Here is a 138,546-nt window from a genome sequence, read left to right on the forward strand (position 1 = left end):
CTCTCCAACATGCGATTTTTATGGGTCTCCACCTTCTCCCACCTCCTTCGGCCCTGACATGCGGGTCCGGCGTGAAGGGTACGGCGGGTCCAATTTGGATGAGAAAGTTTTTCAATTATTTTCGATCTTTATAGTATCGAAGTATCGATGTATCAAGCACCGGATGCAAATTAATTAACGAAGCGGTGTAAGACAAGGAAAAAAAGGGGGTTGTTGTGTTCTTTAGCTAAACATCTCCTCTAACCATGCATCGATATCTCCCACTGTGCAGACGTGTCAATTATGCGGTTTTTAATCCCGGACCCTGTTTATCCATAGCTAGTTTAGCTAGCTATATACTAGGCATGCATGCTAGCTTTAATTTTGTGTAAAGGCCGTTGGCTTGTTGCACCTGCAGCTAGTAGGCTTGCTGCACATGCATGCATCATGCATCTCGGCTGCATGCGGTGATATCGATCACGCGCCCGTCCCGCCCGGTACCCAGCAGCGCCCGATTCGATCATCGAGCCTAATAATAAATCCTTGGATTCTTCTCCCGGCGCGCACAGTCAGCCACCGCCGGCACCGGCAGTAGCCCGGCCAGCAAACACGCGGCTCCGCGGCAGAAGATGTCTGCTCCCGTACACGATTGCATCCATCCATCCATCCATCGATTCCACCGCAACAACCAACAACGACGAGCCGGTGGCCGGCCGGAGTACTCGCCGCACACTCGAGACACGGCGGCCGGAGGCGACTGGGGGAGAGGAGATACTACTGTAGTACTCCCTCCGTGTCAAATTATAGGTCATTTGCTTTTTTTATCCTAAGCTTTATCACTCCTCTTATTCAAAAATTATACAAAATATCGTTTTTTTGTCATGGATTGTTTTATCAATACAAGATAAAGAATGATTTAAATTTGATAATATTTGTACAATTTTTTAAATAAAATGAGTAGTCAAATTTATGGTAAAAAATACAATCAAACGCACTACAATTTGGAATGGAGGGAACCTGCATCCATGCATGCTCGCTGCTCGATATATCACTTTGTACTATATGCTTTCCAATCGCATGCTGTGTCTGTGTGCAGATCGAGTGCATGTATATATGTCGAAATCCTTTTGAGATAAGTAGCTACTAGTAGATGTCTACTGTCTTGTGCTTGGGGATTAACGAATTTTGCAGCTCTAGATCCCTAGAAACGCGAGCTGCCGCTCCACGCCACGCGCGCATCTACGTGCGTGACGATGAACGACATATCTGGACACACTTCGAGGTGGTACGTCGTACGGATTCATTAGTCTATGCCCAGCCCCATATTATGGTTCCGTTTGGTAAAAAAAACTCCATCAGATTATGATTCTCTATGACAGCTGATTCTTTTGAAAGAAGTTATTCTACGGCTGAAAATGATTTTTTTAATTCTGTAGCATAAACTCTTAAAATCAGAATAGAATCACTTCAAAAAATCAGGAGAAGCTACTTTTTCGGAGCCTCATAATTAATTAGTTCATTTCACATAACCACTTTACAGAATCAACAGAGATCGAGTCACTTCTCTCTGAAAAAATATTTAGCAGAGCTCCTGCTGGACTCAAAAGAGAATCAGCTTAATATGGGAGCTCTGCAAACGCACCCTATATTAAATGACCTTCGGTACGAATGATGCCAAATCTATAGATGGCCATTCGGGCGGCCCGGCCCGGTCCTGGCACGGGCCCGCCCTGGCCCGCTCTTTACAGGGCCGTGCCTGGCCCGGCCCTATAACCTAATGGGCCGTGCCGTGCTAGCCCATGGGCTCCCCCTGACGGCCCAGGCATGAGCCCACGGGCCACTTTCGTGCCGGGCCAGCCCAAGACAGCCCGGCCCAACAGCAGATCTCGGGCCGCCCGAAGCCCATCGAGGAGCAGACAGCAGAGGCGGCGGCGGCCGGCGACGGCGGAGCTGAGGAAGCGGCAGCCGGCGCCGCGGATCCGAGGAGGCGGCGGCCAGCGAGGCTTCCGGCGGTTCGGAGATGAGGAGGAGGCGGCCAATGCCACGGATCTGAGGAGCGGCAGCCGGCGAGGCGTCCGGTGGTTCGGAGATGAGGAGGCGACGGCCGGTGCCGCGGATCCGAGGAGGCGGCGTTCGGCGGGGCGGAGAGGAGGAGGCGGCGGCCGACGCCGCGGATCCGAGGGGCGGCGACAGGCGAGGCAGAGTCGCAGAGACGAGGAGCGGCGGCGGGCCAGGCGGAGACGAGGAGGCGGCGCTGCGGCGGCCGGCGGGGCGGAGACGAGGCGGCGGCCGCCGCTGCCGGTGCTCGGGGCTCTGGGGAGGCGGGGGGCGCTGCGCTGGGGGAGGGGCGGAGGGTGCTCCGGGCTCGCTGGGCGGACGGGGTGACCAGGTAAGTGGGCCTTTAGGGTTTGCAGTCTGGGAGTGGGGGAGTTGTGTGGGCTGGCCGGCTGGGCTGGTTAGATTTTAGAGTTAGCGGGCCAACTACGGGCCGGCCTGCAATTTCCGTGCCAGGCCGGGCCAGCCCACGGGCGGGGGGTGCGGCCCAAGCCCGGGCACGGGTAGCGGGCCGGGCTAGCCCGGGCATGGTTTGGGCCGGGCCGTGCCGTGCTTGGGCAGGGCCAAAATTGCCGTGATTGGGCCGGGACTATGGGCTTCGGGCTGCATGGCCATCTATAGCCAATTCTATTTATGAATCGCGTAATCTAATCAAGTAGTATTCATATTCATTCCTTTTTTTGAAAAAAATAATAATTAAACACCACACACAGTGTCCATTCATTCAAATGTGCATTTTGGTCTCTAGAAGTAAATTCAACTAATTTGTCAAGTTTTAACCAAAACGTCTTACTTTATTAATGGACGGGGAAATCCAATATTTAATTAGGTGTGGCAGCAGCGAGAGGGTGAGATTCGGTTCTTAGTTATATATGCAAATTAAATGAAAAGGAATGCTGCATGTGCATGCGTGTATGAACTTTCCTGTGCAACAACAAGCATACTGCACAAGCATGTTTGAGACAAAGAAAAAAAAGTAGCAAATATAAGCTACTATGCCTGCTTTCTAGCTACTAGCTCCTCCATCCTCACATCAGAAAGCTGAATCGATGCTAAAATGCGGATCCAATATCATATTACGCCGCAGAAAGGTGAATCAATGCTACGCCCGTTAAATTATTACTCCATATATATATATATATATGTATATCCATCCTGTTGCAGAAAGTGCAGGAACTGATGCTCTCATCATCTGATACCATGTACAAGATCTCAGTGTAGTATACGCGAATCAACAATCTCTCTCTCATCAGCATCATCGTCCCTAGCTAGCTGCTAATGCAACACGTACGTAAGGATTAACTATAATCAGCTGCTGACACATCGATCTTTCTTTCTGCGCGTGGTACCACCGGTAGATGCAGGTGGGTAAGTGTTTTTTGGGTCAGCTAATTAATTACGATAGTATGCAATACTTCAGTTCATTTTTTTCTCCTAAATTATTTACGTGGAATGTCATTCTAATTCATTTTAATTATCAATTTTTTACATCCAAAATCTTACTATTACTAATTGGAGCCTCCTTTTGAAGCCTCCAGGCAAAGCCACCTAGGATCCTAGGTGGACAGTCTAAAAAATAGAGAAATTCTACAAAATCTCACAAAAATCACAAACATCCGGCCATCAATTCGGCAACTCTAATCATAATAGCCATTGGATTTGTTATCTTTTTTAATAAATTACCCACCTTTGCCATTATGAAAATAGACTAAAGTGCCCCCCTAAACATGTATCTAAATTACCCACCTCTGCCATTATAAAAAATAATCTAAAGTAACCCCCTAAACATGTATCTAAATTACCCACCTCTGCCATTATAAAAAATAATCTAAAGTAACCCCATAATTTTCATGTAAATTACCCACTTATGACATTATAAAATAATATCAAATGACCACCTAATTTTTTATATATATTATCCAATGATAACATAATAAAAAGTTAAAATGAACCCCAAATATTAATCAAAATTATATTAATATAATAAAATCTTAAAGCGCATCAATATAAAATTCTAAATTACTATTCCTATCATTAGTAATAGTAAGATTTATGTTATTATTTATATAAACATACTAACCATAATGTGTTTGTCACCATATATTCTTGGGTCAGTTGGATCCATGCCACTACAATTTCACGAAGTTGGATTTCATGTTGAAATCCATGCCATTGAGTGGCATGATTTTCAACGTGAAACCCAATTTCACGGAGTTGTGGTGGCATGAATCGAATTTTCCCTATATTCTTGTATGAAAGAAGAGATAAAAATACAATTTTCATGTTGTTCACATAGTTCAAACAAAGTGTTCAGTTAAACACATATCAAACATATATGGAGATGTGATGCAAAGTGAGAAAAAATTGTTAGTAACTAAACCTGTCACATTTATTACAATTACATAATGATAAATATGTATTTTTGCAATATTGAATTAGAATATTTAATTAATTAAAGAGAGTGTGAGATAGACAATTATTATATATCTCTAACTAGCCCGTGCGGGGAGCACGGGTTGAAAGACTAGTACATATATAACTTGCATCCCTAACCAGCAGGTTCAATTCATGTATAGTGGCTCGATCTCGCAATAAATAATGCCTGGCCCTGGCTGCAATGAAGCTCAATCAGAACAGATCAGAAGGCGCAAATGTCCACCATGAAGATTAATAAGAACAATTACTGAGCTCTGTGTGCACTGGGAGCAATGTAATGGTGATCCAGAGCAGTCCAGTCCTGGACCAGAAGGCCACAGAGGAAGGGATAGATCGTAGATGATGGTGACCATGCATGCAGGCAGGAGCAGGCGGCGATCTCGACGCTGATGAATAACTCGATGATCAGCTTGTTGCAGGTGGTGAAGGGAACACCGATCTGACCAGGAGCTCTGCCGATCTCTAGCTATCCGCCATCGGGATCAAGCAGCTGCTAGTAGGGGAAGAATAATACTACTCCAAGGGCCAAGGCTGGGTTGCCGGAGGAGAAAGCGAAAGCTCGCTCCCTGCAGCAACTGCAAGGATTGTGCAAGGATTGTGGCAGATGGCAAAGATTACAGGCAGGTCAGGGGTCCTGCTCCTGCAATGCCCTGTAAATCTTGGAGCGAGCGAGCTTTGCGGTGGTTGGTTTTGGTGCTTGATGAGGCACGTGACTAGCTCCCCGGTAGACGTCGTCCTTTCCGGGACCATGCATGCCATGCCGGGCGCGGCAACAACACCAAACGTAGAGCATGGCTACATGGATGGCCCTTCCTCCTTCTCCCCACCCTACTACCTTAGCTAAGGATTCCCTTCCCCATCATGAAGAACCCTACTACCTCCTCCTAGCTCTCTCGTATAGGACACTAGCAGCTAGTAGCCTCTCTCTCTCTCTCTCTCATGAGAGGAGAAGAGAGGCATGCAGCAGCCAGCAGGTAAAAAAGAGGATAGAGAAGATAAGGTAGCTAGGGAGCATGCGTTACTGTAGCGACGGCGATAAAGATGAGACGGTACACTGGATGCATGCATTTGCAGTTTCTGCGTCTGCCATCCCTCAATACGCCCGGCCGTCTACTGTTGGAACCATTTCCTCGTTCATTCTCTCCAGAAGAATGTGTGCGCGCGGCGATCGAAATACACACATGCAATGTGGGAGTACACACACACACTACCGGCACTGCTCTAGTGCGAGCTCTACACTACCGGCCGGGAAAGGATCGGCCGGAGCACACACACACACACTGCTCTGTGCTCTCTACTGGAAAAGGAGATGATGGTGAACAGTACTGCCGCCGCTCCGATCCTGCAGGCATCATCATCCGTCGCATCCTTGCCTCCTTATTTCCTCCTTTTAGAGGCGCAAAGGGGAACGGCGAAAAGGGAATGGCTGCCTAGTACTGTCACCCTCCCTCCCTCCAGTACATACATGCATGCTGCAACTGTTCTTGACAACACATAATATTTGCACAGCCATGCATGCTATTATTCCGTCGTCATCTCTGTCTGCTTGCACAAATAAAGCGGCCCTACAGAGTGACAGCATGTGGGACGGGGTCAATGCAAATCCCTAGCTCACATGTTTTAAATTTCACTCAAAAATACTTCTAATTTAAGGAGATATCTATACCTATTACTAAAGCGAGTAAAATTTTCATCTAATTTTTTGGTTTGGTACGTTGGTTTGGTCCGCCTATGTTATTGATAGATGGGCCTTAGTCCATCCCATCTGCGAGTCGTAACCCCCTCCGTCCACGACTCGATCACGTAGATCCCTACAAATTAACACAATGGACACCAATATGTATCCGATAATTATATCAACTTTGTCTGTAACAACGCACTGGCATAATTGCCTAGTGTATATATAGGCACAACTATTTAATTTAAAATAAGCACCGATATTTATACAATAATTTAACTCATTGGATCCATTTGATTTAACTAATTTCCTGGGTGTTAAATAATAGGTTGTACAGATGGGTCATACTCATACATGTAATCTTCGGGAAAGAAAAGAGAGAAACAAAATTTTCTATATGTCATTCGCGCACCGCTCCGCCACCATTCAAGAGAGAAACAAAAATTAATGTAAAAAGGATGGTGCGAATGGGATGCTAAGTAATAATACTTAAATGTCAAAGTAACAAATACGATACGCTATGAAAACAAGTCTTATTAAACAGTGCTTTTCTGCTTTCTAAGATATGTGTGACAGATTAGAACAAGATACGCGGTACTATAGATAAATAACCACAGCTAGCCTACAGCGTTGTGGCCTGGATAAGATATTATTTGGACAAGATACCCGGCACTTTTTAATATTATATGTTAGATTAGGACCCAAGTTCATTAGCAATTCTAAACTTATTAGATGTCCTTCGATTGCCTGGTGACAAGATTCAAATAGTAAATATTTAGTGACTTCCAACTGACGCATATGCATTCTTTCAAAAAATTACAAGTAGGAGAGGGGTGGGGACTGGTTGTAACTATAGTTACAAGCAGGAGAGGGGTGACAAGATATAGATATATAGCATACTTAACTGTTAATTATTGACTATATTTAATTGGAAATGCCAATAGAGTGGTAGGTCCAACCAGTCCCTATCAAAGTCTTTAAAAGATTCAAAAGATAATGCCAAAATACTACACATTGAACTTAAAAATTACAAACAGCTTTGACTTGAGGATATGCATGATCCAGAACCGGAAAGGTATACATGAAATTTCTCTAGCAAGAGGTTCCAAATTAAAGGGGTTACCGATTATTGTTCCAGCTAGCCTTTCCATTGAAAGGAACAGATCAGAGCCAAAGAGATGAGGCCAAATCATCGTGCATCTTTGGAGTTGCGTGACAAATACATTATTATATAATGACGGTGACTGCTATCTAGGTAAAGAATTGATGAACAAGTGCTTAGACTACCATTAATTCACCCATTTAATTCTTGCACATGTACGAGAGAGTTTGAAAATAATAATGTATAATTTGGTTCAAAACTTATAGTATTTACCGAACAAATTAGACTTGTGACTAGTACTACCTTCTCTTGTTTGAGAAAAATTCCATGTAGGCTGGTAGCTTATTAGATCCTCTTTCATATAGAGGCAATATACATGAATATATTATAATCAACATCCCTATAGGTAAACAGTAAAGCAATTATATACATAGATAGGATGATTATATCAGGTTTACTTCGATAACGTTCTCGATTTCAAATTTGAAAGCATTTTGAAATTAGTATTATTTTCAGTGAACCTGAGAAGAATGGGACAAAGCTAATTATGTACAATATAATTCAATCATATGTATCAAATCTGATTAGCACCTTCATAAATATGTTACCCCACAGCACCATGCATAACATCAACTAAAGGGAAATAAGGAGAACACAGAAAAAATTGAAGCATTCCAAAGTTCACTAGCATTAATCAAGACAACAAAAGTTCTATAGCAGATAACATTCACGCTAGTGAACATTTGAATTTGATACAAAACGCACAAGTCTATATATGGCACGGGTAGAAAAGAGCAGGTCCTAGATCAAGCATTCAAGCCAAGCATCACACAATTTATCCTCACTGAAGATTAAAATGGCAGCATCCATTAATATTATTGTACGTGCAAATAGATCAGACTAACCATAACTTAAACTATCTGAAACAAAATGCATGTAGTTTGAAGGTTAGTTGGTAGTAAACCGTCATTTGATTGAGTCTCCAGAGATGCCCGGGGCGTGTTTGCTACACAATAATAATTCATTTCCTAAGTTCATCATTGTTCATCACTCCATATATAGATAGACAATGAATGTGTTGCTCAAGAAATGTACACATTGATGGCAAAATGTTGGAAATGCCCTTCCTTGGATATCAATAACATTGACCTATGAAAGCAATACATATTCTTAACCTCGAGTGGTGTTATGTTAAAAGTGCTCTATTTTGATACACTTTTGTATATAATTAATGTGATACATATAATCCTCAAACCAGAAAAAAAACACAGGAATAAACTCTCCCATTATTTGGGAAGAAAATAGAAAGGGGTCTACAGACGCCCTTTAATTTGTTTTGCTAGGTCCAGATCAATTTTACTAATTACTCTATATGGTGACATTCACTCAATGCAACTGTTCTTGCTATTATGGTTGAAATGACAATTAAATTAGGATGCACTCAAAATAATTTGCTTGAGATGACAACACGGAATATGATGTGATGTGATGAGATATGATTGGAATTGGATGGGATCCGCCAGTGGTCAGGAACCCTGTTTGCGATTACCAAACTTGGAAACATTGGAAAGCACATTGTAACTAGCATTTCCTTCCAATTATCTCGTCATTTGATTCTTCCCAAGACATAGATATCTGACATTCTGACGCTGCCCGCAGCCTTCTTTCAGCATATGATGACTGGAAGAAATCTCTCTCTCTCTCTCTCTCTCTCTCTCTCTCTAACGAGCATAACAATCATTCACACCAAATTTCCAACTAAGAATCAGCAGTAGCTACTATCTAGGAAACCAGGGCTCAGCTTTTGAAGAGAAAAGCTAAAGCAAAGGTGTCACACCTTATGGAATAGACACATCCACACTGGAGTATAAATCAGAAGGTACTGTGTGTATTCTTCAGTTCAACAAAAATATATGCAGCATATGTGCACAGCAACCTTAATTTCCCGTACTCGATCTAATTATACAATCAAGACACCACCAGGGGACAGCATCATCACCACCATGGAACAATATGAAAGGAGGAGAGAATGGCAAGAGGAAAGAGTAGTGTCAATCACGGTAGCCATATTCTCCCAATGCAAGCAGGCACCATGTTACCTAACCGTCGATCATATCAGATTAAATCTTCAATCATGAACACTGCTCCCTAGCTAGTCCAAAGCTTTATATATACTTTTAGTAACCTGATGGCATAGCTACTACAGTAGTATGATCCTACTAGTAACGAAACAGTGAAGACCAGCTCATCAGTTTATGCATCATTAATTGAGAACGGGAAGAGATCGATCAAGAAGGTAAGGAAAATCTACTGACAATTTTAGAGGTGATGATGATGATGAGATAATACTTCTAGTAAATAAGCAAAATAATATCATCAAGACATGGATTGGAAGGCGATCGATCAACATGTGTCTAAAGGGAATAATGAAGAGCTAGCCGTCCATCGAGGTGTGGCCGTCTGATCACCTCGGATGGCCGTGGAAGAAGGGCGGGCCGCCGTAGGGGCCGGGCGTCGGGTACGGGTCCATGACCACAGCCGATGACGACACGGGCCCCGCGACGCTGCCTTCGCCCGCCGCGGCCGTGCTCGGGGAGGACCCCTCGGCGGCGTGGCGGAAGCCGCCGGCGGCCGCGGCGGACGGGTCCGGGCCGACGTCGTGCAGGATGCCCTTGAAGACGTGGCCGGCGATGCTGACGGTGGTCTGGTACGCGACCTCGGCGTAGGCCTCGTCGACGGGGCCCAGGCGCACGCAGCGGAACACCGCCTCCGAGCTCACCTCCCGTGGGTACCGCTCGCCCACCATGGCCATCTGCTGCTGCTGCTCTCCTGATGATCAATCATGCATCAAACACATGAACATGCTGCTTAATATATATCAGCGAGCTGATTGGTCGTAATTAAGCTAGCTGCAACTGCAAGTAGCTTATATTATCTGAGCTTGTGAATTGGTTGGCTGGTGGATGAGGACGGATCAGTGCATACCCGAGGAAGTGGTTGTGGCTGTGGTGGACGAAGGCTGGGCGCCGGCGTCGCGCGGTCGCTTGGATGGCTCGGCGGCGCCGGTGGCAAGCTGCTGCTGGCGCTCGCGGCGCTTGGCGGCGGGCACCCAGGTGGACTTGACGTGCGTTGGGCAGTCGAAGCCCCGGCTCTTGCAGCAGGTGCGGCAGCGCATGTGGGCGCAGTCCTTCTTGGCCTGGTTGCCGCAGTCCTGGCAGCTGATGGTGCCGGCGCCGGCGCCGGAGGCGGAGCCCCTCCCGCTGCGCGAGGATGAGGAGCCCGCGGCGGGGTCATCGGCGAAGCGGATGATGTTGGGCGCGTAGAAGTGGTGCTCCTGCACCGGGTGGTGCGGCCAGAGCTGGAACCCGCCGCCCCGGGGCGCGGCGGCGGCCGTCGTGTAGAGGTATGCCGCGGCGGCGGCGGCGGCGGAGTCGGAGCCGGAGGAAGGGCTGACGTGGGGGTAGTGGTGGTGGTGGTCGCCGCCGCCGCGGCCGTGGTGCCCTCCTCCTCCGCCGCCTCCTAGAGGGAAGCCCGCCATGCGGCCAGATCCATAGGCCCGCGCGGGCAGCGGCGGATCGCCCGTGTCCGGCAGGAGGCTACTGGTGGTGGCGCGGCGCTCCCGCTGTCCGCCGCCGAGCCGGCGTGGTCCGCCGCATGGGCACGAGACGCCGCGTGGCGGTGCGCGCGAATTTTGAGCGCGGCCCGGCTGCTGGGCCGGCCGGCACCCGCAGGAGCTAGCTGCCGCTGCCGCGAGCTAGCTGTATCGATCTAGCTAGGGCGAGAGCGGTAGCTAGGGTGCGGCGGTGCGCCTAGTGGGGGTTCCCTAGAATTTTGGCGTGTCTGCGCGTGAGGAGGCGAGGACGAGGAGGGTAGAGGAGAGGGAGGGGCTCCGACGGGCGGGGATCGAAGGGGAGGGGAGGCCGCGCGCGAGGAGAGCAGCAGCTGAGGTGAGCTTTAATTTTTGTGTGGTGAGGCGAGTGATGGAGGCGACAGGGGAGGGAGGGCCTGCCACGCCGCCAACGATCCTGCACTGCACGCTCCCAAAAACGCCCCATTTAATACTCCTCTCCCTCTCCCTCCCCCTCTCCCTCTCTCTACGACGTCGTACTCGTATTTCCTCACGAGTGTACGAAACGAACTACTCTCCTCACTCTCGTCGCCGTCTCGCTCCGTCGCTTTCTCTCTCTACACGCTAGAGAGAGAGAGAGAGTTGCACTCGCACTTGCACATGGACCGGAGAACCCAAGAGGGAGCTACAGTGACTGTAAAACGCGGCGCCCGGACGTCCGATGGCCGTTCGACCACGCGCGACCGTCGGATGAGTGGGGATGCGTCGTCCAAGGCAACCAATCATCACGCCCGCAGAGGCCGCGGCTCATTCCTGGAGGAGGCAACGCCGCGTGGTCTGCCGGCGGCGCCCGGAACTAACCTCGATCGATCACGGCCGGAAGCGTCGTCACCGGCGGCGAGATGCTCGTTATTCCTGTGTGCTATCACAAACCACTCATTCATCAAGATCATCTTTTTCTTTTCTTTTCTTTTTTTTTGAAGGATATGTCGAGATCCTCTTTGGAGATGGACGTGTGATAAGGAAATATATGCCTGCCGTGATGATTGGCCGCTCGCTGCTGCTCTTCTTTCCGGCCGGCCGGCGGGTCTTTTCAAAGCCTTTTCAGAAGGCGATCGAATTCCCCAACGGTCTGGCCATTATTATTTCCTAAACCTGCAGACGCCGCCTCGTCATGGGCGTGGTGCTCATCCTGACCTCTGAACGGACGCGCACCGCCGCCGCCGCCGCCGGCACTGTACGGCGGCTGTCTCCATCTCCTCGCGGTGCCCGGCCGGCCGGCCGATCTGCCCTCCTATCATCGCCGCCGATAGAAAAGAAAAGAAAACTAAAAAGAAATGCGCGCAGGCAGCCACTTTCCGGTGGCCATGCGCCCATGATCGAGGATCTCGGACGAGCAAGCTAGCAGCCAAGAAGGCAGCAGGGCAAGTTGTTGGATTAAAGAATGGGCGGCCGGGACAGGGCAGGCGATCTAGCGGAGATCTGCGTGACGTCGTACGTAACAGGGGGCCCTTGATTTCCGGAAGCAAATCCTCTGCGCCACCTGCGCCCGGAAGGAGGAAGTCGCCCGGCTCCGGTTCGTAGGGCGAGCGCCGGCCACTGTTGGACTCGCCGTTGACTTCAAACTCAAACTCAAATAAGTATACGTACAAGAAAACATTAATTAGGACGATGGAATATTATTCTATTCTATTTCTATTTAACTCCGTTTCTGACGAGGGAATAATGGAACTGATGATGATGATCCTCTAAAGAAGAGTTCTCGAGCCCCTGCAGGAGGCTGTAGTTAGTGGGACGACAATGGCTTAGAGAGACGAAAAATCATTTCTTCTTTTCGGTCATAGTATCCTTTTATCATGTTTAGTTCTTGTGAATTTTGGTGCTTTTATTGACTTTTGACAGAGGAGAGCATGCAGCGGTAAAAAATAATCACTGTGTTCGGCAGGCTGGAGCTGGAGTGGCATGAGAGAAAAATACTGTTGGGCTGGCCGGAGCTGGTGGCTGGAGTTGTGTGAGAGAAAAATACTGTTGGGCTGGAGCTGGCTGCCGAACGGAGTGAATAGCTGATCATCATGCCATGCATGGCAGAGTTTTTTTACTTCTGCCACAAGCTGACATGCTCCCCTGAGATCAAACAGAGATAGTATAGAGTAGTAACACCTCGGTTACTGATCGATTATTTCCTCTCTAATCTTTTTTTACATGCATGTGTACGCTACCTGCATTAGATTTGTTTAATCCATCGGCTCGCAGATCGCAATGGGCCCCCGGCCGGGGTGAATTCTGGGAGATCTGCATGATGCCGCTAGACGCTAGCCAACAACCGCGCACAGGGTAGATTCTTCTGCATGCCGCCGAACAAGACTGTTCCTTGCTTGCTTTTGGCTGCGAGTTTCACAAAACCACTTGGGTTTTTCTTCGCCAAACAGGACAACTCAACAGTGGCACAGGCAGCAATGTTTCCTACGGAACCGGACAAAAGTAGTTGCGAGGTAGATTATTCACAGGCCAAGAATTCCACTCGTTTCCTTTACAGCAGTGATACATCGTCCATATATCAATAATCCACCTATTAGAATTTTCTACATGCATGATTATATTTATTATTTTTCATTAAATAATATGCATGCCGCTAAGATATGCCGACTGGATCAAATAATATTGTGAGAGTGAGGGAGTAGTGCTTATTGGTGTCCGGGATAGGAGTTGCCTCTATAAGAAGTCAATATAATGATGCCCTATTTTTATGCCAATTACTAGCTTGGAGTTAGTATTAAGAATTAGTGAGCGTAAATCCCTTTTCAACGCGACCATATAACACACAGTTGAAAATGCAAGTTTTTTTAGTTTTAGAGATGAATTAATATTATTTCATGCTTCGAATTGAGGAGGACAAAAAAAATATCAGAAATTAGGAAGTTTTTTTAGATGATGGATGATATATATTTTCGCATTAGATCGACATCCTCTACCGCAGATGCATCATATGCCTCAATTACTACATAGTATAGCTACCGCTACAAGGTTAGGCAGATATGCCAATAAATATGTAGCCAATGTATGCATTAAAAGCTCTGATGTATGGTAGAAAACAAGTAAAAGAAAAGTAAGAATTCCCAATGTGCAGCTTGAGCAATCATCCTTTTATGGCTCATTTCGTCATATATAGACTACTCCAAATGAACCAACATCATAGGAGAAGAGAAAGGAACTCGATCCGCTTCATGAAGCCCGTGTACCACCAAATCAACACTAACAATGAGGATATATAATTAAGATACCAATAGCTGTTGAAGACTCTGAATTGGGCAGTATATATGTTTGCACCGGCTGCATGATATATAGTCCTCGAAACGACGTCTCCACCAAGGACATGACCGACGATATCGCTGCCGCCACTCAACATACATGAATGGCTATCCATATATAACAAAAAAAAAGACGAGTTGCGCCAACACTTTCATGTATACATGCATCATGGATGGACAATACGTAGTGTAGTAGTGACAAGTAAAAACATATATATGTGTACCCCACAGGCTCGACTTTATTTAACTCGTGAACATGGAGTTGCAGGTACTTACATATGCAGTGCAGGGAACTTTATTGGCTTGGGCCGTGTTTGGTTACAAAATTCAAAATTCCAAGAAAAATTTCCGGCACTTGCATGGAGACTTAAATCTAGACGAAATAAAAAACGCATTGCGACTGCTGTCTGTAAATGGCGAGACGAATCTAATGAACCTAATTAGGCTGTAATCAGACGCTATATGCTACAGTAATGCTACAGTAAACAACCTCTGCTGACGGATTAATTAGGCTCATTAGATTCGTCTCGCGATTTACAGACGAGTTCTGTAATTATTTTTGTGATTAATCTATGTTTAGTGCTTCAAATATAGTTGATGTCTTTTCAAAAATTTTACGGGAGGCAACTAAACGGGGCCTTGGTGGGAGCCATGTATGTCCTATAAACATTCATTCCACACGCCCGTACAACTCCAGCTGCGATCCCAGTTTATTATGGCCCCGGCCAGGCCAGCAGTACTAGGGCATGCCAGTCGTCCTTACACGCACGCATAAGACAATATAAACGTTGCCCACAGTGCAGAGTGCTTTACAGTGCATTACACAATTTCGGAGGGTAGAAATAGAAGAAGATAAAATTAAAGTGCAGGTAGAGGAGGTTATGAATTCATTCTTTTTTAAAAACGTTATCCATGAATTCATTCCAAACCACTAAACAAAGCCTTATTTTATAATATGTTGCCTTTCCTAGAAGCCAAGGAAAAAGGTCGCATTAGTTGACTAGTGCTTTAATTTTATCTCCTAGTATATATAAGTATGCGGATAATTTACAAGCTGATGTGTCATGTGTGTAGTATTAAGCAACAAATAAACTGACAGGGTCTGCAGGACGTGGGGTTGGCTTACGTCTGGTGCCGCGCGCAAGGTCGGAGTGCAGGGGCAGGAGGTAAGGCTGATCTGATTCAGATATATAGAAGCTAGCTAGCAAGATACTATTACTAGTCTGGTCTGATGCAGTGGTCTGATGAGAGAGAGAGAGAGAGAGATGCGTCATTGCGTGGTGGTGTACCTTAGCTTCCTTCTCTTTTGAAAGAAAGGTACCTTAGCCTTGGTGAATAATGCCAGCATAATATGTTTCAAGTACGGCAAAGGCCAGCATGCCCGGCCGCGCAAACATGCATGCATACTGCCAGTACTGCACCGGCTGGCTGTGGATGCTTGTTTGTTGTGTGGATCGAGTACGAGTACTAGCTCTAGGGTAATTTTGCTACTGGACATTCTACAATATTGATTTTTATCACAGGACATTACTCAATCTTCTATTTGTAGTTGGACACTATTTAAGTTTGCATATTTGCTCATGGACACTTTAGATAATATAATATTCATTTTTAGAAAAGAGGAGGGAGAAAAAATTCAAAATGCCTAAAACACCCCTTCCTCCTAACTGTATCTGTTCAACACAGTACCGATTCTTATGCCGATTCTTATGCCGTAAAAAAATTCCTCCCAGCTCCTCCCACCTGTCCGCCTCGCCAAACCCATCCCCATGCCGCCGCCGCCGGCCCTCCTGCCCGAACTCCCTCGCCGGCCGCGGCCCTCCTCCATGGCCATGGCCTTTCTCGCCGGCCGCAGCAGAGATGGCTCGCGCACGGCGGCTTCAGCAGATGGCGCCCCTCCTCCTCCCACGCGGCACGGCGGCCATGAGTTCTGGCCATGGAGGCGGCCTTGAGCTCCGGTGAAGGCCGCGCGGGGCCATTGTGGAACAGAGTCTGCGGCGCCCATCCTCTTCCCTTGTCGGCCTCAGCCTTGGTCGGCGCCCCCCTCCTGCGCCGGATTCGTGAGCGGCGGCGACCGGATTCCCCTCCATCGTCCCTGTTCCTTCCCTCGTTGGCCATGGCGGCCGCAGCGCGGGGTGGAGCCGCGGCCGTGGCACCGGATCCCCCTCCTCCTCCCTCGATTTGCGACGGCGGCGATCGGACCCCTCTCTCTTTCCCCGGCGGGCGGCCTCGGCGGACAAGACGGCCCCGGAGGGCAGCGAGTTCGGCTCGGCTTCGATGCGCCCCGCACCTCCATTGTCCCTCTTCCCTCCTCCTGCCGTGGCGGCGGAGACCGCGGCTCGCAAGCGCTGGGCGCAGTGGCACGCTCGAGCTCTCGCGCGCTGGCCGCAGCGGCGGGGCCCGAGCATACTCGCATGCATGGCGTGCGGGTGCTGGGCGAGCGCTGGCGTGCAGGGCGGAGGAGCGCGGTGCAGTTGGTCGGTGGCCGGTCGAGCGCCCTGACTAATCAGGCTCGCGGCGCGGTGCGATGCCTAGGTTGCCGGTGAGCTCTGCTCACGGGGAGAAAGAAACAGGGGAGAGACAAAGGAGAGAGAAAGAGAAAGGGAAGTCAAATAGCGTTTCGCTGTTGATTTTCTTGAGTTCTGTGAGCAACCTGGTATTGCAGGGGTATTTTGGTCATGTTATTTGTTCTCTCTATTCTCTAAATCAGAAAATTATTATTTTAATTACTATAATGTTTTGTAGCAAAGATACATATTTAAATTTAGGGTCAGTTGGATCCATGCCACTACAATTTCACGAAGTTGGATTTCATGTTGAAATCCATGCCATTGAGTGGCATGATTTTCAACGTGAAACCCAATTTCACGGAGTTGTGGTGGCATGAATCGAATTTTCCCTTAAATTTAAAGTGTCCAGTAGCAAAGATAAAATTGAGCAGTGTCCACTAGAAAAAAATCAACATTATAAAGTGTCCCAGAGCAAGATTACCCTAGCTAGTAGGACCTGCTGCCGATCGACGACCTGCGCATCATATCCCTGCTGCTGCACCGGCGGGTTAAACATGGAGTAGCTCTGATCTGCTGATCAGGCATGTGCCGGGGTTAATGCCCCTTCTTGTCTTGCTTTAGAGCGGCACCGAGCGAATAGTAGATCCATTATTGGGGGAGCTTTGTGGATGTGTGTGTGTGGTCTCCCCAGGCAGTCTCTTCATCAGCAGATGTGGTTTGCAACACGCGTACTACTACGTATTAATGTATAATTGGCGTCGACCTGTATGGTAGGCGATGGATGTACTCGTATACGTACGCCTACATACATGAGCACATGCATGGAGACGCAGCATTCGTACTAGTAGGTGGTGCGTGCACTAGTGTGGGCGGGGCGGGGCGGGGCAGCGCATATGGTATGGGAAGGCGCGCGTTAAAGGAAGGCGCAGAAAAGTCCGGGCCCCAATAATGGCGCGTCCCGCCTCGAGCCCTGCGCGCTGTACCACACCACGGTTGACCTGACCCTGACCTGACCAGACCGATCGATCCTCCTCCTCCTCTCCTCCAGCCCGAGCCTACCCGGCAATGGCTGTGCTGCCTCTGCCCTTGCATGCGCAGCAGGAGGAGGGAGGCAGCGCGCGCTTCTCCCAGCCGGGCACGAAAACCCCACCGGCGCCGGCCGCCCAATGGTACCGGCCGGGGCGAGGAATACGAGGCGGGGGATTGGATTGGATTGGATCGGCAGCGCAGCCGCAGGGGAACAGTCGCTGGCACTGGTGGAGAGTAGAGAGAGCCAGCAGAGAGAGCCAAATGCGGCGGGCGGCGCGCGCGGATCCCAACGCCTAACGAACCCGGCCGCCACCTCGGCCGAGGTCACGAGCAGCTCTCCGTCCCCGCCGCGAGCTTCCAGCTTCAGCTACCTGGCGGTGCCGCCTTGCCGATCGTGCCGTGGACGAACACACACCGCAGCAGGATTGGCGGCGTCATCACCGCAGCTCGACGGGGACACGGCCCAGTATTACAGCCGGCAGCCCAGACTTCTGGCCGGGCCTCGGTCTCCTCCGATCCTGACCTGACCTTCCTCCACGGCTCTATCTACATATGAAAAAGTCTTTTTTTTTTCCTCTCTGAACTTTGGGCCGAGTCCGCTTTTCCTTCCTAAACTTTGAAACCGGTCGACCAGCCTCCTCGGACTCCCGAAACCGGTCGCAGGACCTCCTTGAACGGGTTTGAGGTCGGTTTTACTATCTTTCTTATATGTTTATTTTAACTGAATCTTTAAAAAATCATAGTAAATCATAAAATGGAAAATCCAATTTTATTGGACTCCACATAAGTAGATATACACAGTGAACATATTATATTGTATACTTTAGTACAAACTTTTTGCTATATCTTTAGATATATACTTTTCTGTAATTAATTTATAGCTACACTTTTCGTCGTCCAATTATGATGAAATTTTTATGGCAGACTAACCATTATATAATTGAGCTGTAGTAAAAATTTTATAATTATTGGATAATGTTTGACTGATCTATAGATTTATCTATATAAAGTAGATAAATCTATATAAAAATCTAGACGAATCTATAGATAAACCTAAATAAATTTATAACTCAGTCATACATGATCCAATAATCAAAAAAAATTTACTGCAGCTTAATCATATAATGATTAGTCCACCATAAAAATTTCATCATAATTGGATGACGAAAACTGTAGCTATAAATTAATTACATAAAAGTATATATCTAAAGATATAGCAAAAAGTTTGTATTAAAGTATATTATATAATATATTCACTGCATATATCTACTCTCGTGGAGTCCAAAAAAAATAGATTTTCTATTTTATGATTTTGTGTGATTTACTATGATTTTTCAAGGATTCAGTTAAAATAAACATAAAAGAAAAATAGTAAAACCGCCCTCAAACCCGCTCAAGGAGGTTCTGGTTTTGGGAGTTCGAGGAGGCTGGTCAGCAGGTTTCAAAGTCCAGAGAGAAAAAGCAGACTCGGCTCAAAGTTCAGGGAGGTAAAAAAAGGGGACTTTTTCCATCTAGATATCGCCAACGGCCCGTTAACAACTGAATGGGCCGTTCGAAGGAGAGAGGCCTAATAGCCTATTTCTCGGCTTGGGCTTTGGTTGGTTGGACCATCCGCTGCGCCGCTCAGCGCTGTGCTGACCGACCCTGAACGAAATTCAGGAACTGGATGGAGATCGCTCGCGGGTGAGGCGTGGCCTGCTCCCGTTTTCTACTTCTTCCTTCATCCTGTGACTCGCTCTCCTTGTCTTGTCTGTACCCGCGTCGCCATGTGTTCTGTAGGTGCCCACTATCCGTGCTGCATCCACGAACGATAACATCAGGGATCCTGTCTCTGTCTCTGACTTGAGTGATGTCGATCGTTGGTGTATTTCTTTTATACGGGCGTGGATTCAACCATTTCTTATCAGTACAACTCCCAGTATAAACAATCATGAATGCAAACCTTCCAGTGCATTCATCTATGGAACTTAACTTCCATTCAACCAAGTGATCTTAGCCACTGCATCATGAATTGTACTATATTGCCGTCCGTCGCAAGTAAGTGTTGTGTTTCTTTTATGCATTGAGTTTGCGCACCTGAAAAACAGTAATACAATCACTCAACACTACCAGTTGAGATCTCTGTTTTTACAGGTAATGACATAACCACAAGTTGAGATCTCTGTTTTCACAGGTATAAAATGACAGAAATAATGACATGCCAGCACGACACGACCCGACCCATGGAACGCAAGGCAGCAATCAATTCGAGGACAACTCCACTGCAGCCCACTCGGATGAATCCAACACGACACGAGTAATCCAATCCAACGGAAACGGAGCCGCCAGGTCGGTCAACGCCGGCCGTCACGCGAACACGAACTCGCGCATGGCGGCGAAGAGCTCCTCGGCCCTCTCCGGCACGAAGAGCTCCGAGGCGTGGGACCCCGCGTGGTCCGTCTTGACGACGACCTCGACGCCGCCCTGGTCCCTCAGCCAGCGCGCGAACTCCCTCTGCCTGTCGATCAGCGGGTCGTCGCGGTTCCCGGTGACGAGGCACCGCGGCAGGCCGGCGAGGACCTCCGGCGGCATGGCTTTGACCGGGTTGCAGAACTCGTGGTCCCGGTCGGCGCCCTCCGGCAGCGCGAGGCTCCAGAGCTTGTCGTTGGCCTCCAGCGGCAGCATGGCGTCGTCCTCGGAGCGGGCCTCGGACGGCGTGCGGGCGACGCCGCCGAGGTAGGGCTGGTGGAGCAGGAGCCCGCGCACCCGCACGGGCACGGCGGCGGGGGAGAGGTCGAGGGCCCTACTGGCCCGGAGCCCCGCGAAGAAGGCCATGTTCCCGCCGGAGCTGCTGCCCATGAGGTAGCAGCGGGAGAGGTCCCCGTGCGCGGCGACCCAGGGGTCGTCCGCGGCGCGGAACCAGGCGAGGGCGGAGGCGGCGTCGTCGTAGGCGGCGGGGAGGCGGCGCTCGGGCGCGAGGCGGTAGTGGAGGGAGGCGACGAGGCCGGGCAGCGCGGCGGCCATGGCCTGGCAGTGGGCGTGGTAGAAGGCGGTGGCGGGGGAGAAGAGGACGAAGCCGCCGCCGTGGAAGTAGAGCACGACGGGGAGCCGGCGGGGCGGGGCCGGGTCCGGGAGGAAGAGGCGGAGGTACGTGCCGAGCGAGGCGTCGAGCGGCACGTCGCGGGAGAGGACGGCGCAGGCGGAGGAGGAGGAGGAGGAGGGCGGGAGGAGCAGGACCTCGGGGCGCGTGACGGTGCCGTCCGGGTGGACGGCGATCCGCATGAAGAGGTTGCTCTCCTTGGTCATCTGCGGGGCCGGTGGGGCGTCGCAGGCGGCGGCGATGTCGCCCATGCCTGGAGGCTCCTGCTCCGATCCCTCCCTCTTGTGCTGCCGTGGACTTGTGGGTGCGCTGGAGGTGGAGGTGCAGGGGCGGCCTGCGTTTATAAAGGCTTGTTGCGGATTCGGAGCCGCACGCTCGTACAGGTACAGTACAGGTACGGAGGCGGCTGAACTGAACCGATGGCGTGCACCTGCCGCTGCCGGCCTCCAGTCAGACTGACGCGCTCCCCTCGACTTTGGAGCTCGGACCGACCGACCGGTGGTGGCTTTCCTGCCGCCCGCTACGGTGAAAGTCGATCAGGTTCTCATGCCGTCATGCGTACTCCGTTGATCTTGATGGATCTCGTCTGATTTGTCAAGGTGCCGTGCCGTGTGCACGAGCTGGCCGCCGCACCAATCCGCTGCCGGCCGGGGCTGCTGTTTCCGATCAGGAGGAAAATGTGCTAGCAAGGCAGGAAGTGGCTGCTCCGTCCGCTCCCATCGACAACCAGCAGCCCTCCCTCTCCGCTTTCCACAAAGCAAAGAGCAGCAGGTTAGCGACACCAAAGCCAGCCAGCCTTTGCTTTTTTTCTTGACTTGACCCCCTCTAGGCTGCTCCGTCGGCCTTTGCTTAATCGCCCACGCGGATTAAAAAAACCTTTCGTTTTTTGCTTTCTTTAAAGCAGGAATAATTGTTCTGCAAAAGGATTAGAGGTGAACTGCGCTTAAAACATGCGCGAAACCGAGATGCAATTGGGTCAAACATTTGTTTCTGTTTTGAAACCAAGGCCACGTTTCTATAGGGGCCACCTGCCCCACCACCCTTGTGACTGTAATTTTGTTTATAGGCGGCCAATCGATATTTCCATTGCCCCCTCTTGTATCTGCCGATAGTGCGTTCGGCGTCACCGCCATCTTCTTCTTCTTCTCCTTCTGACAAGGAACCAGCTAACTGCTGATTGTTCATATATAATACCCACGAGCAGGAAAAATGAGAGGATGAAACCTTTGGATTTTGACACAGTAACACTTTTGTTGTTATTTAGCAATTAATATTCAATTATAGACTAATTAGACTTAAAAGATTCGTCTCGTGCTAATCAAGTAGACTGTGTAATTAGTTATTTTCTTCAACTACATTTAATGCTTCATGTATGTGTCTAAAAATTTAATGTGACGGATACCATAGAAATTTTTTTGAGAACTAAACAGGGTTTGAAAAGGACCTTATTGTTGTATATAGGGCATGTGGACTGAGAGGAGCCAACGCCAGACGGGACAAACAGCGGATTTCATTTTTTTCTGACAAGGAATGATCGAAAGGAACCTCAGGCAACAATGATGTGGTCACCTGACAACCTCAGGATTGCCTTGCTTCTGCCTACACTCAATGCAGTTGACATGATCGAGCTTCGTTCCTTGATTTGCTGCGCGGAGTTGACATGATTGATTCAGTTGATTGCTTAGACCAATCTCAGTAGGAGTGTCATAAGAGTGTCATAGACATTAAATTTATTAACATGTACCAATAGTATGAGGAGAGAGAAAAGAAGAGTGTCATGAAATATGAGAGGAGTGTCATCACCATGACACTCCACCGACACAGTTTTTAAGATTTCTGTTTAGGTAACTGTGTCGATGACACTTCTATTGAGACTGGCTTTAGCCTACAATCAACAACTTTTTCTTCTCTCTGTTTTTTTTTTCGTTCCACAATGCATTTTCAGTGTTATGTATTCGTGCCGATATGATGAGTGTTAATGTGATTTATGATACCTTTTCAATAAAAAAATGAAGTTACATTATGGTGGGAAGCTGCGAGGAAGCGCATTCAAAAGGACGAGCGACATGGTTTCGATTCCTTGGTGCTACTGTCCTGCTGGATGATTTGGAAGGAGAGAAACAATAGAACTTTTAATTGGCGTGTTCAAACAATAGATGAGGTCTTAGCCTTGGTTGTTGATGAGATCGTGTCTTGGTTCGCTGCGGGGTTTAAGTGCCTTGAGTGTGTAATTGCTACTTTAGGTAGGGTATCGGGTCGCACCATAGAACCAGTGTAGTGTTTTAGCTAACGGAGGGTTGGTTTCACGTCTCTCAAACCGCTTACGCTTGCTTGGATGTTTACCATCATTCAATGATGACTTGGTCTCCCCCTAAAACCATGATTTCCCCCTTTGTTCCTCCCCCTATCTTGCTACTTCTCCCTCATGACTTGATTCACTTAGGTATTTCTCCCCCTTTTGGGGATATACTTCTTCTTCTTGAGAAAATACCTTGCTTTGATCCACATTATTCTCCCCCTTTGTAATCAAATCACCTAAAAGGTCTTGCTCCTAAAAAAGTCTTGCAAAACAATATAGCTCAAAAAAAGATTAGTAGCCTAGGGAGTTAGTTCTATGACTCATGATCCAATTATATGATATCAATGAAGATACCAATTGAAAAATACAATGGTGGATCACAAAATCACGAAACTAGCATGACATGAGCTAAGCTTTCCATAAGTGTGTACACAACATGATAATGTGAAAATCAAGTGCATAACTAGATGTTATAACTAGAAAGCTTAGATCATATCATGCACGGAGGAAGCTCTAAAAATATAAAGATTTGACAATTTATATCAATTGAATGAGTTTAAAACCTTGCATATCTCCGGGGGTATTTGTTTACCTTCTATGTACTAATTTGAAAGTGACTTGCAACCAATTGAAAGTCTTTAAACAAAGAGCACTTGGTACACCAAGGTTAAGCAAATATATGAACACATAGTCTATGAACTTAGATATAAGCATTTAAGTTCAATAGAGCATGGCTCAATATGCATGAAAGCACAATTTATCTAATCACTCTTATAGAGTTGTTTGTTCACATTGATCGTGAGAAACATTCTCTTAGAGTGTTAACTCCACGTGAGACTACAAAAGGTAAACTTGTAAATAGGTTAGTCTCAAAATCACAAGCCATAGGATGATTTACTTCATCCCTGAGATCAAGAAACCTGAGAATGGTCATCTTAACAATCACATTAGTCCCATTGATTGCGTTGTCATTCGATCACCAAAATCACTCGAAATGACATAAATGATGCCATGTTCGTTTCACTTACCAAAGATTAAGGAGACGCTCGGCTTGTTTATTGCCGATTGAGATTCGCTGATTTGCTGCGCGAAGTTGACATGATCGATGGAGCTGATTGCTTAGCGTACACTCAACTTGTCTTCTCTCTCTGTTTTTTTTCCTTCAACATTTCATTTTCAGTGTTATATATTCGTGCCAATATGATGAGTCTTAATGTGATTTTCGATTACCTTTTCAAAAAAAAAAGTAAATTGAAGTTACATCATGGTAAGATGGTACTAGAGCCGAGCAGGGCTGGCTCTATAATTTTAAGGCCTCCTGGGCGACGAATAAGATAAGGGCCTGTTCAATAAATTTTTTGAGGAATATGGAGTACTCACTCCTGGTTGTGATGAGTGAATTGTCAACCGTGCGGTATGATCGTGTGCTTGGTCTTTGGTTGCAGGTACACGGGCGTCGAGTGTCGACGGAGAACTGCCGTGGAGGTGCTGTGGCCGATGGACCGTGTGGTGGACGGCGGTGAAGGGCAGCCGGGACCGGAGCTCGGGCCGGGCGGCAGCTGTGGTGTCCACTGCTGGATCGAGGGCGCAAGCGTCGACAGAAGGCGGGTTTCTTTGTTTGCGCCACAAAACCAAGCTGGCGGACGGCGGTTGAAGACGCCAAGTCGTGGAGGCACGGGCGTCGGTCTCGGGACTGGCGGAGGAATGGGCGTCGACGGCGTCTAGGGCCTCGCTGCGGGCGAGGAGGTGACGGGCGTCGGGCGGCGTCTAGGGCCGTCAGGAGGCCGAGGCGGGAACAATGTCCAGGGCCACGGCGTGGAGGCGGGAATCTTCCCGCGCGTGGAGTTTTGGCGATTTTCTCAAAACCGGCCACCTACCCGGGTTTCACGGACCCTCCAAAACCGCGGACTAGATCTTCATCCCCACGGCGGCATCGCGGAGAATACTTCGACTCGAAGAAAGAACCTTGGCCGTCGGATGAGTCCTTGTATCTCTTTTCGGTTTTGCCCCTACGGGCTTTCTAGTGTCTAGTTAAGTCTACGGGTAGTTTAGTCTTTTAGTACTAGAGTTAGTGGGCTTAAATATCTCTCACCCACTCTCTCCTCTCTCTCCTAGTCCAACCACCTGCCCCTTCCTCCCGTCGCTCTCTCTCCCTCTCTCTTTGTTCCCCCCTCTTTCTTTCTCACGGGTAGAATTTCATCCATGGATTCTTGAGACTTTGTACTAAGATTGATCGGGAAAGGAGGCCCTCTCCTCCTTGTGCCCTCGGGGCTTTTGAATTTGAATCAATATTGTACTTTGAATGTCTTTTGTGTGATGAGATTGAGGGCGGTTTCTATATGATTTTGTGACTCCTTGGGGTGCTTCTAATCCATCTGGCCCAGTGCTAAATTCCCCGGAATCACGAGTCTCCACGAATCGAAGTTTTTGCGTTCTAGAGAAAACCCCGCTCTTGCTCCGATTTCATCCGATTTCTCTTAATCCGTGAGGACTTTCGTTGAAATCTTTTGGGGATGTGTTCTTGAAGTCATCATATTCATCTCCCCAAAATTTGAGCACCTTTGGACTTGATTTGATCCCCCAATCATCATGATTTCCAAAGGTCGCGGGCTGGAAAAATCGTTTCTGGACACAGGCAAACTTTTTCCTATCACCGGTTAAACCGACACTTGTGATATGTTGAGTCGGTTCAACCGGTGAGTTGGTTTTTCGCACTTTAGGGTTTTTGGACTTTCTGCTTGGTTACACCGGTGCTTTAGTTCCACGAGCATCGGTTCAACCGGTGAAGCTTTACTAAGCTCTCTCTGCGTGCTGTTTTTGCTCGTTGCACCGGCGTATAGAAGTTCATCAACGTCGGTTGAACCGGTGCTCAGTACAGTTCATTTTGTTGCCTCTCTAGACAACTACACCGACGCTTGAGTTTGATTTTGTCGGATCATCCGGTGTACTATCGCCGGTTGAACCGACGTTGTTTAAACCGTAGCGTCGGTTTAACCGGTGAGTGATTCTTATCTGCTGCCGGCTCTGTGACGTCAGATGAACCGGTAAAGATTTTCTTCGCATGTTGGTTTAACCGGTGGTCATATACCGTGCTATCTTTGCTGCTTGCTCTCCGCTCTTGATCCGATCTCTTCGCGGCTTGCTTCTAGAGTTTTTGCTTGGTGTCTAGCTCAGCTATAGCTACACTTTGCACACTCTAGAAGAGAGGGTTTGGGTTTACACTTGGGACTTGACCAAATCGGTTTCGCTCATGAATTTTTTAATTGGCTCCCATTCACCCCCCTCTGGTCGCTTTTTCGGTCCCTCAGTTGGTTTCAGAGCTTGGTTAAGGTTTTCATTACCCTAACCGGTTCGAAAACCATTTGGCGACCATGGCAAGTCTTGGTAAGATCCCTGTCTTTACCGGCGAGGACTATGCTTACTGGAAGGTTCGCATGTGGGCCTTCTTGCAGAGCTTGGGAGCCGAGGTTTGGGATATAACCAAGAACCAGGCTTACGAGGTGCTTGCCGTTCGGGTCACTCCTCTTCAAGTGACTGAGCACAAGGCTAACGCCAAGGCTGTCAATGCCTTGTTCGCTGGCGTTTCTCGTGCGGAGTTCTCACGCGTCCAGGGTTTTCAGGAAGCCCACAAGATTTGGACGTGCCTTGAGAACTACCACGAGGGCACACCTCAGGTTAAGGCTAGACTTTTCGAGACTCACCGGCGTGAATATGAGAACATCACACAGGGGCCGGGTGAGAGCATTGGCGACATGTTCAGTCAGTTTCAATCGATTGTGAACAAAGTCAGTGCTAACAGATCTGCTGATGCCCTTGACTACACAAAGCATGAGAATGCTCTCAAGTTGCTCTACGCACTTGACCGCTCTGTGTGGGATCTCAAGGTGAACACGATCATCGAGTCTGCAGGCTATAAGACTCTGACCGTGAATGAGCTTTTCAACAAGCTCAAGGCCACTGAGGTGGATAACCAGACACGAGCCAAGCTCAATGGTGCCCCTCCTTCCAAGAGCATCGCTCTTGTGACTGGCCCAGGTGGATCGAGCTCTAATGCTAACTCTGCTCTTGGCTTTTCTCTTGCCTCTTTGGCTTCTGTTACAGATGAGCAGTTGGAGACGCTGGGCGACGACGACTCGTGCCTCCTCATCAGCAAGTTCCAGCGTGTCTACCACAACAGGCAGAGGCGAAAGAACCCTGGGTGCTACCACTGCAGCGATCCGAACCACTTCGTCGCCGACTGCCCCAAGAAGTATGGCGGTGGCCAGAACAACAACTTCGACTACTACCGCCACCACGACCGCGACGAGGGAGGCTCCAACAAGGAGCGTCGGCGCCACAAGCACCGCAGCCATGACAGGGACAAGGGAGGGCGCTTCGACCAGGAGTCAATCAAGAAGCGCTTCCAGTACAAGGCCAAGAAGCGGGAGAAGGCTTTCTTGGCGCAGCTCAGCGACCTTGAAAAGAGCTCTGACACCGACCACTCTTCTTCATCGACCTTCGACGACGACGACAAGAAGTAGAAGAAGCAGGACAAGGAAGCCACCGGCTTCATCGGCCTTTGCTTGGCGGCCGGTCGGCACAAGAGTTTCTGCACCATGGCGGGTGAGGCCAATGGTGCTCGTGCGTTTCCCGGTGGACATGCTACACCGATGCACGACGAATCTTCTCCTAGATCCGAGAGTGATTCAGAGGTAAACTCCACTATCGACCTGCTTGATACTGAGGTTAGGGAGTTGTACGCCGCTCTCGACAATCAGAAAAAGCTGCTTAAGGAAGCAGCTAGAGAGCGTAAGCGGCTTAGGACTGAGCTGTCTTGTGCGAGAGAGAAATCTGGTGAGGATGAGTGCGCTGGCTGCATATCTCACATGAACAATCTTGTTGCTCTCCGTGCCAAGCATGATGAGAATGTTGCGAATTTGGATGTTGCCAAGATCTCGCTGGCTGACGTGTCTCACGAGCTAGCCAGGGCCAAGCATGAGCTTGAATTGGCCAAGGACGCTCCTATCGTTAGTGATGTACTCGAATGTGATGAGTGCTCCATCTTTAAGTCTGATCTAACTTCTTTGCAGTCTAAGTTTGCTACTGTTGTGTGTGAGCTAGAGGAGTTTAGGTCTAGGCCTGTTCTGCTTGGTGCTTGTAAGCTTTGTCCCACGTTTAGGTCGGAGCTAGATGAGAAGAACGCCTTGATTAAGTCTTTGGGGAATACTAAGGTTGGGGAGTCTAGCCCACCTATTGATTGTCATGTTTGCCCTGGTCTGATTTCTGATTTGGATAATCTTGCGGTAGAGAAAGCTAATTTGGAGAATGAGAACACATATCTTAAGGCGATTCTTAGTTGGGTTTCTAATAGTGAGCCGCAGTTGGGCATGATGATCAAGCAGTTTAAGCGTGGTGATGGGTTTGGGGTCGGTTACACCTACACGAAGTCAGACTTTGACATGCTGTATGGTAAGATCGGCAAGGCTGCTGGAGTTCCAAGTGCTCTAAATACTGCTAGTACGAGCACGCAGCCTTCACTTGTTGACCCCGTGGATGGTGTGCTGAAAGAACCACAAAAAGCACCTCCACAGAAGCAGGTTTGTGTTCCAAAGCCCAATGAGCTGAGGAATCCCCTCGATACGCTCCCTGCTGCCACAGCCCAGGTTGCCCAAAAAAGGGGGCTGCTCCTTTCCGTCCTAAGGCGGGGCTTCCACCTCCCAAGAGAGAGGTGAGGTAGCACTGCGAGTACTATCACAGAGACGGTGACTTGGAGGAGTTTTGCTTCAGGAGAAAGCGGGCTGTGAGGCATGAGCAGGAGAGACGTAACTCGGACATGTACTCTGCTCGAGTACATGGTCCTCCTCGGCGTGGTGGTAGGCAAGATGCTAGGGCGCGCCGTGTAGGTGGAGGACAGGGAGACGATGGTGATTACCGTGCTCCAGCGGGTGGTCGCTTTGCCGGTCGTGCTCCTGGTCGTCCTCAGTACGGCTATGGACCACGGGACCGAGGCTTTGGAGGAGGTTACGAGACACCACGCTTTCCTCGTGGTGGTGGTCGTCAGCCTCGTGGTAGACGGGACGGGGGATACACTTTGCTTGATTTTGCTAACCCTTCTATAGAGCAAATGGCTCGACACTGGTTTGCTTCACACTTTGCTAACCCCAGTGTTGAGACATTTGCTCACGCTTTGTCTCACTACTGATATGCAGGCCGGAGGCTTGGAGAACAGGTGGATCATGGAATACGGTTGTTCGCGCCATATGACCGGGAATGACAAGTGGTTCTCCAGCCTCACCCCGATGTGCTCAAAGGAGTACATTGTGTTCGGGGACAATGGAAGAGGAATGGTACGCGGAATTGGCGCTGTTCGTGTTTTCGATCACTTTACCCTGAGAGAAGTTGCTTTGGTTTCGAACCTTGGGTTCAGTTTGCTTTCTGTTTCGCAACTTCATGATGAGGGGTTTGAAGTTCGCTTCAAGGAGGGTTGTTCTCGTGTTTAGATTCCAGAGGAGATTTGGTTTGCCGGATTTTACCTCGCGATCGGGTTTTCTTGGTTGATTTCTCTGGAACTTCTCTTGGTCCTCCTTGTTGCTTGTTGGCTGGTCCTTTTGATTTGTGGAAGTGGCATAGGAGACTTGGACATTTAAGCTTTGACTTGTTGTCGAGACTTAGCTAACTTGGCCTGATCCGAGGATTGCCCAAATTGAAGTTTGAGAAGGATCTTATTTGCCACCCGTGTCGCCACCAGAAGATGGTTGCCACCTCTCATCCGCCGATTAATCAAGTGATGACCACTCACCCTGGAGAGTTGCTACACATGGACACAGTTGGACATTCTCGGGTGATGTCGGTTGGTGGGAAGTGATACGTTCTCGTGATCACGGATGACTTTTCTCGCTATTCTTGGGTCTTTTTCATGAGAACTAAGGATGAGGCTTTCAATTTTGTTCGAGACTTGATCTTGAGGTTGAAAAACGAGCTACCCCATGCCATGAGAGCGATTCGCGGTGACAATGGCACAGAATTCAAAAATGCTCGTTTTGACACCTTTTGCAGTGATCAAGGTCTTGAACACCAGTATTCTTCCCCCTACACTCCACAGCAGAATGGGGTTGGAGAGCGGAAGAATCGAACGCTGGTTGAGATGAGCATAGGACTCCTAGAAAGTACTGGGCTGAGGCAGTTAACACCGCTTGTTATGTGTCCAATCATATTTTCTTGCGTGCTTTCATGCACAAGACTTCTTATGAGTTGTGATTTGGATGCCAACCCCGTGTTGACCATCTCAGAGTTTTCGGTTGCCGGTGTTTTGTGCTGAATGAAGGAAATCTTGATAAGTTTGAGTCTCGATCGTCTGACGGTATTTTTATCGGTTACGCTTCTCACTCTAGAGCTTACCGTGTGCTGATTATTGATACTAACATCGTCAGAGAGACTTGTGAAGTCACTTTCGACGAGACTGCACCGTGCAATTCTTATGTCTTTGAGGTTGCAGGAGATGATGAGCTCGGCACCCCCATCTTTGAAGATGAGGAGGAAGAAACTGAGGAGGGTGATGCTGCGGTTACCACGCGTGCTGTGGACCCAGCCGCCTCTGCCACGAGCTCGGACGATGATGACGGCCCAGACCCGACTACATCCACTTCCCGGGGGCCGATCGAGGAGGTGACTCAGCCTTCACCATCTGCACCTGAGGAGACACCAGTTTTGGTTGAGGAGGAGGCGACTTCGACAAGGGAAGCACCGCGACACATTCAGCGTCGTCATCCACATCAACAGATGCTAGGTGACCTCAACGAGCGAGTCACAAGGTCTAAGGTAACATGTATCGCTGGCTTTACTCATTCGGCGTTTGTTGCTTCTTTTGAGCCCAAAGATGTTGGACACGCATTTTCTGACTCCAATTGGGTCAATGCCATGCATGAGAAACTCGAAAATTTTGAAAGTAATCTGGTTTGGGTTTTGGTTGAGCCTCCGCCTGCTTGTAACCCCATTGGAACCAAGTGGGTTTTCAAGAACAAGCAAGATGAAGATGGGTTGGTAGTGCAGAACAAGGCTCGACTTGTAGCCCAGGGGTTTTGTCAAAAGGAAGGGATAGATTATGAGGAAACTTTTGCCCCGGTAGCATGCTTAGAAGCGATTCGAATTTTTCTTGCATTTGCTGCTTCCAAGGGTTTTAAAGTTTTCTAAATGGATGTGAAATCTGCCTTCTTAAATGGTTTTATTGAAGAAGAAGTTTATGTGAAACAACCCCCTGGTTTTGAAAATCCCAAGTTTCCAAACCGAGTTTACAAACTTCAGAAAGCTCTTTATGGTTTGAAACAGGCGCCTAGAGCTTGGTACGATAGGCTTAAAAATTTCTTGTTTGCTTAAGGTTTTAAAATGGGATGTGTTGATAAAACCTTGTTCCTCATGCACTCTGGCTCTGACTTTTTGTTGGTTCAGATTTACGTGGATGATATCATCTTTGGTGCTTCTCATGCTCTTGTTTCCAAGTTTTCCGAGCAGATGTTCAGGGAGTTCGAGATGAGCATGATGGGTGAGTTGCAGTTCTTCCTCGAGCTGCAGATCAAGCAAACTCCTCAGGGCACATTCGTCCATCAAGTCAAGTACACCAAGAACTTGCTGCGGAAGTTCGACATGAGTGACTTGTCTCCTCAGCCGACTCCGATCAGCACATCGATGGCGCTTGATGCGGACTTGGACGGCGAGGCGGTGGACCAGAAGGAGTACAGGAGCATGATCGGCTCCCTCCTGTATCTGACGGCGACGCGGCCAGACATTCAGTTCGGTGTCGGCATCTGTGCGCAGTATCAGGCTTCGCCGCGCACCTCCCACAAGCAAGTGGTGAAACGCATCTTCAGGTACCTCAAGTTCACTCCTGAGTTCGGTCTTTGGTATTCTGCGGATTCATCTCTTGTCTTGGTTGGCTTTTCGGATGCCGATTTTGGCGGGTGTCGGCTGGATCGCAAGTCGACTTCCGGCACTTGTCACTTTCTCGGTACATCGCTGGTTTCGTGGTCCTCTCGCAAGCAAGCTAGTGTAGCGCTCTCTTCCACAGAAGCCAAATACGTTGCCGCTGCTAGCTGCTGCTCTGAGATTCTTTGGATGAAACAAACCTTACAAGATTATGGGTTGAGTTTTGATAGGGTTCCCATCTTTGTAGACAACATGTCTTCCATTTGCATTGCAAAGAACCCAGTGCTCCACTCCAGAACCAAACACATAGACATCAGGTTCCACTTCCTGCGAGATAACCATGAGAGAGGCCTCATAGACATGATCCATGTACCATTCGAGAGGCAAACATCAGATATCTTTACCAAACCACTTGAGCATGAGACTTTTGCTCGCTTGCGAGGGGAGCTTGGGGTTTGTTACCCCTTTTAGTTGCTAGTTTTTCTTTGGTTAGCTTTGTAGGGCTTGGTTTTTTTTCTCTTCGTTGTAGGGCTTGGTTTTTCTTTGCTAGTTTTTTACTTGCATTGTACATTTCAGCATTTTTGCATTGCCTCACTTGCACTAGCATTCTTGTATACATTGTTATGACCTCCTAGTGCTTGCTAGTGTGAGTTTATAAACGTGATCATGAATAGCTTGCTCCACTTTGTATATGATATCCTCTGAGTTAAGCTATTTTGATTTGAAAATTTGAAAACATGGTCACCCTGTCTTGGCTACTAGCATGTTAGGGCGTGTTGATATGCTTTGCTATCTTATTCATGCTAGTGTAGCTTCTTGATACTTAACTTGTAAAATTGATAAAATTGCTTGAATTGTGCTTGAAATGGAATGGAAAGATCCAGGTGGGATTGCTTGTCGCACTGATCGAGCTTTCGGGACGGCTCACTTTGCACTTTTGAGAACCCGGGCAAGGCTATGTATGACTGAAACGAGTGTTTTAAGCTTCTGATTGCCTTTGGCATAGACTTGGCCTCGTTGCTAAGTAAAGCATGACAAACTTTCAACCCCTAACATTAATAATTGCTTGATATAATTTGATTGCAAAATGGGTGTTTGCAACATGTTTTGGCTGTTTTTGGCTCAACTGTATGAGTTTGAGTAGCCCTTATTTCCATCCCCTACTTGTTAGTGCTAGATCATGGGTGATGCTTTTATTTCTGCTAAACTGAACTTGCTAAGCTCTAGACATGATTTGATATACCCTGTTGAGCTAGATGCAGGTCTTGTTTATGGATGCACACGTGCTTGTGACTAGATGTTGCTCATATCCTTGTATCCCTGAATGCTTTCACTTACACCTCCTGCATTGCATTCATTGCATAGCATACCTTCAGGGGGAGTCTCAGTTTCAGGGGGAGTTTTAGGTCTGTTTAGCCTTGATGTGTGCACGTGCCAACAAGGGGGAGAAGTTTAGTGATCGAACAAGGGGGAGAATTGTTTGATTTTTGAGAGTTTCAAAAACTTATTGTGCACAGGGCTTTGAGAGTGCATATATGTGGTGAGAGTTGCTCTGATAAAGGGGAAATGCATTTCAGTGGGAGTTTATGCTTTGTTTAGCTCCTGGTTTTCTCTTTGCTTCTGGCATGACTGTGTCGAGCCCTGCCTCTGTCTTTGAGGAGTCATGTTTGTGTTTGATCGATTGCGTCGAGCCGTTGCCCTTGTATTAGGGAATCAATCTTTGCTTGGTCAAGTGACTTGTTCTCGATTCTTTCGAGCTTTTGTCACTTGTTCAAGTTCTTCATCTTCTTTGTTCTTCCCGGTTTTTGCTTCTCTCTTAGTTCGTTTTTGGTTCAATTGTGGTGTGTTGACAATGCACTCATCAAGGGGAGATTGAGGAATGTGGAGTACTCACTCCTGGTTGTGATGAGTGAATTGTCAACCGTGCGGTGTGATCGTGTGCTTGGTCTTTGGTTGCAGGTACACGGGTGTCGAGTGTCGACGGAGAGCTGCCGTGGAGGTGCTGTGACCGATGGACCGTGCGGTGGACGGCGGTGAAGGGCAGCCGGGACTGGAGCTCGGGCCGGGCGGCAGCTGTGGCGTCCACTCCTGGATCGAGGGCGCAAGCGCCGACGGAAGGCTGGTTTCTTTGTTTGCGCCACAAAACCAAGCTGGCGGACGACGGTTGAAGACGCCAAGTCGTGGAGGCACGGGCGTCAGTCTCGGGATTGGCGGAGGAACGGGCGTCGACGGCGTCTAGGGCCTCGTTGCAGGCGAGGAGGTGATGGGCGTCGGGCGGCGTCTAGGGCCGTCAGGAGGCCGAGGCGGGAACGGCGTCCAGGGCCACGGCGTGGAGGCGGGAGTCTTCCCGCGCGTGGAGTTTTGGCGGTTTTCTCAAAACCGGTCACCTACACGGGTTTCGCGAACCCTCCAAAACCGCGGACCGGATCTTCATCCCCAAGGCGGCATCGCGGAGAAGACTTCGACTCGAAGAAAGAACCTTGGCCGTCGGATGAGTCCTTGTATCTCTTTTCGGTTTTGCCCCTACGGGCTTTCTAGTGTCTAGTTAAGTCTATGGGTAGTTTAGTTTTTTAGTACTAGAGTTAGTGGGCTTAAATATCTCTCGCCCACTCTCTCCTCTCTCACCTAGTCCAACCGCCTGCCCCTTCCTCCCGTCGCTCTCTCTCCCTCTCTCTTTGTTCCTCCCTCTTTCTTTCTCTCGGGTAGAATTTCATCCATGGATTCTTGAGACTTTGTACTAAGATTGATCAGGAAAGGAGGCCCTCTCCTCCATGTGCCCTCGGGGCTTTTGAATTTGAATCAATCTTGTACTTTGAATGTCTTTTGTATGATGAATTTTAGTTCTCCCGTTTTGTTCTTTGTGCATGAGATTGAGGGCGGTTTCTAGATGATTTTGTGACTCCTTGGGGTGCTTCTAATCCATCTAGCCTAGTGCTAAATTCCCCGGAATCACGAGCCTCCACGAATCGAAGTTTTTGCGTTCTAGAGAAAACCCCGCTCTTGCTCCGATTTCTTCCGATTCCTCTTAATCCGTGAGGACTTTCGTTGAAATCATTTGGGGATGTGTTCTTGAAGTCATCATATTCATCTCCCCAAAATTTGAGCTCCTTTGGACTTGATTTGATCCCCCAATCATCAAGATTTCCAAAAGTCACAATCTGGAAAAATCGTTTCTGGACACAGGCAAACTTTTTCCTATCACCGGTTAAACCGACGCTTGTGATATGTTGAGTCGGTTCAACCGGTGAGTTGGTTTTTCGCACTTTAGGGTTTTTGGACTTTCTGCTTGGTTACACCGGTGCTTTAGTTCCACGAGCATCGGTTCAACCGGTGAAGCTTTACTAAGCTCTCTCTGTGTGCTGTTTTTGCTCGTTGCACCGGCTTATAGAAGTTCATCAACGTCGGTTCAACCAGTGCTCAGTACAGTTCGTTTTGTTGCCTCTCTGGACAACTACACCGACGCTTGAGTTTGATTTTGTCAGATCATCCGGTGTACTATCGCCGGTTGAACTGACACTGTTTAAACTGTAGCATCGGTTTAACCGGTGAGTGATTCTTATCTGCTGCCGGCTCTGTGACGTCGGTTGAACCGGTGAAGATTTTCTTCGCACATCGGTTTAACCGGTGTTCATATACCGTGCTATCTTTGCTGCTTGCTCTCCGCTCTTAATCCGATCTCTTCGCGGCTTGCTCCTAGAGTTTTTGCTTGGTGTCTAGCTCAGCTATAGCTACACTTTGCACATTCTAGAAGAGAGGGTTTGGGTGTACTCTTGGGACTTGACCAAATCGGTTTCGCTCGTGAATTTTTTAATTGGCTCCCATTCACCCCCCTCTGGTCGCCTTTCCGGTCCCTCATTTTAGTGTCAAAATTACATCATATAGTATGAACTAGGCGTATAGCCCGCGCATTTGCGCGGCTAGTATTGAAAATTCAAAAATTTGCATGTCGTTGTATCGTTACTTAAAAGTTATACTATTTTTTTACCATACATCATTCTGTTTATTATCGTAAATTATGTCTTATTGTTGATTAAAACAATTCAACTATGATCTACGTATAATAACAATTTGATTTGTTGAGCTTTAATAATATTATGCAGATAATTATTCTTATTTTTATTTTATTTTGATTGGTTGTTGTTAGCTTTAGTTTTTATTAATAGTATACATTTGTAACTGATTCATAACTAAATGATATTTTATATTTAATTTTTCATAATGGCATTGGTGAGTGATTTTTAATTAGGCATTGGGGTATTTTAGGCTAATTTTTATCGTAATGGCAGTGGTGGGTAATTTTTATTTTTCTATTTTTTTCCGATTAATGTGGGAATTTTTTGGCCTTCAGAGCGAACGTGGAGGCTCCGTTTGTTGGCCAAATATTAAAATAATAGATAATAAAATTACTTTGCAATTTATGTATAGTTCATAAAACATTATGAAAGTACTAATCGTCCACGACCACGAGCCCGATAGATTGGACCTCGTGTTAGGAGAAGGCCCATGAATCTATGCACACTGGGCCACTCGAGTCTGTTTGTTTACACTTCGGCCACGGCCCTCGTACTCATGCCAGGCTCATTTTGCTCAGCAATCCTATATATTTTTCGAAAGATTTTTTTCTTTCTCATCTTTCAGTGTTTAAGATTCATACAAACTATCTCATCCATTAAATCTTTTCAACCATAACCTTCTTCCTTCTTCCCTTACTCATCACGCGCCGCCGCCCCCGAGCTAGCATGCCCGCCTGCCCGCTGCGAGCTGCTGCTGCTCGCCATCGTGCGCCGCGCGCTGCTGCTCGCGGCCGCGCGCTGCGTGTTGTTGCTGCCCGCGCCCGCGCGTGCTGCTGCTTGCTGCTCCGTGGCCGCGGCTGCTGGCTGTGCGTGGCCACCGCTGCTTGCTGCTGCGGGCACGCGATGCGGCGCCGTCGGAGGAGAAACATCTCGCCGGAGAATTTTCAACATTTTTATTTAGTATTTTCAACATTTTATGTTTCCAATTTTAACATTTTATTTTTACAATTTCAATATTTTTATGTTTCCAATTTTAATATTTTATTTTTACAGTTTCAACATTTTGAAAACTAAATGTTGAACATATTTAATAAAATGTTAAGTTAATCTTATAAAAATGTTGAATATATTTGCATTAAATAATTGGGCCGAAATTGGCTTTAAAAATGGATGGCTTATCAATCTTCTAGAAAGAAGATAGGAGGCCCCCATTTTGTTGGCCATTCAAGTCCCTATCCGAATGCTAAACCTGTATGTGATACAGCTGGTTCGAGCTTTCAGGTCTGGCGAGCCTTTGAGCACACTGACAATCATGCAGACAGGTTATACTGTCTGGCTGGAAAATGGGCTCTCGGCCGTTTGCAAACAATCATCAGTACCATCGACAGTATGAGGGTTCTGCTTATTGTAAAGAAAGATACTTGTTCACATCATATACTGCAACAAGAGCTACATTGGTTTTATGTGACTTGTGAGTACTGGGCTCCAAGTTGGGGAACAAAACAAATTTGAACCAGACCTAGTCAGCAAACACCTGGAAACACAGAATCCAAGTGGTACCGGGCAGAGAAATTTTCCCATGAAATGGTGGCAAACATGCCTGGAGTACAATTGCCCTTAGGTAACCATGCTACATGAAAGAGATTCTCTGACTTGGCGACTACGCCTGGGGTTTATCCTCAGCTTTCCTTGGCTGTCAACAAAAAATAAAAAGTAAACAACTCAGACCTGAGAACATAAAGAAACATGTGCTCAAAATTCAGAACATAAAGCAAGCCATTTCCAGTAGGCACGTCATCCACAACACATAACAGACACTTCAACATAATAACAGAATTTTCATCGTAACGGGATGGAGTAGATTGGTTATAGGAGCAGCATGAATTGGATATATTGGGGTCAGATACAACATGATTGATCAGAACAGTACACATTCCCTTTTGTAGGAATAGGCCATAACAAGCTCAGTTAAAGAATAGACACAAATCTGATCAGATTTCAACTAATTGGCCACCAGCATTATAGCAGCATATATTATATCTCCTACAGCACTCATACAATTTCCTGGAAAATGATCACGCCGGGTCTATGATACATCATCCATTTTAGAAATCACATACATATGCCTATTCGTACGCGTTGCACTACTTGCCTTCAAATATGAAACAGAAAAAGAACGGTCAAGCAGCTGCCAAGGCCAGGGCCAGGGCCAGGACCAGGATATAATACTGAGGCATCTCCCATCAAAACAAATCATTCAAGAATTATGAATCGACAATATCCTGGATAAGTTACTCTGCAGGGAGAAACACATACAGGGGAAACCAAAAAGACACTGACAAACTGTTAACACAAAACAAGAAAAAGGTGGAAATGGTAAGTTCTCTTGATAATCGCATCATATGCCAGTGAGTGAATCGGGCACATATGGAAAGGTAAGGTGCTAAGGATGCTGCTACGCCTACGTAAGCTGATTAAACAAACAAAACTAGAAAGTTCTCTAAACTAAGAACAGATAACTAAACCCTTTCATGTAATCCTTTCACTCCAAACTTAACCTTAAACTTTCTACATAAAACATTCCAGTTCTATGGATGCCTAAGAGTGACTGAACTGAACAGGTAGCAGGGCGACACTGAATTTATATAGCGTTCAACGCAGAGGAGCAACAGACACCCACGCACGCAGGGCGTTCGACAAAATGGGAAATGAAAGGCGGCACCTTGATGCCAGGGAACGACATCCCGAGCTCCTCCTCGGGGATGACGACGGGCCACGTCTCCCCGCCGTCGCGGAACATCTGCTCGGTGTCGATGAGCCGGCCCCGGGCCAGGATCTGGTCCCGGATGCCCTGCGCGGTGGCGCCCTCCGCGGCGACGACGGCCTCCTCGGCGCCGTTGAGATAGGTTACGAGGACCCGCGGCGGCTGCGGCTTGGGGTCCGCCGACGCAGGCGGGGCCGGGAGGCGGCGGAGCTCGACGGAGCAGGCCGGGTTGGAGTCCTTGGCCTTGCGGCCGTTGCACTGCGCCAGGAGCTCCACCGCCGCGGCCTTCCGCGGGTCCAGCGGGCAGTATTCCACCACCACCTTGGAAAGGAACTTGAGCATCTTTCCTCTCGCCGCCGGCGCCGCCGCTTCGCTTCGCTTCGTCCCCGAATGTCTTTGGTGGCGGCGCGAGATTTTGGGCTTGGGTTGGATGCTTGGTTCTCCCAGGAGGCCCAGGGCATGTCGTGGGTATTGGGGCCGAAAGACCGAACGGAGGCCCTGTTTGCTGGGTTTTCTAAGAAAAAAAATGTAAAGGTCAATCCTTAGAGAAAGTCCTAAAAAACTCCACATTCAAAACGAAGTCCCGAAAAATCTGGTATCCGTGCCATATAATTGAACAGACGGAAAAGAAAAATCTCCTGCAAGTTTGCAACTTTGCCCATCACTTGCACTTGCACGTGATGTGTTGAGAGCTAGAGATGCACAAGAATAGGAAAATGGAGGTTTCAGTGAAGTGTATGATATCCATCTTTCTTAATTTATATATAGAAATAAAACATCAGATCCACTTGAAGCATTCGCGGAGTAGACGGACACATGGACACACAGACTGAGACTAGGCGGAGTAGAGCTCCGGCCTGGACAGCCTCGGGGTCGGCACGGCCACCAGCGGCGTGGCCTTCTTCATCACGATCGCGAACCTTTCCTCCATGTCCAGCCGCGCTCCCGCCGGCAGCTCCCAGTCGAACGCCTGCAGCAGCATGGCCAGCGAGTAGGCCGTCATGCGGTCGGCCATGGCGATCCCCGCGCAGATCCTGCGTCCGGACCCGAACGGCAGGTAGTCCAAAGTCCAGCTTCCGCCCGTCGCCGCCGCCGGGGAGGAACCGCTCCGGGACGAACTCCGCCGGGTCCTCCCACACCGCGGGGTCCCTCATGATGGCCCACACGTTGACGAACACGCGGCTGCCCGCCGGGACGCGGTAGTCGGCGACGGTGGCGTCGGCGTCGGGGCAGTGCGGCACCATGAGCGGCAGCGCCGGGTGCAGCCGCAGCGTCTCCTTGAGCACGGCGTGCAGGTAGGGCAGCTGCGGGAGGTGCGCCTCCTCCACGACGGCATCCCGGCCCACCACCCCGTCCAGCTCCTCCCGCACCTTGGCCAGCAGCCGCGGCGCCCGCATGAGCTCCGCCATGGCCCACTCCACGGTGTTGGACGTGGTCTCCGTGCCGCCGACCACCATGTCCATGAGCAGGGCCTTGACGTTGGTCATGGTGAAGGCGGCCTTGCCGTCGCCGCCTTCCTTCTCGAGCTTGAGCATGTACTCCAGGAAGTCCGGCGCCGCCGGGGGCTCGCCGTCGGCCTGGTCGGCCCTGACCCTCTGGTCGATGATCCTGGCGAACATCTGGTTGAAGCGCTCCTTGAGTACGTCGGACTTTCTGCGGATGCCCTGCAGGTCGAAGCGCGCGAGCGCCGGGAAGAAGTCGGAGACGTTGGGCGCGCCGAGCATGTCGGTGATCTCGGCGACGAGGTGGCGGAACTCCTTGCCGACCTTGGCGCGCTCGGCGTCGCTGCCGATGGTGCCCCCCCAGAGCGTGGCGGTGATGACGTTCATGGTGGCGAGGAACATCTGCGCGCCGACGTCGACGGGGGCGGCGGCGGCGGCCTGCGCGTGGAGGTGGCGGAGCGTGGCCCGGAACTCGCGGTCCCGGAGCGCGCGCACGGCGTCGAGCCCCGCGGGGCTGAGCATCTCCCGGACGCAGACCCGGCGGAGGAGGCGCCAGGTGGGGCCGACGGGGTTCCAGACGATGTTCTGGCCGCCGCCGTAGGAGATGGAGCGCGCGGCGTCGGGGACGTCGCGGCCGGAGAAGAGCAGGTCCTGGTCGCGGAGCACCTCCCGGGCGAGGGCGGGGGAGGTGACGACGACGCCGAGCTTGGAGCCGAGGCGGATGGAGAAGATGGGGCCGTACCGGGCGGCGAGGCGCGCGAAGTAGGCGTGCAGCTGCGGGTCCAGCGACGGCAGGCTGCCCACGAGCGGCAGGCCCCTCGGCCCCGGCGGAAGGGTGTTGCTGTTGTTGCCGCGGCGGCGCAGGGCGGCGAGGTAGAGGAGCGCGAGCGCGGCAGTGGAGTCCATGGCCAGCGCAGGTCAACGCGCTCACGGTGCTTCCGGCTTCCGGGAGAGACAGAGGCTGGGAGCTAGGGATGTGTCATGCAGGGTTCAAACTTTCCGGCGGAAAACCGCCGGAAAACCGGAAAATTTTCCGTTTCCGTTAGTAGCCGGAAAATGAAATTCCGATATTTTTCGCAATTTTCCGTTTTCAAATTTAAAAATTCAAAAATATTTGTAAAAAATTGGGAAAAAATATGATAAAAAACTAGGTGTTCTTCTGAGCAAATAGGACTAGAACACACTCAAATCTAAAATCATTTGCTAGGCTAAAATTGCATTTTAGTTGAAAAACAAGGTTATTTGTAGTCTAATGAGGTAGGATTTATAGCTTTTTAATATCCGTACTATCAATGGGTTAAAAGAATATACCTTTTGAATGGAATGAGAGGTCTCCTTTATTTATCCTTACACTTTCATCATATCTTCATTAATTATTAAGTACTACGTGATATACATAAACATTGTTTATTGGATTGAACTTGGGTTTTTATATAGACTATGCAATTTATGTATTATAAACTTATATTATGGTCTATGCAATTTAAGTTATTGTGATAAATTTAGTTTTCATGCATTTTATTTGTGATTTCATGTGACAATATACTTTTGTTATGAATAATTTGTGTGTAATATATTTAATATGCATTGTACATTGCAATATACAATAGATACAAAAAAATATTCTATTAAATTATTTAATTCTTCATATGTTTGGAGCATTTGTAGTAAAAAAATGACATTTTCCACCAGAAAGCCCGGAATTCCGCCGGAAAGTAGCGGAATTCCGCCGGAAAGTAGCGGAATTTCGCCCGGAATTTCCGGAATTCCGTTTTTTAAATTTGAATTCACATTCCGTTCGGAAAATGCGATTTTCGGCGGAATTTCGTCCGGAATTCCGTTTCCGGTGATCGGCGGGATTCGTAAAAAAAACAAAAAGGTGAACCCTGGTGTCATGTGATGCGACCGATGCAAGGTGGGTGGGAGATTGATGGGGGGCGGCCGGCCGGCGGGCGGCGGTAGCCGGCAGTAATTTATGGGCATGTGTTTATGTGTTTAGTTCATTTTGTAAAATAATTTTGCAAAAGAATCTTAGTCATTTGAAGTACTAAATGAAGTCTATTTGCAAATTTTTTTTACATAAATGGGTTGTAAATCGCGAGACGAATATAATGATGCTAATTAATCCATGATTAATTAATAATTAACGGATGGTTACTGTAGCATCACTGTTGCAAAAATCATGGATTAAGTAGACTCATTAGAATCGTCTCGCGATTTACAGCTCATTCATGCAAAAAATTTTGTAAATAGACTTCATTTAGTACTTCAAATTAGTAAGATTCCTTTTCACTTTTTTTTGGGAATATAAGATTCTTTTTCACTCTAATGTGTTTACCGTTTTTTGTGTTTCCATGTAAAGACTAAACAGAGCCTATACCGGACGGAAGGCAAGGCAAGATGGGGCAGGCAGAGGCATCTGGTCGTGTGGACGGCAGCACCCAGAAGTGGAGGTGCGGGCGTTATTCGCGGGGCCGGCAGGCGCATCTTGAATTGAAACTTACGGTACGTCGTATCAAAATTTTAACATATAATTTGATATTTAATACAATCTAAAAAAATTTGTGCATAATAAAAAATTACACGAGTAATTCGGTATACATGTAATTAGGTTCAATACTTGCATAGATTATAATATAAATAGTAGAAGCATATTAAAGATGTGTTTGGTTGAGCTGTGATTTTTAAAAAAGTTGTTGTGAGCTGTGGGCCATGGAAAAATAACTGTGAAAAAATTAGAAGGCCATTTGATTGGACAGCTGTAATTTTTTTTTATCAAAAAATTGTTAAGAGAACCCACATATCATCCACAATCATCCGATGCGGCCCTCTCGAGGAAGGGGAGCGGCGTGGGAAGGGCGCGGAGCCTCAACGACGATGAGAGCAGAGACACACGCTCATCAGAGCAGGGCCGCACCCGCCAGACAAAGCTTGTTGTGCGCTGGCGGGAGGGGAGGTGAGGGGCGCCCAGGAAGCGGTCGCGAGTGGGAGGAGAGAGCGACGTAAGAAAAAGAACACAAACCGGTATCTACATAATCAATGGCAAGTGTGTAATTTGTATACCCAACAGCCAGTAAAAATAGGAGAAAGTGTTTTTGGATCTGTACTAGTGAAAAGCTGGCCGCTTTTGGATATGTACTAGTGAAAAACTGGCTTTGGAAAAAAAAATGTTGCCACTGGTAGAAGCAAGACTAATTTTAAAAGATTGTAAACTATATCATAAACCTTATGTCTCCCAATTTGAATTAGAACTGAGAGGTCAACAAGATTGGTAAGACCTATGAAGCTGTCCTCATGTCTAGTGTCATCAGTATAATTATCAAATTGTACTTCAAATTTTATTAATCCCAGTTAAAAAATCATTAGAAAGAGAAGTGCTGGCTTAGGCTATCTCCAACCATTCCCCCATCCAACTCCCCCCAAACGTACTATATTTTACTACCTCCCTCCAAAAGATTCCTCCCCCTATAACTCTTTTTCTCCAACCATTCCCCCCATATCTATTCCCTCTATATACTATCACTCATTAACTAACTATTTATTTATCATTTTTGAATTTAAAAAAATCATATATTATTTATACTGTTATAATACACATTATCATCATGTTACGGGACTCAAACGAGATTAATATCTTGAATAAATGATGTGATTAGAGTATAGAGGGAGATGTGATCTCCCTCTATACATAGGAGGAGATTCATCTCTCCCCCTACGTAGGGGTAGCTGTGGAGGGAGCTGTTGGAGCGCTCGCTCCCCCAGCCCCTACGTAGGGTGGGGGCGTTTTAGGGGGCTCCGTTGGAGCTCGCCTTAGAATATGCCACGGCATACCTGCCACCCACTGGGTCCGCCACCCGCAGGGCGGGCCGAGCCGCCGGCGCACAAAGACAAGGAGGGGCAGCCGCCGGTGGAACCCGTCTGATCTTTCTCTCCGCCACACCAAAAATCGCCTCGCCGGGTACCGGGTTTGCCAGATCCGTGGTTGCGACCCGATGCCCACCCGAGCGGTGTCCTGTAGCAACGTGGGCAGTGCCGGTCTCGCCGGGCGCGACGACGACGTAGGCGGTTAACGGTTTCTTGACGGACGGAATAAGTAACCGCAGATGCTATGCTCAGTGTTTTGCTATGCGTCACGACGGCTGGTGCGGGCAAGCACGGGGTTGGAGGATCAGACTATAAGATAAGACTTGATCTACTTCATTCGTCTCAAAATAATTGCAACTCCAGAGTTCAAAATTGATCCCAAAAAATTGCAACTTGACCTAGACAACACAATTTTCAAAAGATTACAACTAACATCTCATCCACTCATCACAAAAGGTAAGTGGCATTTCTATAATTCTACATCTACCATTGGTTTGCGTTTGTGTTTATTTTGGGACGGAGGGAATACTTCTTTCGTTTAAAAAATTTCTAACTTAAGTTTAACCAAATTTCTAGTAAATAATATTAGCATTTAGATCTTCAATAAATTTAAATTTAATTATATTTATTTTGTATCATGAATATTACTTTTTTATAATTTTAGTTAACGTTCAAACTGTCTAACTCATCAAAACCAAGAATTGTTTTCTTTTATTTATGGATGGAAGGATTTTGTGGACGGAGAAAGTAGGTGATTGGTTTTGTGGGCCGATGGTTTTTTGTTTTGTCCATGGCAGTGATTGGTGGATCGAAACGACGAGCATGAACCATGGTGGTGAATGCACCCGGTGAGTATGAGAGCCTTTTTTTCTTTTTTATATTTAAAAATATAAAATTTCAAAAATATATGGCAGTTTCAAGAAATTACAAAAATGGACCCTTGTCGCCCATGGGGGGCGACAGGCCCCCTGGGCGGCCTGTCGCCCAGGCAACGGGCGACATGGACCTTTCTATAATTTTTTTTGAACAGGTCCCTGGCGGGGGACGTGGTGCAGGGGGGCCGGTCGCCCCCCCCCCAACGGGCGACAGCCCCCCCAATGGTTCTCTAAAATTCCTCATTCTATTCTCTAAAATTCCAGAAAAATAGAAAAAAGAAGAGAGGGGTGAGAAGAAGGAAAGCGGCGAAGCCCTGCCGAAGTGCGCATCTGTGATCTGCAGGTATTAACGTTTGGCATTTCATTGTGATTTTCTTATGAATCAGAGTAGAAGTAATCTTTATATATTGAAATATTGGATCATAATCTTAGAATAATAGTAGCTATTGTTATTTCAGCATTTCGCCATGGCTGCCTCCAATTTTGGAGGTTTTTTCTGGACCGAAGAGAAATCTACTATAATACTTGATATCGTGAAAGATCTTGTGCTTAGAAAGAAGTTGGATCCACTTGCGGATGGTACGATAGAGATGGTTATGGCCAAAGTATTAGGGTTTCAAGTTTGCACACTGTTTCATGGTATTACAATGCAAGATCTAAAGGGACACCTGCTAGAACGCCGTAAGGTATACATGTGTATATGTGAACTTATGAATCATCCTAATGTTATTGAATTCTTAGAAAGTACTGCTAAGATATGGATGCGGCCAGAGATGTATGAGATACACATTAAGATAACTTTCATTCAGATCTAATATTTAAATGTATATTTAATTCATATTTTTGAAACTATAATATTATTCTATATTTATATGCAAGGATTTTCCTGAGGACACGGAGCTTATTAACAAATCAATACCCAATTTCCGTAAATTGGTATTAATCTTTGGTGGCCCTATGTCTCAAACTAGACGAAGAAGGTGCCGAAGATCGTCAGGTAATACAACTTTGCGTCCGCATGAACAGAGATCCGGAAGTTCATCAAGTCATACTGCACCACCTGCATCACGAACTTCTGATAACCTCGACGACGACCAAGATGACTTCATGCCACCCAAACCATGGCCTCCAAGACCTGATCAGCGAACCGGAGGTTCGTCCAGTCATACTCGACCACCTGTAGCACCATCTTGTGTTACCTGGGACGACGACGATGATTTCATGCCCCCCAAACCTTGGCCTCCAAGACCTGATCAGGGAACCAGAGGTTTGTCCAGTCGTAACGCACCACCTTCAGCACCATCTTGTGTTAACTGGGATGACGACGACGATGATTTTATGCCCCCCAAACCTTGGCCTCCAAGATAGGATCAGAGAACCGGAGATTCGTCCAAGTCTTCAAATTCTCATGCATCACCACCCTATGAGAACTCGGATGACGATGTAGATGATTTCATGACATGATATATGATATGTGTTTGTACTGAACATGGAAGTTTGCATTTGTTGTGTATAAATAAATGTTAGTTTATGATTTCAATGTCTATAATTCGTACGTAATGGAAAATGCGCGAGAGAACAGATGCGTATGCATGAAAAGTAGTTAATAACAACGAGAAGACAACATCATTGGTACCATAAGACATAAACGTTCGGCCACTATGTCATTACAAAGAAACATACGAGATACAAACATAAGTCATATCTAGCCACCCCGACGGTGTCGGACCCTCTTCGCCCTCTGCTGGGCATGGACATGGCTCTGTGAGTAGGTGTGACGATCTGGAGACCTCATTTGTCGCTGAGGACGCAAAGAAGGCTGTGGTGTCTGCTGCTGAGAGTAACCAAGTGGTGCTCCTCCTATCTGTGAAGAGCCCAAGACATCGGGGTCACCTTGCTCCGCGGGTGAGAGGGAAGTGAAGTTGTCAAGATCTTCTAAGTTAAAGCCACCGCTATCTGGAACGAACGTGTCTGAGACGAACCCTGCGTAATATGTAAATGTGAACCAACATATGTTGCGTCTTAACTTTGTGAAAAAAATGAGAGTGCTATATACCAGGTTGTGCTGAGGAAGAAGGTCCGACGCCCGCATCTGGATAGAATCCTACGCATAAAAAACTTGCACGTCAGCGTACACTATTGTAGTTCATAGTAACATGTAGAAAATGACATATGAATCATAAGCTAACCTGGGTAGGCTGATGTCGATGGCGGCGGTCCCATCCCTGGGTACGGTCCCCCAACTGGCGCTGTCCCTCCAAACATTCCCATCCCCTGCTGTGGGACGAAGTAGGATCCTTGTTGGCCCCAATGGCCAGTATAGCCGAAGCAAGAAGAGGGACCGAATCCTGTTTGTGTCGATTAGTAAAAGTATAGCAAAAACCGATATTATTTAAATTCAGTATCTACGTTACCTGCAGTAGTGTTCCACTGGCGTCCCTAATCTGGCTGAGAGGTCGGCTCGTGCGTTGTCGCCGGACACGGGAACGATGTCGAGGCCTGGGACGATCCTTGGCTCTCTTCATAGTCCACACAGCTACCAAAATCGTGCAGTACTTTACGCAAGTGGTCACGATGCCTGGACCATGCCTCTCTCTGCTCAACCTGGGTCATAGGAGAACCGTGATCCACCCTCGTGAGGTAAGTGGAGCAGGTTGTCTCCATCATGTTGCAAAGTCAAAACTGCATTCATTTTAGTAATGGAAAATTTACTTGCATACTGAATAATATTATGAATTTGAATCCATTCGCAAACACTATAAAGAGACTCACCGCGCCAGCTAGTGCTTCCACGTGGTGCTTGGCGTAGCCATCCCGAAGACTCGCCTAGTGTGGCTGTGGGTTCGTGTCTGGAAAGACCAAACGAGCCCGAGTCCGAGGCAAGTACCAGGTGAGGTAAGCCCTGAAAGAGCTGTCTGTGTGTGGTCCTGTCGGCTCGACCACATCCTCATCTGCATCGTCCCATTGCTCCAACCACGGCTGCATCGTGGTGAGCCAAACGGCTGAGCACAGCATGCCACTCCTCTACAACCTACAAACGTGGTAGACAAAAAATCGTTAGATTCGATATGATTGAATAATACAAGTGCATTCATAATTACCTGTGGTTGTGCCGTTCGACTCGGTCCAAAGCCGTGGCCACCGGAAACTCCTGTCGCTGTCCAAACTGTCTCATGACCCTGTGCGGGCAATGCGCCTCAACTGCGATGTCGTAAACAAGGACGGCTGTAGTAAGCCACATGCCCGCATTCGCAGAGTAGTGTGGAGACAGGCCTAAAGGTGCACGTCTCGCCACCGCCTCTGGGGTGTATGGTTCCCAGATAACGTCCTCTGGAGTCAGCATATCCAGCTCCGACACGAACTCAGGATATGCGCGCCTAACCTGGGCATGCGCCCAAGATCTCAGCACATCGAAACATATGAAATTAATAATGAGCTTCACGTATCGAGTAACTAACCAAGAAAGAAGTAGAGTTTCCGTGAATGTACCTGACGCCAGTTCTAGAGGGTACCCATCGTGGGCCAACCCTCCTCGTCGTCGCCGTACAAGATGTCGTGGTATGGCTCCTGGCTCACGATAGGGCGACCAACCGATATCCTCTCGTACGACCAAAGCTGAAGCAGGAGTGGGCACCCCGAGAAAATAGCCTCACCATCGGTCTTGCTGCATCCGTCGCAGAATCCATGATAGGTGGCCGCCAATACCGCTGAACCCCAGCTGTAGGGCGGTAAGTCATCCTCTGCATCCGCAATCTCTCGTGCGTACGAAAGTAGGATCCTGTCGACTGAGTTGCCATGGGTGTTGTTGAATATGATGTAACCAAACAACCATAGCAGGTAGGCCTCCAGTGATCTAGTCACACTATACTCGTCCACATCCGCATCCAACTGGGTAGGCTGCATACACAAATATGATGTACGATTTAAACTCAAAATGAAACATATGAATTTTAAAAACACAGTGTAAAGATGAATCGAAATACGTACTGTAAACTGTAGCAACCAGGTCTTCGAAGGACCTGCGGCTTGCGGGTGCGGGTTGATCGGTCCTGCTGCTGCCACGCGCTGTACCGGAGCAAAGCGCTCCTCCAGGTCATCCTTCCACGAAGCCGGCACCACGCGCGGACTTACGGCCTCACCGACTATAGGGAGACCCAGTAGGTAGGCCACGTCCTGCAGCGTCGGAGTCAGCTCCCCACATGGGAGGTGGAATGTGTGAGTCTCCGGCCTCCATCTATCCACTAGCGCCGTCAGGAGGGATCGGTCGAGCTTCACAATCCCACCCTCCATAAGACGGCCCAGAGTAAGTAGACCGCACTCACATAACCTGAAACAATGGAACAAACGAAGAAAAGTGAGTACAAATATTACAAATATTATAAAATAAACAATGGAACTAACATATAAAATTTAAATACATACCTTTCGACCCAATCTTGGTGTATAGAGATGACCTCTCCTGGTGGACGCGGTCGTAGCACTCCAAGGGCTCGGTGCTGAACTGCTGCGGCGAAAGACCAGTGGCTCGCTTCGATAACAGGGTCTAGCAACGAGCCCATACCTGCATTAAAACATTCAAATAGGGTTGCACGATTAGTTCAAAGGTAAACATACGTATAGAAACACATTCAACAATATAACACCTTATATGTTTTGGATTGTGCCACCAAGCAACAGCACCGAGTAGACAGAATGAACTTACAATGACTTAAATCACGACACTGAGTGCCTTCCACGAGCAATTCTCGGCAATGGTGGTCTGAACGTAGGAGGTGCTCCATCTGTTTGATTTCCAGAAGGACCAGCGTCTGCATCACCGTGAATTGCATTCTGATGACACCTTTTGTAGTTGTGACCCAATGCTCCACATTGGCTGCAACGCTTTTGTGCCTTACTTGCCTCGGACTCGTGAAGCGTCCCCTCATATGAGAGAACTTAAATGTGATACAAAACACTAGTCCCAGGAGGCTGATGCCACATTTATTACATCAGATGGTTCATAACCGTACAAACCTTGGAGGACACTCGATACAGATAATGATAATAAGTAACCAGGCTACTACATAGCACCAGAGCGCGACCCACATGGGATCCAGCTCGGGCTCAGAGTATTGCGACAGCGAAGGCATCTCGACAGGGCCGGTTCCACAGGCAAGGTTGGGTGCAGAACGATAACCCTACTCAGCGTCGTCAGGTACGAAGTCTGGGTCTTCTTCTGTAAAAAGTAAGAATGGGGTGAGTACAAACGTACTCAGCAAGTCCAACCACACCCACGGAGGGGGTTATATCAGAATAACATGTACGGGTAAAACAAGGATAAGGTTATGGCTTAATTTGCAGAAAGCTCAATATTATGTAGGGGTTCATTTAGCAGAAAACATTTCTAAAACTAGTTTTTTTGTAATGGATAACGCGGAGTTTAAGTTTTAAATCTGCTACCGGACTCCCCGTCTGTCGTAGCACACGGCACAACTGCCGGACACAATTCCAAAACAATTCACGCTAGCCCATCCCAAGAAACACTAGTTATGTGACCACACCGTAACTCGCCCAATACCGTGGGCACGGCTATTCGAATAACTTTTAACTCTACAGAGGTGTGCAACTTTACCCACAAGCGGGTTACCACAACACGAACACCATAGTGTCGGTGTAGATCCCGACATAGCCATTACCCACCTTAGCTAGACCTGATTCGTCATCACGGGATTCACCAAGGGGTCATCGACCTAACTCTGAGGTATAACCGGGGTATAAGTCACACTGAGCATATCCCTGCTCCTTGGTCACCCGTTGCTCTCAGCCCTCCTGATGGCTATCACATCAACCAGTGGGGTTTATGCTAAGCCGTTGCCCATTCAACGGTCGAGTGGTTTGCACGACAGTGGAGTTAGGTGAGATGACACACCAACTCGGTCCTTAGATACGACAAGATGAATATCTCCCTTCCTTGCCCTGCCACACTGGCACGAGCACACCAAATGGCAAATCCGTAGAAATGCCATCCATCCCGTCTGAACTTTCTTTACAAAAACACCACATTTATCCCTCCCCACATACGCACACATTTTCTTTATAAAACAAGTAGTATTATGAGTAAAGTCCTAAGCGTTCTAATATCGATTAACATCCAAGCAAAATCAGACATTAATCTCGGTGTCAAGGAATGGTCATCACAAATCAAGGGGTGGCTATCCAACCGTGTTTTCATGCAAGCAAAACATATGCAATTTTATAAAGCAGGCTATTGGGTTGTGTTTATAAAAACTAGGACAGAAACATGCATCAAAGGATGGGATTGAACTTGCCGTCTTCGTAGCCTTCGGGGAGGTCCTGTCCTTCGGGCTCGGGGTCGCGGAACTGGTCCTCGCTCCCTTGCTCACAGTACTGCCTGTTAGCGGGCTCTCCTTCGTTCACACCGTGATCTACGACGCAAACAAACAAGCACACAATCAAGACTCAGAAATAAAAGTTTATCGTTGAGCTCGAATCGGGAACACATAAAATATGGAGATAGAAGTAACATCTTTGAGTGGTTTGCTAAAGGTATGGCCCAAAATTATATTAGAAATGGTATGGTAAAGTTTGGGGTCGATCGAAGTTGTTTTGGCGCATGAAATGATAGGTTAATGGGGTGTTTAGGGTCTAAATAAGGGTCCAGGGACCTGTTTGTAATTAGTTCTGAGATAACAGGGGCTTGGTTGGAATTTTAGTAAACTTCAGGACCACTCTGGAAAGGTATAGGAGTACGTTCGAAATTAAGTTTATAGTGGAAGGGTCTATTTGGAATATATAACAATGGAAGGGTTTCTTTTGAAAAGGGTTAGAAGAATGGGAGGGCTCTTGAGGGAATAGAAGAAGGCCCAGGGGGTTTTGAGCAAATTGCCCCTCTCCTTCTTCTTCCCCTCAACCAGAACAAGGGATGGGGAGGGCGGCACTCGGCGCCGGCAATTCGGCGGCGTGGGGGCTCGGCGGCGGCTCGGGGTAGGGGGAAAAGGGAGAGGGACCTGCGGGGAGTTGATTCCCTGCCTCACCTCGGGCGGGGGTGGCGCGTAGAGGTGGGGCGACAGGAGCGGGCGGCGGCGGCACTAGCGGAGTGCGGTGGCGGCGCTGGAAGCCTTGGGGAGGAGCAGGCTATGGCGGTCGGGGACGAGGGGCTGGAGGGCGACGCCGGGCCTATTTATAGCGGCGGGGAGGCAGTGGGGAGGCCGAGCGTGGCGGTGGCGGGTAGGTGTGGCTGGTGGCGAGTTCAGCGGGGCGCCTTAATGGTGTTCCGACCGATTGCGGCCGTCGTGGAGCGGCGCACGCGGCGAGGCGGGACATGATGCGTCGGGCAGGCTTGGCGGGCGGGCCCGCGGTGCTGGGTGAGCATAGGGCGGCCGGCGGCGAGGCAGGGCGTCAACGACGGGCGGCGCGGGCACGCGCATGTGGCACGGCAGGGCGCTCAGCGACATCACCTCTTGGCGTCATGCGCGTGTGCCGCGGCGCGGGCAGCGGCGGTGCTCGGTGCGCGGCGCGCGGGCAGGGGCGGTGCTCGGTGCGCGGGGGAGGCACGTGGGCGCCGGGCGAGTGGGTCCGGGCGGCGTGGTGCGGCCGGTGCGGGCACGCGTGAGCACGGCCGGGCAGCCGTGGCGTGGCGTGGACGCGCGGCTCGGCGTAGCGCGGTGCACTGCCGGGAGCGGTGGTGTGCGAGCGGGGCAGGCGGGGTTGGGACGGGGCGCGGCTCAGGGCGGCTTGGCGCGGCGCGGTGCACGGCCGGGAGCGGTGGTGCGCGAGCGGGGCAGGAGGCGTGCGGGAGCAGAGGGCCGGCCGAGTCGTGCACGCTCAGGGAGGAAGAAGAGAGAGGGAAAAGAGGAGGAAAAGGGAAAAGGAGAAAAGAAAATGGAAAAAGAAAAGAGAAAAGAAGAAAAGGAGGGAGAGAGAAGAAAAAAGGAAGAGAGATGGGGCGGGATTCGCGGCGCCGACCGCGGCCGGTCGCGCACGCGCGCCTTTCGCACGTGACGCGTGGGTCGAAGGCCAATAAAGCAGATGTGACAGCGGGAGATTCAGATCTCGAGCTCGGTTCTCCGGGATATCGAAAGATCGGGCGGAACCGGGAAAATTCCCCAAAATTTAGGGTTATGGCTTTAAGGAGGGGTCGAGCTCAACGACAAGAAACAGTTTTAGCGCACGATTTAATTTATTGAGTTTTCGGGATGTTACAACTCGTCCATACCATTTCTTATACGACGCGTCTGACGACGGCCTTTGCTTTTCTTAGCGACTGGATCAGGAACATAAGTCTTAACCTCCCGGTTCGTAATAAAGGGTCCAACTATGCCAATCCCGTATATTTCATGTCCCTAGGTGGATGTAGCTACCTCCTTACTGAAATAGGGTGACACAAATACTCCGGGCTGCAACCCAGATTCTGCACAAGCGGCAATGACGTGCGAACAGGGCAAATGCAATAACTTTGTCTTCATGCAGATGCAGCGGGCAGTGCCATCTACTCTAATTAAACTCTCTTGCACCACCCTATCTCTACGGATGCCACGACTAGTTCTATCCTTGCATAGCACCTCAAATCTATGCTCCCTTGTACCCGTCGAAATGACGCGGTGCTGTCTGGCCTTTGCTATCTTATCTTGAATATATTGTGTCACTCTTGTGCAAAACTGAATTTGGGGGTTGCTCATGTTTATGGTTGCCGCCATGTATCGCTCTCTGAAATACTTCATGCATCCATACATGATGAACTCAACAATTCCCACGAGAGGAAAGCCACGACAACATCACATCACCATATTGAAACACTCTACGTGGTTTGTTGTCTGGATACCGTACCGCATTCCGTTTGTATCATAAAGGAATGACCATTTCTCCTTCGGTGCACCTCGAATCCAGTGCGAAAATGGCTTCTCCAAAGAAGCCCTTGCATCTGCTGACTGGCTACTGCTGGTTCCTACTGCCCTTGCCTTCACTTGCTCCGCAGTTAGCTGATCAAGCATCTGCCACAAAGCATTAAATTTTCTCTGCTGATTCTGAGTGCACAACCTCTTGAACAAGTCCTTTAGTTCCTTGTTATTGAAGTGGTCAAAGAAGTTTGCACCCATATGCCTAATGCACCACATGTTTTGCACATCTGGCCATAATGGAGGCGTTGTTCCATTTCCGACTTGTAATTTCATAATTGCTTGTAGCAGACCTGCGTGCCTATCACTTATAAGGCATACATCTGGACGGGCGGCAACGACATGAATCTTCACTCATTCGAGGAACCAATACCAACTTTCTGTGTTCTCATTCTCAACAAATGCAAAGGCGACCGGTACTATTTGGTGGTTGCAGTCTACCCCGATTGTGGTGAGTATCTGCCCTTTGTACCTTCCAGTCAGAAATGTCCCATCAATGCATAAAACCGGAAGACAATACTGAAAAGCTCTCACACATGCACCTAGGCAAAAGAAGCCTCGAAGTAGAAAGCTTTGTCCCCTCCTCACGGTTGGCACGAGGTAAGTGTCATAGAAACTTCCAGGGTTTCTAGTAACAACATAGGATAACATTTGAGATAGGTTATCATATGATGCCTCGTATGTGCCAAACCGCATCTCGAACACCTTTTGTTTAGCCCGCCATGCCTTCAAATAACTAATGTTGTACTGGTAAGTTTGCTCATTATGTCGAACAATCATTTTTGGCTCATAATTTAGGTTGTCCATAATCAACCCATATATTTGCTTTGCAACAAAGTCGCATGATATATTGCGATGTGATACCTGAACTTCTGACAGCAAACAAGTGTGCTCTGTCACAATGAAACATTTCCGGTTCGACTTCCATCTACCCTTGAATGCATGTACTCGCCATGGACATCTAGCATTCACACACTTCACCTCATATTCTTTACTGCCAGACTTCACGACTCTAAATTCTCGCTTCAATGATATTGCCCACATTCTCACAGCATCTTTTATGGCTTTAATGTTTGGATATGTTGCACCTTGCACCACCTCATTCCCTCTGTACTCCCACTCCTGATGTCGTACGTCTTCTACGACATGATTGCCAAAACCATGCTCCTTCCACTCTTTTGACAATGAGTACTGCTCGTCATCAGATGAGCCCTCATGTTCTTCCATCTTCATTGCGGCATGGTCTTCTGCCTCCATCTCGTCCATGATGCTATGTATCCTCTCTCCCTCATCAGTAAGGCCCTGTGGTCCGATGTTTGAGTTCTCTATCTCTTCTGACTCATCTTGCTCAATATTGTTTGTCTCCCTTTGAATACTCGGAGTTGCTTGATCTGCACCACCTCTTTGAATACTCGGAGTTGCTTGATCTGCACCATCTCTTTGAATACTCGGAGTTGCTTGATATGCACCATGTTGGATTTCATTTCGTATCTTCTCCCGAGTTTGAACAAGAATTGCCAGAGGCCACCCATGCTCTATAGCTGCTTGCATGTACTTCTGTCAGTCATCAGTGTTGTGTATCATCATCAATTCTCATAAATCACCTTCTACCTCCCAATTCACAAGAGCATGGACGGTCATCACATGTGTCTCCGGATCAACACGGAACCCACGCTGCAGCCACTTATATATAGAACCAAAAGTCCTCTCTAGAGGTTTATCTACGGCGCTAGATGTGCACTTAAAGACAGAAAGGTTTACTCCATTTGGTCCATACAAAATATTATAGTTACCAAAAAACACTTGAAACTGCATCTTACTCGACATACCTGTACATCACCAAATACTTATCGAGTCATACTCTTTACTTCACTACATTATTCAATCATCCGTACAAACTAAGTACGTATTTTAACTACAACATATAAGTATTCATAACTACGTGATAACACTCAAATTCTATACTGCATATCCGAAATTCTAGTCTAAATCATAACTAATTTATAAACACGTCTCTAATAGTACTGCAGTTGTAATAATAAACACGTAATCTTAATTTCCTAAACTAATTTACTACTACGTAAGTAAGATATCCTTAAACTCACACTTAAATAGTTCTACTATAGTACTAATTAAATTTAATTACTCTACAATAGCAATGGAAAAATACATAAGTTAAATATAATTACCTGCAGATCACAAGTGCGCAATTCGGCAGGGTTTCGCCGCTTCCCTTCTCCTCACCCCTCTCTTTTTTTCTGGATTTTTGGTGGAAATTTTGGGCTCAAATGAGGAGGGAATGAGGGACTCTGTCGCCCGAGGGGAGGGCGACATGCCCCCCTGTCGCCCGTTACGGGGCGACCGGCCCCCCTGCCGCCGAGTCCCCGCGCTGCGCTGCCCAAGGACCTGTTTGTAAAAAAAATTACCAAAAGGGCCTGTCGCCCCTGCCTGGGCGACAGGGTCGCCCACCATGGGCGACAGGGGCCCATTTTCGCAATTTCCTGAAACGCCACATATTTTTGAAATTTTGATTTTTTTTAATATAAAAAAGAAAAAAGCGCAGTATGAGAAGAGAATGGAGAGGCCGGCCCAATCGTCAGAGGCTGGCTGGCTGGTGTGTTGTTGGGCCAACAAACCAGGCCAGCCCAGCTCCAGACTCCAGAGCGCGGCACTGCTGGAAATGGCAGCCGAGCATAGCATTCGTTTCCTGCAGCGCGTACAGTGCACTAGATGATCTACTCTATGATGGGGTCTGTCTGGATGCACACGAGTTGTTGCTAAGCTTTCTGCAGGTGCGGGGTACAAGACTTCGGATCATTTCAAATAAAAATGATAGGATTAGGATCGACTAGGTGTAGACTGGAAGGTTACTTTCTTTCTCCAGGAGCCACCGCGGGTTCGTCGGTGAGGATCTGCGCTAGGGAAGCGACGCGCAGAGACGACGTGGTGGCGGTGTCGAGGACGATAGCAGCGACGCCGGTGGACGAGCGTCGCGGGTCAGGGGCGTCGGTGATGGCGCGGTGGCGCTTCCCGCCGTTGCAGCCCACCCTCTCTGATCGGGTTAGGGTTTTGAGGTGGGAAACAGTGGCGGCGGCGAACCTCGTGTCTTGAGCCGTCAATCCCCACCTCCTCTTTATAGGCTGCGCGACGGGGGCCCACCAGCCTCGTCTTGGGCTGGCCCCCGATCAGGGCTCGAGGCCAAGGGACCAGTTGTCCGTTGGGCCAACTGGTGGAGATCAATTCCAACAAAAAAGACTTTAGACTTGGTAGGAGAACGCTGGCTGCACATTCGCCGGCGGGCGGCGATCAGGATGGAAACCACGCAAATCCTCCATCTATCGGGCATGTTTGTTTCCGATTATAAGTGGATTCTCGGCCAAAATAAGCGAGAAGCCCACACAAACGGCTCGCTTATTTTTGGATTGTATGGGCCGCGGCTTTCTCAGGAATCGGCGGTACAACGTGAATGCCGCTTCTTTCCACCGCGTCTCCGAACTCGCGCAGGCAATAATCGAGCGGATTTTCTCTCCCCACCCCGGCCCCCACGATACGCCGGTGCCGCCCGAGACCCTCGAATCTCGCCATTCTCCTGTACCGCCGCCCCCCTCCTAGCGCCGCCACCGCCAGACCTGTACAGCGCCGCCGCCCTAGGGGAGGCGCTCCGCCTCCTGCGTGTGGAGCCGAGCCACCGGAGGAAGCCAGAGCTGCCGGAGCCGCCGCCGGCTCCTATTCCGGCCGACCTCGTCATCCTCCGCCGCCGAGGAGACCTCGAATGAGTCCCTCCCGCTCCCTCTCTCTTTCCCCCACAGTCACGGTCTCCCACGGCCTGGAATGTCGGGCGGCTGGCCGGCCGGCCAGTGCCGCCGACAGCCATGGCCAAGCTCTTGCGTTTAGGCCCGTGAAAAAAAGGAACTAATACCCTGTCTAGAATTGACTAAATATAAGAATTATTGACTTGTATTGGTATTTAGTTAAAAATGAGATATCATCAGTCTTAGGATATTTCATCAGCCTAATTGTCGGTACCTCAGGACTGGGGTACCCCCTCTTGCTGCGTCTAGGCAAGAGTCTTGTAGTTATCCTTAACTACAACCAACAGCCGGATCCATGCGGTCCGGAGCCCTGCTCACCCAACAACGGTCCCAGGACCCGTCCCCTGGTTGGGAAAGGTCCGGGACCACCACGTGCCACGGGAAAAGCTGGCGGTTAGCCCGAACGGCCGGAAGCTCCGGACCTTCCGAAGAGGTCCGGATCCCCAGGGAATCCCGGACCCCCATGGGGTCCGGGACCCCCTGTATAGTAACCGGACCCCTCTCCAAGGAAAGGAATCGTCACCCCGCCTCGGGGTGGTCCGGGGCCACCACGTGTCAACAGGCCCAGACACGTATATAAGGCCGCTTGGTCTCCTTATTAAGGCTCACCTACCGCTGCATTCATTATGACAGGAGGACGTCCGCATTAGTGTAGCAGAAGCCGAGGCGATACTTTGACCAGGGGATACTATTGATCGCGTATTACCAAGATAGTGGAGCTGCTGGCGCCGCCCACGCCGCGCCTGCCAGTCTGCCATAACAGATGGATACGACGGCTCGGCTTCACCCATTATGACGCCTACATAATAGCCTCCACAGGCCACGCCGCAAGCTACGCTCCCCCAACGGACACCTTGCTGACGGGACAAGAGAAGACCACCTTTCATCATAGCGCTAGCAGGGCGTGGGAGCGTATCGGAGGAAAGATTCATAACCACTGCAGCCATTTAAATACTCTGCGCAGTATGCTGCGCAGTCACGTTGGGCCCACTTGTCGGGGCCCCAACGTCCTATGTATCCGCCCCCTTGGTCTATAAAAGGGGGCGCCCGCTAGAAGGAAAACCCAGGCTGGGTGAGAGCCAAGGCCCGGCAGAGGATAGATTCATACACAACAGAGATTAAAACTTCTCCCAGTGGATGTAGGGTATTACGCTCCGGTGGCCCGAACCACTCTAGATCGTGTGTTCTTGTGTGCTTATCTCAGAGCTAGATCAGCCCAATGTAACATCCCTAAAATTCACTAACCAAAAACCACTCGAATTTAAAAACTATTGCAAAACTAATCTCTCGAGCTCAAGTCCTTAGTCATCTAAACTCCATCTCTTTCCTAATCACCTCCTAATTATTTTTTCGCATAATCTTCCAAGCAACCAATCGCCTCCACCTCTCCTGATCTCCCTTCCCTCAAACCTACCAGCACATAGGCATACACACACGTACAAGCAAGACACAAGCACGACGTAGCTGTGCCGTTGTCACCGCGCACAGATCCCGGCCGAGATTTTTTTTTGCCACAAACCGCTTTTGGCCGCCTATAATTTGAGCCGGGTGCTGCACCGTGATGCCTCGCACCATCCGCAGCTCGTCGCTGTTCCTTCCCGGGAGCTGATAAAAACTCTGTTTGTAGCATCCCTGTTTTGCTTGCGTGAAGAAGCTGCCCAACCTGTCCCCTGCCTCGGCCAGTGAACTGCCTTGTCCCCGAGAGCTGCGCTGCTGTAACGTCCATGCTATCAGCTTGCGTAAAGAAGCTACCAAGCCTGCCTACCGCTGTGCTGCTCCGTCATATCGCGGCTGCACTGTGCTGAGTCGTCGCGCACAGCACCGGCCCAGGTTTTTTTTTTCCGCGCGAACCGTCTTTCCCTGCCTTTAAATCGAACCAGCGCCCCTCCGTGACGCCTCGCACTGCCCGCGCTCGTTGCCGTGCGCCACAGCCCTGAGCCAAGCTCATCTTCCTCCTCCTGCCGACTCACGAACCACCGTCAATCTCCACGACGAAGGCCGCGCCTGTCAATTCGACCAGCAGGTGAGTGAACCAAGACCTCCAGCTACCTCCGGATACCACGCCCCTGACTTCCCCCTCCCTCCACCAAGCTCGCCCCGAGCTCCCGCAGTCATGGCCATGGCACAAGCCGCAGCTGCCGCCTGCCTTGGTCTCCACCCAAATCACCGGCCCAGACAGACTATGTTGACCCAAGGATCCTTTTTCCCTCACTTCCCAGTCGCCCTCTTCCTCTCTCCTGTGTTGATTTTGAGCTCCCAGCAACTCCCATGGCGAGCGGAGGTGTGAGAGGCAGAGTGCTCCTGTCTGTCCTCTCCCTCGATCCTTTACTGATAAGGACTGTCGTGCTAAAACAATATCCTACCGCAAGCCCAAGTGACAAAGCCCACTGATCAGTTTTATTCTCCACCTAATCACGCCCTATTAAGTTCCAGAACCAGCCCACAAGGTGCTAAGCCAGCAGCCCACGCAACGCAACCCAGATCAACACCTGTTAGCTATTTATTTTCGTAATTATCAGACCAACCATCTTATAAAGCCAATATCTCAGCCATTTCAACTCCGTTTAACTTGATTCTTTTCCCTAAATTCATCTAAAAACAAACTCTATTTAATACAACAATATTTGTGAGATGTATTAATATATGTTTACTTTGCTTGTATGATTGTTTGCGCACTCTCTTTCGAAATAGAATCGATTCCGGAGGAGAGTCCGGAGAAACCAGGAGACCAGGAAGCCGCCGCCACCGACGCGTACGACAGCGAATGCAAGTCTCATCGATCCCCTACGTTGACCATGATTGAACCTAAGTGAGGTTAAATATAAAACTTGCTAGACTTAGGGATTGCCTGAGATGATACACTGAGGGTATGAGAGAAACCATTGATTGAAGTCATGTTGCATATTGATTTACTGTCGGACTGGCATATTATCCGACCTTGTTAATTGATGAAACCGGAATGGGAATGAGATCAGGGCAGTGTGGAATGTGTTGGTGCATGCGCTACCGTGGTGGTAGACTTGCGACCGAGCTCTGTCGTGGTGACATCTCGGGTTGGTTGGTTATGGTTGTTGGCTGCCCTGATGAGCCTTAAGGACCGTGTGTTGTGGTGCCATCTCACCTAACCTACTTTCAGTACGACCACACGAGTTTGTATGGGCAAACCTCAGTCTAATCCCACTGGCTAACCTGTTAGTCGTCCGAGGTGGATATGTATTGGGGTGAGACCTGGATTGGTCCAGACCCGGGGGTTTGTGGGCGACTAGTCGGGGTTGAGCCACGGCTGGGTGTCGGCTATGACGGAGCCGTCTTTGGACGGTGAAGTGCGTGTGGGTAAAGCGTACAACCTCTGCAGAGTGTACAATCCATTCGAATGGTCCGTGTCCTCGGTTTGGACAGGTTACGGTGTGGACATCTCAACTAGTTGAGCCACCTAGCCTATGAGATGGATGACTGGTTGGGTTACCTTTAATACTACATTTGTTATTTATTCTGGTTGATTAATGGACCTTGGCATATTAATCTGTAACTCCCTCCTCGTAAGGGTGAGGTGGGACTTGCTGAGTACTTTTGTACTCAACCCTTGTTGATTTTTTTTTTTAGAGGATCCTGACTTTGTGCCTGAAGATTGCGAGTAGTTCGTGTCTGCACCTAAGGTGATCGAGTGAAGCCGTGATGGACGAAGAGCTAGTCTTGCATATCGTTATGCTAGTTGTTATCCTGTGGTTATTCTGTGTAGCGCTGTGTTGTCACTTTACCCCTCGTGTACATGTTGAATAAAGCTCTGTATGACTCTGGACTCCACTTGATGTAACATGTATTGTACCGGAGACTTTATTCGGTAATTAATACATGGTTTAGCCTCGATCTTTGGGGTCGGGGCGCTTCAGGTGGTATCAGAGCCATGCTTGGCTGTAGGACGCGAACCGGTAGTGAATGATGACCGTAGGAGCCCTAGGATGGTCAATCCTTGAAACCCTGTTACTCCTTAAACTTTATCGTTGTTATGCTAACCCTACCCTTGTAAATCAGATGGCTGATGACTGGACCACCACCTACTGCATCAACGAAGATGGATTCCCCAAGGTGCTTTATGCTGCCACTGTGCGGCTTGGTATTCCGGAACGTCCGGAGTACGTGGGTCGCGAGTTCATGGAGCATGGCACCGAAAGCTGTGAGGTCACCATCCATATTGGCGCCAATGATAAGTACTTGGAGATGCAACCCTGGAGCGTCACCGTCACTGGAGCCCGTATGACTGACACCATTCAGCTTGCAGCTCGTAAGGCGCTGCGGTACCTGTGCCAGATGTTTGAATGGCACTTGGGTTCCACCCCCATGAAGTATTTTCCCCCGCTGGATCGTAACCGTCCTGCTTGGGCGGCGAGGATCCGCAACTTGGAAAGCACCGCAGGAACCGAGAAGGACCCCTCAGTTGTCGCTATGTCTGCTTATTTGCTTAGCCTTGACGATTTGTGCGACCAACTGCACCAGCGCGTGAAAGATCTCATCCAACGTGCTGAGAGTGCGGAGTCCCGTTGGCGTAAGACCAAGCTGGCCTTAGCCCAGGCAGAAGCCCGAGCAGCTGAAGCTGAAAGCCGCCTTACTAGAGCCGAAGAGAACCTTAGGGAGCAAGCAGACCACCACAGTCAGCTCCTTAGGGGTGTCTATTTAGTGGACCGTGCCAAGCGCAAGGAACGCCATCCCAGGACTGCCGCGGAGCCACCAATACTAGAGGGAATTCCGCTGTATCCCTTGTCCCAACCGCGCAGGAGGATTGGTGAATCAGTGCCGCCCACGCCTCCCGCATCTCCCCGAGATCCCGGAAACAGTGACCCCGAAGACCGTGTCGTAGGGACCAGTAGTCAAGTTGTTCCGGCCGACTCTTAAAAGTCGAGCCGCATTATTGTAATCCATCGTGTCATGTATCCCTGCTTGTTTGAATAAATGCTTGTGTGGTGCTTGAATGATTTGTTTGTGTGCATTGTGCGGTACAAAATATTTTATATATACAAATATACCCCAGCATTATACTAGGGGAGTCACCTAATCTTGCCCTCCTTGACCGTAGATGTCTCGTCGCTTGAGCCGAGTCCAGGGAATCCATGCTCAGGAAGACGGTGACGAGGTCAACCCGAGAAACCAAGCCCCTCTGAATGTAGCCCCAGAAGCACCAGAAAATGGACAACTACCGCCGCTACCTCCCCGTGCCCCAGCACCCATTGACTTGGCAGCCATACTGCAGCAGCAGAACCAACTCCTTCAACTTCTTGTGACCACTCTCACAACTCAAGCTCAAGGCAATCTTGGCAATAATAGACCTGCAATACAACATAATGGCAATGGCAGCAGAATTGCAGATTTCAACCGCTTGCAGCCACCTAAGTTTGGAGGATCTGATAACCCGATCGAGGCAGATGATTGGCTGTGAGAAATTGAAATGAAGTTTGAAGTGGTCCATGCAGATGATAGAGACAAGGTTTTGCTCGCAGTACAGCAGTTAAAGGGACCAGCCCTTGCTTGGTGGCAAAGTTACCGAGAAATAAATGAAAACGCCAATGAGATGGTATGGGCTGACTTTGTCAAGATCTTCAGAGAACATCACATTCCCAGCAGTGTTATGAAGCTCAAGAGGGATGAGTTCAGAAAGCTTCGTCAAGGTGGTATGACTGTGACAGAGTATCTTCATAAGTTCACAGAGCTGTCCCGTTATGCACCAGAAGATATCAATGATGACGAGAAGAAGCAAGAAGCTTTTCTTGGTGGGCTTAACCCTGAAATCAGGACCTTGGTTGAAGTCACCACCCATAGTGATTTTAATGCTTTGGTCAACAAGGCTATCACCACTGAGAGAAACAGGAAGGCGGAACTCAGTGAGCGCAAACGTCGGTTTGAAAGCAAGAAACCCCAGCAGTTGGAGAAGTTTCAGAGGACTCAGTATCCGGCTCACTCAGGGCCGAGAAGCCAGGGTGCCTTTTCATTCAAAGCGCACCCCGGATCTTTCCAGAAGCCAGCCCAATCAGCTCCTGTTATAAAGACCCAGAATACCCTCCGCACCCAACTGTCTGGTCGAAGTCAAGTGACCAATGTGAAGACATGTTTCTACTGCCGCGAAGCCGGACACTACAAGGCCAACTGTCCGTATCTTAATCAGCCCGCCCCTTCTGTTTTCTCCAACTCGGTTCAAGGACCAAAGCAGCCGACTGGAGCCAACCATGCAACACCAGCTAAGAGCCAGCAACAGTCCTTCGCCAAGGCAAAGGTGAATCATGTGAATGCTGAAGAAGCAGAGGATGCACCAGGAGTGATTCTCGGTGAGTTTCTGGTCCAATCAGCTCTAGCCTCAGTGCTTTTTGATTCTGGAGCATCGCATTCCTTTATATCCTCCCACTTTGTGGAAAAGCATGATATACCTACTATAGCCCTTAGGAGGCCACTAATAACCCGTTCCCCTGGAGGTCATATACCTTGCCACTTAGGGTCTTAGATATCCCTATAAACCTAAGTGGGGTAGTATTCCTTGCCGACCTAGTAGTCCTTACTTCCAAAGGGATAGATGTCATACTCGGTATGGACTGGCTCACAAAGCACCGCGGAAACATAGCCTGTGCTGAGAGAGCAGTGACAGTCACCAACCGCCAAGGGTTAACAGTCACATGCCAAATCCAGCCTAGCCTGTCAGACTCCATGGTGAACCACATCCAAGCAGAATCCCCAGAAGAGGTGCCAGTAGTTCAGGAGTTCGCAGATGTGTTCCCAGATGAATTACCCGGTATGCCTCCAGAAAGAGATGTAGAGTTCACTATTGACTTAGTCCCTGGAACCAAGCCTATAGCAAAGAATGCCTATCGGTTAGTAGCCCCAGAGCTTGCCGAGTTAAAGAAGCAGCTTGAAGAGCTTCAACAAAAGGGATTTATTAGACCCGCTGCTTCTCCGTGGGGAGCCCCAGTGCTCTTTGTGAAGAAGAAAGATGGAAGCATGAGACTTTGTGTGGACTACCGTGATCTGAATACAGTCACCATCAAGAACAAGTACCCTCTGCCTCGAATTGATGACCTGTTTGATCAACTTAAGGGAGCTAAGTTCTTCTCCAAGATAGACCTAAGGTCAGGTTATCATCAGCTCAGAGTGCGACAAGAGGACATCTCCAAGACAGCCTTCAGGACCCGTTATGGCCAGTATGAGTTCACAGTGATGCCTTTTGGTCTGACTAATGCCCCTGCCTTTTTCATGACCCTCATGAATAAGGTGTTTATGGAAGAGTTAGATCGGTTTGTCGTGGTATTCATAGATGACATACTGGTCTACTCTAAGAGTGCTGAGGAGCATGGACAACATCTCAGAATTGTGCTGGGAAAGCTCAGAAAACACCAGTTGTATGCCAAGTTTAGCAAGTGTGAATTCTGGCTGCAGAGAGTCAGCTTTCTGGGTCATGTCTTAACAGCTGAAGGTGTTGAAGTGGACCCAGAGAAGGTCAAGGCAGTATCAGAATGGAAGCAACCAACCTCAGCCTCGGAGATCAGGAGTTTCTTGGGACTAGCCGGCTATTACCGGAGATTCATCGAAGATTTCTCTAAGATAGCCCGGCCTATGACCAAGTTACTCCGGAAGGACACGAAGTTTGTTTGGTCTGAAGCTTGCGAGAGAAGCTTTCAAGAGTTGAAGAGGCGACTAACTTCTACCCCAGTGCTAGTCTTGCCAGATAACCAGAAGAGCTTTGTCATTTATTGCGACGCATCCAGACAAGGATTGGGTTGTGTGCTTATGCAAGAAGGAAGAGTTGTAGCTTATGCCTCAAGACAGTTGAGAGCACATGAGCAGAACTACCCCACCCATGACTTGGAGTTAGCTGCAGTGGTGCATGCCCTCAAGATTTGGAGACATTATCTGATTGGGAATAAGTGTGAAATCTACACGGATCACAAGAGCCTGAAGTACATTTTCACCCAGTCAGACCTCAACCTTAGACAGAGAAGATGGTTGGAGTTGATCAAGGACTATGATTTGGAAATTCATTACCACCCTGGAAAGGCTAATGTGGTGGCTGATGCGCTCAGTCGTAAAGCATATTGCCATCATTTAGTCACACAAGCCCCAGAGCTGAGTGAAGAAATGAGGAAGTTGAACCTAAGGGTTGTACGCCGCTCTTGCAACTATAACCTTAGTGTCCATCCTGTTCTGGATGACCAGATAAAGGAAGCTCAGATGGAAGATAAAAGATTGGTATGGATTAAAGGTTGCAACAGTGAAGGCAAAGCCCCATATTTCAGAGTAGATAAAGATGGAGTCTTGTGGTTCAAAAAGAGATTATGTGTGCCTAAACAAGGTCATTTCCGCAGGACCATCTTGGATGAAGCCCATAACTCAGCCTATTCCATTCACCCCGGCACTACGAAAATGTACCTGGACCTTAAGGAGAAGTATTGGTGGAATGGTATGAAGGGGGATATCGCTCGATTCGTCGCTCATTGTGATGTGTGCAAAAGAGTTAAGGCGGAGCATCAGAAGCCCAGTGGATTACTCCAGCCGTTGCCGATCCCAGTATGGAAGTGGGATGAAGTTAGTATGGATTTTATCACCGGTCTACCAAGGACCCAGAGCGGTCATGACTCAGTTTGGGTGATTGTTGATCGACTCACTAAAGTGGCACACTTCATCCCAGTGCGTACCACTTATGGAGGTGATAGATTAGCCAAATTATATATTGAGCGTATTGTGAAGTTGCATGGAGTACCTAAGAGGATTGTGACAGATAGAGGCACCCAGTTCACTTCGAGATTCTGGAGCAGGTTACATGAAGCACTTGGTACAAAGTTGGACTTCAGTTCAGCCTATCATCCTCAGACTGATGGCCAGACCGAAAGAGTTAATCAGATCCTTGAAGACATGCTAAGAGCATGTGTTCTTACTTATGGTAAAAATTGGGAAGACAGTTTGCCATATGCAGAGTTCTCTTACAACAACAGCTATCAGTCAAGCTTAAAAATGTCGCCGTTTGAAGCCCTCTACGGGAGGAAGTGTCGCACACCTCTCATGTGGACCGAAGTCGGTGACCGCATTATTGAGGGTCCAGATTTTATTAAAGAAGCAGAAGACAAGATAGCAGAAATCAAAGAGAATCTAAAGGCAGCTCAATCCCGCCAGAAAAGTTATGCCGATAAAAGAAGACGTGCTCTCAGCTTCGAAGTTGGAGACCATGTGTACCTTAAAGTTTCCCCAATTCGCGGCACACACAGATTCCAAGTGCGTGGAAAGTTGGCCCCATGTTACATTGGACCTTTCCCAATTATCAAGAAAGTGGGAGCGGGAGCCTATAAGCTTCAGTTGCCAGCAGAGATGTCAGATGTGCACGATGTATTCCATGTGTCCCAACTCAGAAAGTGTCTGCGAGTACCAGAAGAACGAGTGGCTCCAGAGACAATCGACCTGCAGGATGATCTCAAATATCAAGAGGTACCAGTAAAAATTCTGGACACTGTGACGCGAAGAACCCGCAACTCAGAAGTCAGGATTTGCCGAGTTCAGTGGAGCAGGCATTCAGAAGCAGAGGCGACTTGGGAGAGAGAAGACGCGCTCCGAGCCGAGTTTCCCAGTCTCTTTAGTAGTGAAGCTGAATCTCGAGGACGAGATTCAACCTAAGTGGGGTAGGTTTGTAACATCCCTAAAATTCACTAACCAAAAACCACTCGAATTTAAAAACTATTGCAAAACTAATCTCTCGAGCTCAAGTCCTTAGTCATCTAAACTCCATCTCTTTCTTAATCACCTCCTAATTATTTTTTCGCATAATCTTCCAAGCAACCAATCGCCTCCACCTCTCCTGATCTCCCTTCCCTCTAACCTACCAGCACATAGGCATACACACACGTACAAGCAAGACACAAGCACGACATAGCTGTGCCGTTGTCACCGCGCATAGATCCCGGCCGAGATTTTTTTTTGCCACGAACCGCTTTTGGCCGCCTATAATTTGAGCCGGGTGCTGCACCGTGATGCCTCGCACCATCCGCAGCTCGTCGCTGTTCCTTCCCGGGAGCTGATAAAAACTCTATTTGTAGCATCCCTGTTTTGCTTGCGTGAAGAAGCTGCCCAACCTATCCCCTGCCTCGGCCAGTGAACTGCCTTGTCCCCGAGAGCTGCGCTGCTGTAACGTCCATGCTATCAGCTTACGTAAAGAAGCTACCAAGCCTGCCTACCGTTGTGCTGCTCCGTCATATCGCGGCTGCACTGTGCTGAGTCGTCGCGCACAGCACCGGCCCAGATTTTTTTTCCCCGCGCGAACCGCCTTTCCCTGCCTTTAAATCGAACCAGCGCCCCTCCGTGACGCCTCGCACTGCCCGCGCTCGTTGCCGTGCGCCACAGCCCTGAGCCAAGCTCATCTTCCTCCTCCTGCCGACTCACGAACCACCGTCAATCTCCACGACGAAGGCCGCGCCTGTCGATTCGACCAGCAGGTGAGTGAACCAAGACCTCCAGCTACCTCCGGATACCACGCCCCTGACTTCCCCCTCCCTCCACCAAGCTCCCGAGCTCCCGCAGTCATGGCCATGGCACAAGCCGCAGCTGCCGCCTGCCTTGGTCTCCACCCAAATCACCGGCCGAGACAGACTATGTTGACCCAAGGATCCTTTTTCCCTCACTTCCCAGTCGCCCTCTTCCTCTCTCCTGTGTTGATTTTGAGCTCCCAGCAACTCCCATGGCGAGCGGAGGTGTGAGAGGCAGAGTGCTCCTGTCTGTCCTCTCCCTCGATCCTTTACTGATAAGGACTGTAGTGCTAAAACAATATCCTACCGCAAGCCCAAGTGACAAAGCCCACTGATCAGTTTTATTCTCTACCTAATCACACCCTATTAAGTTCCAGAACCAGCCCACAAGGTGCTAAGCCAGCAGCCCACGCAACGCAACCCAGATCAACACCTGTTAGCTATTTATTTTCGTAATTATCAGACCAACCATCTTATAAAACCAATATCTCAGTCATTTCAACTCCGTTTAACCTGATTCTTTTCCCTAAATTCATCTAACAACAAACTCTATTTAATACAACAATATTTGTGAGATGTATTAATGTATGTTTACTTTGCTTGTATGATTGTTTGCGCACTCTCTCTCGAAATAGAATCGATTCCGGAGGAGAGTCCGGAGGAACCAGGAGACCAGGAAGCCGCCGCCACCGACGCGTACGACAGCGAAGGCAAGTCTCATCGATCCCCTACGTTGACCATGATTGAACCTAAGTGAGGTTAAATATAAAACTTGCTAGACTTAGGGATTGCCTGAGATGATACACTGAGGGTATGAGAGAAACCATTGATTGAAGTCATGTTGCATATTGATTTACTGTCAGACTGGCATATTATCCGACCTTGTTAATTGATGAAACCGGAATGGGAATGAGATCAGTGCAGTGTGGAATGTGTTGGTGCATGCGCTACCGTGGTGGTAGACTTGCGACCGAGCTCTGTCGTGGTGACATCTCGGGTTGGTTGGTTATGGTTGTTGGCTGCCCTGATGAGCCTTAAGGACCGTGTGTTGTGGTGCCATCTCACCTAACCTACTTTCAGTACGACCACACGAGTTTGTATGGGCAAACCTCAGTCTAATCCCACTGGCTAACCTGTTAGTCGTCCGAGGTGGATATGTATTGGGGTGAGACCTGGATTGGTCCAGACCCGGGGGTTTGTGGGCGACTAGTCGGGGTTGAGCCACGGCTGGGTGTCGGCTATGACGGAGCCGTCTTTGGACGGTGAAGTGCGTGTGGGTAAAGCGTACAACCTCTGCAGAGTGTACAATCCATTCGAATGGTCCGTGTCCTCGGTTTGGACAGGTTACGGTGTGGACATCTCAACTAGTTGAGCCACCTAGCCTATGAGATGGATGACTGGTTGGGTTACCTTTAATACTACATTTGTTATTTATTCTGGTTGATTAATGGACCTTGGCATATTAATATGTAACTCCCTCCTCGTAAGGGTGAGGTGGGACTTGCTGAGTACTTTTGTACTCAACCCTTGTTGATTATTTTTTTTTCAGAGGATCCTAACTTTGTGCCTGAAGATTGCGAGTAGTTCGTGTCTGCACCCAAGGTGATCGAGTGGAGCCGTGATGGACGAAGAGCTAGTCTTGCATATCGTTATGCAAGTTGTTATCCTGTGGTTATTCTGTGTAGCGTTGTGTTGTCACTTTACCCCTCGTGTACGTGTTGAATAAAGCTCTGTATGACTCTGGACTCCACTTGATGTAACATGTATTGTACCGGAGACTTTATTCGGTAATTAATACATGGTTTAGCCTCGATCTTTGGGGTCGGAGCGCTTCACCCAATCGCCTAGTACCTTCCCGAGCACTCCCTCTCTGGGAATAGGCGGGTGTGTTCCGCCACCCGGCTGCGGGTACCATAGAAATCCTGCGACACTAATAGTAATATAATTATGTAGTCGAGATTGTAAAAAATTATAAGAATTATTGAATTCTGCTCGTATTTAGCAAACAAATGAGATATCATCAGCCTCAAGGGTATTTCAGACTTTATACCACTCAGCTCAGAGAATCAGCTCAAAATAATCAGGATTGCCAAACACCTAGCTTATTCAGACAGCTGATTCTCCAAACAGCTGGCTTATCTCAGAATCCTGATTCTCAGAAAAGCGAAGTCCAGAAAAGCGGAAACAAACAGGGGCCATCATCAGCTAGCTCGGATCGGAACAAGCTCAGCTAGCGCGCGACCCTTGTGTTGTGTCGTATATGGATATCCATGATTTACCATGACCTCGCCAGCAGCAGTAACAATTGAGCTTCAGGCTCTGAATTCTTCAGGGAGGAGGAGAAGGACCTCTGTGGTCGGTGCAGTTGGTGCAAACAAGCAAGCAAAGTGACTGGGATCACTCAACAAACCCCCCAACTTTTCAGTGCATACAGTTTCAGCGGCCTTAGCTTGCTTTTGGGGGCAGCAAACTGACCCACGATGGTCTCTCAAGAAAGAAAGCTTCTGGGAGGAGGTCCCGTCACCTCGGTCTACCCTAAGCGTAGTCGTAGCGTTGCACTATAAAGGAAGTCTTCTGTTTAGAATCCTTATCAAACACTCGCTAGTCTCATGTACAAATCCCAGGCTGTTCGGTAGAAATCAGAAACCTGCTGCGCATTACTCAACCTCCTGCGCGAAATGTACAGTCAAGTTGCTGATTGGATATTTGGATGTATTGCACGTTCAGACAATGATACTCCTACAACTTCTCATACTGAGAAACATTAGGGCTCTACCAACACAACACCGCACCGTCTTCTCTGAGCTTCAGAAGTTTTTTTGAGGGTGGGTGCGGGGCGGGGGTGAGTCACCCCTACCTGATTCATTTAAGGGCTTCTTGCAAGCCCAACGTCTGTTACAGGGGGGTTCTGAGAGAAAACGAAGGGCACAGGTATGTAACTGCGGGAACTATTACATGGAAACTATAAGCCGACACCAGGAATCAGCAATGTCTCTATCCTTCCGCGGCCACCGGGCACACCACAGCCTTGCATCCGCTCTCCAGTCTTCCCAGAATTGGTGAATCGGTGTGGTCCGTTGCTCAAAAACCACTGCATTGCGGTGCTTCCACAGCCTCCAGCAGGTGAGGAGCAGGGAACACTTGTTGTACTTCGAGGAGAAAGCTCCAGGGAGCTCAAGGTCCCACAGCTTCAGAAGTTTGATCCATCTGAGCTGGGAAGTGTTGAATTGCCGATCAAGTTCGAGCTGCACATGCTAAAATCTTGGTAGTCAAGCAACCAGTCTGTTGCTCCGTCCCAAGGCAATGGCTCCTCCACGGTGCAAAGCGCATCATCGTTGGTGCTCGTAAAATTCAGCCACGGCTCATCCATGGGCAGGTCCGTCTCTGACAGCCAATTCACCAGCTGCTCATGGTCCTGACCACTGGCTTTGTTTCCTGACTCAAGCCAGCTTGACTGCTCCGACGAGTCAGTGGGCAGTGCCATGTCCCTACGTCTACCTTCCTTCACGCCCTGCTCGTCTCTGGTGTCACTGGATTTTGTCGACTCAGCTGTATCAGTGGATTGTGAAGTAGACGCCTTGCAGTTGGCCAGAGGCTGGTGCGTGGCTGGGTCGATGCCCATCTTGATGAGCTTCTTCTTAATGTGTGTGTTCCAGTGGTTCTTGATCTCGTTGTCTGTTCTCCCAGGTAACTTGGCAGCAATCTTGGACCATCTGCACAGATTTAAGCCAATTAGGAGTGAAGAAAAGGCTGCTAATATTTTTCGAAAAAGACCAGCTGATCAGCCCTTTTCATTCATTTTGCAGACTCCTGATTTCGAAGCAACGTATTAATTTGCAATTTTCCATCGTTTTCACAGATGTGTGCCTCATGGCTCAGATGTGGAGTTTGCACTACACGTGAAGAGCTTGAGAATGACTTGGCCAGTGCAATTAGTATTGCTCTCCAATTTTGGAGCGCCCTTCAACTCACATTCAGGTATGCAGTCTACATCAGCCGATCAGCGTATCATTAACTATCGATTCGAAGTGCAACAACTAAGAAAAAATAGCAATTACGGGCCTATTTGGCACAGTCCTCCAGCTCTGTGATTCAGGTTGGATCCGCAGTTTGTAGAATAAACTGAAGAGGGACAAAAACTTATATTTAGTCTAATTGTCTAAACTGTAAAAAAAATAATGATTCATCTAAATGCTCTCCGCGTACCTCCAGCTACAAACCCAACATTTATTGGAGCGGAGTTATGCTAAACAGGGCCTGCATTTAGTGCTTTTTGAGATAACTTGGCATTTACAAGACCACCAAATGCCTTGAAGAAACCAAGACTCCAAAAGGTTACTGTTAAACTAGGGAGAAGAACAGAAATATGGAAAAAGAAAAAGAAAACCAAAACTCTCTCTCCCAACTATAGGGTTATACTACGCAAGATGCAATAAGCTCAATAACCATGAAAATTGCTTTTTTCAAATTATAGCAGATATTGTTTGGTAAACCTGATTAACTGATCCTGGTATTGGAAGACTTATTTAATTTCTTTCTCACTAGAGAACTTTGTCTCAATGGATACCCATGGTACACTAGGGGTTTTGACAACAATACCACACAGACACAGATATGACTTTGCTACGATTACTTGATGCTCATGAATTCAGCTGGCTTTAAAATTGCACCATTATTTTACAGTAAGTAGTGCTTCTATGCTTTGTATAGACACTTACGACGTACACACTAGCTGCTCTTAAGTCCGCTAAGTCTTAACTGAATATAAGTATTCGTTGATCAATATGTTCTGTGGTTTCCTGTGCACTTCTAAACATAACCAAGGTAATTCACCCATTCAGGGGGAACAGATGCGTACCATAGCACAATGAAGAAGATGGATGGACATGCAAAATGTTGTGTATGCATCCATGCACTCGTATTATATATATACCATGCAAGCTAGTATACCTATTGCCGAGCTTGGCATGGAGATCAATGACGAGCTGCTCCTCGGCAGTGCTGAGGAGGCCACGCTTGAGATCAGGGCGGAGGTAGTTAGTCCACCGCAACCGGCAGCTCTTTCCGCAGCGCAGCAGCCCTGCCAGTTTAGGCACTGCTCGCCAGCAGCATCGGCCGTGTGTCAGGATGAAACTGATGAGCTTCTTGTCCTCCTCTGCTGTCCACGGCCCCCTCTTCACCCCCTGCTTGTCACAGCAGGGCTGCCTCCCCATCGATCAGCTTACTATTAGCTGGCGCCAGATTAAGTACTGAGTTAACAAGGCTGTCATTAAGCTTCTATTGCATTTTATACATGTTGCGAGCCACCAAACTCTGCAGACAAGCATCAGACAAAAGGGTCATGAAAGCTCTGTTGCAACTGCAATGGATGTCTGCCCGCATATATGTATAGCTCCGTGCAATTTCACTTGAAAAAAATTGTCTTGTCCTTTTCAATTTTCATGCTTTTCTATTCGCTGATGGAGATAGTGATGGTGATTTGGTTAACTTAGTGTGATCTGGAAGCAAGAGTCCAGTCTGACCCATAATAATCTGTGCTGTGTTTAAGTTTTTGTTAAAAAAAGTTACCGAAGGTACTGCAGCATCACGGGGTACAACTACTAGAGTTGTTGATCATGCTTGTAGAATAGTAGATGGGGAAAGAATAGCATTTATTGATTACGGATACACATGAGTACATATAGGCCGTAGCCTGGAGTATCCCAGCCGGCCAGCACCGGGACTCTAGGAGCTATCGTACACAGCACGTACATGCATGAGTATCTCAAACCAACAATGCTCACTCAAACAAAAATATGGTACAAGGGGTAGGTAACTTGGTATGATCTTAATTAATTAGCATAATGAAATGAATAATTCTCAGCTTGCAGATAGATTAGCTCAATTCCCTAGTTAGCTATCCTTTTCTAAAACGACAATTTGATTGTAAATGATGCCACAGGAACCAAAAGTATGACGTCCCCTGAGTATAGAAGCTGCAGCACACCTGGTGGAATCGCAGCTTTTATATGTGTGTTGACCTTGTTGCCATCTTAAGAAACTATATTTCAACAACAGATGAGAGGATGAGAAACAACCTGACCTGCATGTGTCCACTGCAAGCTGCACGCCTATCATATGTTTATGGATGTCTGGATTCTGAACCAATATGATGATATTGAGCACCATGATGTTAAAATGTGTTGAGTAAGTTGGAACATACAGGCAGTCAGCATCCTAGGCTTGTAGCTCTCCAAGACTGGTCGGCATCGACTGACGGGGTAAGCTTAGCCTCTGCAGAGTTCTAGTTATGTATCAAGTTAGTACACCAGATAAGAAAAACAGTAACTAATCGATTACATATGCGGCAGTGGTACTGATACATCACCTCGCACCTCAGTTCTTTTCTCCTCCTTAATGCAAAAACGTGCAGTGCACATTCATGTTTGCAAAATGTGTATGTAAACAGTTATTCTGCAACTCGATGCAAAGAACAGATAGGAACTAGACTTTCTTAATCCATCAATCTATTGAGAACCTATTCAGTAAAAGAAAGAGGGGGGGGGGGGCATCTTACCGGTTACTTTTACTCAGAAATGGCAGCAAAGGACAGCTTAAAAATCTGTGGGTTTTAGGACGTGTCAACACGAGGGCTCTGTAACCAGAATAGTAATGTCGATTCAGGGATTACATGCTAATATAAGAAGGGCACGATCCATCAATGAATCGCCAAACTTGTCCATGAACTATTCAGGTACTGTACTGGCCAGCAATGGAAGTATATCTTGCACATGTACAGATTACAGGAGCTAATTTATGCTGTGCCTAAAAGCATAATGCTGACAACTGCTGATAAAATAGCAACAATCTCCCGGAATACAATGCTAACCATCCATAAGAACAGAACATGCCATGCTCCGGCCTTCACTGAATCTGCATAGAAACTTTAATCTGCTAAAGGATGTGCGCCAAAACTTGAGCATCTTATTATTTATAGACAATCATAGCATAAAATGATGAAACTTGAGCAGATTACTATTTCTGGACGAATGCAATCCAATAAGCAAAACGCTGTGTGCTCTCTCTGGTATGCTGCAACAATAAGAGACATAATTTTGGTTGAATAGAAAATTATCTCATTTAATCTAGAATATAGACTTTTCAGATGAAATAAGAGGGAAATTCTATGAAAAGAAAATGGCCAAAGCACAAAAATTGCATCTGTTAAATTGTTAATCTCATCGTACTGTTTCTATGCCCAGGTACTGATGTGTGTTTCTGTGCTGAAAAGTAAAAGCAGTAAACAGAAGTTTGTTTTTCATAGATAACTAATGGCATAATAAAAATCATATTTTTTCTAAGTCAGGTCTATTCCATCCTGCCTTCCAATTTGTATGCAAGAAGCTATAAGTTGTGATGTGCATTTCTAGGAGACATCCAATGCAGATCACACAATAGGTGTTATACTGCTATCATGATAAACAGTATTGCTTTGTTATCAAACATAATATGAAAACTTCCAAAACAACTTCAGAGGTAGTACTCAAGGATCTGGCATCATATAAATTCTCACTCTGACAATGAAATCCGTGGACCTAGAGAAAACCTGAAGGGAGAAAACTGCATGAATCATGACTTATGTTTAATTTTTTTTAATTTAGTTCTTTCTTTTTTTTTTGAACAGTTTTATTTCTTTCTGTAATAATTTCCCATCGAGTTCATCAATCGACGGTGATTAATTCATTAACACTTGCTGAATATCATTTGGTGGGCAGTTTGTATATTTTGAAACAAACCTTCAAGTAATATCATGTCGGAGCCATTTCTAAGTACTTCAAGGACTTAAATACTCTTTAATAGACAAAAATAAAAGGATTTCGAATTTTGACAGTAATATCATGTTGGAGCCATTCCATTTGAATTGGCACTTTCCCCATCACGACTCGTGGGAAGAGAAATCGGCAATAATTCACCTAGGATAATTTATTTGTGGAAATGTAGTTGTATGATCAAGTGATATTATCTCATAAATGTGCCCAGTCAGTAAAATAAAAAAGTATATAAAAAGTGATATTATCTCATAAATGTATTTATATGATCAAATTTTATACCATATTTTAATTTTCAACTTACCTTACCAGATGAATCAAACTACCGAAGTCCCAACTAAGAAGTCTTAGACTATGACTTTCAAGTAAGGATTGCGATTCACCAATGTTCGAGCTGGACAGCTCTGGCCAACGATAGAGAAGGCGCACAGAAGCAACTATAAATTGACCGTCTCATGCCTGTGCTGACAGTCAAAACCGCAGTATAGTGTAACATACAAGCCTTCCTGAATCTTCTGTGGATATTATTACTGGTCATGTTATGAAGAAACTATCTTTATGAGATACTGTTAAAAGAGAATGGGTTGAGTGTCGCCATATCCCATCAGCCTAAATTCACTGAATAACAACCTGGATTACCAACCTTCCAGCTAAGAAACGCTGCAACTGATGTAGATTGACAAGAAGCAACAATTGATTATGGGGAAGGACTCTACATATTTAGGCTTTGAAAATTTTTATCTCCTAGGCACTTATTTTCAATGAAGATGTCCTCAATACCACATCCCACTATACTTAGCACAAGGACTTTCTGAAAAGGTCGAAAAAGATGAGTAGGCTTCCACAAAATATTATACTTATCTCTTCAGCGAGAAGGCAATTTCGAATGAAGCCAATCTGCAACTGATGTAGATTGACAAGAAGCAACAATTGATTAAGGAGAAGGACTCTACATATTTAGGCTTTGAAACTTTTTATCCCCTAGCCACTTTAATTTTGAATGAAGAAGTCCTCAGTAACACATCCCACTATACTTAGCACAAGGACTTTCTGAAAAGGTTGAAAAAGATGAGTAGGCTTCCACAAAAATATTATACTTATCTCTTCAACGAGAAGCCAATTTTGAACTCACTAGTAAATGTAGCTTCTGACTGACTAAAATTCCTGAATATTGCTTACCCTATTTGGCAGATAATTAGCAGGTAAGTCATCCCGTTTGAATAATTCGATGGAGCAGGCTGTACTGACATGTTCATGACGAATTCATACCGACAACATCTGGTCACAATATTTGAGTTGGAGCGTTCCTCTCATGCATTCATTCGTGCTTCCAGGAATGAGCCGCGGGGCAGCGTCGTGGCATTACATGACTTGGTTGAATCTCCCAACTGAATGCAGCACATGCTCAAATTATACGAGAACAGAGGTACAAACTTTCCAAGGAAGCAACGGTACTACCAAAAAGGACAGGACCATGCTAGTGCCTACTTTGATCACTCTCCGTGACCAAATGCCATGACTTGGAGCAAGCTGTTCCGAACAAACTCTCGTTCGGAAACGTACTGCAACCATTTTTGCAGAACCAAGTGCCCGACGAGCCAGGACGTTGTTTACATTAGCAACATATAAATTAGTCGACGACAGCTGTGAGTATAATTAAAGTAGGCGTTGCATCTTGTTATGCATTGCGGCGATTTTCTAATCAAAATTAGCGAGAAGACGCACCAGTTTGCAGCGATTACCTTGTCGGCTGTATCAGAAAAAAAAAAGAGAGGGGAATGGGAACCTCTCCGCATCTTCTGAGAAAGTAAATTTTTGAGCCATCGTGCTCCTAGGCACAGAACCAGCAGGCCCCCACCAGAGATGGTATGGCAGGGACTCGAAGAAAAGGCCAGGGCTCGAATCCGCAACGTGTGGCCGCAGGCAAACCGAGCGAGGAGCAGCAGGACGCTTTGGAGGGACAGACTCACTCACCCTGTGACGCTGACGACACGGCGCGGTGAGTGACGGACGGGGACCTCGCACCCTGCGCGGCCGCGGGAGCGGCACCCGGCCGACCGCGCGTACCCTACCAACCCCCTCTCCTCCGTAGCTCCTGGTGCCCACGACGGCGACGCCCGGAGAGCGACGGGGCGGCGGCCGGCGGGGGAAGGATCGCGTGGGCCCCATGGCGGGCAGCGGCGCGTCCGGGAGGGGAGGAGGAGATTGATTCAGACGGCGAAGCCAATCCACGGACGTCGCGCGAATCGACCACGGCCCAGTCTAACCAGTGGCGACATGGGCCTTTTGAAGTTTCATAACTGGACCTCTATTGTCGGCGGCCCATAGGTCCAGACCCCAGCCCGTTCGTAGCCCAGGGTGAGACTGGCCCGGCCCGTGTAGACCAGAACAGCCAACAACTCCGTGCAGGGGCGTCCGGTCCGGTACGACGAGTCGTACGGAGGAGGATGGATTCCCCGCGCCGTGCGTGACGGGCCCAGCCCAGGACCTTCTTCTGCGTGGAACGTGCGTTGCCTGCCCCTTTCCGTGCTCCATCCAGACCGAGAGCAATACGTACAAGTGACGACTACTAGTGATGGGATGAGATCACGAGGAAGGCAAGTCGCCGTCGTCGGGGTGTCTGGTGTGGGTGCCCCCCCGCTTCACGAGGCGCATTAACAACCCTCGCGCCGGGTCAAACACCGGGTGGCGTTCCGTTCGATCGGATGCCCTAACCCCACCTTCCCACTCGAACCAAATTCTAAGGCTGTCCACAATGGCAAGAGCAAGAGCAAATTTACTCTTGTCTTGTTTCCCACACCTTCTCTGTCTACAGTGCCAAATAGTACATCTATAGTGCCAAACAGTAGATTTACTCCTCCATTTCCTCCTATCGCTGTGGACGGTCTAACACTCCGGTGCGTCCGTCCCACGGCTTCCACGACGTGCGTGAGGATCCACCGGGAGTTGAGCTGTACGCCATGGAGGTTAATTTGGGTGGAGCTGCTGATGATTGGCCTGCCTGCATAAAAACAGGCAATCCATTTTTCTGATGTGCAAAACTTCTTCAACTGGCATTTTTCTCTCTCTCTAAAGAATGAAGCTGAGCCAAAATAGTCTACTATATGCTTATAAACAAGGACAAGCAAAAGAACGCAAAAGGATTCGAATGTATTTTTGTTCAAGTAGATTAGTACTTTAGTGGCATTTTCAAGGAAATTGGTCTACTAATCGACCAAACAAACAAATTGTTTTGTTTAAATTTAAATTTAAAAATTTAAAAACTTTAAAAGATTTGCTTGCTCGAGGGGGCCCGGGCCCACAGGCGCTGTCAATGAATGCCACGAATCGAAACAGCTGCAACAACCAACCCGACCGGACCCGTCCCCATTAACTCCGCCACCCCCGCCCCCGCCCCCGCCCGTCCCAGTCCCCTCGCGCCGCACACGAGCCGGAATCCGGAGCCGGAGCTCGCCTGCCTGCCTGCGCCTCCACCGATCGGCGCCGGGATGAGGGGTTCCTCGCGGAGGCCGCTGGCCGCGGTCATGGCCTGGGTGCGGCGCCAGCCGCCCAAGGTCAAGGCCTTCCTCGCCGTCGTCGCCGGGATGGCCGCGCTCGTCTTCATCCGCTTCATCGTCCACGACCACGACAACCTCTTCGTCGCCGCCGAGGCCGCGCACGCGCTCGGGATCGCCGTGCTCATCTACAAGCTCACCAAGGAGAAGACCTGCGCCGGTTCGTCCCCCAGCCTCCCCCCTTGTTACGGCTGCTGCGCAACCCGCGCTGCTATCCGCTCGATCCGTCGGGCTCGCTGGTTCTCGATCCAGATTGCGGGAACCCATGCGTTTGTTTTTCACTTTCACCTCGTCTGTCGTTAATTTTTCCCCCGGGAAGCATCGGGTAGTCCTCCGTTTATTTTTATACTATATATAAGCTTAATCTCGTGTTTAGTGCGAATCGTGTTGCCTGCTTCGGAGGATTTTGCAGCCTGTTTCGACCAAGGAAGTTGGTTGCTGTTTCGTTAGGTTTTTGCTGTTTCAGTTAGGTTTTATGAATCGACAGGTCGGATTTAGGAGTGAGTGAGGTGATTGCTATACTGAATACTGCATGCAACTTGTGCTGTGTTGGGTACTGCAATGGAAGTGGGATGTTAATGTGTGCCTGCTATGTGAGGAAGGATTCTCAAATTGTTCCATGGTGGTATCACTCGGTGAGCGATCCTTCAGTCAGAGTTTTCTGTGGTGATATCACTGGATGAGCCCAAGAGAAGTATATAAAGCTTGCGCCTGTTCGATTCGATGGCTTCTTTTGCTTAAAAAGTCAACAGGCTTTCGTCCATTGAGAGCTTCAATAGCAGATTCCAGGCAGTTTGCACTTGTTCCTCTTATAGAAATGCAGTGCTCTTCTTGGATTTGTATGACATAAGGGTAGGTAGTCTGAGAGATGCACTGGTTTATGCAAAATTGGGAAGACGTGTTTTCCGGGAGAATGGCATCACTCACTCTGGTGCAGAGATGATGGTGGTTTTAGTTTTGTTTCATCGATACCTTTCTCATTTATGGGCTTGCTTCCTTTTGCTTTCAGCATCTTTCCTGATTCGCCTCTTTTTTGTTTGAAATAATAGCAGGAGCTCTGCCTTTCAATTAAAACGAAAGAATTTATGTCTGATTCACCTCATTCAAAAGAATTGTGTGACTAAATGCTTTGTTAATGCAAATAAAGGATTTATTGAGGGGTATAACTCTGGACATTTTGGCATTAAAAGAATAGGCCATGGACAATATTAATGGCATGGTTCATACTCAACATCATTATTTTTTAAAAAAATTATTGTGTATTATGGTCATCCTGCTGTGACAATATGCGGATGGTCCATGAATCTGCTTGTACATGACCACTGACATGTCACTGTAGACAATTGACTAGATTTAAGTGCTACTAGACTGGTATATCATTTTCATATTAAAAACATAGATAGGTTTGACATTTATTTTGTTTTTTTCATGGTTCAGGATGTATAAATCTATACTCGTGCTCTAATTTTATCCAAATTTTTTCTCTTTCTTGCAGGACTGTCACTCAAGTCTCAGGATTTGACAGCATTATTTCTGGCTGTTAGGTTGTACTGCAGCTTTGTTATGGAGTATGACATCCATACAATTCTGGATACAGCTACACTAGCAGCAACTCTTTTTGTTATTTATATGATTCGGTTCAAACTGAGATCAACATATATGCTGGACAAAGACAACTTCAAATTGTACTATGTGGTAAGAACAAATATTAGATTCTTGACTGCAAAGCTAGCATCTAGGTTATTAAACATAGCAGTGTTAGTATTCTGTATTTTCAAGATGTGTACGTTGTTGTTTTAGATTGCGTTGCTTGACCCGGACTTTTCAAAAGGTCAAGTGCTTGGGACCTCTTGAGTTCCCTGCTGACCACAAACGAGCATTTCTGGTTGTATACTTTAGCCTCCCATAATCACTATCACATTTTGATGACATTACTTGTAGAATGGATTTTACCTTAGCTAATGAATTGCACCTATGTTGGTGGCTATTTCTGCCCATTTATCATTTGTTTTATTAGCCCACTTCTTATTCGCATACTGTAGTATCTTACTAGACTTCCTTTCCAGGTAGTGCCTTGTGCGGTGCTAACGTTTGTTGCCCATCCTACAACATCGCACAACATAGTGAACAGACTTTGCTGGGCCTTTTGTGTTTATTTGGAAGCTGTTTCAGTGCTGCCTCAGTTGCGCTTGATGCAAAATACCAAGGTGAATCTTTAAACATACATGGCCCTTCAATCAGTAAGCAATTACTCTATTTATCTGAGCTTTTCTTTCTATGCGACTTTGCAGATTGTTGAGCCATTCACAGCTCATTATGTGTTTGCACTGGGTGTTGCAAGGTTTCTGAGCTGTGCACACTGGGTCCTTCAGGTTCTTGTCTTTCTGTATACTTTCCTTTTTGTTTTCTTTTAAAAGAACTACCGTGCTAGTTTAGTTTCTTCCTTTTTCACCAAAGAGTGAACTGGTCATCTGGTTCTGTGCCCCCAAACGTTAATAGGGACAAATGCCTTCCCTGTCATCACAGTGTGAAACAATCATAGCAAAGGTCTGGACTTAAAGAACACTGGAAACAGAGTTGAGCGGAATAATTCAATACATCATTGAGTATAGATGGTCAATGATTAATGAAACAGCAGAGCGCCTTTTTTCTAAAATAAAATAGATGTGTTTTACCTGTTATTATCATCACCTGTGCTCGTGTCGAACTGTCGATGCAGAATATACTGGAAAGTACTCTGTTTTACCTCGTTCCCTGATGAAATTTGTTTAGTTTATTTAGTGGTCCTTGTGTTCTCCTTTACTAGTTTGTTTGAAAAACAACTTCATTAATGTTTGCCTTATAATTATCTGTACTATATCCCCAATCTTTTTGGTTTTGTGGGAGTATATGGGGTTTCGGAAGGATGAAAGTTTGTGTTTTGCAGAATCCAAGGTTTTTCTGGGTTAATCTGTCTCTGATAGCTTCGATTACTCTGTTCTGTAGGTTTTGGATACCCGTGGCCGGTTGTTGACTGCTCTGGGCTATGGTCTGTGGCCATCAATGGTACTTCTTTCCGAAATCGTTCAAACTTTCATCCTCGCAGATTTCTGCTACTACTATGTGAAGAGGTACGTGCGATCTGTCATTTCTCATAATCTTATCACTCAGGCAAGGCCCCTGGGCATTGAATAATGAGTAATTTCTGATGGGGCATGCAGTGTTTTTGGTGGGCAACTGGTGCTGCGGCTCCCCTCCGGGGTGGTCTAGAAACTGCAGCAGGATACAAAGCATACTGTTGGTTTCTTCTGTGCTCATCAATCGTCATACAATGCAACAGTCATTATGCTTCTTGTGCCCAAACTTTAGCATTATCGAGTGGATAGCAGAGACTCGTTCGCTCTACTTTTTTTCTTTTCATCTGTAAACTGTTTACGTGAAACCTTGTACCAAAATACTGTGAAACGTAGGTTGTCCATCTGACTTTTTTCGTCCAGGCTAGAGCTGTTGCAGTTTCAGAATAGAGACAGAAACGGGATTTCCCCATTTTCAATGACTCTGTTCCTCTTTGTTGTCGCTGATCTCGTCTTATCGCTGTGTTAATGTTAAGAATGTGGAGGATGCTTTGCTTGGCATATCTCTGGACTGACGGCATACCTTCCAGTCAGTTGGCTGTTTATAGATTTCCCAGATTTGGTTAGTTCATCAAGACTGCTACCGTTTCGGCCTGACAGATTAGCTAACTTTCTCTCAAACGAACTTGACATAGAGTATGTTGCTGCCTCAATCCTCGTCGAGCACCTGGCTGAGTTCAGAACTTGACATAGAGTTGTGTTCAAAGCAAACTTGTCATGCACGGGTGCAGCATGTGTGCGGTGGTCAGCAGCAACGGCACAGTCCCGGGAAAACACCCGTAGAATATCCATGGCGCACCCGTTCACGGAACGAGCCTACTTGCCGTGCCGTGAGCCGGCGGCCTTGCTGCTCTCGCTAACTTCGCCGGCAAGGTAGATAGAGGTCGGCCACAAGTTTCAAACTTCTCCCCCGTTCCGTTCCGTCCCGTCAGATGTTACCCAACCTCGCCTCGCCTCCTTCCCTCGCGAGTTTGGAGTTTTAGCTTGCAGCAACGCCATGTATCATGTGATGCGATTTTTTCTCCAACGAGATTTGTGAGTTGAGAAACTTGACGAAACGAGGCGAAGGCAGCCTCAATGGCCGACACGTGGGGCCCACCGCCCGACCTGCCATGGGCCGCGGCCTTCAGCTCGGCTCGCAACAGGAGGGCCCCCGGTTTAAATGGGAACGCGACGGCTCCCGAGTCGGCCATCGCGCAACCGCAACCACGCGGCCACGCCACGCCACGCCGCCGCCTCCCCCTCCCACCGCTGTTTGTTCGCCGCCCACCGCCTCATAATCCGGGCGCGCTCGCTCGCTTTCCCGTCCCTCTCGAATCCCTCCGTGCGAGCCGCGATGGACGGCTCCTCCAAGGGGATCGGCGGCGCCGGCGCCGACAAGCCCAGCCCCGACCACGACCAGAACGCTAGCCCCAACGTCCCGGCGCCCGCCGCCGCCGGAGACGACGGCGCCTCGGCGGCCGCCGCTGCGGCGGAGGGGAGGCGGCCGTTCACCAGCCTCAGCCAGGAGGAGGCGGACCTCGCCCTCGCCCGCGTCCTTCAGGAGCAGGTAAGCGCTCGAGATCTCGCGGGGTTGGTTGCGTTGCGCCCGCCCCGGGCTCCCATCATCCAATCCCATGGGATGGGTCTCAGGCTTCGCCGCCGTTCTGATTCGTGGCGCGTTCTGCTGGCTGGGTTTGCGGCGCAGGAGCGGGCGTACATGATGCTGACCGCGCAGTACGGCGGCGGCGAGTACGCGAGCTCGGACGCCGGGAGCTACGACTACGACGAGGACGAGGGGAGCGACTACGAGGACGAGGAGGGGGGTGCGGACCCGATCGACGAGGACGAGGTGGTGGTCGCCGGCGCGGAGGGGGCCGCGGCGGATCCCGCGCGGTACGAGGACGACGAGGCGTTCGCCCGCGCCCTGCAGGACGCCGAGGAGCGCGACGTCGCCGGCAGGCTCATGGCGCTCGCCGGGATCGGTGATTGTGAGTGCACAAAACGGATGTCAAAATTCAGATTTATTTTCCCCTTTTGGGTATGTTGCTGAGCCTGCCTTTGTGTACCAGGGCGAGCGATGGAGCAGGTTGATGCTGAGATCGAGGAGGAGGAAGATGTGGATGATCAACAGGTGATATTTCTTTATATTCTCTCCGTGGCTCGATTGATATGGACAGGCTCAGGCAATCATGAACTGGCTGAATTGGATTGTGTTGTGCACCTTTAAATAATCTCATAAAGATTTCTTAGTTAAATGTTGGTAATAATGCAAAACACAGGCATTAGTTTGTTTCTCCAGTATTTATTTCTCATTGCTCTAGGATAGATGTTTTACCACATCATTTCTCTAGGATTTGACAAGGTAATAGTATGTACTATTATTTCAGATTCTTGAGCAGGTAGTTAGAGTTGTGCTGCCTAGTGGTAAGAAATCGAATGTTAGTAGAATTGACTAGAAAGAATAGAATTTGAAGTCGAATTTTGATGTTCCTCTTGATTGAGTTGACTGTGAAGCAATTTGTATAGCTGCTTCCATCTGAAACTGCATATTCAATGAAAATTTGTATATTCGCTGAAAAATCTACTGGGAATGATGCTAGTATCTGACATTTTATGAAACTTTAGGATGCATGGGAAGATGTTGACCCAGATGAATACTCTTATGAGGTAAGTTATTTTTTTTTCTGAAAAGAATATGATGTTCTCTGCATTTTAAATTTTTAATCTACCCTACTGTGTGCGAAGCTGCAAGATGCATTATTAAACATGCATGGTTATGGTGATCTCAGGAACTAATTGCATTGGGTGAAGTTGTCGGCACAGAAAGCAAAGGCCTATCTGCTGATACAATTGCCTCGCTACCTTCAGTAACTTACCAGGCACAAGACAAGCATGAAGGCAACATGGAACAGTATGGACTATGTTTTATTATGCCTTATCCACCCACGAAAAATGTGTGTAGAATGATATACTGATCGATCTAATTTCATCTGCAGATGTGTTATATGCCGTGTGGAGTTTGATGAAGGCGAAACATTGGTTGCACTTCCTTGCAAACATCCATACCATTCTGAGTGCATAAACCAATGGCTGCAATTAAACAAGGTATAACCACCAGTGCCACCACTTTACCTACTGAATTCCCCTGACATATACCATTATCAAAGGATGTTCTTGATGAACACTACATCTGTTCTCAAATAGATATCATTCTATAATGTGGGCAATCCTACTTGGAACTTTGGCTATTAATACACACAAAACAGTTAGGATTTGACACATGAATATCATGTGTTGATTTGCCATGAAAAATCTTTCACTTGGTATTTGGTAATATTTTCAACAATCTCTGTTAAGAAATAGCTATAAAAGGTTGTCGGTACCCCAGGATTGGGGTACCCCTTCTTGCTGTGCCTAGGCAAGAGTCTCGTAGTTATCCTTAACTACGCCTCGATGGCTGGGCGGCCGGACCCCTGTAGTCCGGAGCCCTACTCTCCCGGCAAACGGACCCGGACCCGCTCCCCGCTTGAGGAAGGTCCGGTGATGCCACGTGTCCCGGAGAAGGGAGTGCTCGGCTAAGGGGCCCAGACCTCCCACCAGGTCCCGGACCCCCAAATACTATCCGGACCCCTTAGCGGGGAGATAACAGACACCCCGCCTGTCGGGGTCCGAAGCCGCCTGGGGGGGTCCGAAGCCGCCACGCGTCCGCAGGTGCGGGCCCGCGTAGGGGCGCGGCGCTTCCCCGGGAAGACACGCCCACCTACCGCATTGAATACGGTAGACGTAAGTGCGCTCTGCCACAGCAGAGCCCGATGCGGCTTTTGCCAGGCTGTACTATTGACCGCGCGTTACCAAGGCGCGCGGTGCAGCCTCTGGTACCGCCCACGCCACGCACGCCAGTTAGACACGACAACTCGACGACGGAGTATCATAACGCCTACGCGGTAGACCCAACAGTCTACGCCGCAACCTACACTACCTCAACGGGCGCCTCGCCGATGGGACAGGAGTAGACCCCCCTCGGTCAGAGAGTCTACAAGACGATGAAGTGTATCCGGCAAGAGATTCTCCATCACTGTAGCTCCATTAGTGTCTATTTGGTATAGTATACATCCTTGTTGGACCCATCTGTCGGGGTCCAACACCTGTGTACGCGCCCTCCTTGCTCTATGAAAGGGAGACGCCCGTTAGAGAAAGGCTCAGGTCCAAAAGAGGACTGGAAGGCAGAGGATAGACTCATCCACCGACACTAGAGCAATACGACTCTCAAGTGGACGTAGGGTATTACGCTCCGGCGGCCCGAACCACTCTAAAATTCTCGTGTGTTCTTGCGTTCTTGCCCCCAAGCTAGATAGGCCTAATCGCTTAGCGCAATCCCGAGTACACCCCCTCGGGGATTAGGCGGGTGCGTTCCGCCACCCGGCTGTGGGTACCCTAAAAAGCCCACAACAAAGGTAGTGTCAAAACATGTGTGTTGGGGACTATGTCGATGCTTAACAAGTAAAACAACAGTGATAGAAATCCGTTGGAAGTGTATTATTAGGGGGGTCCTTTTTCACAACCCTCAGACTGCATAATGCTGCAGTTCATTCCAAGATACACCATGGATCATGCTAAATTGCTAAAGCAAACAAGAACAGCTCATTGTAATCACAAAATCTAAATACCAGACCGACATCTGAACTGGGTGACATATCATTTTAATTGTTTGCAGGTGTGCCCGATGTGCAGCGCTGAAGTTTCCACCTTTGAGAACAAGAAGGCATAGCTGCTTTACTGGGAAGGAATATCGGCAAGCCGGCAGCCTGATATCTGCCATTAGATAGTGAAACGAAAGCAGCGTGGCAACTGTTGAGTTGCTCAGGGAAGTCCCTGTTCTCTCCAGTTCAATTCGACAGGTTTAGTCGCCGCCTGTACCTGTTCCTGCTGCTGATTTAGATTACCATGCCGCTGGTTATTTATGCATTGTATTAGACTGTTGATGATTCGTGCATGATTCATTGTTTGTAGATGTTAAATAACAATCATATCAGTAGACAATAGCCATTCTTTCAAGTCTTAGTCTGGTCTTTTCGTTCTTGAATGGTGTCAATTGTTTGTTCCTCGAGATGCTGGTTTGGTTGAAATGATGAGTCGCTATCTATTAAGAATGACCATGTGTAGGAAGAAACAGGACTGTATATACCGTTGCTTGCCGAAGAGTATCATATCAATAGAAAATAGCCATTCTTTTAAGTCTTAGTCTGATCTTTTCGCGTTTGAATGGTGTCAATTGTTTGTTCCTCGAGATGCCGGTTTGGTTCAAATGATGAGTTGCCATCTATTAAGAATGACCATGACCATCTATATACCGTTGCTTGCCGAAGAGTATCTGCCTTAATGGACGTGGTATTGGTATGTAGATTTGTGCTCAAGCCGGAGACGCTGGTAGTGGTGTGGTGCCGAAGTACTGTCTGGGATTTATGTTGTTACAGTTACAGTAGCTGCTGGAATTACCGGGCTAATGGATTTCGGGATTCTTAAAATCCTAAAATCTTTGCTCTAGAATCCATCCACAGTTTGGCAGCTTTCAAAATTTTAGGATTCAGGATTCGCAGAATCTGCTGTCCTCCAAACGCGGTCTTAAACTACGAGGTCAGAATGCGCTATCTGAAGAAAAAACGGTGCGCGCTGCGCGCATAAGATGCGTCCTCTGAAGTTTCCCTATATTCTAGAAGATGTGCTCTCCGAAGACCAAAAGGTCAAATGAGCAAAGGAAAGACTCAAGATTCTAGAAGGTTAGTACGCTCTCTACAGAGAACCCTGGCGTGTGCCATCGCGTCAGACGCGGCGCGGGTTGGGTTCCGGCAGCGTGTCGGTGTCGGCGCACGGCACTTTTTGGACCATGCACGCTCCTGTACTGCGTGTACACCGAACACAGTTGTTGCACACGCTGCGACGCGGCTGCGCGCGACGGGCGGTCGGTCCCAGCGCTCTACCTGGTAGGCTCCCCGGGGCGGCCACCGGTCACCGGTGTGGGTCGAGACTCGAGAGACAACTGAGGTAGGAGCAAAAACTCAGCAGGTGATTAAATGGGCTTCCATCTCTATATTTATTCGGTAAGTGTAAAATTTAATCTCCAACAGAGGAGTAAATAGGCTACTATTTTAATAGGCCTTACAAATTTCTCCCCCACTCCCAATTTGGTGGCCCTCTAGTAGGCCGCCAACTGTGCGCCCCACCGATTTTTTTTCTATTTCCACGTAGCAGTGCCCGATCCAGTGCCAAGGCGAGCGCCCCCGCCCCGCACGCCACCGACGCCACGCCGCCGGGCGCCCTAGCTGCCGCCGCCGGCCCGACTGCCCTCAGTCCGCCTCCTCCCCGGATCCGCCGCCGGAGCTGTCGGCGCCTGCTTCTTGCCGGCCGCGGGCGCGGGGAGTTCTTGAGCCGCTTCGCCACGACGTCTTGAGCCACTTCGCCGGCAGCCGACCCCTGCGGTGGCGCCGACCGTCGCGTCACCGGCGTCTTCCTGCCGGGCCTCAACGTCTCCGCGGCGTCCGTGCCCTTCGCCGACCTCTGTGTCGCCCTGCCGTCCCTGGCCACGCTGTCCCTGCCGGAGAACTCGCTCGCGGGCGGCATCGTGGGGGTCGTCGCGTGCGCCGCGCTCCAGAAGCTCACCCTCGCGTTCAACGGCTTCGACGGCGCGATCCCGGACCTCTCGCCGCTCACCAAGCTCCGCAACCTCAACGTCTCCTCAATGTCTGAATTTACATTATTTCCATTGCCAGCTTCTCCTCAACCAAGAGCTCAAGATACAGAAAAAGGCAAACAACATAACAGATCTCGGAGGACATGATTTCCTTTGTTCCTGTATTTTTTTTTTGTTCCGGTCTAAATGAGGCCATCTGTAGTTAGAATCTTAGCATTCAGAACAAACTCCTGCATTCAGAACATAACTCTGGCTCTACCAAAAAAGGGTCTTGTGGCCATACGTTCAGTGATCAGACAACTTGGCCAGCAAAACTGGTGTTCAGAGCTCTGTTGGAGCTAAGTTTGCATGTGGAGCCTGAAGTTATTCTGAGTTAATCTGAATGTATACAGTTTTTGTGAGATGAATTACTGAAATGTGTTACAGTGCTGGAATGTTTGGTTATGAAAGCCATGCTCAATGCTGAAATGCTGAAATGATGCTGAACTTCTCATGCCATTTTTTCAGAATTAATATGTTCAGGTTTCTGTCTGCCATTATGTTCAGTACTATTTTTTGGTGTTCAGTACTATTTTGTTCAGTTGCACATATGTCTATTGGAATTCTGTCCAGCTTGTTAATAGGTTAGCTTTTGTTCATGCTGGATACAGGTAAAGTAAGAGTGCTGTTCAGCTTGTTCATGCTGGATACAGCTTTTGTTCTATTGGATACAGCTTTTGTTGTATTGGAGTTCTGTTCAGCTTGTTCATTTGACACAATAGCAAGAGTGCTAATTAGATGCTATCTGAATTTTGGAGAGAGATCATACTGGACAGGTTTATTTATATATGATGCATGTTCCTGATTGACACTATCAAATGATCCAGATCAAGTTAGATGAGTGTGGGATACATCAAGTTAGGTTGTGTAAATGTATAGACAGACATGTTAATGTTGTATTTCTGTCAAATGAACAAACTCCTGCATTCAGAACATAACTCTGGCTCTACCAAAAAAACATGACAGATTCACAAGCTGAGACAGATGATCTATTCATCTCAAGTCATATATTTGTATTCTGTTGTTGCTTTATACAAATTACAGACAAAGTAGAAGAAAAACATGCTCTGCAGTAAGCTGAGACAGATGATCTATTCATCTCAATCCTTGACGTCTGCTACACCTTCTGGAGGCTCCTCAAGAACTTAGCATTTGCCTTGCTGTGGCACCGTCTACAATCATAAGAGCAAACCTGCAATTGTAGACATTCAGATGAGAAATTGGAACAACAGCATATGACCATTAATGTTTTTATTCCTAGTTAAAAAGCATAGCAGGGCTAGTAGAAGTCAGATAACTTGATGCTACTTCAGAAAGCCAAGAAATTAAAGCCTGAGAATCTCCATACCAACGAATATAGTGACATATATATATGTGCAAGATTCAATTTTTTTCCACCTCAGGATTGGTTGTGCGAGGAGAGATATAAATTATCATCTAGTACAAAATAAGTTTATAAATCCTAATACGAGCGAGAGCATCTTCTGAACCATGAACAACAACCACACATCAATACGGCAGAAAGGAAGCAGCGTCCGGATCCGAAATCGATAGCTACTGCAGGAAGCAAGTAGTTGTTCAGAGTTCTTTCTGGACCCCATGGGGGACTCGGAGCAAGCAGGAACTCACCTGGAGCCGCCTCACGAGGCGAAGTCGAAGCGGAAGAGAGGGCGGAGCTTGAGATGTAGGTCGGCGAGCAGTCACAGCGGCGGCGGCGCGGCGATGGGAGGAGAGCGAGTCGAGCAGGTAGAGTAGCGGCCAGAGGTCGGCCGGGCACGACCGGGCGGAGAGCTTGGAGTGGAGGTCGGCGAAGGCAAGCGCTTCGTTGGGAGTGCGAGAATGACAGATGAGGCCCAGCTGTCAGTTGGAAAAATGAAAGTCCAATTTACTCAGTTTGCCGGGTGGAGGACTATAATTGAATGAGTAAAATTTAGAAGTAAATTTTTAAATAATCATTTGTTCATCCAAATTTAGAAGCTGCAATACAGATGCTCTAATCAGCGTGCGGCGCCCAACGTAACATCCAAACCCCGCACCGGCAGGAGGAATCCGAATCCAGCACCGCAGCGAGAATCCGGCGGGCGCCGCCCGTGGGTGCGTGGGCGTGTCCCCCCAAGCACAAGGCCGACGCTGACGCGGACGCACACCCACACCTCCTCCTCTCTGCCTCCTCTGTCTCGGTGTCTCCGTCCCGTTCGAAAAAATAGTGGAGCGCCAGCGCGGCCGCCCGCTATAAAGTCGCCCGCGGACGGCTACGCCTGCCTCACCCACCTTGCCTCTGCCCTCCTCAGATCCGCGCGCCTGCCTGCTCGATTTGCTCTGCTCCCCCCTTGCCCCGCCCTTCGTCTCCGCCTGATGATCTCCGCGCCTCTGCGCGCGCCGGCCGCCGCCGGGGCGCCGTTGTTCCGGCCCGCCTCCGCGCCCAGGCCCATCCGGATCCGGTGCGCCGCCGCGGCCGCGGCCCCCGCCGCTCCGGCGCCCACGCTGTACGAGGTGCTGGGCCTGCGCGCCGGCGCCACGGTGCGGGAGATCAAGGCGGCGTACCGGCGCCTGGCGCGGGAGCGGCACCCGGACGTGGCGGGCGCCGCGCCGGGGGCCGCCGCCGAGTTCGTCCGCCTCCACGACGCCTACGCCACGCTCTCCGACCCGGACAGCCGCGCGCGCTACGACCGCGGCGGCGCCGCGGTGGCCGCGGCCGTCGCGCAGCAGCGCGCGCGCCCGCGCTGGGCCGCCTCGGCGGGGGGCTACTACGGCCGCCCGCGCCGCACCTGGGAGACGGACCAGTGCTGGTAGCAGACTGTGTTAGGAGTAGGAACCCCTTGCCGCGCCGTGCTTGTTGTGAATAGGTGTCGGCAGTCTAGAAACAACACATCCTCCTGCCGCCATGGCGGCTCACCTTGGTTGGATTTTTAGTACCGGTGGCCATCCATGTGACTCCCCGTCCTTGTTCTTGCACTTGTCTGAGATGTAATCTTGAGAAGCGCAAATTGACTTATATAATGTAAGGTGGCTGCGAGGTTTGAAGGAAGTAGCCCTGCCTCTGCTGTTCAATCTAAGCTCTTCTTCTCTTCTAGTCTTGTTGATGATTCCAATATCCTATGCCCTGCGGTTTCACATCACAAATTCCGGCGAGCAGCACAGCAGAGCAGTCTTCTTTCTTCGATCGGACGAAGAAGAAGCAGCAGCAGCAAAAAAGAAAGTCGTGCAGTTCATCGACGCCATCGCGTGTGGAGACCAAAGGGAGCAGTCCACAGGGAGGGAGGGAATATTCCATGCCACCCCTTGGCCATGAAACATGTGCCGCCAAGGTCAAACCATGCCAATTGGCAGCCGTCACCGGCGGCTCTGCTCCGCAGGCCTTCCTCGACAACGTCATAACGCAAGCGCCGGTTCTTCCATCCATCGAGTTGTTAATTTTCCACCCGCCGGAGGAATAATCGTACGTCTGTTGTGCTCTTTCACTGCAAATGAACAAAACTCCCTTCCTCCTGTTTTGTTGGAATCACATCAACGGAAGGGCTGATCGTCAAGGTCAAAGAAAGGCAGTTTCGAGTGCCAAATTGCAGCTCGATCGGCCTTGTTTGGATGGCCCCTGAAAAAGTTTTCTCGTCCTTTGACCACGACTAATAATTAGAGGTATTAAATAAAATCTAATTACGAAATCATCTCCACAACTATGGTACTGTAGCAAGTATTGTATCTAATGATGTCTTTGACCGTACGATTAGGAAATGATTTGGCGCAATTATTATAGCATCACTGTAGCCAATCATGATATAACTTGGCTCATTAGATTCGTCTCGAAAAGTTACACTTATCCGTGAAAAAGTTTCGTAAATAAACTTTATTTAGTACTCCATTCATGCATTCGTTTTTTTGAAAAAAATTTCGGGGTGTAATCCAAACACAGCAGAGGCTAAACTTTCGAGTGCCACGAGACACAGCTTGGTCAGACGGCTGAAACACAGAAAGAACGTTGGTCGCTTTCTCTGTGAGAAAAAAAAACAGAGAGAGGACTTTTGGTCAACCAAGGATCCATGCCCCTGTGTAATACTAATAACGGTAACAAAGTTGCACCTGCACGTTGCTGCAGTGACATGCCACTGTTTTGGCACGGGTGAGTGAGATACGTGTTCCACGGAGAAGTCCAGGCGGCCAAGCCCCACAGTCCCGCGGCGATCCATCGCGGGCGTTGATGCTTGATCCAACGGCCTTCGATCCGCCACCGCATCCGAGAACTCGAACGGAGCAACGGAGAACTGCGCGCGCCTCATCCCCCGCCTCTTCCCCTCCATCCCACGATCGCAATGGCACGATCCCGCCATCTAGGGCAGGCCACCCGGCTCGCCTCCACCCTTCCTCTCCCCTTCCAAATTTAGCTCCTCGATCGCCTCCGGTGTCACCTCGCGTCCCACCTTCGTCCACCGCCGCCGGACGGCAGCCGGCCGGCCCGGCCGGCCGCGACCCGGATCGGAGGGCTCGTCGACCAGCATCGCGCGCGGCGGCGGCATTGATCGATCCCGGCGGCCGATCGACCCAGGGGAGCATGGACGACCTGAGGGCGAGCCTGGCGCGGCCGATCCAGCTGGCGGAGCAGCTGATCAAGTGGGCGGACGAGGCGCAGGCGTGCCGGTCCGAGTGCCAGGACATCAGGTCCCGGATCGAGCGCCTCTCCACGCTGCTCCGCCAGGCGGCGCGCGCCGAGCTCTACGAGCGCCCCGCGCGCCGCATCCTCGCGGACACGGACAGGGCGCTCGACAAGGCCGCCGCGCTGCTCGAGCGCTGCTGCGGCCGCGGCATCCTCCACCGCGTCCTCACCATCATCCCCGCGGGCTCCTTCAGGAAGGCCGCCCACCTGCTCGACAACTCGCTCGGGGACCTCACCTGGATCCTCCGCGTCTCCAGCCACGCCGCCGCCGCCGCCTCCTCCGAGGACGACGACGACGAGGACGACGACGACCACCACATCGGCCTGCCCCCCATCGCGCAGAACGAGCCCATCCTCTTCCTCATCTGGGAGCAGATCGCCGTGCTGCAGTACGGCGGCCTCGAGGCCCGCGCCGACGCCGCCGCCAGCGTCGTCTCCCTCGCGCGTGACAACGACCGCTACGGCAGGCTCATCATCGAGGAGGACGGCGTCCCGCCGCTGCTGCGCCTCATCAAGGAGGGCCGCGCCGACGCGCAGGAGAGCGCCGCGCTCGCCATCGGCCTCCTCGCCCGCGACCCCGAGTGCGTCGACCTCATGATCCTCGCCGGCGTCTGCACCTCCTTCGTCAAGATCCTCAAGGACGCGCCCATGAAGGTGCAGGGCATGGTGGCCTGGGCCGTCTCCGAGCTCGCCGCCAACCACCCCAAGTGCCAGGACGCGTTCCTGCAGCACAACGTCATCCGCCTCCTCGTCGCCCACCTCGCCTTCGAGACGGTGCAGGAGCACTCCAAGTACGCCGTCGCCTCCAAGATGTCCATCCACGCCGTGGTCATGGACAAGAAGACCAACAATGACAGCACCACAAGCAGCTCGCAGGAGCCGCCCGACGCCGCCGGGGTGCAAGCCACCACCGCCAGCGCGGCCAAGCCCACCGTGGGCGCAGGGGGCGCGGCAGGCGCCGGCAGGGCCGTACCGGCAAATTCGGGGGCCCTGTGCGAAACAATGGACTGGGCCCTGGTGACCTAGTGAAGGATCATGAATACCAAGCGATACCAGTCGGCAAGCGCGATATGCTGTGTGAAAGCACAAATGTTAGAAGCCACACGAGCGCGATGTGCTGTGTGAAAACACAAATGTTAGAAGTCACACGTGTGACTGATAGTTAAATCATCACATAAGGCCCAATAACTATTTTTTGTTCCGGAAATTTTTTTTGTTGCTGGAACAATTGTTATTGTTTGGGCAACAAAAATTTTTTTCCGAAAAAAAGTTTGTTCTAGCAACAAAGCATTGAGGGGTCTGGTTTATTAGGCCGATTTTATCTCCAAAACACGAAAACTTGAAGAGGTTGGGGTGCTGTGACAGGTACACTTGAGATCACACACGTGACCCCAAACATCACCCATGTAAAAAAAAGTGGGAAGTGATACGCCTACGACGATTTATCTTTTAGGAGCAATTTGGGCCATGTTTTGCCACAAATTGGGTCAAACAATCAACTAAATTAAAGTGTTTGCATGACTATATCTAATATATACCTAATATTTTGGGGGCCCTTCGAATTCGGGGGCCCTGTGCGGTCGCACGGCCTGCACGTGCCCAGATACGGGCCTGGGCGCCGGCTCGAGCGCGGCGGCTCCCGGCCCCAGCGCCGCCAGACCCGCCGGCGGCTTCGCCGGGACGAGGATGCACAACGCGTCCATGTCGGCGACGAGCACGCGGGGCAGGGAGTACGAGGTCCCGGAGATCAAGGCCTACCTCAAGTCCCACGCCGCCAGAGCGCTGGGCACGCTGGCCACGGGCAACCCCGCCATCTGCAAGAACATCACCGAGTCTCGGGCGCTGCTCTGCTTCTCGATCCTCCTCGAGAAGGCCACGGGCGACGTGCAGTACAACTCGGCGATGGCCCTCGTGGAGATCTGCCGCGTCGCCGAGCAACACCCCGAGCTCCGGCGGTCGGCGTTCAAGCCGACGTCCCCGTCGGCGCGCGCCGTGGTGGACCAGCTCCTCCGCGTCGTGGACAAGGCCGACTACGACGACCTCCTCGTACCCTGCATCACCTGCCTGGGGTGCCTCTCGAGAACGTTCCGCGCGACGGAGAAGAGGGTCATCGGGCCGCTCGTCAGGCTGCTCGACGAGCGGGAGTCCGAGGTGACCCTGGAGGCGGCGTCGGCGCTAACCAAGTTCGCGTCCACGGACAACTACCTGCACGTCGACCACTGCACGGCGATCATCGCCCACGGCGGCGCCAAGCACCTGGTCCAGCACGTCTACTTCGGCGAGCAGGGGGTCCAGACGGCGGCGCTCATCCTCGTCTGCTTCCTCGCGCACAACGTCCCGGACAGCGACGAGCTCGCGCAGGCCGAGATCCTGACGGTGCTCGATTGGGGCTTGAAGCAAGGCTACATGTCGCAGGATCCCTTGATCGAGAGCTTGCTGCCCGAGGCCAAGATTAGGATGGAGCTCTACCAGTCCAGAGTAGCAAAAGCAGGGTACTATTGATCAAAGGGAACAGTTTTGTTGCAGAGAGAGAGGCAATGCATGTTACCAGGACAACGAACGGAATTGCCTACTCTTGTTCACATCAGCTGACTACTGTATATATATAGATTCAGGTAACTTCATGCATTCACAGTTTTGTTCTGTATGTTCTTTATGCTCTTTCTCAACTTGCTTGTATCTCATTTGGTGGTCAACAGTGCATAGCTAGCCCCTTTTAGGGGAGATCATTAGCCCTTGATACTAACTGGAGTCAGTCAGTAAGCTTTTGTTAGAGGATATGAGAAGTTTTGTAGGCTTAATTTGATGTTTGCCCTTAAGTTTTTACTGTATCTCTTTTGGTGATGAACAGAAGTACAGCCCCTTTCCGGGGGAGATTAGCATATTGTACTCTGACTCGATGTATATTAGGTCTTCATTTACTGAGAAGAATTTATTTGACTCCAATAATGTTGTTTCTTATCTGAATGTAACAAATCCATCCATATACTGTGCTAATTCAGGAAGTTCTATCATTAACTATGCAAGCAAAAAAGAAATTGGATCTTCATTTGTTAATCTGAACAATTAATGGCAGCAGCGCCCCTGTTTGTTGTTATGCATCCACATGATGAATTTTGGAATTCAGAAGAATTTAGCTCCCGTTTCAACGAAGTTCAGTTTGCAAGTATAAGGTAGTATAACCCACCATGTTCTGAATAAAACATTGGAGAAAGTAGGCTTCATGCCTTTTATGTGGATGTTCCCCTTTTGCTACTTCTGGAAGAAACTAACCATCTCTCAGTTCAGAAAGACAGAAGGTTTCAGGTTTCCTTCTTGGTTGCAGTAGCGAAATTTTATGCATCTAAACAAGGCATCTGTTGGGCCGTAGCCAACCCTTCCTCACCCGAAGAAAATCTATCGCTCTCATGCTTTGACGAGATCGTTTCTGCTGATTTGCTACGTCCTATTAGGATCCGATTCAGACATGATGCAATCAACATCTTATCGTCGTGCACACCGTCGATTCTGTCCAGACAACTGCTCCTGCGAATTGATAGGTGCTTCTGTCCTATTGCATTGAAGTAGCTGAATGTCCAGCTGATGTGGTCATCCTTTTTTTTTTCTTTGGTGATGCTTGGGATCACGATTCACGAATGGTTTGGTCCCGAGCAAATTTTACTCGGATCACGCCAAGAAACTAAAAGGTGCACTATCATCTTTATTCCGTCAGTCGTCCACTTGTAGCTGATCTTGGGCGCAGCAGAAGAATCTTATCCGCGTCGCAATTTGCAGCGGCCAGAATCCGAACCTGAATCGAATGGCAGGTAGGCTGTAGGCATGGTCCACAAGTGATGCTGTTAGGCACTCGATCCGTCACCATGCGACTGACATCGTACGCTCTACCCTAAAACCTTTGCCTGACATCGTCCAAAAAGACAGATTCTTGTTTGGCAGGGTGAAAAATCGCAGATTCTCGATGGGTAGCTTTCCATCAAGCTGAGCTGCAAGGTGATGCGCAGCCACGGCGATGCAGCGACGACGACGACCCATCGCTGCTCTGCTCACCCAACGGGGAAAGGCCGAACAGCGTCGTGGCCGGGCCCGGCCGACATTGCAGACACCCATCTTTTAATTTACCCACGCACAGTAGGATGGATCTCGGCGAGAAGGAAAAGGACACATAAAAACCTGTCGCTGTCTCGTGCTTTGACCCCGATGGTTGTTGATTGCTGGTGTGTGTCCTAATGGGATCCGATTCAGACATGCAATCAACGTCTTATCGTCATGCACACCGTCGGGTTCAGTCAATTCTCAGCGTAGACAATTGTTTGTTCCGATGAATCGAGAGGTCTGTCTCGTGTTGTGCTCAAGTAGCTCCATGTACATTTGATGTGGTCATCAGGCTCGTGATCACCAAAGGTCTGGCTGATGATCTCGAGCGGATTTTATTCAGATCTCGCGAACAAAAAAGGTGCTCGATCATTTTGTGTTCCCTTGCCAGGATATCTACCAAGTTATTATGCGCTGCAGAAGAATCTTACCCGCGTTGCAACTTGCATCGCGTCCAGATGACCAGAATCTGTGCCTGAATCCAAAAAGGCGGGCAGGCATGCTCCACACGATGCTACCGATATTCATATGACAGCCAAAAAAAATGCAGCGTAGCATGCTTTATTACTGAAAATTGAAAAAGCTCGGACTGACATCCAAGATAACAGATCCTTGAGATGCAGGGAGCCCGTCCCGACTAGTAGGCTAGTAGCAGGACGACCTGCAAAAGTTGCGAGCAGCCACGAGCGCAGCTGGCTGCTGATCCTGATGACGACCGGTCACTGCTCACCCAACAAGAAAAGCGCAAGCAGCGGCGGGGCCAAGCCGGCCGATCGGCCGGCAGTGCGGACGTGACGCTGACACACACGACGCAGGCGAGGCGACGTTTTTTTCCCCCCTGTTCATTCTGTTGTTCACCGTCAGACAACTCACGCGCCGCTGCGCGCGCGGGGGCTCGCCGGTGCGCCGTCGACGGGCGCGGCAAACCGGCGGCAATGGTGGGGAACGACGCGTCGCAAGCCCACCACTTTGCGCAGGAGCTTGTGCTTTCTTCCCTTTCTTTTCCACGCGGCTTCTTCTCTTTCCAGGAGGCAGAGATGAAGGGCGGAGCGGAGCAGGCCAAAGGATCAGGGCGCCACCCCGGAGCGAAGCGACGCCGTGCGTGCGCCCGCCCGGTCTGCACGGCATCCTCTCCTCGCGCCCGTGTCCGCACCTGACGAGGGAACGACGGTCACGAAGCTTTTGGGCGATCATGGACGACGCCGTGGCCATGACCGGCCGGCGGCCGCTCGCTTTGTGTTAGTTTGCTTACGTGCGAAGAATCGTCCGCGACCAGGGCGATTGCACGTGGATCCCCATCATTTCCTGCTGGCGCGCGCCTGGCCCTCGGATCGCCGATCGGACGGCTCGTAGTGGAGCAACCCACCGCGCGCCACTCCGACATGCAGTCACGGCGCACTTCATTAGATTTTTTCGTTCGCCATGGTGATAGCTATCAGATCTTTTCCTTTTCTTCTGCTCTAGTCTTTACATACATACATACATACTCTTATGTACACTGTCTTTGTACCTTCTGAGCACATGAGAGACTAAAACAACAGATCATGAGATAAACAAAGTCGCTAAGAAAGAGCGTAGTATTAGTTAACCAAAAAGTACACTCTTACCGTCAGTTTTCTGCTGGGGATTCATACGCTAGCAACAGGAATACCGAAAGCGTGTCAAACTGATACACATGGGTCCCGGAGTTTCCATTCGTGCACAAAACAAGCCGGCCAGTGACGTAAGTTCAGGATTGCATGATAGCACACACAAGCAAAATGACGACCAAAATCAGGCAGTGGAGATCAAGCGATAATGTCGTGACCGAGCTGCTCACCACGCAAACTACTCCAAACACCAATCAATCATCGCCAGCCACCGATGAATAAATCTGAAGTTTTAACCTGTACACAAATTTAACCCGGAACGAATCTGCAGTTTAATCTGAATGAAAAGGGGCCAAACGATGGCCAAACGTTCCAAATTTGTATTTGTCCTTTAGAGAGAGGACCGTTCCAAATTGCTGATGCACCTGTAGCTTGACCCAGGAGATGCGAGGGACCAATGCGATGCACCGGTCAGGTGACTGGTCTGGTTGGCGGCCCACGGCCAGCCTTCATCTCGCCGGCCGGCCGGCCGGCCCGGCGGTTATAAAGCCGACGAGCGTCAGGTTTTTTTATTTTTATATTAAAAAAATAAAATTTCAAAAATATATACCGAATAGGGAATTTTTCAAAAATGGGTGCCTGTCGCCTCCTAATGGGCGACAGGGTGACTGTCGCCCATCCAGTTGGCGATAGGACCTAAATGTAAAAAAATTTACATTTAGGTCCTGGCACCCAGGGCGCATTAAACAGTAAATTTGTAAAATCGATATAAAATCGTAGAAAAATCAGAAAAAAATAAAAACTCAACTGTTCTGGATTCTATGAAAAAGATCTACAACTTTTGTTACATAAAATTTTTCATTTGATCAATGTATCTTGCTCTATTTTAAATACCACTTTAATGCACTTTTATTTAAATCTCAAGATCCATCCTTTGAATGCATGTCATCTTTAGCCAGAGTGTTGCATATGGTGAGCATAGGCTTGTACAAAATTGGTAGATCCAGAAAACATTTCTAGAATAAGTTTTTAAATTAGATCTTGCAATATGTCTAGTTTAAATGGGTTATTTATCCATACTGCTATACTGAGTATTAGAAGCCATAACTTTTACAGTACCATTATTTTATTTCCTAAGAGCTATAAAAAAAGTTTGGTAAATTTTAGATAAGCACAACTAGACCAAATGAATTATTTCAGATTTTTCTAGGTACAAGAACTATTTTTCTTGATTTAGATATATTGATCAAATGAAAATTTTGTTTTTTGAAAATATAAAAATAAAAAAGGCAGCGCCAGCGGGGAAGGCTTTTCCTTTCCTACACGGCCGCGCCGCGCAGCCCCGCCCACGCACGGCACGCCTCCCCGCAGCCCCGCCACCCCACCCCTTGCGATGGCGAGGCGAGAGGTGGGGTTATGGGCCGTGCCGCTCGCGCCCACCTCCCCCTCCTCCTCCACTCCTCAACCGCCGCCGCCGCCGCCGCCTCCATATTACCCGGCTCCTCCTCCCTCTAGCCAGCACCAATCGTTCGTCCAGTCCCACAATCGAGCTCCCCAACCACCAGCACGCCTCCCTCTCCAAAAGACCGCGGCTTCAATGGTTGTTCGCGGGCGCGCCTGCTCGGCTCGCCGGCCTCGATCGCCGTCCTCATCCTCTTCTTCTTCCAAGGTGCGTGGTGACTGATTCGCCGCCGTTAATGCTCGCCTTGGATTGCTTTAGATTTGGGGGCGCAAAGCTGCGGGCTTTCGGGATTTGGATTTGAATCGCGGCGCCCTCCCTCTCCTGTCGCGCAGGGTCGGTGTGCGGCACCACCTTCACCTTCACCAACCGGTGCCCCGACACGGTGTGGCCAGGTCTGCTGGCGGGCTCGGGGACGCCGCCGCTCGAGACCACGGGCTTCGCGCTCGCGCCGGGGCAGTCGCGCTCGATGCCCGCGCCGCAGGGCTGGTCGGGCCGCTTCTGGGGCCGCTCCGGCTGCGACTTCGACGCCTCCGGCAAGGGCTCCTGCGCCACGGGCGACTGCGGCTCCGGCGAGGTCGAGTGCCGCGGCGCGGGGGCGTCCCCGCCCGCCACGCTCGCCGAGTTTACCCTCGACGGCGCCGGCGGCAAGGACTTCTACGACGTCAGCCTCGTCGACGGCTACAATCTGCCCATGCTCGTCCAGGCCGCCGCGCCGGACTGCCCCGACACCGGCTGCCTCGTCGACCTCAACGAGCGCTGCCCCGACGAGCTCCGCGCCGACGACGGCCGCGCGTGCCGCAGCGCCTGCGAGGCGTTCGGGAGCCCCGAGTACTGCTGCCACGGCGACTACGGCAACCCCAACACCTGCCACCCCTCCCAGTACTCGCAGCTCTTCAAGTCGGCGTGCCCCAAGTCCTACAGCTACGCCTACGACGACGCCACCTCCACCTTCACCTGCAACCACACCGACTACACCATCACCTTCTGCCCCAAATCAACTCCGTCCAGGTGCTCACCTCTTCTTGCCCGGATTTTTAGTCATCCACCTCCTTCAGTGTTTACTTACTTTATTTAAGCTGTAGTAATTCTGAGCTTCAGATTTCAACATTACAATCTTTTCAAAAAAAAAAAGATTTGAACATTACATGCGCTTGCTTACTTGAGAAAGGTGAGATCGTGATTCGGAATGTGGAATTGGGGGGAAAGAGTTAGGCTTGGAGCAAAGCAAAGAAGCTTTGATTTGTACTCTTCTTCTCTTGCCATCTTTCCCTTTCTTCTTTCCCCACACAGCACCTTTGCCATCTTTGTGTGTTGGTTCTGACTAGGAAGTTGCAATTGCCTTGTTGGAACTTGGTAACACATCACACTGAGACAGGGTCTAACATCTATTGCTAAAATTAACTGTGCAAACCTTTTGGCATTTTTGCTTAACAAGTTCATGGTAATAACCTTTTGACCACCAACAAAATATACTGTACAAATTTGATCTTATGTGAGCAATCGTTTGTTTTTTTTTTGACACTTTTTCAGCAACAAGTCCAAACACTCATCGCGGAGGCCAAGCCATGAGCAGCTTGAAGATTCGGTTTGGCTTGCTTCCTTGAAAAAAAGTGACGGCGGTGCTGTGGCAGTGGCTTCATGGTCAGCGTCCATTGTGATCCAATCTGCCCTGGCAATTGCTGTGGTGATCACACTTGTTCCATTGGAGCAAACTCTGTTCAGCTTGCTATGATTTGGCAAGGTTGCAGTTCTTGATCCAAGCTTTTTTTCAGACCGAAAGTGGATGAGAGAGTAGTGATGAGCTGATGAGCAATGGGGGGAGAATATTGGGTAGGTTTTTTGTTTGTGGATAGGTGCTAGAGAAGGAATTATGAGTTACTAGTTGGCAATTGCAGTTCTATAAATGCATTGCATTGGTTCGTTGCCCTTCAGAAACATTCCTCTTTGCATTATATTCTTTTTGTGCATCAACTGTTTTTCTTTGGAGCACGATCGATGTTGCATGTTGATCCAGCCGCACCCTGGAATGAGAAGAATATGAGATCTGATACTCTGTTGTCATCAGGTCCCTTTCTCTCTAGTTTGTTCAGCAAGGCGCATAGAAAAAATATCGCAAATAGATTTTTTTTACCATTTGCTTTTGCAGAGGTGTCACATTGCTTTCTCCTCTGATGTAGCAAATTGCAAGTTGAATGATAAGCATGTTAGTGACAGATCTCATCTCATCCAGAGGAAGAAAAAAAGTTTGAGATCACTCCCATGTTCGTTCTGATAATTAGGAGTGAGCACTTATCTGAATGAAAAGGGAAACAGATGACCCTTTTCTTTTTATGAAAAGGACGGAAGTGGGAAGATAGGAAGCCAATTAGGAAAAGTCGTTGATACCGCTGATTAAAGGAGGAACACTGGCTGGCTGTGATAATCTATTAAATCGATGAATTGATATCACACTGAAGCAAAGCAACCAGAATTTGACAGAACAGGTGTGGTAGATTACTCCTAGACATTCTCCCGTCAGTATGAGTAGAGGAAGCATACAATCTGTTCGGCTTTCTCTCACGCCAAATCAACACCAACGTTTTCTCACAACAGATCAGCACCCGCCACAGCCAGCCGAACAGAGTAGTAGCATCTACTAGCCATGGAATTCGATTTTGTATCCAGATAGGATTACTCCAAGCAAAACAAAGTTAAATAAAAATAAAACAAATCGACCTCCTTCCCTGGTCAAGTTTCAACCGGCAGTCTTCTTGATTTGCATTTCGAACGAGTCGCATTCGGCCCAACATTGGCCCATATTGACATCCCGGCTCGGACAGCAATCTTCGAAGCCCAATAGGCAGCCTGCAGTGCTCTGCTCCGCTACACAGAGGTCGGAGTCGGAGGCGAACTCGCTCGCACCGGCGGCCGGCTAGGGTTAGCAAAAATGGCGTTGTCCAATCGCCGGCGGAGCTGCTCTCCTCCGGCCACCGCATCCTCGCTGTACTTTCCGCCGGAGCTGATCCCCGAGGTCGCAAGGCGCCTCACGAACCTCCAGGACTTGTTCGCCCTCCGCGCCGTCTGCCGCACCTACCGCGCCTTCCTCCCGCTGACCTCATCCAACCTCGCCTCCCAGGCGCCGCTCCTCCTCGTACCCTTGGAGGATGGATCCAAAGCCCTCTTCCACCCCACCCTCCGCCTGATCCACCGCTTCTGCCTCCACCTCATGGCCCGAGCCGGCACCGACTGGAGAATCACCCGATTCCACGCATGCGGCAAGCAAGGCCGGGTTCACTGAACCGGTTCCGGTTTGGGCCGGTATCAAACCGGTTCAAATTCAAAATTCAAATTTAAATTTAAAAAAAATAAAAAATTCCTAAAAATACTTCAAGGTGTGACAAATCTAATGGTGTCAAATTTTCTCAAAAATTCGTTCATTTAGTATAGTTTACGGGGATTTAAAGTTAAACAAAAAAACGTGCATATAAAGTATACCAATACAATGTAAAAGTATTACAAAAGAGGGTTGGAGGGTTCATTTAGGCTAAAATATATTATACAAATATTTATTTAGTATACTTTGCGGGCATTTAAATTTAAATCAAAAAAGAAAAAAATTTGAATTTGGCCGGTTACTAGTCAAACCGATCGGTTACCAGTCAAACCGGCCGGTAAACCGGTCAAACCGACCGGTAAGCCGGTCCGAACCGATTGCACGGCGACTTTTAAATTTAAATTTAAATTTAATCGATTCCGACCGGTTTTCGATCAAACCAGATCGATGTACCGGAACTGCACTCCGCTGATTTGGCCGGATGGGTCGGTAAGTTAAACCCCGGCGGCAACCGCCTCGCCATCTACGAAATCGGGGGAAAGCGGGGCTACCCCACGCCCAGCCTCTCCAACCTCAGCATCGTTAGCCTCCTCACAGGCGAGCGAACCTGCCTCTCCGGTCCCCCGGAGGGCATGTCCCGCATCCTCCTCTGCGGCGATCTCGTCCTCACCTGGAAGCAGATCCAACGCGCTATCAGGTACTGTCGCCTTGAGGCCGCGGACTGGCGCGTGGCGTCAATTGTCGAACCCTACAAGCTTCTGGATTTGATCTGTGTGAATGGCATCCTCTACGCACTAGTTATCCCAGGTTACCTTCTCGCAGCTGTACAACTGTCAGAAGATAAGAATTCGGTGGAATTGGTGCTTCTTGGAGGCAATTTGGATGCGCCAACCCTACACTTGCAAGATTTGCACCTTGCAGAGTGCTGTGGTGAGCTGATACTGATTAGGACCATGGAATTCGATCCACTGGTTTACCATTTTTTCCGGTGGAAGTTTGGGGAGGCAAAGTGGGAGAGGATTACTAGCGGCCTTGGTGGGTGCACCCTATTTGTCGCAGATGATCACTTTGTAGGATGCCTCGGTCCTGATCATAAGGGCATTCGAGGGGACTCCATGTACATAACAACAGATAATGCGATGGGAATTGGTATGAGTATTCTTTGACTGATGGATCTTTCAACAGATTTGTTGTTGAATACCCAGGAAGACCTCCATTGGGTAGTCCACTGATTTGGGTCCTTCCAAGCATGTCTTGATGCACTCATATGAGTTTAGGTACACTTTCCCCTTTATTTACTTGGCATTATTGATTAATCTTGTGTTTGTATGAGCATGCTGTTTCGGCTTGTATATGCGTAGGCAGTCTCGTATGTGATCGAAGTATTGAAATCAACAATTTGTAGGTTATGAAGATCTGTCTTACTCTTACCTCTAAAGCAATGTTTGCTTCTTCCTTTGTGAAACCACCTCATATGCATTGCAGCTACTAGTAGTACTCACATGCACATAAGTGTGACATGATTACCCGGTATGGGAATTCACAATGCAGCAACAAATGCATCCGTTTTATACTCAATTTGATAGGCTTGAATGATCTTACTGGCACATATACATGTTCTGGCATAAGGAAAACAAATACAGCTACTTACTGGTGTCAGATTATAAGTTAATAGTTTCATGACAAATTTCCTTTTTCCAATATAGACTTTTATTTAATTCCTTTACTTACTGTGGAAACTAGTTATTTATATCACAGATGACAGTGTCAAATGCTAATATACAAAGCTCCTCATCACCTGTGATAACCTATCTAGAATTATATGTCCTCCTTCATGTGAACCATCATCAATTTCTGAACTAAAACACTTCAGTTATGGCCTCCGTTTTGCTTCAACGACCTCCATCAATTTCCGAACCTTTTTCCTATCTAGAATTCTAGATCCTCCTTAATGAAGTGATTTTTGAGCCTGTTTTTAATTTATTCACGTAGAATTTTTGCTTACCTGTTAGTTAGCAACACGAAGAAAACCATTCCTCTAGAAAATGTAACTTATGTGCGTGTTTGTGATTCTCTTCTACCTAGGGAAATGATTAATGATTTTGTTTACTTTCTTTTAAAGGTAGCATTAAAATATACCGCTATGTAATATTTATATGCAACATAAATATCTGTATAAATAGAAAATGGTAAATCTCCACACAATCCCATTGGCACATTAGGACCCATGAATGATTTGATTTTGGAATTTACCATCATTAATTTAAGATCCGTAGCATAAAAGAAAGGAGTGTTGCTGACTGGAATTAATTTACAATCATTAATTTACAATCATTAACTTAAGTTAATGATTTGATTTTGGCATATTTGGAATTTAACTCCGCCTATGCTGACTGGAAGACTCTCTCTCCTGAGTCGTCTCAGCATAGCCGGTCCTAAGCCCGGGTAAAGGAGGAGGGTTGCGTTAGGTTTTGGCAAACCAGCATAAAAAATAGCCACTCTAATGGATTTGAAACCCACAAGAAACTCGTTGGGGGGCGTAACCCTCTTAGCGACGCGCTACATCGGATAAGGATATGTACAAGAATGCGACGACGTTTGTCCGGACATGTGATGGCAACACCACTGACTTTCCTATTAACATAGGCCTACACCAGGGGTTAGTATTGAGTCCTTATTTGTTTGCTTTAGTGATGGATGAGGTCACAAGGGATATACAAAGTGAGATCCCTTGGTGTATGCTCTTTGCTGATGATGTGATGCTAGTTGACGAGAGTAGGGCGGGGGTTAATAGGAAGTTAGAGCTGTGGAGACGCACGTTAGAGTCGAAAGGGTTCAGACTTAGTAGGACCAAGACCGAGTATATGATGTGCGATTTCAGCGCGACTAGGCATGAGGGGGGAGACGTTAGTCTAGATGGGCAAGTGTTGGTCCAGAAGGATACTTTCGGTATTTAGGATCGGTGCTACAAAAGGATGACGACATTGATGTTCCTTTTGATTTCCAAGTTGTATATGTTCCAAACTTCCAATGATACGGCACTTTGTCTTTCCCTCCAGTGATTGCCATCTTGCAATTCTTTGGTCCATCCATTGCGTATAATTCAATATTGTTAAGCTCTGAATATGTTACCTTGTAGTAAAAGATTGTATTATAGTATGCACTCAATAGTTTATATTTTTTATGGACTTTTGCACAATAATTTCTGATTCAAGAGCACAACAATTTCCATGGAAATTTATAGCTACTCATGCCCTCAGAAAATTTTATTTTATTTTTAATAAAAATGACTCTTGGCTTTCTTGTTTGGTGTTATTGCAGGTTCATGATCTTACTGGTGCTCTCTTTTGTGCTTCCACTAGTCCCTGATGGTGTCCCAACGCAGCTGTGGTGATGACATGTTATGGCCTTAAGTCCGCATGCAAGCATGCAGCCCTGCCAGTTCGCTTGTTGTTGTTGCAGGTTCATAATCTTGATGAGTGTGCTGCTCTCTTGTATTGCTTGGTGTTATGACAAGCATGTGGCCAGGGCAAAGCTGACAGTGAACTTTATTTTTGAAGTATTGTAGGGACCTGTGTATATGCGATGTGGACACAGATAATCGATTTGATTTGAATGTTTTTTGCTAAGCAACTATTTATAAGTGGATATGAAGGACTGCTGTGATGCTTGTAATGCTGGCATGCACTGGAAATAGAATTCCTTTGTTATCTGCCTCGTATATTCTTCATCTCTATTGTGTATTTTTGGACTGTGATCTCGCAATCTGACTTCGTGACTGGAGCACCTGGCCCAACTCAAATTCACAGGCGCTTTCTTTGATGTGTTCTGAATTATGACTGCAGTGTGTGTTAAGACTGATCGCTCCTGTGGCAAGAAATTAAAAGCACTTCACTGCTCATGATGATTTCACGTCATACAATTCAAGCGGCCCTAAGTGCTCTCCATGTGAATTGCGAAAGCGCGACAGGTCGTTTGGGCAGCTCAATGGCTGCCCAGAAGCGTCTTGCGGTTCGGGTTGCCTTTGGATTTCAATCCTTTTTGTATTGTATCTTGCGGCAGGCGCCAGTGCCGGTTCTGTGAAAGCTTATTCTGGTACTCTGCAAACAAATTTTGCGAGGAAAGGTTCAGAGTTTCAAACTTGAGGGACAGCAAGCAAGCTTCTCGAATTTGTGTGCTCATTCTCGTGCTCTTAGAATAGCCGACTGTTTTCTGAATCTGCTTCAGGGTTCTGATGAACCATGCACATTCCCTGCCTCAAGTGACAACCTACAACCTGGCTGTACATGGAGTAGGAAGTCCTGTGTACCTATTGTTTAATATTGTTTCAAACTAATCAGATCACAGAAAATTAGGATTGCTTTTTGAGAGCACTACATTAATATTGTTTACTATTTCGATTTGCAAACGCATGAACAGCCCTCCTTATTATTATTTTTTTGGTGTGGGGGGGCACCAGTGTTAGGAGTCGCTTGTGTTACTGGCAGTAAAACTATCGCACAAGGCCCAATAAATATTTTTTATTTCGGAACAGTTTTTTTTGTTCCTGACTAAATTTTTTCCATTGCTAGAACAATTAAAAAATTGTTTCAGAATAAAATAAATTTGTACTAGAACAAATTTGAATATGAGCTAATTTTTGGACCAATTTAGACCCAATAATATAAAATTTGTACGTAGGTGACAGGTGTGGGGTCACCCGCCTGACCGCAGCTGCGCCCGGGGGAGGGGGCGACCAAATTTTTTTCTTTTCAAGAGCCAGCAAACGCACGTGCCAAGCCCGTCCCCCATACTGAGCTCTCGGCCCGTGGTCCCACGCAACCGGCCTCAGGCCCAGCTACAGCCCACCGTGAGTTCCAAGCCCATTCCATAACCTGCGGGGCCCACCAAGCAGGCTTAAATTGCCAATCCTATACATTTTTCCGATAGATTTTTTCTTCTACATCTTCCAGTGTTTGAGATTCGTACAATCATCTAAAACCATTGGATCTCATACACTCAAACCCTATCCCTCACCTTCTTTCTCACCTCCCTCCCTTCCCCGTGTGCCCAGTGCCGCCGCCCCGATGCATGCACGCGCGCTACCGGCGGCCTTCCCCGCCGTGCTCCGCCGCCGCCGCTTGCCTTCCCCGACGCGGGCACGCGCCGCCGGCGGCCTTCCCCGGCGCACCCGCCGTCGCTGCCGGCCTCCCCTGGAGCGCCCAGCCGCTGGCACGCGCCGCCGCCGGCCTTCTCCGGCGCGCCCACCGCCGCCGGCCTCCCTGGAGCGCCCTGCCGCCGCCCGACGCGGGCACGCGCCTCCGTTGGCCTTCCCCGGCGCGCCCGCCGCAGGCGGCCTCCCCTGCCCGTCCCGCCGCCGCGCGCGGCCGCCGCGTTGCCCCGCCCCGCCCCGGCCAACCCTCCCGTCGCACCGCCGCCCCGTGCCACCGGCGGCGGAGAAGATGCTAGCAAAAAATTGTCGAGATTCAATATTTTTCAAATATTGTTTAACATTTTCGAAATATTAGTTCAACATTTTCAAAATGTTAGTTCAATATTTTCAAAATGTTGATTCAACATTTTTAAATGCTAGTTCAACTAATTTTTTCAGAAAAATATTAAATGAATCATTAGTTGTGCTTTAATGGACTTTATAGATGAGTTGTTTAACTATCTTACACAAGATATAGAGAGGCCCCGGCTTAAATGCGCGGCGGGCGGCGGCCGGTCTAGGTCGAGAGCACAGATGGCGACGGCCAATCGCCGGCGTGGCCGTTCGCCTCGGGCCACCGCGTCCGCTTCCCGGGACCCCGTGGCCGTCGCTTGACTTGCCACCGGACCTGCTCCGCGAGATCGCGAGGCGCCTGACGAGCCTCCAGGAGTTCTTCGCCCTCCGCGCCCTCTGCCGCGCCGCGCTACCGGTGACCCCGTCCAACCTCGCCTCCCAGGCGCCGCTCCTCCTCGTCCCCGACGCGGCCACCGCATCCCACGCCCTCTTCCACATCCGCCGCGGCTTCCTCCGCTTCCGCCTCACCCGCTCGCATCTCACCGGCGAGGCGGCCCACATCCACTCCCTCGGCTGCCGCGTCACCGTGGACCTGCGGGACCGCTGCCAGCTCCGCCTTGTCCACGTACTCACCGGCGAGCGGACCCGCCTCCCCAGCCCCCCGAGCCCCGTCGCCGGCCTTCTACTCGCCGACGACCTCGTCGTCGCCTGGAACCAACGGAGTCTCCAGCGGTGCCGCCTGGGGAACCCCAAGTGGCGCGTGACATCAATCGGCGATCCCTATCGCTTCCATGATTTGATCTTTGTCAATGGCACTCTCTGCGCGCTCGTGACCCCTGGTTACTGTCTTGCTGCTGTCAAGCTATCGGATAACAGCGATTCAGTGGAATTGGAGTTTTTTGGAGGCGAATTGGATGCAGAGACCCTTCGTCACAGTTCAGTGTTCTGTCTTGCAGAGTGTTGTGGTGAGCTGCTACTTGTTTTCCAGACCGGAACGCCAGTATCGAGGGACGTTCCATGTTTTCCGGTGGCAATCTGGGGAGCAGGAGTGGGAGAGAATTACTACCCTTGGTGGATGCACCCTGTTTCTTGAAAATGATCGTTTTGCTGGGTGCCTGGGCCCTGATCATGGGGGGGGGGGGGGGGGGGGGGGGGGTTCGGGGCGACGGCATATACTACACAATCCCAGGGCTTCTGCGTGTGCATTCTTTGGTTGGTGAAGGCCCTGTTCGGCTGGACGTTTTGCCGCGGCTGATTACTGTAGCGGCTGGGTTCTGTGAGAGGAAATATACTGTAGCGACTGTTTACTGTAGCAACTACACGTTATTAACTACCCAATCGGTAAAGTACCTATGGAGTTTTGTCCGCTTGTTTGGGTCTTTCCGAGCATGTGTTGATGCACTGACACGAGATTGGAGCTGCATACAAGTTTTTGTCCAAAGGTACATTCAGCATTCAGGCTCCCCTGCTTGTTATATTATATTATTTCTTAAATAGTCTTACATTTGTGCAAGTATCACATTAGCAGTACATACCGCACATGTCATGGTACCTGCATATGAAATTAGTGGCCTTCTTACTCAATTCCTTCCCTATTGAAGTGTTAACATCAATAGTTCTCAAGCTCTGGAGATTAACCTTAAGAGCATTTTTCGCTCCTCTATGCAGCTGCTGCTAACATGTTTGCAGCTTTTAGTAGTACTTACATGCACAACTATAGGTAACCTGGTTATTGGTTATTAAAGTATTTTCAAGGAGAAAACGTATATAATTAAATATTGAGAACACAACTCTTTGCCTATTTTCCTGCATACAAATTTACAGGTACTCCTGGATGGAATTTGTAATAAATAACAAATCAGTCTTTGTTATAATCTTATACTACCATAACATGTCTACATTTTTTTTTGGCAAGGAAAAAAAACGCTACTACTACCATGCAAATTATACAAGCTAATTTTTTCATGTGTACAAAATATTGCTGCAATTTCCTTTTTCAATATAGAGTACTGTCATTCAAGTTCATAATTGGACTTGGAGCATATATAAAATGATTAAAATGCTTCAATTTATCTCAATACTGTTTGGTAACATCATATCTAATTCTCCTCTCTAGAAAGTACTAAATTCGTTTCTTATGATTACAAATGATTGATTATGAGGATCAGCACCATAAGCAGTATCTTGACGCTTTAGCCCACCTGATAGGTTGTTTCATATCAGATACATTACTACTATTGAGCTCTTGATATTAATGATGGCTCAGTCTATTTTACATGTTAGCAATTTTCAGACATGTGGAAGTTGAAATGATGCCTTGACAGGGTAGTGCAAAGTGTTTTTCTTGAATGATCCTTAAGTTACATGGTTTTGTTCCAGGCACCGTTCTCTTTTGCCTCCAGTGGCTTCATGACAATGTTTGGCAATGGAATGTCTTATGAACTCTTGATTGCACCTGTCGCCCTCTATGGCTCTATAAATATAAGGCAATACATGTGGACCAAGTTCGCCAAGAGCTTCATCACGGAAATGGTTCTAAGCCCCAGTGGTGAATGAACCTTGTGAAGCAGAAATGGAACTGTGGCAGATTCCTGTGTTATGCGCCTTTGCTTGTTTTTTGGTCGTGTGTGAGGTAGATGTTTATGCAACTTCCATCTAGATTGCAGTTGTGTCTGGGAACTGATAATGTCGGTTGTAAACTTTGATTTTTCAGTCTCAGTTTCACACTCGTTGGGAAAGCAATTGAAACATTCTGATGTTCGGTGTTATTATTGATGGTTATTTGCAGCACCGCTGGCTTGTTGGTATCTATCAGGATGTTTTTTAATAGACTATTACTTATCAGGATGTACAATTTTTGTACAATCTGTAGAGCAACTTTCGTGCCTCTCTTGGCAATTAATCTAATTAAAGATAAGTGTAGCATATATAGCTAAAATGCAGGTTCTAAAGCACTGATAGAGTTTGTATTCTGTAAAGATTCAGCTAGCTTAGTCTTTGCGTGTAGCATGGATCGGATCAGCGCCCTCCCCGACGAGTTGCTGCACATCATCCTCGGCTTGGTGGGCGACGCGCTCGCCGTCACCCGCACGGCCGCGCTCTCGCGGCGATGGCGGCACGTCTGGGTCCACGCCAAGAGCCTGACGATCGACGCCGCCGCGCCGGGCCGGTTCGTGGACTGGGTGCTCTCTCGGCGCGCCGACCAAGACATGGGGTCCCTCCAGATCCGCATCTCCCCGCGGGGCCGCGCCCGCACCTCGCCGGAGCCTGCCAACGGGTGGCTCCGCTACGCAGCGCGGCGCGTCGTCGGGCCCTTCGCTCTGCGCTTCCGCGACTCCGGCGCGCCGCTGGCCGTGGAGCTCCCCGCCGCCGGCCTCGCCAGGACGACGTCCATCGAGATGGATCTGTCGAATGGCACGCTCCGGCTCCTGCCGCCGGCCTCCGCGGCGGCGGCGGCGTACGAGTCGCTGACGGCGCTCCTTGTCACGAACCTGATCAAAGCATCGCCAAGGCCATGAGGGAGAAGAAGCCCAACACTCGCGTTGCCGGACCAAACTGGACCAAGTAGTGGTAGGCCCATGAAACGGGCGACCGCAGCTGTCGCTCGGTCTGTATTCTGCTTATATACTCTTTCGTGCGGAAAGGGAAAACTTGATTTGGAACTCGACGGCACTGGCGGCGGCGAGCTTCGGCTCGAGTACTCCGGCGAGTCCACTTCCTTGTATCCGAAACTTGAGAAATACCAGAGCAGACCTCGTAGCTAGTTCCCGTGTGTTACAAATTGGTATCCAGAGCCTAGATCCACTTCCACCTCCGTGATCCAATCCTGGATCCAATCCACTCCCATCTCACCCGGTTCCAAGTCAAAGCAGGAGCGATGGCGCCGCCGTCCGATCTCGCCACCGTTCTCCAGAAGTTGGAGGAGTTGGGGAAGAAGATGGACCATACCAACACCAAGACGGAGGAGATGAACCGGAAGATCGAGGAGATGCAGCTGACGATCAAGCAGAACACTGAGGAGCAGAACTCTCTGATCACTTGGAAGCCGGGCATGGAGGACAGGGTAACAGATCTCCAGAACTCGGTGTACGATCTGAAGCAGAAGATCGACCTCTTCATCCATGAGATCCCGAAGAAGAAGGAAGTGGAGGAAGATCCCAGTTCCTCGAGGGCGCCTGCTCCTGCCCATCTGGGAGCTGCTGCTGACGCAGAGGCGCTCGGGCCTAATGGCCACCGTGAAGACAAGAACCACCGGAGTGTGGGCGCTGGGGTTGTCACAACCCTAGTGCCAGCTCCGGTCAAAGGTGCGATCCAATCATCCTTTGTTTCACCTGTTCCCTTTCGCGGATTCGATTCTGGAGGAATTTCCACTTTCTCTCAGCCCAGTAATTTTGGACACACATTGCCGCAACTAGAGTTTCCTAAATTTGATGGTTCTAACCCCAAAATCTGGGTCAAGCGATGTGAGAATTACTTTGATATCTGTGATGTACCTTATGAAAATTGGGTCAAGTTAGCAACCATGTACTTTAGTGGTTCTGCTGCCTTTTGGATGCAATCCATAGAATTAGATATCAGGAAATTGAGTTGGGAAAATCTGAGTAAGGCTGTCGTAGATCGCTTTCAGAGAGATCAATTGAATCTGGTGATTAGGCAATTTTTCCATGTCAGGCAGTCTGGGTCAGTTTCTGAATATATCGAAATCTTTGATGAAATTGTGCATCAACTCCTTGCCCATGATCCTGGTTTTAATCCTTCTGTGATAACCAGTAGGTTTGTAGATGGTTTGAGGAATGATACCAAAGCAGTTGTATTAGTTCATAGGCCAAAGGATCTCGATACTGCTAGCTCCTTGGCTATTTTGCAGGAAGAAGTTCTGCTGGGAAGTTCAAGCAAAGAGGTGAAACGATTTGAAGCATATACCTCTGGGAAACCAATGTCCAAGTCTTGGGGCCAGTCTGTACCTATCAAACAGGCTGATCAGGCACAACTAGAAGACAAGAAGCTTTCTGCTACACCCAAGAGCAAACCTCAGAGTGAGAAGATAGCAGCATTGATGGCCTATAGGAAAGCCAAAGGGCTGTGTTACAAGTGTGGAAACAAATGGGGGCCTCAGCACCATTGCCCAGAATCTGTCTCTCTTCATGTGGTAGAGGAGTTGTGGCAAATGTTTTCAGAAGGTGATGAATCTCCAACACTCAGTTCTCAAGGTGCAGAATCTGATTCAGGGGATGATCTTATGGCACTATCTGCATATGCTGCTACTGGTATCAATTCTGGCAAGACAATTAAGCTTCAGGCATCCATACTCCGGCACAAGGCTTTAGTGTTACTTGACTCAGGAAGTTCTCACAGTTTTATTAGTGAGCAGATGGCTGCTCTCTTGCCATATAGAAGACAACTGAAACATCCAGTAAAGGTGCAAGTTGCTGATGGTGGGATACTACTTTGTACTCATGAGGTGAAAGATTGTCCTTGGCTTTTGCAGGGGACTCAGTTAACCACTTCCTTTAAAATCCTGCCACTGAAGTGTTATGATGTTATCCTAGGCATGGATTGGTTGGAACAGCACAGCCCAATGCAAGTACAGTGGGCAGAAAAATGGTTTTCATTCAGTCATCAAGGGAGGAACCTTAAGTTTTCTGGTATCCAGGAGTTTGATGGAAAATGTCAAGTCATAAATGGTGATCAATTGGTTGCTTTGCACAAGCAAGATGAGATTTGGTGCATTGTGCATCTTTATGCCATGGAAGAAAACATCACCAATGAGAAGATACCTCCAGAGCTTCAAGCAATCCTTTCTCAGTACTCAGATGTTTTTACTGAACCCACTGGTGTACCTCCCAGCAGACCAAAGGATCATACTATACCCCTCCTTTCTGGAACACAGCCATTTCGTTTGAGGCCCTATAGATACACACCGTTCCAAAAGGATGAAATCGAAAAACAAGTTGCCCAGTTGCTGAAGAATAACTGGATTCAAGCTAGTAACAGTTCTTATGCCTCACCAGTTTTGTTGGTAAAGAAGAAGACAGGAGAATGGAGGCTATGTGTTGACTTTAGGAGGCTAAATGCCTATACAATCAAAAACAAATTTCCTCTGCCAATCATAGAAGAATTATTTGAGGAATTGTTTGGTGCTCAATGGTTCACTACTTTGGACCTCAGGTCTGGTTTCCATCAGATATTAGTGGCAGAATCAGACAGGCATAAGACTGCTTTCCAAACTCATTTTGGGCACTATGAGTACAAGGTCATGCCATATGGTTTGACAGGGGCACCAGCTACATTCCAAGCTATCATGAATCATATTCTTGCTCCCTTATTAAGGAAGTGTGTGGTGGTATTCATTGATGATATACTCATTTACAGTAAGACTCTCTCAGAGCATAGGCAGCATGTAAAACAAGTGTTTGATCTTTTGAGGGAACATCACTTTAAGGTCAGATTGTCCAAGTGCTCTTTTGCTAAGCAACAACTCAATTACCTAGGGCATGTTATCAGTCCATCAGGGGTTGCTACAGACCCAAAGAAGGTCTCCATAGTTCAAGATTGGCCTACCCCTACTTCAGTCAAGGAGGTTAGGAGCTTTTTGGGTCTAGCTGGGTACTACAGAAGATTTGTAAGGAACTTTGGATTGTTGGCTAAACCTCTCACAGAGCTTTTGAAAAAGGGGCAAACCTTTGCTTGGACAACTATTACTGAGCAGTCTTTCCAGGCTTTAAAATCAGCACTAATTTCTGCACCTGTGTTAGCACTGCCAGATTTCAATCAACCGTTTGTGGTAGAGACTGACACCTCTGACAAGGGTATTGGGGCCGTGTTGCAACAAAATGGTCACCCAATAGCTTATGTAAGCAAGGCATTGGGCCCCAAGAATCAAGGACTGTCTACATATGAGAAGGAGAGCTTGGCAATACTCATGGCTGTCGATCATTGGAGGTCCTATTTACAACCTACTGAATTTATTATTCAGACTGATCAGAGAAGCTTGATTCATCTGGATGATCAAAGGCTTAACACTTACTGGCAGCAAAAGGCTCTCACCAAACTAATGGGTTTGCAATACAAGATCTGTTACAAAAAGGGTTCCACAAACAATGCTGCTGATGTTCTATCTCGACTCCCGGTTTCCCCTACTAGCGAAATTCTAGCTATTTCTACTGCCCAACCTGCATGGTTACAAGACCTCCAAGCTAGCTATGCTGACAGCCACCAGGCCAGTGAACTTCTGTCTGGACTTGCAGTTCATCCTGAACAAGGTCAATTCAAATTGGTCCGTGGAATCATCAGATTCAAGGACAGAATTTGGTTGGGTCACTCTGAATCATTACAGCAGCAAGTGATGCATGCCCTCCACTCCAGTCCCATTGGAGGACATTCTGGGTTCCTAGTTACTTACACCAGAATTAAAAAGCTTTTCAGCTGGCCACAAATGAAGAAACATATTCAAGCTTTTGTTGCATCATGTTCTATTTGTCAACAGGCCAAAACTGAGAGAGTCCATTATCCAGGGTTGCTTCAGCCTCTAGCTGTTCCTGACCAAGCATGGCAAATAGTATCACTAGATTTCATTGAAGGTTTACCACCCTCTCTTTCCTTCAACTGCATTCTGGTTGTAGTGGACAAGTTCTCCAAGTACTCACATTTCATCAAATTGAAGCATCCTTTCACAGCTCTCAAGGTTGCTCAGCTGTTTCTGGACAACATTTACAAGTTACATGGTATGCCTCAGGCCATCATCTCTGACAGAGACAAGGTTTTTACTAGTCTTTTATGGCAAGAATTATTTCGTCTTTCTGGTACTGAACTAAGGATGAGCTCAGCCTATCATCCTCAAACGGATGGTCAAACTGAAAGAGTAAATCAGAGTGTTGAAGCTTATCTTCGCTGTTTTATTCAAGCGTGCCCTTCCCAGTGGTCAAAATGGCTATCACTCGCTGAATTCTGGTACAATACCAACTATCACTCTTCACTGACCAAGTCACTGTTTGAAATACTCTATGGTCAAGAACCACGCCACTTTGGCATCACGGGAGTTCCTGTCTGTACCAATTCTGACTTGGAAGCTTGGCTCAAGGAACGTGACCAGATTGCTGACATTCTGAAATGGCAGTTGACAAGAGTGCATCACCGCATGAAACAACAGGCTGACAAGAAGCGTTCTGAGCGATCTTTTGCTGTGGGGGATCGAGTATGGCTCAAATTGCAACCTTATGTTCAGACATCTGTGGCTCCGAGGGCAAATCACAAGCTATCTTTTCGCTACTTTGGCCCCTATGAAGTGGAGAGTAAGATTGGTTCCGTTGCATATAAACTGAAGCTACCAGAGCACAGCTCCGTTCATCCTGTGTTCCATGTTTCATTACTGAAGAGAGCCATAGGTAACACTACACTTGTTTCTTCTACTCTACCACCAGACACTACTTCGATGCAGGAACCGAAATGCATTCTTGATCGCCGTCTGAAGAACAAGGGACGCCGCACCATCTCTCAGCTGTTGATCCAATGGGCTGGCTGGCCACCAGAACTTGCCACCTGGGAAGATGAAGACCAGGTACGCCATTTGCTACCATCTACAACGGCTTGCGGTCAAGCCGTTTCTCAAGGAGGGAAGAATGTCACGAACCTGATCAAAGCATCGCCAAGGCCCATGAGGGAGAAGAAGCCCAACACTCGCGTTGCCGGACCAAACTGGACCAAGTAGTGGTAGGCCCATGAAACGGGCGACCGCAGCTGTCGCTCGGTCTGTATTCTGCTTATATACTCTTTCGTGCGGAAGGGAAAACTTGATTTGGAACTCGACGGCACTGGCGGCGGCGAGCTTCGGCTCGAGTACTCCGGCGAGTCCACTTCCTTGTATCCGAAACTTGAGAAATACCAGAGCAGACCTCGTAGCTAGTTCCCGTGTGTTACACTCCTGCTCTTCTCGGTGCACTTCGCCGTCAAAGAGGACCCTGCCGGCGCCCTCGGCCACCTCGTCTCGTCCTGCTGCCCCCGCCTGCGCACGCTCCGCGTCGTGGGCGCCGGGGGGCTGCCCTGCCTGGCGCTCCGCGCCGAGGCGCTCGAGGAGCTCGAGGTCTCGTTCGTGTGGTGCCTGCGGACGCTGGACGTGACGGCTCCCAACCTGCGTCTCCTCAAGGTCAAGCGCTGCGCCACCGACGCGGTCAGGATCGTGGCGCCGAGGCTTGAGGAGATATGTTCATGTCCATCTACCGCCGCTGCCCCGGCCTGCCGGCCCTAGACGTCCCACAACCACAAGATGGCTGCTTGGCTAGTGTCCGGCGCCTCAACGGCATCAGCGTGGACATGCACGGCAAGTACTACCGAGGCACATACGTCGGCCTGGATCTCATGGAGAAGTGCCATGGCGTCGAGCACGTCAATGTGATGCTCCGCCATGGGGACGAGGACAATTATTACCATGGGTCCATGGCGATGGGGATGAGCTCCTCGATCTGACCTCGGAAGCCGCTGCACCGATTCTGAATGTTACGAGCATGGTCGTGAGACCAATCGAGGTCCCCGATCGTTACCTTGTGGCAAGCGTATCCGCCCTGCTCATGAGGCTCCCTTGCTTGAGATCGTTGACGGTCAAGATCTATGGCACAAAACGGGTAAGCAAGGTTTATTTTCCATAACAAAAACAAAAATTCCATCTTCTTCATCTATCAGATTCGATCTAATAACTGTTTATTTCCTGTATACCGTACCAGAGGTAATTAAATACAGTTTTTTGTAAATTAAAGGTATTAGTATGTATACAGTGTTTAGTAAAGTAAAAATAACCTAAGGTATTCATACACTTAGCTAAAGCTATTTGCTTTACTTCTGTGACCTTTAGGGCACCCTGTGGCCGACGTGTTTCTGTGATGCTGTTGCTTACTCAGAGAAGTGCGAGATTCATAGAAAGGTAGCGTTGGAATCGCTTGAAGAGGTTGAAATAACCGGGTTCACAGGAGCAGACGAGGAGATGAAGCTGGTGGACATGCTATTTGAGAGCTCCAACTCAATCAAACGCATGGCACGACGTGGTGACGCGATTGGCCAGCAGCTGATGATGAAGGTCCCTACTACTACCAGCGACCGTGGATGTTGGAATTTTGCGGAACAAGTGCTCAATTGGACGTGTTACGCACCGGGAAGCGCAACATTATTGATCGACTAAATGCAAACAGCATAGAATTTTACATGTATCCAATAATTAAATCAATGCTATTAGTTCATTCACATGTTATGCTATGCAAACCCAAGACCATTTCATAATCCATGGGTCTTTGTTGAGGTAGAACCTATTAAAAAAGGTTAGTGACTAGGATCTACTCAGCAAAGTTAGTTGTTCTAGTTTGTTGGATTATTTATTAAAAAAAAATCGACCTGCGAGGGGCTAGCCGCCCCCCGAGCATTCTTATAAGAAGGAGGCATTCTAACGCAGGCCGAGAAACCCCCGAACCCCGGCTCTTTCTGACCTTGGGTCTGGTGCCATTTCCTGGAACCGTTACCCAGGCCGGGACCGTTACCCACTGGGCCGGGAAACCGTGACGCCGGGCCGGGCCAGGCTGACTACACAGCCCAAGCTATCAGGAGCACAACGAGGGGGTTTTTTCCCACAGGCGGGGAAATTCGCCCCGGTGGGGGTTCGAACCCCCCACCTGTGGAGTGCCGCCGGTTGCTTCGCACCACTCGGGTAACAAACTTAGGCTGTTGGATTATTTATTGAGAAGTAAGTATTGTACATGCACATTATTTGTGATTTATTAGTAACAATATAGTCATATATATATATATATATATATATATATATATATATATATATATATATATATATATATATATATATATATATATATATATATATAGAGCAGGTCAACATGAGTGGGCTGAGTCTATCAACCATATATACTCCAACTCCCCCGAAATGAGAGTTGATTGTAAACGCGGCTTTAGATGGAAGTGGACGGCAGATGGCCAATTCACTACCGCCTCAGCTTACAGGGCTTTCTTTTTGGAGCAACAGGCGATCCCAGGTGCCAAGGAGCTGACCAAAGCACGAGCTCCAGGTCAACGCAATTTTTTTTTTCTGGCTTGCTATTCACGATCGCTGTTGAACTGGTGATTAGAAGAAAAAGACATAACTTGCAGGATGCTGACAACTGCACCTTTTGTGATCAGCACTCGTTACGATCTCCCATATTTTGACAGATTGTGTGCTGGCTAGGGAAATTTGGTACTTGGTGCTTAGAAGATGCAACCTCCAAGGACACACTCCATCTTTGGCTAACTCAGATTTCGTCAAGTGGTGGCTTCTCTCGCGAAAGCAATTAGGAAAACTTTCGACTCTCTGGTAATTTTAGTGGCTTGGTCGATTTGGAAAGAATTCAGCCAGCAAATCTTCCAAAATGTGAAACTTACTGCAGCTGAGCTGGTGGATTCAATACTAGACGCAGCAAAAGTTTGGGAATTGGGGGGGGGGGGGGGGATAGCGCATTTTTCCATGCTTTTCCCTTGGCTGCCTAAGGGCACTGGGCTAAGAGAAGAGAATCCCACTGGTCGCGCTCGAATCGGAGTGTAATAAATATTTTAAGCTTTTGTTTTTCTAATCTCAAATAAGATCACATCTTGTTGTAACAAACTTCTCTCTTTCTCTTTTAATGAAAAACGTGCTCAGACACGATCGCTAAAACTGATTGTAAACACGACTAGAAGAATGCAGATGCCTGCCAGATGGAATTGGCCGGCCTAGCTAGTAGAGCAAGCACGTCAACGACCGAGTCCAACCATATGCTACAACTCCCTACACCTCTTCCTCTTCGATGGAGCTCGCCGCTGGCCGGAATCCCCTCCTCGCACTGGCCATGCTTGGCCGTTGCTTCTCACACGCACATCACCCACCGTTGAACTCGGCTCGCTGCCTAGATGTTGTTGGTGCAACTTCCCGCTACTGTACGGCTCGCCGCGGGCGGGAACGCGGCGGTCAATCGGCCGACCGCCGCAGTTTTAACTGGCCAGATGAGATGAAAGAGAGGAAAAGGAGTTGTCCTACATGTTAGCACAACCACCCTTCAAAATAGCTGAATGGCCAAATATAATCAGTTTTGATAGTTTGATGGTCAAGAATACCCAGTTTTGAAGTTGAATGACCAAAATCGAACTCAGATGATAGTTGGATAGCAAAAAATGAACTTTTTCCTATGTGTAGCGTGGATGTGCTAATTCAAAACAAAGAAACGAAATCTAGTTGAAATACTACCTCCGATCCGGTCAAGAAATTGAAATACATGATTGCAATGTGGTTGTGCATGAACATATTTGTGGTTAGTACTTTTCTGAAGAAGAAAAAAAAACAGTTGTCACTTGCATAGTGCATGAACATACATGGTTTGTCCCGCAGGTACGGGTTGCTAATTTGCTATGCCTTCCTCCATCTGCCTGCAGGTACGGGTTTCTATGCCTTCCATCTGACTGACTGTATGTACGGGAGTGAAAACCAATAATGCAAGCTCTATCTGAATGTATCTGTCAGTATACGTGTCACAATTATGTATAGGTGTGTCCATGAGCAACTAACCTTTTATTATCGTGAAGTAGTCTAACGTCGAACGCCTCTGCAAGTTAAGGCTCTCTAAATTAAGTAGTCTCCTTTACGAAGAATCTGTTTCTGTATGCGTTAATCTCCTGTCAATGCAAGTGCCATTTTCACTGTGACTGCGTGTGGCTGAAGCGCTGAGGCTGCACACGGCTTCTTGGGAACCTGCAGGGGTGTAGCGGTCAATTGACTGTCGTCCGTCCGGCTCTGTCAATTGCTTGGCCGCCACTGTATGTATGTACTCGTTGTGAAGTGCAAAGCAAATTGCTACTCTCAGCCTAGTAGATTTGGAGTAGCTAGCTAGCTAGTGACTCGTTGGGGGGCCGGCTTCTTCGGCTCCAAGCTATCTTCTTTCATTGTTTCCGGCCCGGAAGAGGATAGAGGGTTGTCGATCCAGTGTTCATCACATCAGAAACCGATCTGGTCAAAGCCGGCCGCCATCCCAGCTGCATGCATCCAGGGATCGATAGATCTACCCAACAATGCGGTTGCAGCAGCCAGGCAGGCAGCCTGCCAACGGCCGCCTCACTCGTCGTCCCTGCATGAATGGAAAGAAACGGGAGGGAGACCATAGCCGCCATACTCCCTCCTACTTGGCTGCTACGGAAGGAAACTTGGTCCAGGGTTAACTCCCGTGCCGTCCATGGATTGATTATTAATTAATCTCTTCTTTTGTGCACCATGTTAAGTTTAAGTTTTTACTGCGATTCCTTGGCGACGGCGGCGTGATTATTGTCTTGATCGGGCTGTCGTACGTACGTCGTCCACCTCCCGTCCGATTCCTAATCCTTCTCCTTCCCGGATAGTCCGAGCACGTTTAATTTTCGCGCACCATGCTAGTACTAGTATATATACCGGCGCCACTGTTCCTCGTCGACCTTCAGCTAAATAAATTACTAGCTGCCTATAGGGTTGACCCCAACAGATCTCAGCTCGGTTAGTCCGTTACCTACACATACTGAGGAGAGATCGATCTTGCAGCTGGTCGTCGTTGCCTCCGGCAATGTCGCTGTCGCCGGAGAAGCGGCGGAGCGCCACCAAGACCAACGACGACGAGGACAACAAGCAGGGCGCCGCCGCCTTGCCCGAGGACCAGGTGTTCGAGCTGCTCACCCGCGTGCCGCTCGACGACCTCGCCGCGTGCCGCGTCGTGTCCACGCGCTGGCGGCGCATCACCTACGAGCCGGCCTTCGCGCCGCCGCCGTCTCGGGCTACTTCGTCCAGAGCATGGCGCGCCACCGCTACCGCGCCGACTTCGTCTCCATGCACGCCCCGCCGCCGCCGCTGCCGGCGGTCTCGCTGGACTTCCTGCCGTCCGCGCACGTCCGCCTCGAGGCCGTGGCGGCGCACCGCGGCCTCGCCTGCTGCGTCGAGGCCGACACGCGGCGGCCGGCGTGCTACTACGTGTGCAAGCCGGCCACGCGGCAGTGGCGCGCGCTGCCCAACCCGCGGGTGCGCTTCCGCACGGCCGCCACGGCCATGGTGGCGCGGCCCTCGCCGTGCGGCGCCGCCGCCGAGTTCAAGATCGCCCGCTTCTCCGTCATCCCGGCGCTGCGCGACCGCCTCCGGTGCGAGGTGTTCGACTCGCGGCGGTTCGCGTGGCGCCGCGCCGCGGACGTGCCGGTGTGCCCGGCGTCGCTCGAGCCCTCGGCGCCCGCCGTGAGCGCCCACGGCGCCGAGCACTGGCTCCGGTGGCCCGACCGGGCGACGGGCGCGCAGGACGTGTTCGCGTTCGACCTCCGGACCGAGGCGTGGCGGCTGGTCCCGCTGCCGCGGGAGGTGGACGAGAGGGACGACCCCTGGGCGCGGAAGCAGATATCGGCCGTGGAGGGGAGGCTGTGCCTGATGGTGACCACGGAGGCCGGCGTGGCGGACGAGGAGGTGCTGGAGGTGTGGGAGATGGCCGGGTACGTGGAGGGGAGGTGGGAGAAGAAGATGAGGGTGAGCTTGAAGAGCCTCCACGCGCAGGAAGGGGGCGCCGTGATCCTCAAAAACCTCTACTCATCCGATGTTGCTTTCCTCGACACTTTCTGCAGAGTCATGTGGTAAGAGCTAGACCGATCTGAAAACTTGCCACCACTTACTCGATCATGGCTAGCTAGCTGCTGCTTCTGCATTATGCATGCATGCGATGCGATCAGCTTAAATTTGATCTTGCGTATATTGTATATACTACATGACCGAATTGGTACGTAGTGAAAAGGAATAATAAACTTGCATTTTGTGCAGGTACGATTTCTTGAGAGGGAAGAAGATGGCGGAGGTGGAAGTGAAGCACGTGTGCATACAAGAGGTGTTCAAGTACGAATCTGACCTGATCCCCTGCGAGTTGGGCTGAGCACACGCTGCCAGCATCCTCCTCCTCCTCCAGCTCGCACGCCTTGGTCCAAAGGCGGCGCAGCGAGGAGGCTGCTGCATGCTCTGATGATTCCGACAAATCAAATTAAGATTAGGTGTTCGATTATTGGAGACAAATTGGATTAAGGTTATTATTATTATTAGGCTGCTCTGCATGCTCTGCTGCATGCTCTGCTACGGTTACGGCGGCGCCCGTACTCGGACGCCGGCGGCGGACGCGGTCGTAGGCGTGGCGCGCACGATCTGCATGCCGCCCGGTCATGCCGACGGCGCGGGTGTTCGTTGCCGCCCTCGGTTTCGATGCGCCGCGCGGCGCGAGCAGGAGGCGGCGAGACCGAGACCCATTTCTTGGGCCGGCCTATTTAGCACAAATGGGCCCGCCCACCAGGCTGGCCCGTGGTTTTCACTACAAATGGCCCATGTTGAATGAAGCAAAAACTTTTTTTTCAATCTTTTTTTGATTCAGAAGAAAGGGGGCAACCGCGCGTGCCCGTATCTTATCTAGGCACAATAACTGTGATCGCCGCCAATTATATTGTTGTTTTACTAATGTGGGATTGCAAGCCTGCCAGGGAAGATCAATAAGTTTATCGTGCGAGAAAGTTTGCTAGTTTTGTGTTTTTTAAGAAAAATATATTGTTATTGTACTAATGTGGTTTTGCAAGCTTACCAGGGAAGATCAAGAGGTTTATCGTGCGAAAAAGTTTGCTAATTATGTTTTTTTAAGAAAAAATATCTACCAATCGACTATGACGACTAGTGGAAGGTACCATGTTTATTTATGATAAATTTTTGAATAAAACGAGTGGTCAAATTTGAGATCAAAAAATCAAAAGTACTATAATTTGAAACGGAGAGAGTATAACTTATGCAAAAACAAAGGTAAAATCCAGCTCTATAAATTTGCAATAAAAAAAATTACGGAAACGAGCACGAGCAGCTTTGCCTTGTTTCCTTTCTTCTTCTCTCCCAAGAAAAGAAAAGCGAAGGCCCCTCCCCCTCAACAAAAGACTAACGTGACTTCACAGAGGAGAGCCGCAGCCCGCATACCAAACTCCTTCCCAAAAGCCCCTCGCCGGACGCTCGCTCTCGCCGCCGGCGACTAAATCAGGCGCCCAGGATGGCCCGCTACGACCGCGCGATCACCGTCTTCTCCCCCGACGGCCACCTCTTCCAGGTCGAGTACGCCCTCGAGGCCGTCCGCAAGGGCAACGCCGCCGTCGGCGTCCGCGGCGTCGACACCGTCGTCCTCGGCGTCGAGAAGAAGTCCACCCCCAAGCTCCAGGACTCGAGGTCGGTACCCACCTGGCTCTCTCTTTCCCCTCCCTTGCTCACTCACCAGTCACCAGATCTCCCCATCCCCCCCGCCGCCGCCTCACCCGAATCCCCCCGCCGGCCCCAAATGCCCGCAGGTCCGTGCGCAAGATCGCGAGCCTGGACACCCACATCGCGCTGGCGTGCGCGGGGCTCAAGGCCGACGCGCGCGTCCTCATCAACCGCGCCCGCGTCGAGTGCCAGAGCCACCGCCTCACCGTCGAGGACCCCGTCACCGTCGAGTACATCACGCGCTTCATCGCCGGCCTGCAGCAGAAGTACACGCAGAGCGGAGGGGTCCGCCCCTTCGGCCTTTCCACCCTCATCGTCGGCTTCGACCCCTACACCAACAAGCCCGCCCTGTACCAGACCGACCCCTCGGGGACCTTCTCCGCCTGGAAGGCCAACGCCACCGGCCGCAACTCCAACTCCATGCGCGAGTTCCTCGAGAAGAACTACAAGGAGACGTCAGGCAAGGAGACCATCAAGCTCGCCATCAGAGCACTCCTTGAGGTATCTACTTGCCACTGAATTATCCCCTACCTCTCGCTCCCTTCCCCAGTTAGATTTATAGACCACAAGCACTGATTATTATTCAGAGAAAGATAGATAGTCAATTGGAGTAACTACTAGCATATGAGCACAAAGATCAATCAATCACTTAATGTTTAACGATAGTTTGTCAATTAACTGATCCGAATGATGTACCAATCGAATGTACCAGTGGAATGTTGCAATCCAGACTCTATGTGTGCCGAGTTTGTTTCATATGTATCATGGTTCATTGTTTACAGATAGTGTTATCATCTAGAAATCTTCTGTGACCAGGTGCGCTAAAACAGCAAGGCTGGCACTAAACAAAGTTTGGTGCAATTAGTTTTGTTGCGTTGCATTTGCTTCATCTTAGAACTAGGGGCGGATCCTGAATGAATTCTAAGTGAGGGCTCATTAAACAAGAACACAAAAAGTAGGCAAACATAATGTGGGCTTGGATTTGAGTGAGGGCCTTGGCCCTCACTAGCTTCAATGTGGGCGGAACCTGTTTGGATTGGAATTATTTCGCTGGGAAGTTTCAGATATACTCAATCTTGACTACTTACTGAAATTTTTCAATGAAATGCCCTCATCCAAACACACCCTCAGAGATTATACTTAGTGCCTTGTTTTTTCTGTAGAGGACAGAATACATGAACATAGCTATGGCACTTAGTGCCTTATAGTTGTGTAGACCACAGAGTACATGAACATGTTATGGCATAATTGTTTTTATTCTGCACCCTTTGTCTGGTTGGTGAACTCTGATCTATGTTGTAGTATAACTATTGTTCCAATAGTTGTTTAAGGCATTCTTATGTAAGTTCATTTTTCTTTCTTGATTTTTGCTTTCTATTCTGGAAATCGTGTCATTGACGTGGAGAGTTTGCCTTTATAGCTGTCTGCTGTGCTGTAGTCCTCTGCAATGGTTGAAAACAGGGCTTTGTCAACTTCACTGCTGCTTTTAGATTTTTAGCATTATTAAGGCATGGATATGTATATGCCTAGGTCGCATCAAGTGAAATTTGTATGTACCAAGTAGCACAACTTCACAAATGGCAATGTCTTACATATTTGCATTCTTTTTGTGTGTCCAACTTGAAGTCAGCCAGTTTTATTGCGTGGACCGACTGTTGATAGCCAAACAAGTTCTTAGGTTGCATTATTTCATCATAATACGCACATCCAATATGGTAGTTGATGTTTCAACAGAAGAAGTTAGCTAATTCTTGTTGCCAGGAAGGCAGGAAGAGGTGGCTACCTATCTTCAGCGCTATTATTTCACTTAAATCTCCTTTTTCAGCACATTTTTTTTCTGGTTAGATGTCTTTGGTGGCACTGATTGATGCTTCGTAATCTCTAGGTTGTTGAGAGTGGCGGCAAGAACATTGAGGTTGCAGTGATGACACACAAGGATGGCCTTCGCGAGCTTGAAGAGGCGGAGATTGATGAATATGTCGCTGAGATCGAGGCAGAGAAGGCCGCCGCCGAGGCTGCAAAGAAGGGTGCGCCGAAGGAAACATGATCTAGCACAGCAACTATAGACAACTCTTGTTCCACAGCGTGCCTTATGATTCACATCTTTTAGACTGAGGCCTGGTTGTTTGGGTAAAGGGATTTTTATTTCTGTTGAAGGTGCTTGGGTGAAACGCTCGTGCTATGCGGATGCACACTGCTGCATCCGCCATGCTGGTGATTGGGGAACTAGTAATTGTTGTCGCAGTGTTGGTATATCTGAGTTCTGACACATGGTAGCATAACTGTGTTGTAAGAATTCAGATTTGTGTGCTGGTGCTGCTTCCTTGGCTGTATGAGTGTTTGAGCCTTGTGATTTGGTGGGCCCAAACTTAGTCAGCCCAACTGTCGCCATCGAGAGAGAGTGTGGCCCTCTTAATTCTGGGCCTGGCCTCGGTGGAGATGCGGGCCGGGATACCGATTCCTGTGGAACCCAGAAAGGGATGGTTTTCGTTGATCTCGTAGGCAACTCAACTTTAGGAGTTCCTATAAAAAAAAATCAACTATAGGAGTTGGTCACATCATCTGTCTGACGTGGCCGGTGCTGTTGCCACCTGTCCAGTTCTGAGTCCACCACCAAAAATGACGAGGAGGACCTGCGCCGTGTTTAGTTCCAAAAATCAAAATTCCAAAAAAAATTCCGGCACCTGCATGGAGACTTAAATCTAAATGAAATAAAAAACGCATTGCGACTGCTGTCTGTAAATCGCGAGACGAATCTAACGAACCTAATTAGGGTGTAATTAGACACTAAATTGTTACATTAATGCTACAGTAAATAACTTCTAATGACGGATTAATTAGTCTCATTAGATTCGTCTCGCGATTTACAGACGAGTTCTGTAATTATTTTTATGATTAGTCTATATTACTTCAAATGTAGAAAGATGCCTTTTCAAAAATTTTAGTGGAGTCAACTAAACACGGCCCAGGAATTGGAAAGCAGAAACCGGGACGGGAGCATGGCAAAAAGGGAAGTGGATGGATGGATCAAAACAACAGAGCAAACCTCATGTACTAGTGGAAGCAACTGGCCAGTTGCCAGTTTTTTTTTTCTAAGCAACTGGCTAACGAACTATAAGCAGCGATGGGGCGATGATGCACTGGTTACCTCCGGCAGGCTGCCCCCCACCAATTCGGATAAGACCCATCAGGTTCCGGTGGACCAGATGTGGCCGAACCGGGCCCACAGTGCCCAACTAACTAACCACGAGAACGGTCACCGCCTGGGCCCGAGGCCCGCCCGCGAAGAAGGGGACAAGGAACAGAAAGGGAAAGTGCATCAGGCTCGTACCCCACCAAGCAGGCAAGCTACCTAATCCAGGTCTGGCTCGTCGTCTCGTCTGCCTTGTGTGATTGGCCACCAGCCCACCATTGGTAACAAACAAAACAATCCTGTCAGCCTCAGTCGCCTACAAGTCCTGCCTCCACAGATCCAAAAGCTAGTGTGATAAGGGTTAGATTATTCTCATCTCGCTGGTCAAATAATCTAGTTTTTTCCCCTTTGTCATAAACACAAGCAAGCACAGATCAGGCTCCATCTTGTCAGGCGGACACGTCAGGGATCAGATCAGATCGATGTCGTTCCCAAAAAAAAAGATCAGATCGATGTCCGGATTAACGCTAAAGACCCAATCTGCTACGAGACAATCACCCATCATTTGATTCATCACGTGTTCACACTCAACCGATGCTCTACTACTTCTTTTAATGATCCCACTGACAGAAAGAGTCCAAACAGCAACATGTTTCATGCTCGCCACCGGATGCTGATCGATGGATGGATGGCATCGTCTGGGGTGAGAAATGGAGGCGGCCGGCCGGAGGAGGCAAGCAGGCAGCCTTACGGCGCCGGCGGCGAGCTAGGCGGAGATAAGCTCGCCGGTCGCTTTCCTGTCCAATCTCCCTACCGCCGTTTACTGATCACTCCAGCCAAAGAGGATAAGGAGGAGCAACCACACGTCCACACCTACCTGTGTGTGAGTGTGAGTGTGTGCGTGTGCAGGGGCATCTGCGACTTCCTGTTCCAACTCCATCCAGATCCTATGGTGCCTGCCTGTGCCTGGGGATCCGGCCAAGTGGTTGCCATCGAGGTAAAGCTCATGTCCGCATCGCCAATGGATTGAGATCCGAGAACCGTGCTCCTGGTTGGTGGATTCCCGATTTGTTTGGGCCATGTTTGGTTAGAGTGCAGAAAAGTTTTGATGAGAGATAAATGAAGCTTTGACCACTAATCAGTGGTATTAAATAAAGTCTAATTATAAAATTACCTCCACAACTGCGGTACTGTAGCAGTTGCTCTAGCTAATGAGGCCTTTGACCATACGATTAGAGGATGATTGAGCGCGGTTACTGTAGCATCACTGTAGCCAATCATGATGAAACTTGGCTCATTAGATTCGTCTCGAAAAATTACACCCATTCCTAAAAAAGTATTGCAAATAAACTTCGTTTAATACTTCATGCATGCATTCGTCTTTTTGTGCAAAAGTTTTCGTGGTTTTAACCAAACATGGCCTTGAATGCAGAGAGATGCAGCAGAGATACCCGCACGTACTATGGTGAAGGCTGAAGGGTTTCCAGTGGTGACAGGCTCGGACCATTTTGTGTTGCAGGCTTTGAGCAGAGAGAGAGAAGCTGCCAGACGAGCGGTCAGCGACAGCGGTGGGGGATGTCCCTGTCGCCTCAGAAACTCCAACAGCTGCATGTATGGCCCGACCAACGGAGCTCAACTGTTTCTGGCCTGATGGTTGCTACACCACCCATTCACCCTCTCACCTTTTTCATGCAATCAAGGCGATCACTGTTAAGTAGGAGTAGCTACTACCATCAACCATAAGCTGCTGCTAGTTCGGTTTCTGATCACAGATTTTGGGGTGTCAACAAGCAAGCAGTTGAGCAGTCCAATCGAATTCATGAATCCCCGCCGGCACCTAACCGCTGAACTTCTGAAGTTGACGCACAGTATTTATACCGCTGAACTCTGAAGCAGGCAGGTATCCGGAGTCAGCTGGCAGTTGCATTTCGTACTCTGTCTGATATCCGTTTTCCGTATGCCTTTATTGTAGCGATCAGTATGCTTTTGCAGGATGTTCGTGCTCACTTCCGTTTATGAGGTCCATGATGGTGGGATTGGACCGACGACGGATGGTGTTGGTTGGTTCACTGAGGATATGACTATGGAGAGAGAGAGAGAGAGCAACAGCCACAAGAATCCAGGGAGAAGAGGCGCGACGAGCAGCTCGCTCGAGCATGTCATCCAATGGCGGTGACGCCGTACTGCTGGGGGCCGGCTTGTTCGTCCTCTTGCTCGTACCTATCATTCCACCAAGATCACGAGGTCGTCGAGAAGGCTCCCCTGCTGTCTCCGTCCCACTTGCCATCTCGATCGAGTGTGCTAATAATCTGCTCTACCAAACCGAAACTGCAGGAACGCACCGCTTCAGCTTAGTGATAAACCGCGAGTTATATGATGCTAATAATCTGATCAGCGAGTGATGCTAAGCACAAGCACGGGGGTGAGTGAGGACGTGGAAGCTCCCGCCGCCTACCAACCTTGCCGGACGGGACGGGATGGGAATGGTTTCATTCATTCATGGCGATCAGACCGACGATCTCGTCAAGACAAGAGAGAAGGTGCCCGGCCCGCCCCCTTTCCAAGTTTCCAGTCGTCCACTACCACTCATCTTGGATTGGACCATCATCACCCATCGCTCTCTCGAGCATCCAGCCATTCCGATCGTCCGTCAGACGCTGTACCTACCTGCACAGGTTTCGTCCGCGAAAAACAGTGACCAGCTGAAAACCAATGGCTACAACATGCCAAGGAACGGAGACCACACGTATGATCCCATTCCCGCCGTCCATGGCTCATCTCACCGCACTCGAGATGGGCATTAAACTGGTCTCCGATCGATGCCCATCTGTGGTGGGCTACTCTACACCTACGCCGCACAAGATCGATCACCTTGCCCGTCAGTTTCTTTTTAACTCTGCATGTTGCGCTAAGCTTTCAGCTTTCACCGTCAGACGCACCTGCAGGCCACCCGTCGGCCATTCCAGCAGCATCGATCCAGGCCCCCCCTTGCCCTTTGAATAACCCCATGAGTTGAGCTCGCATCATCATGTGGTTCCCATTGGGAATGATCCCGACTAGGCAACGCCTACTACTGCAGTGAAGGAACGACGAGCAAGTCGTGCCGAAAGAAACAGCGGGGCGTTCGTCAGCATAAACTATGATAGGGTCTCGATTCTCCCCTGGCTGGGGTTTAGCCAATAATCCGGGCGGGGATGATGCTTGGGGACGGAGCCACGGAGGTGAAAGTGAAAGCAAGTTGCTCATCGATCGTCACCGGTTTGGGAAAGGAGCGGGCAGGTTCAGAGTAGCGGAATCCAGGGCCAGCGGACGCAAGTGGAAACCACCACCCACAAATCCAATCCGGGGCAGGCAGGACCCAATGATGTTGGATTGTTGGTTGGGTTGGTCCCTAGGCTTCTAGCAGTAGCAGCACACAAAACAGAAGGTCTGAAAGCCGGGTTCGACATGGACCACCACCGGATCATTGTCGGAGTGCCACCTCCTTTTCGATCTAATATTATATTATTATTTATCTTTTTTCATGTCGTGAAAAGACCACGATAGAGGGTCGAAATTGCAGGCGGCAAAGGCGATGAGATCTGTTGTGGTGTGTCAAACCACAGTTGGGTGGCGAAATGCACTCGTCTAAGTTCAGAGGGTGAGTACTCGGGGGTTAACTAGCGACTAGTTCGATCTCGCTCAAGAACACGATGAACACAGCAAGTTTAGAGTGGTTCGGGCCGCCGGAGCGTAATACCCTACGTCCACTGTGTGTTGTATTGCTTGAGACTGAAGAGCTTGGAACTGAGTCCAGAGTGTGTCCGAGAGTGCTCTAGAGTGCTTGTCGTGTACGGCGAGCGCCTCCCTTTTGTATCTCAAGGGAGGCGCATACATGGCCGTTGGGTCCCCGACAGGTGGGCCCATCGATGTAGTACAAAATAACGTACTGCTCATACATTATGGCGTCGCAGGCGAAGGAGATCTCTCTCCTGGATTTCCTTGCCTACTCCTGGAATCCCCTGTTCAGCGTGTCCAGGCGCTGTCTTGTCGAAACGGCGCCAGGCGTAGCAAGCGGCGTCGCCTGCCACGTAGCTGAACGGGCTGTGTAGCTTGCGGCATAGGAGGCATAATGGAAAAGTGTCATGCCGTCGTATCCAATTAATGCGGCAGACGGGCTCTGCGCGGGTGTGGCGCAGGCGGCTGCACTGTGTAACTCGGTAATACGCGGTCTACAGTGAGGACTGACAAAGTCTGCCCCGCGAGCCGCGGCGGCAGAGCACGCCTCAACCTCCCACATTGAATGCGGTGGGTGGGCGAGTCTTCCAGCGGAAGACTGGCGCCTGCGCCCGCGGAATACGTGGTGGCTCCGGACCCCCCCCGGTGGTATGTTAGCTCTACACACGTGGGAGGTCCGGGCGGGCGTGAGGAGGTCCCGGACCCCTATGGGAGGTCCGGGATCTCGTTGGTTGGCTCGGAGCTTCCCTTCCTCGGGGACACGTGGCGTCTCCGGACCCGTCCCAGGGCGGGGAGCAGATCCGGGGCCGTTGGCCTGGTGAGGTAAGAGCCTAACCTGTGGTCCATGGTTGCTCCGCCTTTTACCGCGTAGTTACGGATGACTACGCGGTCCTGCCTTGCTGCAGTAGAAGTGGTATCCCTGCTACAGGGTACCGACAGTGGCCCCCGGGCCCACCTTGGGGGAGGTTCGAACCCGCAGGTGGGGCAACTACTGCGATTTGGCCCTGCATAACTTAAAGCCTCTCTTTGTAGGGGTCTTGACCGGCTTTGACAATCCATCGGGTTGGTTGCTACCTCATCACATCGCAACGGCTTACTGACTTGTGACCCCCACGCACAGTGGTTCACCTAGTCACGCGCGCGATGCTCGACATTGTTGCGGCCGAAGTAAACGGGATATTTACTACCGGCGCAGTTCCCGAAAAGCTTGATCATGCCAGCGCTTAATACGCGCACGTCAGCTCAGCTTCCGCCTCGCTTCGCGCGCGGGCGACGGTTCAGATCCCGCCTTTTCACACCTTTGTTTGTTACCCGCTCTCCCTGACAGGCGGGCCTGGCCCCCCTGTCATGGACTGGGCGGTTAACACCAGGTGCGGGCGTCGCTTGAGTTCCAGCGACGGTTCAGGGGCGCGCTGGTTGGGTCAGGCTACATAAAGGGGTGAAGCGCATACCGCGGTTACTTTCCCGCATTCGCCCTCTTACTTCCAGCCTTTGCGCCCCTTTGTCTTCGAGCTTCTTCGCCCCTTGCTCCGCCGCATAGATTGCTCCTCACCTCCTTGGAGAAATGGCATCCCTTGCTAATCCCCGCCGTTTCCAGAATGAAGAAGAGCTGAGCACAGTGCGCCGCCTGCTTGGGTGGAGTGCTCAGGAGACTGCTTGGAGGATACGAGCAGGCTCGGTTCCCCTCGGCAACCTGCGTGCCGGGGAGTTTGTGCTGTTCATCTCGCACATGTCCACCGGCTTGGGGCTGCCGATCTCCTCCTTCTTCCTACTGCTGCTGGAAGATTTCGGCCTCCAGCTTCAACACCTCACACCGCACTCTATTCTCCTGACGGCCATCTTCGTGCACCTGTGCGAGATGTTCGTGGGAGTGCGGCCCTGCGTCATCCTCTTCCGCCACTTCTTCCAGTTGGTGAAGTCCGGGAAGAGCAAAGACGAAGTGGGGGCATACTATTTCCAAACGAGGAGCGACCTGCGATCGCCGTACATCCCCGGGCTCAATGGCGGGAAGTGGGAGGAGTGGCGCAAGGAGTGGGTCATCGCCACCACTGAAGCCAACGAGCGCCTGGTCATGCCGACCGAGGGACCCGCCTCCGACCGTGTATCCTGGAGGACCAAGCCGTCCCTACCGCCGGATTTCGACTCTGTGCTGGGCAAGATCAGGTCGCTGGCGGAGAGCGGCCTCACCTCGCTGCACGTACTCGGAGATTTCCTGAAGCTCCGGATTGCCCCCCTGAAGCAGCGGCCGCGCCCTGCTTGGAGCTTCACCGGCCTCAACGACTGCAGCAGGACCCACCGCGGAGAGGGGAGCGACCTGACCCAGGAAGCCTTGGAGGTCCTGGTGCGGGCGGTGACGGGGGAAGTCTTCGTCCCGGAGCACCTGATCCTTCCCCAGGGCGTCGTCCTCCTCTGCGAGGACTCGCGCCTGAGGACGGCGGTGCTGGCTACCCTGCCGACTCTCGACGACGGTGGGCTGGCCGCACGCCAGACCGGAGGCGACCCGAAGGGCTCCGGATCCCTGGTGCATCTGGGATCAAGCTATGCCGAGCGCCGCGGGGTCTGGCCCCACTACAAAGGGCAAGCAGGCCATGGCTGGCAGCGCCGCCACAAGCGGTCCCAGCCAGGTCCGGAGCAACTCCGGCGCGTCGTCGGGAGATGCAGGCCGGCGCAGGTTACACAGGGGCGACGGGACCCCAGTCATGGAGCCCGCCGCGAAGCGTCAGAGGACCGCTGAGGGAGCGGGCCAGGGTAGCTCCCAGGCCTCCGGCCCTCGCGGGTCCTCCGGGGCGACTGCGCCGCCACCATCACCGCCGAGAGGTAGCTCCCTCCGGCAGCAGCAGCAGCGGCAGCCACGGGAGCAACAGCAGCAGTAACAACAGGAGCAGCAGCAGGAGTAGCAGCAGCAGGAATAGTCCCTGGGTTGTGCCTCCATCGCCGCCTTGGGAGCTGCGGCAGCAGCAGAAGCAGTCGTCGAGCCTCCGTGGTCGCTGGATACCCGGCGCTTCTGGGTTAGTGTTATTCTGCTCACTCCCCTTGTTCTAGGTGCTCCTTTTTTTGCTGAAGGCTTCTTCTCTTTGTTGCCAGGGCCCCTCGCCCAAGCAATTCTTCCACCATCGCCGGCTCGTCGGCTGGTGCCCAGGCGACCGGGGCCTCGGCGGCGACAGTGGGAGCGACGGCGGGTGCGGGAACCTCGGGTGCAGCGACCTCTGCTAACCCGGTGGTGCCCGATGCGGCGGTGGCTGGCGCGCCATCATCAGGCTCAGCAACGCCTGATGCAGCGGCGGCGGATGCTCCTGTGCCGGACGCGGTGGCAGCTGATCCGTCAGTGTCGGGCGCAGCCACACCCGATGTGGTGGCGGCGGATGCGGCAGTGCTGGACGCAGCCGCACCCGACGCAGCGGCGGCGGAGGCGCCAGTGCTGGGCACAGCCGCACCCAACGCAGTGGCCCTCGAGACCCCGGCTACGACGACAGTTGCGCCGGCACCGGATTTGGCGGCGGCGAGCACGACGGCGACAAGTGCTGCAGCGGTGAACACAACGGCTACCGAGGCCCCGATGCCTGCGCCAGAAGCTCCCACCTCCGGTTCTGATCCTGTAGCGGAGGAGGAGTTGGAGGTGGTCTTTGGCAGGCAGCTCCTGCAGGGTCCCTCGGAGGAGGAAGCGACTCCCCTCCCCCGGGTGCTGGTCCAGCTCCGGCGATCGATAGAGGAGGCAACCTCTTCTGCCGAGGCGGCCTTTCGGCGGGAGTGGGCTGCCCTGGAGAGCGAACATCAGCGCCTCTCTGACTGGCACACCCGCCTGGAGGCGCACACGAAGGCTGAAGCCTCCCATGCTGTGGAAGCTCGGTCCAAACTCAAGGCCGACCAAGAGGCCTACCGAGCCAACCTTCAGAAGGTGTTTGACCGGGAGTTCGCAGTATCGAGCCGGGAAAAAACCCTGGCGCAGCGGGAGGAGGCTTTTGCCCTGGAGGTTGTCAGCTTCGTGGCTCAGCGGTCCGAACTTGAGACTCGCCTCGCGGCCCAGCGGTCCGAGCTTGAGACTCACAACCAGGGTCTCGAGGTCCGGAAGCAGGAGCTCAACAATCTCTCTGCTAATCTGCAGGGATGGCGTGAGCAGCTGTAGGAGAGGGCCAGCAAGCTGGCTGTTGCCAAGGCGGAGCTGGAGGAGGACCGGAAGTCCCTCGGTAAGCGGGAGTCCCATGCCGCCAACATGGAGAAGCAGCTTGGGCGCCAGCGTGACTCCCTCAAGAAGCAGAAGGAGTGGGCGGAGAAGAGGAAGGCCGAGCTCGAGGAGAGGTCCCGCGAGGTGGAGGCGGCCAAGACGGCTCTGGACACCCGGGTGCAGGAGGCGGTCTAGGAGGCGGTCCGGAAGCTGCAGGAGGACCAGCGCGTGGGGGCCCAGCAAATCGCCTACTGGACAAGCGAAGCGAGCTTAGCGCTGGTGCCACTTGGAATGAGCCAAATCCAAGTGGCGGAGTCACCAGCATCGATTGCTGACGCCCTCCCAGTGCTGAACTCCGCTTCGGATAGGCTCCAGCGTCTGGAGCCGGTCCTTGCTGGCCAGCTTGAAGCCGAGGGCCGCGAGCTGATCCGGATGGTGGCGGAGCACATCCCGACCTGCCTCCGGAGCCACGACCCGGCCATCTCGTTAGCGCCCGTGGTCGATGGTCCTGTGGCGGAGACAGAGGCCGCCGCTCGGGACAGCGTGTGGGAGGTCGTCGACTTCGTGGCCGCCTACTTCAAGCGGGAACCTGCAGACTCCTGAGCTGCACATTGTACCCCTTTTTTTGCGTTATGTAACAAACATTGTACCAGTTGAAATTTTAATAAAGGAAAAAATTTCAACTTAGCTGTTTGTCAGTTGCTGTGGTTGCGGTATGCACCACCCCGGCGCCCTGGCCACCTGGTAGATAGGTTCAGTTGTAAGGACCTATCTGCCATCGGAGCCGCAGAAGACACTCCGGACCCCCGTATGAGGTTGGACAAGCGTCCTTGGGCATAGGTGTAGCATAGTTTGCAAGCCGAGCGAGCGACTTATTCTCTGTGTAGCAGAAAGAACTACAGAGAGGAGAATCAAACTCGCTTGTATGGTAGTAATGATACTGCAACTTAGCTGTTTGACACATGCAGAATCGATCATTGGTGTCTGGCTCAAAGCGAATGCTCCGGGCGCCCTGGGAGATAGACTCAGTTGCTTTGAGTCTGTCTACCACCGAGACTGGACCTCGATCTGTATGAAACCTTTAAAGAGGATGCCGAGACCCCCTGGTAGGTAGGCTCAGTGGTTTGAGGCTAGGTACCACCAGTTAAGGCTTAACCTGTGTACCACTTCAAAGTTACAGCTTAGAAGTAGGCCCACGGGACCTATTCTGGACCGGCCCCCAGGCTAGTACGAGGTCCGGAGCTCCAGATGCACAGGTCCAGGAAGTTCAGTGCTTGTTATAGAGTGGTAGAGTGTGTAGGCTTAGGGTGCGGAATCAGGCTAAGGCGCTACACAGGACTCCGAACCACTCCAGGAAACACCACGACTTTTCCGGGCCTGACTCCGACGCTCCAGACCCTTC

At 49.4% G+C, this 138,546-nt stretch overlaps 14 protein-coding genes and 3 long non-coding RNA genes across 19 annotated transcripts; 9 read left to right on the forward strand and 8 right to left on the reverse strand.

The window, feature by feature from the left end:
- Nucleotides 1-9,242: 9,242 nt before the first annotated feature.
- On the reverse strand, nucleotides 9,243-11,256 carry LOC120713760 (protein SHI RELATED SEQUENCE 1-like). The gene is made up of 2 exons (XM_039999732.1): nucleotides 10,236-11,256; nucleotides 9,243-10,079 (listed from the first exon to the last, which is right to left on the reverse strand). The coding sequence occupies exons 1-2, from the start codon at nucleotides 10,786-10,788 to the stop codon at nucleotides 9,715-9,717; spliced, it is 918 nt and encodes a 305-aa protein (XP_039855666.1). The 5' UTR covers nucleotides 10,789-11,256; the 3' UTR covers nucleotides 9,243-9,714.
- Nucleotides 11,257-19,692: 8,436 nt separating this feature from the next.
- On the reverse strand, nucleotides 19,693-21,097 carry LOC120713761 (carboxylesterase 1-like). Its single transcript, XM_039999733.1, has one exon. It carries the CDS (start codon nucleotides 20,993-20,995, stop codon nucleotides 20,012-20,014), a length of 984 nt encoding a protein of 327 aa, XP_039855667.1. The 5' UTR covers nucleotides 20,996-21,097; the 3' UTR covers nucleotides 19,693-20,011.
- Nucleotides 21,098-37,326: 16,229 nt separating this feature from the next.
- Nucleotides 37,327-39,183, reverse strand: LOC120713762. The gene is made up of 2 exons (XM_039999734.1): nucleotides 38,677-39,183; nucleotides 37,327-37,647 (listed from the first exon to the last, which is right to left on the reverse strand). The coding sequence occupies exons 1-2, from the start codon at nucleotides 39,058-39,060 to the stop codon at nucleotides 37,615-37,617; spliced, it is 417 nt and encodes a 138-aa protein (XP_039855668.1). The 5' UTR covers nucleotides 39,061-39,183; the 3' UTR covers nucleotides 37,327-37,614.
- A 370-nt stretch (nucleotides 39,184-39,553) lies between these two features.
- Nucleotides 39,554-41,066, reverse strand: LOC120713586 (flavonoid 3'-monooxygenase CYP75B137-like). The gene is made up of 2 exons (XM_039999516.1): nucleotides 39,823-41,066; nucleotides 39,554-39,752 (listed from the first exon to the last, which is right to left on the reverse strand). Exons 1-2 carry the CDS (start codon nucleotides 41,064-41,066, stop codon nucleotides 39,554-39,556), a joined length of 1,443 nt encoding a protein of 480 aa, XP_039855450.1.
- Nucleotides 41,067-46,846: 5,780 nt separating this feature from the next.
- LOC120713763 lies at nucleotides 46,847-47,189 on the reverse strand. Its single transcript, XR_005691265.1, has 3 exons — nucleotides 47,089-47,189; nucleotides 46,956-47,003; nucleotides 46,847-46,882 (listed from the first exon to the last, which is right to left on the reverse strand). It is a non-coding gene; the product is annotated as an uncharacterized LOC120713763 (long non-coding RNA).
- Nucleotides 47,190-70,770: 23,581 nt separating this feature from the next.
- On the reverse strand, nucleotides 70,771-74,549 carry LOC120713764 (MYB-like transcription factor ODO1). 2 transcript variants are annotated; one of them, XM_039999736.1, is made up of 3 exons: nucleotides 74,172-74,549; nucleotides 73,040-73,402; nucleotides 70,771-71,802 (listed from the first exon to the last, which is right to left on the reverse strand). In XM_039999736.1, the coding sequence occupies exons 2-3, from the start codon at nucleotides 73,300-73,302 to the stop codon at nucleotides 71,280-71,282; spliced, it is 786 nt and encodes a 261-aa protein (XP_039855670.1). In that variant the 5' UTR covers nucleotides 73,303-73,402; nucleotides 74,172-74,549; the 3' UTR covers nucleotides 70,771-71,279. The 2 variants fall into 2 exon arrangements, with proteins under 2 accessions (XP_039855670.1, XP_039855669.1); XM_039999735.1 differs by having other exon boundaries at nucleotides 73,040-74,549.
- LOC120713765 lies at nucleotides 71,904-73,033 on the reverse strand. The gene is made up of 2 exons (XR_005691266.1): nucleotides 72,296-73,033; nucleotides 71,904-72,211 (listed from the first exon to the last, which is right to left on the reverse strand). It is a non-coding gene; the product is annotated as an uncharacterized LOC120713765 (long non-coding RNA).
- A 4,719-nt stretch (nucleotides 74,550-79,268) lies between the features above and the next one.
- LOC120713767 (ER lumen protein-retaining receptor erd-2.2-like) lies at nucleotides 79,269-83,006 on the forward strand. The gene is made up of 6 exons (XM_039999739.1): nucleotides 79,269-79,611; nucleotides 80,947-81,146; nucleotides 81,518-81,658; nucleotides 81,743-81,823; nucleotides 82,437-82,561; nucleotides 82,652-83,006. Exons 1-6 carry the CDS (start codon nucleotides 79,386-79,388, stop codon nucleotides 82,698-82,700), a joined length of 822 nt encoding a protein of 273 aa, XP_039855673.1. The 5' UTR covers nucleotides 79,269-79,385; the 3' UTR covers nucleotides 82,701-83,006.
- Nucleotides 83,007-83,747: 741 nt separating this feature from the next.
- LOC120713766 (E3 ubiquitin ligase BIG BROTHER-related-like) lies at nucleotides 83,748-87,696 on the forward strand. The gene is made up of 7 exons (XM_039999738.1): nucleotides 83,748-84,113; nucleotides 84,252-84,534; nucleotides 84,616-84,677; nucleotides 85,172-85,213; nucleotides 85,336-85,457; nucleotides 85,543-85,651; nucleotides 87,261-87,696. Exons 1-7 carry the CDS (start codon nucleotides 83,901-83,903, stop codon nucleotides 87,312-87,314), a joined length of 885 nt encoding a protein of 294 aa, XP_039855672.1. The 5' UTR covers nucleotides 83,748-83,900; the 3' UTR covers nucleotides 87,315-87,696.
- A 2,542-nt stretch (nucleotides 87,697-90,238) lies between these two features.
- Nucleotides 90,239-91,142, reverse strand: LOC120713770. The gene is made up of 2 exons (XR_005691267.1): nucleotides 90,903-91,142; nucleotides 90,239-90,465 (listed from the first exon to the last, which is right to left on the reverse strand). It is a non-coding gene; the product is annotated as an uncharacterized LOC120713770 (long non-coding RNA).
- A 328-nt stretch (nucleotides 91,143-91,470) lies between these two features.
- On the forward strand, nucleotides 91,471-92,301 carry LOC120713768 (chaperone protein dnaJ 11, chloroplastic-like). The gene has a single exon (XM_039999740.1). The coding sequence runs from the start codon at nucleotides 91,629-91,631 to the stop codon at nucleotides 92,064-92,066; it is 438 nt and encodes a 145-aa protein (XP_039855674.1). The 5' UTR covers nucleotides 91,471-91,628; the 3' UTR covers nucleotides 92,067-92,301.
- A 180-nt stretch (nucleotides 92,302-92,481) lies between these two features.
- LOC120713769 lies at nucleotides 92,482-96,888 on the forward strand. The gene is made up of 2 exons (XM_039999741.1): nucleotides 92,482-94,915; nucleotides 95,525-96,888. The coding sequence occupies exons 1-2, from the start codon at nucleotides 93,469-93,471 to the stop codon at nucleotides 96,421-96,423; spliced, it is 2,346 nt and encodes a 781-aa protein (XP_039855675.1). The 5' UTR covers nucleotides 92,482-93,468; the 3' UTR covers nucleotides 96,424-96,888.
- A 4,058-nt stretch (nucleotides 96,889-100,946) lies between these two features.
- LOC120713771 (thaumatin-like protein 1) lies at nucleotides 100,947-103,194 on the forward strand. The gene is made up of 3 exons (XM_039999742.1): nucleotides 100,947-101,271; nucleotides 101,397-102,072; nucleotides 102,595-103,194. Exons 2-3 carry the CDS (start codon nucleotides 101,531-101,533, stop codon nucleotides 102,794-102,796), a joined length of 744 nt encoding a protein of 247 aa, XP_039855676.1. The 5' UTR covers nucleotides 100,947-101,271; nucleotides 101,397-101,530; the 3' UTR covers nucleotides 102,797-103,194.
- Nucleotides 103,195-103,909: 715 nt separating this feature from the next.
- Nucleotides 103,910-108,100, forward strand: LOC120713772. 2 transcript variants are annotated; one of them, XM_039999743.1, is made up of 3 exons: nucleotides 103,910-104,315; nucleotides 104,882-105,074; nucleotides 107,699-108,100. In XM_039999743.1, exons 1-3 carry the CDS (start codon nucleotides 103,991-103,993, stop codon nucleotides 107,769-107,771), a joined length of 591 nt encoding a protein of 196 aa, XP_039855677.1. In that variant the 5' UTR covers nucleotides 103,910-103,990; the 3' UTR covers nucleotides 107,772-108,100. The 2 variants fall into 2 exon arrangements, 1 of the variants encoding a protein (XP_039855677.1); XR_005691268.1 differs by having other exon boundaries at nucleotides 103,917-104,315; nucleotides 104,882-105,654.
- Nucleotides 108,101-111,015: 2,915 nt separating this feature from the next.
- LOC120713774 (F-box protein At5g03100-like) lies at nucleotides 111,016-113,625 on the forward strand. Its single transcript, XM_039999744.1, has 2 exons — nucleotides 111,016-111,304; nucleotides 112,242-113,625. Exon 2 carries the CDS (start codon nucleotides 112,871-112,873, stop codon nucleotides 113,378-113,380), a length of 510 nt encoding a protein of 169 aa, XP_039855678.1. The 5' UTR covers nucleotides 111,016-111,304; nucleotides 112,242-112,870; the 3' UTR covers nucleotides 113,381-113,625.
- A 10,260-nt stretch (nucleotides 113,626-123,885) lies between these two features.
- LOC120713775 (F-box/kelch-repeat protein At3g06240-like) lies at nucleotides 123,886-124,908 on the forward strand. The gene is made up of 2 exons (XM_039999745.1): nucleotides 123,886-124,493; nucleotides 124,678-124,908. The coding sequence occupies exons 1-2, from the start codon at nucleotides 123,928-123,930 to the stop codon at nucleotides 124,784-124,786; spliced, it is 675 nt and encodes a 224-aa protein (XP_039855679.1). The 5' UTR covers nucleotides 123,886-123,927; the 3' UTR covers nucleotides 124,787-124,908.
- Nucleotides 124,909-125,808: 900 nt separating this feature from the next.
- Nucleotides 125,809-128,465, forward strand: LOC120713776 (proteasome subunit alpha type-7-A). The gene is made up of 3 exons (XM_039999747.1): nucleotides 125,809-126,099; nucleotides 126,219-126,633; nucleotides 128,018-128,465. The coding sequence occupies exons 1-3, from the start codon at nucleotides 125,927-125,929 to the stop codon at nucleotides 128,177-128,179; spliced, it is 750 nt and encodes a 249-aa protein (XP_039855681.1). The 5' UTR covers nucleotides 125,809-125,926; the 3' UTR covers nucleotides 128,180-128,465.
- The last annotated feature ends 10,081 nt before the right edge of the window (nucleotides 128,466-138,546 follow it).

This window comes from Panicum virgatum, chromosome 6K (assembly GCF_016808335.1).
Source record: "Panicum virgatum strain AP13 chromosome 6K, P.virgatum_v5, whole genome shotgun sequence".
Lineage (NCBI taxonomy): Eukaryota > Viridiplantae > Streptophyta > Magnoliopsida > Poales > Poaceae > Panicum > Panicum virgatum.

Coding starts and splice junctions, on each gene's coding strand:
- LOC120713772 (XM_039999743.1), top strand. CDS start 103,991: ATGGCGTTGTCCAATCGCCGGCGGAGCTGCTCTCCTCCGGCCACCGCA. Junction 104,316..104,881: donor AATCACCCGATTCCACGCAT/GCGGCAAGCAAG, acceptor AGTTAAACCCCG/GCGGCAACCGCCTCGCCATC. Junction 105,075..107,698: donor CAGATCCAACGCGCTATCAG/GTACTGTCGCCT, acceptor GTGTTATTGCAG/GTTCATGATCTTACTGGTGC.
- LOC120713767 (XM_039999739.1), top strand. CDS start 79,386: ATGAGGGGTTCCTCGCGGAGGCCGCTGGCCGCGGTCATGGCCTGGGTG. Junction 79,612..80,946: donor CAAGGAGAAGACCTGCGCCG/GTTCGTCCCCCA, acceptor TCTTTCTTGCAG/GACTGTCACTCAAGTCTCAG. Junction 81,824..82,436: donor GTGCACACTGGGTCCTTCAG/GTTCTTGTCTTT, acceptor TCTGTTCTGTAG/GTTTTGGATACCCGTGGCCG.
- LOC120713774 (XM_039999744.1), top strand. CDS start 112,871: ATGGATCGGATCAGCGCCCTCCCCGACGAGTTGCTGCACATCATCCTC.
- LOC120713586 (XM_039999516.1), bottom strand. CDS start 41,066: ATGGACTCCACTGCCGCGCTCGCGCTCCTCTACCTCGCCGCCCTGCGC. Junction 39,753..39,822: donor GCGGAGTTCGTCCCGGAGCG/GTTCCTCCCCGG, acceptor GTCCGGACGCAG/GATCTGCGCGGGGATCGCCA.
- LOC120713769 (XM_039999741.1), top strand. CDS start 93,469: ATGCTTGATCCAACGGCCTTCGATCCGCCACCGCATCCGAGAACTCGA. Junction 94,916..95,524: donor GGCAAATTCGGGGGCCCTGT/GCGAAACAATGG, acceptor GCACGTGCCCAG/ATACGGGCCTGGGCGCCGGC.
- LOC120713771 (XM_039999742.1), top strand. CDS start 101,531: ATGCCCGCGCCGCAGGGCTGGTCGGGCCGCTTCTGGGGCCGCTCCGGC. Junction 102,073..102,594: donor CCCAAATCAACTCCGTCCAG/GTGCTCACCTCT, acceptor ACACTTTTTCAG/CAACAAGTCCAAACACTCAT.
- LOC120713775 (XM_039999745.1), top strand. CDS start 123,928: ATGGTGGCGCGGCCCTCGCCGTGCGGCGCCGCCGCCGAGTTCAAGATC. Junction 124,494..124,677: donor ACTTTCTGCAGAGTCATGTG/GTAAGAGCTAGA, acceptor CATTTTGTGCAG/GTACGATTTCTTGAGAGGGA.
- LOC120713764 (XM_039999736.1), bottom strand. CDS start 73,302: ATGGGGAGGCAGCCCTGCTGTGACAAGCAGGGGGTGAAGAGGGGGCCG. Junction 71,803..73,039: donor CATGCCAAGCTCGGCAATAG/GTATACTAGCTT, acceptor AAATCTGTGCAG/ATGGTCCAAGATTGCTGCCA.
- LOC120713776 (XM_039999747.1), top strand. CDS start 125,927: ATGGCCCGCTACGACCGCGCGATCACCGTCTTCTCCCCCGACGGCCAC. Junction 126,100..126,218: donor CCCAAGCTCCAGGACTCGAG/GTCGGTACCCAC, acceptor AAATGCCCGCAG/GTCCGTGCGCAAGATCGCGA. Junction 126,634..128,017: donor CCATCAGAGCACTCCTTGAG/GTATCTACTTGC, acceptor CGTAATCTCTAG/GTTGTTGAGAGTGGCGGCAA.
- LOC120713760 (XM_039999732.1), bottom strand. CDS start 10,788: ATGGCGGGCTTCCCTCTAGGAGGCGGCGGAGGAGGAGGGCACCACGGC. Junction 10,080..10,235: donor AGCCACAACCACTTCCTCGG/GTATGCACTGAT, acceptor ATTGATCATCAG/GAGAGCAGCAGCAGCAGATG.
- LOC120713761 (XM_039999733.1), bottom strand. CDS start 20,995: ATGGGCGACATCGCCGCCGCCTGCGACGCCCCACCGGCCCCGCAGATG.
- LOC120713762 (XM_039999734.1), bottom strand. CDS start 39,060: ATGCTCAAGTTCCTTTCCAAGGTGGTGGTGGAATACTGCCCGCTGGAC. Junction 37,648..38,676: donor TGTCGTTCCCTGGCATCAAG/GTGCCGCCTTTC, acceptor TTTTGTTGACAG/CCAAGGAAAGCTGAGGATAA.
- LOC120713766 (XM_039999738.1), top strand. CDS start 83,901: ATGGACGGCTCCTCCAAGGGGATCGGCGGCGCCGGCGCCGACAAGCCC. Junction 84,678..85,171: donor AAGATGTGGATGATCAACAG/GTGATATTTCTT, acceptor ATGAAACTTTAG/GATGCATGGGAAGATGTTGA. Junction 85,652..87,260: donor AATGGCTGCAATTAAACAAG/GTATAACCACCA, acceptor AATTGTTTGCAG/GTGTGCCCGATGTGCAGCGC.
- LOC120713768 (XM_039999740.1), top strand. CDS start 91,629: ATGATCTCCGCGCCTCTGCGCGCGCCGGCCGCCGCCGGGGCGCCGTTG.